Source organism: Pogonomyrmex barbatus, unplaced genomic scaffold, assembly GCF_055798465.1.
Source record: "Pogonomyrmex barbatus isolate J1 unplaced genomic scaffold, ASM5579846v1 scaffold1, whole genome shotgun sequence".
NCBI lineage: Eukaryota > Metazoa > Arthropoda > Insecta > Hymenoptera > Formicidae > Pogonomyrmex > Pogonomyrmex barbatus.
The window spans coordinates 9,035,600-9,179,778 of record NW_028297098.1 but is presented as its reverse complement, the minus strand read 5'-3'; the positions used below and the strand labels follow the sequence as shown (position 1 = coordinate 9,179,778).

At 38.1% G+C, this 144,179-nt stretch overlaps 6 protein-coding genes and 1 pseudogene across 9 annotated transcripts in view; 5 read left to right on the top strand and 2 right to left on the bottom strand.

Moving 5' to 3' along the window:
• LOC148938041 (uncharacterized) overlaps positions 1-66 on the bottom strand; it is a 1,758-nt gene extending 1,692 nt beyond the window's left edge. The window contains exon 1 of the mRNA XM_089078321.1: positions 1-66. This exon is cut by the window's left edge and continues 1,692 nt beyond it. Coding sequence (XP_088934447.1) covers positions 1-47 — 47 coding nt within the window. The 5' untranslated portion in view covers positions 48-66.
• Positions 67-26,966: 26,900 nt separating this feature from the next.
• LOC148938038 (uncharacterized) lies at positions 26,967-125,283 on the bottom strand. Of its 4 annotated transcripts, none has more exons than XR_016139690.1 (3): positions 30,872-34,260; positions 30,050-30,313; positions 26,967-28,614 (listed from the first exon to the last, which is right to left on the bottom strand). XR_016139690.1 is itself a non-coding variant. In XM_089078677.1 (3 exons), exons 2-3 carry the CDS (start codon positions 30,969-30,971, stop codon positions 30,186-30,188), a joined length of 228 nt encoding a protein of 75 aa, XP_088934803.1. In that variant the 5' UTR covers positions 30,972-31,006; positions 125,146-125,283; the 3' UTR covers positions 26,967-30,185. The 4 variants fall into 3 exon arrangements, 2 of the variants coding, with proteins under 2 accessions (XP_088934803.1, XP_088934801.1); XM_089078677.1 differs by adding an exon at positions 125,146-125,283 and having other exon boundaries at positions 26,967-30,313; positions 30,872-31,006; XR_016139689.1 differs by having other exon boundaries at positions 26,967-30,313.
• On the top strand, positions 32,118-32,768 carry LOC148938040 (uncharacterized). The gene is made up of 2 exons (XM_089083319.1): positions 32,118-32,244; positions 32,287-32,768. Exons 1-2 carry the CDS (start codon positions 32,118-32,120, stop codon positions 32,766-32,768), a joined length of 609 nt encoding a protein of 202 aa, XP_088939445.1.
• Positions 35,189-35,512, top strand: LOC105422747 (uncharacterized). The gene has a single exon (XM_011632243.2). The coding sequence runs from the start codon at positions 35,189-35,191 to the stop codon at positions 35,510-35,512; it is 324 nt and encodes a 107-aa protein (XP_011630545.2).
• On the top strand, positions 35,819-47,432 carry LOC148938039 (uncharacterized; annotated as a pseudogene).
• A 1,351-nt stretch (positions 125,284-126,634) lies between the features above and the next one.
• On the top strand, positions 126,635-134,244 carry LOC148938036 (uncharacterized). The gene is made up of 2 exons (XM_089073576.1): positions 126,635-127,300; positions 132,546-134,244. Exons 1-2 carry the CDS (start codon positions 127,281-127,283, stop codon positions 133,306-133,308), a joined length of 783 nt encoding a protein of 260 aa, XP_088929702.1. The 5' UTR covers positions 126,635-127,280; the 3' UTR covers positions 133,309-134,244.
• Positions 127,300-131,233, top strand: LOC148938037 (uncharacterized). The gene is made up of 3 exons (XM_089080572.1): positions 127,300-130,246; positions 130,748-131,028; positions 131,158-131,233. Exons 1-3 carry the CDS (start codon positions 127,358-127,360, stop codon positions 131,231-131,233), a joined length of 3,246 nt encoding a protein of 1,081 aa, XP_088936698.1. The 5' UTR covers positions 127,300-127,357.
• Positions 134,245-144,179: the final 9,935 nt, after the last annotated feature.

The window sequence follows — 144,179 nt, the reverse complement described above, 5'->3', positions numbered from 1 at the left end:
ACATATTGTTTTCGACCCTCGGTTACTATTGAGACATGTGAGTGCATTCCGCAGTAATATATTGTTCGGTCGATTAACCTTGCACTGGTATGCAGAGATTGTCTCGTATTCGGCCGTCTGGAGTAGTTGTATATGGACAGAAGTTTTGACTAGTTCAATATCTTCCACGTCGCAGTCTCCTACGTCAAGGAGGGAGAGAGTGGTAATGTTGAGTCCCGTTCCACCGCAGTCATATCCTGTGAGGCAGTAGACTGTTGCTGGTAAGAAGATGCAGGCGATGGTAACGATTATCGACATGTTGACTTGTCTGGGGTCCGTCGGTAACTGACTGCAGCAGCATACTCCTTACTCCTCGAAGTGCTATCTGGTGGGGAGTCAGTTGTGGTGGGGCTCCGATTCCCCGGTCGCTTTAACTTATCTACGTGTACAACGCGCGTTTTTCCTGATTTCAACGCAATTTTTACATTATTATTTTTGAAAATCTCTAAGATTTTATGCGGGCCAGAATACTGGTCGGACAGTTTATTCTTCCTAGGTTCGCTAAGTAAATATACTTGGTCGCCTATACAAAAGTTTCTCTGCACCGTTCGCTTGTCGTAATATTTCTTAGATTTTATTTTAGCGTTTATCAAATTACGTCTGGCCATTGCCTGAGCCTCGGAAATTCTATTATATAGCTCCGTTAGGTAACGCGTATAACTTTCGTTTTCGTCGTCGTCTGGCGCCGGTTCGCTAGTAGGGGTCCTTGCCAACCTACCATAAACTAACTCATGGGGAGTGAATAATATCCCTTCGTGTACGCTGGTGTTGTATGAGAAGCTTGCTAGCCTAAGATGATAGTCCCAGTCGCTGTGTTTATTCACAAATTGCTTTAAGTATTCCCATAGAACTTGATGGGAGCGCTCTATGGAACCGTTCGATTGCGGTCGATACGCTGTGGTTTTGTAATGTTTTATCCGGAATTTCCGTGCAATATTTCGCATTAGATTATTAAGGAAATGTGTCCCCTGGTCTGTCAATAGAGCTTTCGGAGCACCGTGAATACATATGAACTCATTCGTAAATGCTTCGGCTACGTCGATTGCCGCGGGATTTTTTAAAGGAACGGCTATTGAATATTTCGTCAACAAATCTTGAATAGTTAAAATATAAGAGTTTCCGGCGGAGGTTGTCGACAACGGTCCCATGATATCCATAGAAACCTTATCGAACGCCCTATCGGGTGTATCCGTTAAAATCATTGGTTACCTTGGTTTTATTCGGACTAGTTTTTTAATATGGCATTCCTGACAGTTATTTATTACGTTCTGTATATCTCGTTTCATGCCGGGCCACTGATATCTCGTTTTTAATCAATTGTACGTTTTAATTATGCCTTTGTGTCCGCCCATTGCAGAGGCGTGGCACTCTTTAATTATTTCGTCGCGGTTTTCGCTATTAGGTATACTGGTTAGGTTATTACAAATTGTGATTTTCGTTCCTTCGTCCCAGAAGGTATCCCTGAGCATTCTATATATTGTTCGCCATTCTATCGTTCCTACGCTACTTTTACAAATCGATAATGTCGCTAAGTCTAATTCTCGAGTTGCATCGACTAACGAGCCTATTGCAGTTCGAAGGCTTGCATTTCTGTTAGCGCGGAGATTCCCTTTCCTTGTTCAATTACCATGGCGATTATGTAACGTTTTTTGTCGCGTGTTACCTTTACTTTTCCTATCGATAATTCATTCATGGCAGGATATCTGTTACTTTCTTTTAGATCGAATGCTCCTTTGTCTAGGGGATCACCGGTTTGAGATACGAATATCGCTAAATTATCTTTTCTCCAAGACAAACGTTCGTTCGTTTCGTTTAAAAATCGTCTCTTAAGTTCAAAAGGGGTATTGACTCTGTCTACAAGCGGTTCATTTTCGGAGCCGTCGTCGGAGTCGGTCTCGTCATGGTCGTCATTGTCTGAATCTAGTTCCGTGCTCTCTTTATCACTCTGTGGAATGTCGGCATGTGATCCGTTCGACTCTTGAGCGTTATCTTTGTTTATGTTACTGAAGAGGGATTCGTCTGAATCGTCGCTGAGCGGTGCCGCATGTTTCTGCGGTCGGACTGGGAGAATCGGATTACGGGAGAGTGCGTCAGCGTTGGCATTTATCTTTCCTGCTTTATAGATTACTTCGTATTCGTATTCAGCTAATTTAAGACGCCATCGAATTAAACGTGAGGTCGGATCTTTCACCGAGTGAAGCCAGGTTAATGGTTTATGATCCGTAACTAATTTGAATTTTTGCCCATATAAGTAAGGGCGGAAATGATTTACGCAGTATACTATTGCCAATAGCTCCTTCTCGATAGTTGAATAATTTTGTTCGGCGGTGTTCAGTATACGCGATGCATAAGCTATGGGTAGATCTTTTCCTATTTCGCCTTGACTGAGTACGCCTCCTACAGCGCTTTTGGAAGCATCGGTCGTGACAATGAATGGACGCGTGAAATCGGGGTATTGTAGTAACGGTTCGGTACACAGGGCTGTTTTTAAATAATCAAAAGCGCGTTCCTGTGATTCCAGCCATTAGAAAGGTGTGTCTTTTTTCAATAATTGAGTGAGCGGTTTCGCGACCTTAGAAAAGTCAGGGATAAATCGCCTGTAATAGCCGGCGAGGCCTAAGAATTGTTTAATGTTTTTAACGTTGGCTGGTCGCGGAAATCTTTCTACTGCCTTTGTTTTCTCGGGGTCAGGACGTACCCCGTCTTTTGTGATTACGTGTCCGAGGTATGTTACCTCTTTCCGCAAAAATTCACACTTGTCTGGCTGCAATCGCAGTTTCGCGGCTCGCAGTCTATTCGCCAACTTATTAAATTTCGCTTCGTGTTCCTTCAGGGAACTAGCATATATTACGATATCATCGAGGTAAACAAATAATTCTATTCCTTGGAGTCCGGTCAGCACTTGATCCATAAGCCTTTGGAAAGTCGCGGGAGCGTTTTTTAATCCAAACGGCATTCGTTTGAAATGGTAGTGCCCATAGGGCGTAGAAAAGGCTGTTTTCGGTGCGTCGGCTTCGTGCATGGGAATCTGGTGGAAACCGGATGCCAAGTCGAATATACTAAAATATTTAGCACTGCCTAATTGGTCTAATATTTCCTCGATGTTAGGCAGGGGGTACGCATCCCCTATAGTTTTCTCATTTAACGCTCTAAAGTCAATAACCATCCTCCATTGTTTATTGCCCTTGGAGTCTGGTTTTTTGGGCACTATCCACAAGGGAGAATTGTAAGGAGATTTTGAAGGTGTAATCACGTCATTTGTCAAAAGTTTATCAACTTGTCGCGTAATTTCTTCCTTGTGGATAGGCGGATAGCGATACTGCTTAGTGTTTATTGGTTGCTCATCGCGGGTAACTATGCGGTGCGAACATACGTCTGTGTGATCTAAAGAGTCTCCCGGCAATTGGAAAAGATCTACATTGTTCTTTATTAAGCCTTTGACATGGCTTGCTTCAAATTCATTTAAATGTTCCAAGCGGAGCAGTTTCTCGATATTGGCAATTTTATCATTGAAATTCATGACTTCTACCGAATTAATTTGGGAGCGCCGCGCGGTGGGTCTAGCTTCCTCCGCGCGTTTATTAGATAATGCCTCGATGGCTTGTAACTCGATTGTAGGGACCGGCACTTCGCGGTCTGTATTTCCCGTATTAATCGCATGGAGGTAGGCTCTGCCACAGCGATTTGTAACGACTGCCTCGCCTATATATACTTCCGATTCTGTCGCGATGCGAGGGACATATCCTACTTGCACGTCATGATTTAAAACGTTTACATAGAAAGCGGCGCGGGATCGCGCTGGGATTACTATCGATTCGCGTTGCGAAAAGGGCAAGGGAATACCTTGCCATGTTACGACTTTCTTTGAGAAGTCTATCGTAGCGTTATCGCGTAGGAATTCGGATCCTAAAATCCCTTCCTGTTCTATTGGAAAGTCGTTCGGCACAAGGTGTAATTTAATTTTATTTCCGAGAAATGTTGTATTGATTGATCCCAGAGTGGGGATGGTACCTTCTGTTATGCCACTAAGGAACAGCAGGTCATGTTTGATTACTTCCGTCTCGTCTCGTACGTTACGTTTTTTTATTAAATTGGGGGCGGCCCCGGTGTCTACCATAAATTTTACGCGGGGTAACAACCCGTTTATAGATACGCTTACCGTTGGCGCATGACTGAATTCGTTAGGGTTTAAGGTAGCTATTCTGACTTTTGATCGTTCGCGCTTGTTATATTTTCCGTCGGATTTATTAAGTTTATTGGACGCGTTGTTCGCGGCTGATCCGCCCTCGCCGCGTCCTGTCTGCGAGGCGAATCGTTCGCGTTTCCCGACTGGCGCTCGTTATAATATTGCCTCTTTCTGCATTCGTCGATTTCGTGTCCCGAATTTTTGCAATATCTGCACCATTTAGTTTGTCGTTGATTTTCAATGGCGCGCGAGTTCTCGTTGCTTCGCTGGAATGAGCCAGTCCTTTCGACATACGTCGGACGGGCGGCGCGGTTAGTGTAGGAATTATTTGTATTAGATTGTGATATCACGGGCGGAGTATCCGCATACGCCCTCCTGGAATTGTTTTCTCCGCGACGCGGCGGGTCCTGATATCTCGCGCTATCTTGTTGTGTACGGGAAGTATAGTGCCCGGATGTTTGTCGCGGTATCGGAGATATGCGAGCGCTGTCTAATCTGTTGTCCGACCGGTTATCATATCGCTGTGTTTCTAGACGGGAAGTGTAGTGTCCGGATGTTTGTCGCGTTATCGGCGATAAGCGAGGGCTATCAAGCCTTCCGTCCGGACGATTACCATATCGTTGTTTTTCCAACTCTTCCCTCTTGGCGATTGCCTTAGCGGCGGCAAAAGCATCGGACGGACAATGGTAATGCTCGGGTTTAAGCTGTAATCTGTATACTGTTGGGAGTCCCTTACAAAAACTCTGAGCGGTGAGGTCATCGATCTCCCTTGTTATCTGATTATCGAGAAAGCCTCTGGCGCGACGTTCCCCGTCTCGGATAGCCGCGCGTAATTCTTTGACGCGATCTATATAATCAAGAATATGTTCACGAGCTCCCAGGTGGATCGCGGTTAATTCTCCCCTGTACTGCGCGACTGTTTTAAATGACCCAAACGCTCCTACCAAAAGATCGGATAATTGCGTTACCGAATCGCACGGCTCGTCTGCTACTGCCGAATGCGCTCGGCCGCGAAGTTTTGCTATCAAAAGACGCGTCAGCGATTTTTCGTAATTAGCAGGGAGTATATCACGGGCTTGACGGCATGCACTCAAGAATTTGGAGAGGGGAATGTTATATCCATCAAAATATGGCACGAATTCGGTCGCCTCTCGGTATGTAATTTTAGGAGCAGGCGGCAGCTCAGATATCGAATCATTCAGCTCGCTCGTTAATACGGGTGGTTCTGAAAAGCGTTGCCCCGACGGGCATTCTGCAGGTTCACGGCGTGTATCTACTTCTCGTCGTAATGAATTGAAATCGCCCCGTAAAATAGTAAGGGCTTCCATCATTTCGCGGAGCATTGTGTTACTGTTTTCGGCCTCGCATCTCTCTTTACGCAATGCTCGGAGTTCTGCTTGGCATTCCGCTCGTTCGCGAGCCAGAATCTCCGAATCGGTTTGTAATTTAGCGCTGGTTTCTTCCTGCGCAACGCGAACACGCTCCAGCTCCTCTTCCGAAAGAGGTTTCCTTGGGCCTTGTCGCGTATTCATATCGATATTTTTCGCGGCCTTGACAGGTGTCCGTTGCATTAATAATTAAGGTGAGAAATAACTGCTTCTCTTACACGCGCGAAATATTGGCAATGACGATTATTGTCCGAATTATTAATAATATTACGACTCATTCGGATATGAAATTTAATCAAACCGACGGGAGCGGTCTACCGGGTTCGATAAGCGGCGTGGTGGAATACCCAAAAATGTATCAATCCCACCGCTGTCACCAATTTGTTGTTACGTCGCAGGCGAGACGTGCTACGCGTGGAGCGAGTCTGCTCGCACTGGGCTGCGTGTTGGTTTTTTTGCAAAATAACGACCGGATTACTGATATAAATTGCGGTTGTATAATCCGTATAGAAAAGTCGATAGTCTCCTGGAAAAGACGATATCATGCGGTCCTATCTCTGCGTCTACGTCAATGACGGTAGGATTCGGTAAATCGTAAAAAGAAGTACTTTCTTCGCGTAAATATTCCAGAAATGCCACGAATGCCTCGGAGCAGGGATCGCAGTCGGTTACCTCGCGCCAAATAGCCAATCCAGTGCCGCAAGAATTGCAAAGCCTTTCTTCTCGAGTAGTCCCAACGTTAATATAATGTCTTAAGATAGCGGTGAATTGTTGATCGAAATTATACTGGGATTTACACTCTAGGCATATAAGACTGGCGGAATTTGTATCGGTAGCTATACCGACAAGACCATAACCGAATTCGACTACACACCGAGAGATACTTATTTGGTCGTTAAAGACGGCGGCTGGATGTGTTCTTTCCTGACGCGAGCTTTCCGATCGTCCTCTGCACATAACGCGTTTCACGAACAAGAAATGAAAATTCACTTACCTTTCGTTGGCCCGGTTCCTGGATTCGGGCTTCCGATTCTCGTTGTCGGCCTGGCGGGTCTCGGGATGCACACTAGGATGCGGCGTTGCTGGATTCGGAGGACTTGGAGCCCACAGGCTGTTCTCGAAATACGCTTCGTATTCCGGCTGGTAGGTTTCTTCACACCCGAGCAGTTCACTCAAATCACCGGCGAGCGCGGATTTAATTTCGTATAAGGCGCGGCGAATTGCACGCTGACGTCCGGCACGGTTTTTACGATTCTTAGGCATCGGGAGTGACCATGAAGGGAAAATACTACTTCCCTTACAAGTTACGAGTATTAAATTGAACTTTCTAACGCGATGACAATCTGTAACCCTCTGTGGAGAGTAGTGCGGGTGGACGCACAACTTGCTAGCCAAGAGGCGGGACAGGTTATCAGATATTTCGTAATTTGACGGTTTAAAAGTGCGTGAGAAGCGATACCTCTCTTGGGGGTAGTGCGGGTGCACGCACAACCTGCTAACCAAGAGACCAAGCACGGCCTCCCTGGACGCTTGCGTTTGATTGAATTTCGCGTGGTCACTCTACCTCGCGAACTCTGTCGATTGTACGTTTCGCTAGGAGGGGTGGAAGGGTTTGGATTTATTAATTATTTAACACTGATCACTTTTCACTTATATATATATATATTGTAGAATATTCAGATACAAGATTAATACAGAGATTGATTAAATTGTAAACGCTTTTACAGTTAAGTTTAAATTGAATGATGTTAATAAAATTGAATTGATTCGAATTTATTTCTTAACACTAGAATTGGAATTGATTTGAGTTAACACTTAGAATTGGAATTGATTCGAAATTATTCTCTTAGCACTAGAATTGGAATTAGTTTGAAGTTATTTCCTACTACTAGAATTGGAATTGATTTCTCTTAACACTAGAAATTGAATTGGAAGAGGGAGTTCACGGACTGGAGGTCCTCTCCAGTCGTATTCGCGGGATGAACTGAACGCAGTCGGCCGTGCACTGATGTGCTTCGATTCGGCGGCTCGAAACTGCGGCGACGCTATGGTGGGGTGCGCGCCCAATGTGGGAAGCGCTGGCGGTGGGAGTGCGGCGCTCGCGTGGGAGGCCAGAGAGTTGCCCTGGTGGGGCTCGCGGTGGCCTAGGGACGTATCACGTCTATTCCTTGTTCCGTGCTATACAAAAATTATCTCTATAAATTTGAAAGGAGTAACATTTTTACCATAGGGCATAAAATTATTAATTTATTCGTTTATTCTGACGCGACAGACGTGACAATGTCAAAATAAAGGCATTGATCGAGTCAAATTCACGAAACGAGAGATTGCAGAAACATTAAACATCCATCATTCAAGCGTTCACCTGAAGAAGCTGGGATACCTAAGCAAGCTCGATATTTGGGTTCCTCATGAATTCAAAGAAGTTCATTTGACGGCGCGTATAAACATTTGCGATATGCTCATTAAACGTGAGGAAAATGATCCTTTTTTGACTGATAACTGGTGATGAGAAGTGGATTGTTTACAACAATGTGGCACAAATGGTTTTGGTCCCGACATGATTCGCCTCAAACGACATCAAAAGCAAACATTCATCAGAGGAAGGTTATGCAGTGGTGGGATTTTAAAGTTATCGTGCTTTTCGAGCTCCTACCAAAGAATCAAATAATCAATTCGAATGTGTACTGTCGGCAATTGGACAGTTTGAATGAATCCATCATCCAGAAACATCCAGAGCTTAATCGTAAAGGAGTTGTGTTCCATCACAAAAAAACGAGATCACACCAAGTTTGACCACCCGTCAAAAATTATTGGAGCTTGTGGATTGGGATGTGTTATCACACTCATCATACTCGCTTGACCTTGCGCCGTCAGACTTCCACTTGTTTCACTCTCTTCAAAACTCCTTGCGTATAATGTTTAATTCAGATGAGGCTGTAAATCAGTATCTTGTTCAGTTTCTCGCCAATAAAGACAGGGCCTTCTATGAACGAAGAATTATGAAACTCACTGAAAGATGGTAAAAGGTTATCGAACAAAACAGGCAATATATCATTGATTGATTTTGTTCTTTATATAAATAAATGACCTTTGAAAAACATAAAAAAAATACGTCATGACTTTTCCGACAACCCAATAGTTGTATCTTATGATTACTTTCACTTTTAGCATGTTGTACTTTACGATTTTACGTGTACACTTTTAAACAAAGAATAAATAATAATAAAAATATTTAAATTTTAATAATATAATAATTTAAAAATATTTAAATATTTAAATTTAGACACCAACTACCGGTGAGTAAAGCTTGTCACGTTAGATCTTACTCTCTAAACAGGATCAGATTTCTGTCTCTGATTTGTCTCCATAGAACATTCTTCTTGCAGAATTTAACCTGGCAAAATCCTCGTCTTTCCTCCATTAAAAGAAAGGCAAGCGATCAAATTATATTTATCAAATTTACAAGCCTCTGGCCTAACCTATATAGCTCAGCAATTTTCACGCGGCCATGATACCCTGCTGCGGAGTCGCGCAGGCGTACTCAAGGAACATGCGGCCGCTGCTGGCATGAAAGACGAGCCAATAGCAAACGCGACTGTATATGGAACGTATCAACTATAAGTGAGAATAAACACTCAGGATTCCAAAAAAGTGAAACAGTCCTCACAAACTAGATCTTCCCAGTTACAATTGTTACAACAGCAACAACTCTCTTCTAGACAACAACATATTCAAGATAGAAAATCACAAATACACTCAAAATTAAAATTGGCAAAAAGTTGCAAATAAGAAAAGGATGAGAAGTAATCCGGAAACAATCTTAGCTAACAAAAGGCAAATCCGAATTAACGATTATTGGCTAAACATACCACTAAGTATCAGGAACAAATATGATAAGTTAGTTGTCGAGGATGACCAAGAATTAAATATCGAAAACAGTACTATCTTAACAAATAAAATAATAAACACCTCCGATCTTCATAAAGGGAGTCGAAAACATAACCCCACTAATAGATGTGCTCGATCAAACTGCTAAAGACAAACACACACTAAAAATATTTAAAAAATATGGTTAAAATACAACCTCTTTTAACAGAAAAGTATCTATTTATTATTATCTGGAAACTCTTAAACAAAAAGGAAGCTATGATTGTACTTATTAACATAAAATGGATAAAAGTTCTAAGATTGTTTTACAAAACATGCACCCTACAGCAGATATAAAAGAAATAAAAAACGAAATAGAAGCACTCAACCACAAAGTTATAAGAATAATTAATATTTCTGAAGTTAAAACAAAAATCTTTCCTCACTATTTTTTAGAGAGTAGAGTTACAATAGCAAAATAACAACAAGGACATTTACAGAATTAAACACTTATTGAATACAATCATTAAGTTTGAACACCCATATAAAAGAAGACATACCACAATATACGAGGTACCAAGCATACAAGAAACTATTGTTTTAGAAGCCCGAGATGCATAAAATGTGCAGAAACTCATTTGACCATTAACTACCCTAGAGGAAACAAAATCAAAGAAATTAAATGTCATAATTGTGGAAGTAATCATCCTGCAAGCTACAAAGGGATCAGCAAACAGCTGCAACAGAGGCTTTTCCCTAAACTAAGGGAAAAAAAGAAAGATGAGTACAGTACAGAAGTGGAACAAAATAAAATATTATATCATTGAATAAGGTCACAATAAGTTTCAGCTTAACATTAGTTATGCTCAAATGATAAATAAGGAAGAAATAAGTCACCGCAATTGCAGCATATAAAAGAAAACAGCGATATAAATAATAATAATAATACAGGACAAATTGTTGTGCGGGTCATTTCGGGGGTCGGTCAAGGAGTCGGCGGGAAGGAGACGCTCACCACTTTGTTTGATAATCAATAAATTTTATTAAAACTTGATACAGATTGTCCTTTTTAATTTGGACCGCGACAGACGTGACGGCAAGGCGGATCTCGACGAGTCCTCTCCTAGTATCGGTCTTCCATTTTTATCCTGTTCCAGGCGGCTGATCCTTGCCGTGTCATCAACATGTTCGTCAGCGTTCGCGGTATATTTCTGGGTCGCACGGCGATTTTCCGCGTAAGGGCCGCGCAACCCGGTTAGCAGTTGCTTCACGTGGAACGATTACACAATATTTGCGCGATTAATACGGTAGCGTTGGTAATCGCTATCGCTTGGTAAAATAATAATTCGTCGGATAAAGTATCGCTTGCCGCAATCCGCTTTGTCAGCGGTGAGCGTGATTGCGTTCTCGTCGCTCGCGACATCCTTCCCCCTTTGATGGAAGGGAACCATGGAGGGTTCGGCTTCCATGTGTCCCTTACTTGGCGCTCGCGGCATCCCTCCCCCCCCCTTCGATGGAAGGTGATCTTACTTGCTAGTTTACATATGTTGTCGCGTAACTGTAATATAATCGTGTGCTTATGACTAATATAACATAGCATCGTCGCGGCACCTCTGTGCGGTCTCGCTTTTCTTTTGCTTTTTATTTTTGTTTTTGTTTGTGCGCCATGTTATTAATCCAATTATAGTTATTATTACTACGCAGGTGCCTGTTCCCATAGAGTATACAGTGTATTTATTTTTGAGTAAGTTATAATCGCTATCTTCTAGAGTTTCTCTTATTTCTTCTAGGCTTATGCTTAACTTGGTTAAATCTACGGGGTTCTTAATTATTTGTCGTAACATGTCGGTTTTCGCTAGCTTATTCTTATCGTCTATATGTCTTTATTTTTTATATCTAATGTTATATTGTATTCGGGGAGGTAGTTTTGGATATATTTTATTCCCTCAATTTTTCGTGCTTTTAATATTACGTTTGGTGTGATTAGTTTGCAATTATCTTTTAGTTTTATTTTTCCGGTTTCTTCTAATATAATTTTCTCTTTTATTTGCTTTTCGCACTTAATGCTAATTTCTTGCTTGTGCCGTGAAGTAGAGCCACGCTTGCTCCTCCGTCAATGCTATCCACAACGGTGTGTTAGATATCATATGGTTCTTTTCGCAGTAATTGAACTGTCCCGGTGTATGGGTATATATTTGCACCTCGCATGTGCTGTTGTTTCCACATAATATGTCGCGAAGTTCTGTTCGCATGTGTATGTGTTTGTTTCTCGTATGCAGCGTTCTAACTCTACTTCCTCTAGTAATTTGTAGTGGTGATTCTCTTTATCTATAGCTAGCAAGAGATGGTTTATTTTTATATAGGCGAATACATTCGCATGATCGTGTACTGGTAACGGTATTGCTTTAACTAGTTTAAATGTAGAGTATGCTACTACCGGAAATCGCAAGATTGTATATATGTATGGACTATCTGAATACGCGCTAAAAATGATGTATGTATGTATGGTCTGCCAGTGCTCAATCTGGATTTTAAAAGGAAAGTGTAATCCCATGATTAATTGTGTAGCCGCTTCTTTGAGGGCTGTTATTATATGTTTGATGGGTAGTAGTCGTGTCGGTATCATTCCGTTTTTCCCGTATGTCAGATAGTCTATTACATTTTCTGTGTCCTTCGTTAAATAGTTCATTATCGTTGTCAGGATTAGTAAGTGTTCGTCTACGTCTGCCTGTAGTGTGGACTCGGTTAACCGTTGTTCTAGTCGTTTTGTCGCACTCATTATCAGATTTTCATTATAATTTAGAGTATTTTCTAATTCGTCCAAGTGCGCTATTGTGGCGTTGATTACTTTTATTTGATTTGCTACCGTGTGCTGCAGTACCTTGCCGTTTATTCGTAACGTTTGCAGTTGCTCGTCTATTAGTTTCTGATCGTCGGCGTCCATCGTTCCGAATAATATTTTGCTGACCAACCCGACCGCATCTAGCAACCCTCGTCGTTTGTCAGTCGTTTTGTATAGCGTTTCTACTTGTGTCAACAGCGTGATCAGTTTGGTATTTTTTCTTTCTATTATCCTCATAATGTTTCGGCAACCTAACTGAGCGATGCCTATTATTTTTCGACACTGTATTGCGGTTTCCTCCATATAGTCTTGCAATTGCTGGTGTCTGATCTCTAATTCTTTTGCGCTCAGTTTTATCACTAATCTCCATGCCGATTCAGCCTGTCTCAGCTGACCGATTTCCTCGTAGTAGATTCCTGGCTGGTGTGAGAACAATTCCCAGTCAAGAGTATGCTGAGAGTCAGGTATCGCTTGTCCTGCTCTTCTCCACATAAGGAGCATCCTGCAAGTTTAGGGTTCAGGTTACTTTTCCGTGAATCCTCGTCGTGCATTTTTTTGTGTGCTACGTTTAATATTATAAATTATTTTTTTATTTTTTATTTTCTGCCGTCGACCGTGGTCTGTCGCGCGTCGTGGACGGTTTTTAGTTTAGATTTTCCATTATGCAGTGTACTAGGTGTGGTCGGGAACATGTTCCCGTTATGTGTGGCGAGTGCGTGCAGCGATCATACCGCCTGGCGGCCCAACGGGTAGCCTTGAGGATGTCGTCCAGGTGGCCGTCCACGGTCGTCTGGACGGGGGAGTATCGTCCCCGTGTTCAAGCAATCTGCGTTGAGAGGTCTCCTGTGCCTCCTCCACCCGTCTGCGAGCTCTACCCCCGCGACTCGTTGCGGGTGCAAGTTTGCGTTGCCACCGGGCAGCGGTTCGTCGCTGTCCTGCGTGACTGATGAATCCTGTATTTTTTCTTTTTACTAACTCTAATTTATGCTGTCATTATTATTAATGTCTTTATTTTACTGTTTTTGCTTTTTGCTTTTTTGCGGGTAATTATTCGTATGCGTTGTTTGCTAATCTTCGATGAATATTTTGAGTCGGTTCGCGTGCACCGTCGTAATTTTTCGTTTCTGTTTAATTTTGTAATTAACATCAGAGGTTTTCTCGATTATTTGATATGGACCTATCCATGGTGCTTCCAATTTCTTCGATCGTCCTCTGCGCACTGCTTCGTCATGCAGGAGGACCTTATCTCCTACTTTGAAGGTTTTAGTATTCGTATTTTTATCTGTATAGTTTTTTGTTTTTTGTTTTGCTTCGCGAATATGTTCTTTTGCTACTTTCTGTGTGGCTCTGAGTCGTTTTCTTAGTTCTTGCGCGTAGTTATCGTATGTATAATATGGTTTCGGCGGCGCTGCCAGGGCCGTAGGTAATGTTGCTCGGTGCCCGTACATCAATTCGAACGGTGTATAGCCCGTTGCTGTATGCGGTGTCGTATTGTACGTGAACATCGCGTATGGGATCCATTCATCCCAGTTGGTTTGATCCTCGTTTATATAATGCCTTAAGTATTCGATCAGAGTCCTGTGCGATCTCTCCAGGGCTCCGTTGCTTTCAGGATGGTACGCGGTTGTTTGAATTTTCGTTGTTTGAATTTATTTTTAGGAGGGTGCATACATCCTTGAATTTCACTGACGAAGTTCGTTCCTTGATCTGTCAGTACTGTCTCCGATATTCCGAATTCGCATATTATTTTTGTGGTGAACTCTTTGGCAATCGTGTTTGCTTCCTGGTCTGATATCGGTATTGCTTTACTAAATTTTGTTAAGTCGTCTTGAAATGTTAGTAAGTATTTATTTCCTTTCATGGTGACCGTGAGTGGTCCTACGATGTCCAGGGCGCATTTTTGAAACGGTCTTTCTGCCGTGTCGGTCAGTACTAGAGGCATTTTGATTTTCTTGCTTAGTTTGTTTTTCTGGCAATATTCACATTTGACGATGTATTCTTCCACGTCTCGTATTAGTCCGTGCCAGTTGTGCATTAGTCGTATTCGATTTATGGTACGTGTTACACCTTGATGTCCTCCGAGGGGGGCGTTATGATATTCGTACATTATTTGCTCCTTGTCTTCTTTGTTATATTCGCGTTATTCCTTGTCGCGCTCGATGCTGTTTATCTGTGTGTCAGGCGCGGGTTTCTGCTGAGCGCGTCAGCATTTGTATTGCCTTTACCGGCCTTGTGTATCACCTCATAGTATTCTTCTAATTTGAGCCTTCATCTGATTAATCGTGAACCAGGGTCTGTTATACTAAATAGCCAGATCAATGGCTTGTGGTCTGTAATTATTTGAAATTTTGTTCCATAGAGGTACGGTCGAAAGTGTTTGACGGCCCATACTATGGCTAGCAATTCTTTCTCCGTTGTATTTTAGTTTGTTCCGCTTTATTCAGAATTCTGCTTGCGTATGCAATTGGTTGGTCTTGGCCTACTGGCCCTTGCGACAATATTGCTCCGATGGCGTATCCGGATGCGTCTGTCGTTACTATAAATTGTTTAGTGAAGTCCGGGTAAGCTAGAACTGGTGTGGTCGTTAACTTTTCTTTTAATGTTTTAATACGTTCTGTTGTTCTGCTATCCAAGCAAACTTCTCATCCTTTTTTGTTAGTTTCGTCAATGGTTTTGCTATCTTCGAAAAATTCTCGATGAATCTTCTATAATACCCGGCTAATCCTATGAAGGATTGCACATCTTTTACCCGTTTTGGTATTGGAAATGCTATTAATTTGCTACGGCCGTTATTTTCGCAGGATCCGGTATTATACCGTTTTCGGAGATAATGTGTCCTAAGTATGTCATTTCCTTTCTTAAGAATTCACATTTATTCGGTTGTAGTTTCAGATTGTCTCTTAGTCTCTTAATTTTTTGAAAACTTCAATTAGTCTTTTGTTATGCTCTTTCAAATTTGGTCCATATATTACGATGTCATCTAGATAGACTAGGCATTTGAGGCCTTGTAATCCGGTTAGTACGGAATTCATAAGTCTCTGGAATGTTGCAGGCGCATTTTTTAATCCAAAAGGCATTCTATTAAATTCGTAGTGCCCGTAAGGTGTGGAGAATGCTGTTTTTTGTTTGTGTTCCTCATGCATGGGAATTTGATTTGGTATCCCGATGCTAAATCCAATATTGTAAAGTATTTCGCGTTTCCTAGTTGGTCTAGTATGTCAGTGATATTCGGGAGCGGGAAAGAATCGCCAATTGTTAAGTCATTCAATTTCTGAAAATCCACAACTATTCGTAGTTTTCGCTCTCCAGATGCGTCTAATTTCTTTGGTACTACTAGTAAGGGTGCGTTCCACTGACTCGTGCTGGGACGGATTATCTCGTCGTCCAGCATTTTCGCTATCTGTTTATTTACTTCTGCCTTGTGCTTCTCTGGTAATCTATATGGTCGGACATTCATCGGCGCGCTATCTGCTCGCGTATTTATTTCATGTGCTACTGCGTTAGTGTACGATAGGCGGTCGTTTTCTAGGTGGAAGATATCACAGAAATCTTCGCAAATCTGGTGCAAGGTTTTCTTTTCCTCTTTATTTAAATGCTCGGTTCGCATTTGTCTGTGCAATTTTTTTTTACGAGCTTGAATGGGCTCGTCGCTTGTTTTGTTACTTGACACCTCCATGGTACATACATGTGTGCGGCGTCTTTTGTCTTTATCTCGTCCACCGTGACTAGCGGCGTTGTTATCTCCACGGATTCTCCCGTGGTATTTATCACACTTATTGGACATACATTTTCTTCTGGTATGACCAAACAATTTCCTATGAAAACTCCGGGTTTAGTTTCGACTGCATTTACTATTCCAATGCTATTCCGATCGGTTACTGCCTGAATTATAGTTTCACTGCGAGGCATTAGCATGGTTTTCTTGTACGGATAGAGTTTGAAAGTTGTGTTGCCAATACGGACTTGTTTTTTCCCATGATCGTATTTCGCTTGCTGTTTATTCAAAAAGTCTAGTCCCAGTATCCCTTCATAATTTATTGGGAAGTCATCTCTTACCACATACATAGTGTGCCGTATCTCTCGGTCTCCTAGCGTTATCGTTGCTCTTATCTTTCCGAGTGTGTGTATCTTGTGGCCCGTAACTCCGGTTAGGGCTAAACGCTCTTCGCGCATTAGTGTGTTTCCCTTTAGATTTCCTATTTTTATTAATGTCAAAGTGGCGCCTGTATCGAGGAGGAAACTTGTTTTTCCCTTTTTTGTCTCTCGCATCGGCAGAGTAATCAAGTCTAACGTGGCGTTTATGTGAGGCGTATTCACCTGTGTCACTTGATGCTCGCGTATGGTTCGCGTTATCTTTGTTCTAGGTTTCTCTTCTTCTTCGTCGTCGCCACTGTTTGTGAACGATAGGTTCATCGCTCCCCCTTTGCTGCTTATTCTTTCTCATTATTACAGCGGTATTTATTTGTCGCCCTTTTTCATTATCCTGTCTCGTGCGTCTCGGCTGCCTTTCTCGGGCGGCCGTTCAGTGACCAGCATTCGTCGCGCTTATGATCTGCCTTTTTGCAGTACGAGCAATATTTCTCGATATTATTTACGACGCCGGTCGTTCGGCTCGCGGTAGCGGATATTTGTTTGTGTATCGGCTTGAACGACAGTCGCTCGCCAAATGTCCTAGCCTACCACATTTGTGGCACTCCAGTTTTTGGTTGCGGTTTCTATACTGTTCTTGGTTGCTTCTAGCTTTCTCGTTATTGTACATTTTTATAGATTGGCTACCTTTTAATTTTTCTTCGGCTGTCGCGCATCGCGGCTGTTAAATTCGTATAGTTCCTGGATCGTACTATTGTTTGTATCTCGTCACGTAATCCTAGTTGGAAATTTTCTAGAGCTAATTCTTGTATCGTATCTAGGATTGCCTTTCGTTGCTCCGCAGTGTGCTCGCGTTCTTCTACCATAGATTGATAGAGTTCCATTGCTAGTTTGTCAACGCGGAGTCCGTATTCTCGCGCGCTTTCCCCGGGTTTTTGACGGGTTATATTAAACTCTCGCTGAATGTGCGTAGTGCTACGTTTTGCCAAATAGCACATCTCGATCTCGCGCTTCAGTTGCATGAACGTGCGTATATCCCTTGTTTGAAAATCGTGCATGGCTTTCCCTGTTAGTTTCGTGCACAAGATCGCTTTTAATAATGATTTTTCGTCGGCAGGATTTATTTCACTCATCATCGCATACGTGCTTGCGTTTAAAAATTTTTGAACTTGGTTCCGCGATGATCCGTCCATCTCCACAATCATATCGCGGGCTTCTTTTAGTTTCATAAACGTATGTGGGATCTCGTGAATGTCGGACATCGTCCCGTGTACGCCCGTATGTCATTTCTATCGGTTCGTCATTTTCTGCACTCCGATCGTAATTAACGACTTCTAGTTGGCTTATGCGGCCCTGTAGTGCTCGCATGCCTTCTATCAACTCGACCAACATTGCATCTCGCGCGTTGTGCGATGATTCCGCCGGGTCAGATTTCCAGTGTGCCTGGCTTAAAGTGGCTCTCATCCTTTTTACTTCGTCGTCTAATTCTTTGTTTGCTACTTGTTGTTCTTCCGCGATCGGTTTTAACGGTGTGCCCGAGGGTTGATTTGCCATTTCCGCTGGATTTATGTTTCGTGAGGCGGTGTAAAATTCGGTTGGATCGAACACGCTACTATCGTAAGATGTCAATGAGAATTCTCCGCGGCTAGGGTTACTTGCGTTCGTGCCGTCGCTATGGTCAGATCTTGCGTCTGTTGGTTTTAATAGAGCGTCGTCGCGTCTCTCACTACTCGGTAGTAGGCTATTATCTATGTTACTAAGCAAAAACACGCGTTCAATTACAATGTTCGGATGTAATTCCGGTTGACTCGTCAGACTATCGTCGGAATAATAATTACTTAAATCGCGGCGTACGTTATCGCGCGGATCGCGTGAATTTTCTGCTCGAGGCTCAGAGGGCTCGGGCTGAGCGCTGGCTGACGCACTATGTAGCCACGACGTGTTTCTTTGGGCAGGAGTTTGGTTAACTCCCTCGTTCGACATCTACCTACACGCTTCTCTCGCTATCTAATGCGCTTGCCTTAATTTTCTATGACTTACATTACGCTTGCAATTCGCATGTTTGTGACGTGGCTGTTGCGGTAGGTCGTGACTTCTCCGGTGTCACTGATATGCTCTGCGTTGTAACACTACCGGCTCTTTCTTGCCGCAGGGGTGTCGACTCCTTTTCTTTGAATTCCGATCGTTTGTTCCTTCCAGATGACTGGGTGTAGCTGCGAAATGATTCCACCGCTGCCACCAGAAATGTTGTGCGGGTCGGTCAAGGAGTCAGCGGGAAGGAGGCGCTCACCACTTTGTTTGATAATCAATAAATTTTATTAAAACTTGATACAGATTGTCCTTTTTAATTAGGACAGACGTGACGGCACGGCGGATCTCGACGAGTCCTCTCCTAGTATCGGTCTTCTGTTTTTATCCTGTTCCAGGCGGCCGGTCCTTGCCGTGTCATCAATATGTTCGTCAGCGTTCGCGGTATATTTCTGGGTCGCGCGGTTTTCCGCGTAAGAGCCGCGCAACCCGGTTAGCAGTTGCTTCACGTGGAACGATTACACAATATTTGCGCGATTAGCACGGTAGCGTTGGTAATCGCTATCGCTTGGTAAAATAATAATTCATCGGATAAAGTATCGCTTGCCGCAATCCGCTTTGTCAGCGGTGAGCGTGATTGCGCTCGTGACAAAACTAACAATATTTGCAACTAACAATATTTATAACTAACAATACAAATTGAAGGAAATGATCATCTAGCTAATGAGCAAAATGGACGTTATGTTCAATTTGCTTACTTGCCAAATTAAATTAAAATAATGACTTGCACGCTTAAAATCGGAGTTTGGAACGCTAATGGACTGGCGCAAAGAAGCAAAGAGCTAAAATGTTTTATATTCGAACATGACAGATATAATGTTCATATCAGAAACGCATTTTACGAAAAAAAGCTACCTAAACATTTTGAGTTACAACATCCGAGTTACAGCACGAGTACACAACAGATGGAATAGCCCACGGTGGCACAGCCATAATTATTAAAATTAAAAAATTAAACATCATGAAAACGAAAACTATATATAAAACTACTTACAAGCAACAAGCATAACAATAGAAGACTGGATAGAATCGATTATTTTAGCTGCTGTATATAGCTCGCCGAAATACTTAATCAAGCAAGAACAATACACTAATTTCTTTAAAATTTGATAGTAGGTTTGTCGCTGGAGGAGATTATAATGCGAATATTTGTGGTGGAGATTCAGATCTCATATTCCCACTCCAAAAGGTAGACAATTATACTAATCATTGCTAGAAAACAACTTACGACCAATTTCTACAGGAGAATCAATTCTGGCCTGCAGACTGCAGGAAAATACCCGATGTTTTAGATTTTTGTATGGTAAAAGACATATCCGAGCGTTATTTTAAAGCGAAATCATGTTTTGACTTATCATCTGATCACTCTCCAATATTAGTTACGTTAACCGCGGCAGTAGCAATGAAGGAGAAACCTTCAACCTTATAAAAAAAATCAATTAGAATCTCTTTAGAGAGGTTCCAATTGATTTCATTCTAAACAAACATACAAACTGCAATATTTCCATTAAAACCGATAAGGAATTGGAAGCAGCAATTGATAACTATAACACACTAATACAAAACACAGCATGGAAATCGACTCCAGAAAATCAAGACACTAAAATAGAAATGCATTGTACAACGTTGAACGTTAAAAATAAAATCGTCGAGAAAAGAAAACTCAGAAAAGTCCGGCAAACAACAAGATCATCCTACGACAAGACAAAGTTCAACAAAGCAGTTAAGCAATTAAAAAAATTAATAAGCAGTGAGCAAAACCTAGCAAGAATATCTCCCACTGAAGCCACACTACTCGCTCTGGAAAATCATGGGAAAAATCAAAAACTCGCAGTGACAAATACCATCTATACGTCAAAGTAACGGAAAATGGGCAAAAAAAAACTCTTTAAACTCTTTGCAGAACATTTAATCAAAGTCTTTGAGCCATTTCCTCAAGAATTACTTGAAGAACAAGAAACTGAAATCCACGAATTCCTTGAGACGCCACTGCAAATGGAGATGCCTATTCGGAAAATAATTATTAAAGAAGTTAAAAATGTAATTTACAACAACCTAAAAAAAGCCCCGAGGTTCAACTTAATCATTGGAACTCTTTTAAAAGAACTTCCACACAAATCCTTAAAATTTCTAATCATTATATATGACCATATATATACCATACTAAGATTAAGTTATTTCCCAGTCATATGAAAAGTGGCACAAATAGCAAATTCATAAAGTCATAAAAAATCAACAATGCTAGAAGAAAAAAGTACTGTTCTGCAGTTTTTTTTTTTTGGATATATCGCTTTCAGTAAGATATGGCACCCAGGACTATTATACAAAATAAAAAAATATCTCCCGCATAGTTGATATTCAATACTGAAGTCATACTTTAGTACTAATAGACATTTCCTAATAAGATATCAGGATGCATACTCAGAAATATAACCTATCAAGTTCGGTGTGCCATAAGGGAATGTACTAGACTCATTACTGTACCTCCTGTTCACCTCCAATCTACCAATATCTCATCAAACAACTATAAGCACTTTCGCTGATGATACAATTGTCTTAGCTTTGCACAAAGACCCAATAACAGCATCTAGGAACAAAAAAAACATCACGGAAATTTAAGGGTGGATGAAAATTTGACGCATTAAGGCCAATGAGAATAAATCTATTCATGTAACATTCACTTTGAACAAAGAAACGTGTCCTACAATTGAACTGAACAACACAGAAATTTCATAAGCTGAGTCAACAAAATATCTAGGCATGCATTTAGATCGTAGAATGACATGGAAGATCTATATATGAAAAAAAAGAACTGGATCATAAAATCAGAAAGATGTATTAGGACGCAAATCCAAGCTTTCTCTGAGTAACAAAATCTTGCTCTATAAATTAATTATAATGTCAGTGTGACATATGGCATCTAACTGTGGGGATCGACTTCGAACTCCAATATAGAAATTCTGGAAAGATTCCAGCCAAAAGTTTTTCGAACATTGATGAATGCACCAGGGTTTGTATCCAACGAAATTATACGTCGAGATTTAGCAATAGCAATAGTTAAGGACACAATCAAAAGTTTAGCTGTAAAGTATAATATATACTCAGACTAGATTCTCATCCTAACCAGCTTGCGTTCAAGCTTCTTTCAGAGAAAACTGATAAGAGGAGATTGAAACAATTTAAATCTTTGGACTCTATAAATAGATTTAAATCATCTTATAAATAAAGACAACATAATCTGATAGATAAAATCAATCCTAGGATTGTGTTAATAAAGGGCATATTTCATTGACTAGATCACTATCACTACAAATATGTTAACATGTTCTAGAGCTAAATTATATGATTTACTTATTGTCAAATTTAGACAGATTGTAAATATATTAAGAGATAATAATAAAAAAATATTTAAATTTTACTAAAAAGAAAAAAGAAAGTAGAACCCTAAAAAAAGTTATTAATTATTTTTATAATTGTTGATATTTTAATAAAATTCGTCCGCGCGCGGCTATCGACTTAATGTCATAATATTACACGCTACTATGACTCCGCGAATCATTGCACTGTATGTATGTACGTATATATTGTGACGTGGCGTTCTGGGATCGTCCGTCACAAGGAGCTCCGATTAAAAGAGTTATTGTTTCCTGCGTCCATCCGTTTGAGGAGAGAGAGTGCAGGAACTCGGGATAGCGCAAGCTATTTATATTTTCGCGTGGATTTCTTTGTTTTCGTTTTTACTATTATTGTTTTTCGCTTTTTTTTCCATTTACTATTATATTTTGGCGAGATTGACAACTACTGAGATGCCGATGTAAGACGGATGCCTCCCGACGACCAGCCTCAGTCAGAACCGAAGAGGATGCCGCTGCCGACGCGGAGACAGGGCAGGTTGTACCCCTCTGTTAAATCGTCGATGTTTATATGCAAAATTGCAATCGCTGTAGTAATGTATTTGCAGAAACCAGGCCGACTACTGTAATGCTGATTCCATGAAATAAATTATATTATTGTAACGGTACTTCCCTGCGCGTTCGGATCCCTGGACAAGGACGCGGGGACGTGCGCTCGGTTATCGCTCGTCGGATGCCGGGTTCGGGAGATGTGTTGCGGCCGCCGGGCTTTTAATTTAATTACAATAAATTTGTGGCGCCTCTCGCTTTGCGCAGTCGTTCTTTGCCGTTTTCTTTGCCGGTCGCTTTGCGATGTAACGCGATTCGATTACGGATATGCCGGACGCCGGGAATCGTATCGGTATACGCGTTGCCAGGCAACCGGGTCCGCGCGTGTGCGTTGCTAGGCAACCGTTGACGCTAGCCGTGACACGTGGGGCGGATGTCGCGGGAAAGTCTGAGAACGCTCCGATTTTTCCTCAGAAGGGAGATACAAGAATATCGAGAACGCTCGGTATTCGTTGCGAGAGCGAGAAAACTGAGAACACTTCGAATTCTTGAAAAAGGATAGAACAGGAATACGGAGAACGCTCGGTATTCGTTGAGAGAATCTTCTCTTGCTGTTCTGGTCGGAACGGTTGTCTGTGACGGACAGGTCGGAGGAGCGGATAGGACTGGTGTCTCTTCTTAAAATTTGTCGGGTATTTATACCCGTATCCGCGCCACGTGTCACCGTTTAGTTGGTTATCATTTGTTAAGAAACAATAGCTGTCACGTCGTTGATGCATGACAGCTCGCCGGCGCGCGTGTGTCGGTCGGTCGCGGTCGGGAGTGTTCGGGCGGCCTTGGATGGCGCGGGCCGCATTAGCGCGCGCTAGTAACGGAGCATCTTTCGGATGCTCTGTTACATCATTATTCTTTTAATTCCTTGTACACTACTTTATATATATATATATCAATGATGACGAGATGTTATTCGAGAATCAACTTTTCATTTCATTTTCTTAAAGTCTATGAAGGTTTACATTTAGGAATAATTTTATTTATTGTATCAGAAGTTTTATTTTTTTTTCTCCTTCTTTTGAGCATACTTCCACTCTTCATTTGGGAATGAAAGAACGACTGAAGGAGAGGCGCCACTCCACGCAAGACTGCGAGGAGACCTCGAATTTTGAAAGGCTGATTAGAAATCCGAAGGGGAAGTAATGTCGAACCGGAGGAGATAGCTACCTGTTGTCGAGAAATCGACTCATTGTAGAGGAACCCTCGCGGATCACAAGCCAAGCCATGAAGAAGAAATCGCTCTTTTAAATTACTCGCAGGGTCGAAGGCTATGCGGGTCCTAGATGCAAGCCATAAACGCGCGTAAACTAAAGGTTTGTCGGCTGATCGTGCTGCGGCGCTAATTTCGGAAAAAGAAGGGGGCGATGACTGTGCCGTGTCGCCGCAGGATCGCGAGGAAATCACTTTCCGCAGGACAGTGCAGGAAAGTGTGGACGCAAAAGCCATTCAGAAGTGTGAGAAAAGAGGATCAGAGAAAAGCGAGGCGTCGTCGTTTGATGAGGTGAACAATACATTTGTAAAGTCGTCAATTTCGCCTAATAACGCGGAGATCGCGCGGAAGCGGACCACCGAGATTTTGCGGATGTGTACAATAAATTTCTTACAGCTCGGCCATTCTGATGCTGCATTCGCCCCGAATGTATTGAGCCAATTTACAATTGCTGTAACAAACTGAAATTAAATTTATAGTTTAACAATATCTTAATCAAATTATTCTCTGGTACAAAGATTATCAAAATCAATACGATGTAAAACATTTTATCAACTATTATAATTCTTACAAACTATCGAACGCACATAAAGATTAACACAGTTAACTCAAGTAATAAATGATTTTTCCGAAATTCGTCAAAGTGATATATTTTTATTACGATTATTGGTTAAACTAGAAACTAAAAATTGCACTTAAAATTATAAAACGGTTTCGTTTTCCGGCGCGGATAGCGGTCAGTCGGTTACCAGGAGAGGGAAGCGAGGACATTGGAGACAGAAATTTGATTATCAATTTGATCGAGTTGTTAGGCGATAATTATATGGTAACAATGGTTTATTCAGTCAAAGAAAGATTAACAGTGGTTGATGCGATGGAATGCACAAATCTTCGCGAACAGAATTGGCCATGAATGGGCGAGACGGCGATCGGCACGTGTGTACTGTTTTGATACAAATGAGGTATCGCTCCGGCGATTGGCGCGATACTAGTCGCTGCGCGGAATTCGGGGGCGCGGGGCGCGCGCGGCGGTGGCGGTGTCGCATGTGCTCGTCGCGGGCCTTTAAATCTGCGGTGATTTAAAGCGCGTACGCGTGTTGCGGGCGTTGTCGCGAGGGTGAAATGTTCGCGGGGTATTTGAACCGTTCAGGTCGGAGAACGGATGGGCCCGTTCCCTGCCGAGAGAACTTGGCTAACAGGGGGGAGGGGGTGTATCCCTCGTCTGTCGTGAGAGTGCCGAGTGGGTTCGGTCAGCCGGGGAGGGCCCCAGCTGTGACAGGAGGTGTCGGTACTGAGTGAACTCGGCCGACCGGGATGTACCCCGGTGCTCGGAATTGATCGATGGTACGGGGAGAATCTCGATACCCGGCGATGGAATTCAGAGACGGCGGAGTTGGATCGAACGGACTCGATGCGCTGGGGACATCCGAGCAGCTCTCGACTTGCCGTGAAAAGCTCGGAGACGGCTTTCGGCCAGCTCAAGCGAACTTGGCGCGTTGGGGAGAGCCCCAACAGAACTCAAGCGTTTTACCAGACTCGATTCGGAAATTCGCTTTCTTTGAGACGTGCTCTCAGAAGGCCAGCGTGGAACAGGATAATTCCCTATGGAGAGCGATGCCTTTTTATACTCGAGATCGACCTCGGTATTTTTCAATCGGATCGGTCGGATTAGTTGATCTCGGGAGTTAACATCCCTTGTCTCAGGAGTGGAGAAAAGGATCGGATCTAATTGGTTTTTTGGGATGATAAGGAATCGGAGCGGGGAATATAAAAGAATAGGAAAAGAATTCGGTGGTCAGGTAACGGCGCAGCGCGGGGTTGGTTACGCGCTTATGGACGCGGTCGTGGCGCAATGCGGGACGGTGCGGGGCGCATGTGTAACGTCAGGAGAGCCAACGTAAAAATTTCTTTTCCTTCCCCTTTTCCCACCTGCGCAGAAGCGCCACTATTCAAGCCAAAGTTGGCAACAACCGGCTCTCCTGCCGTTGACATATCACGCGTTGCGCCTTACCGCCAGTGAATATACACTGTAATAAATATAAGTAATAAAATTAAATAATAATAATAAATAAATCATGCTAACAATGAACCTAAATAATTGTAAAATTATTAATACTACGATAAGGCTCGCGTTGCTGTTGCGCATCATCTCCAGTCAGCCGCGCGCTGATTGGCCGACCAACGACCATTATAGATATGTGCGTCTGGTCTAGCTTTATAGGCTATGACCGTCGCGAGCGCCACGTGCTTTGGCGTACCCACGCCATCCGCCATCTTGCGCCACGTGCTTTGGCGTACCCACGCCATCCGCCATCTTGCGCCACGTGCTTTGGCGTGCCCACGCCATCCGCCATCTTGCGCCACGTGCGTTGGCGTACCCACGCTACCGCCACGTTGCGCAACAGCGCCGCCGCAGGCACGCGTTACAACGCGCGGCCATGCTCGTTCACTCTTGTACGCGCCGTCGAGTAGTACACATCGTGCGAGTGTCAATCCAAATCTAATCCCAATTCCAATTCTAATTTTAAGTCAATTCTATTTCGTCTCAATCTAGTTAAGTTAATTAAGTGATCATTTGTATAATTCTAAATTTTGTATTGCTCTAAATTTAACCAAGTGTTACGCGAGTGTAATTCGATTCATGAATATTTGAATATAGTAAGTACAGTGTATTCGCCACGTGTCATTCATTGCATCATCCTTCCTATCGCCGCGAGAAATCGGAAGTGTTCGCGAGGCTAAAGAGGCAACGGGCATTAACAACTCAAACCTTATTTTACCGAATAATTAGCAGTTAAAGCGAGAATTCCAATCGTTTCCGGGGGCAAGATGTTGTGCGTTATCCGCACTTACCACGAAGGAAACATTGGACTTCGAGCACGCGGTAATTCTAATCTTTTAATTAAATACAATATACGCCTGGAGCCTCTGCCGAATGCCTAAAGCACGGAGGAATCGCGCGGGTCGTAACAACGCACTTCGGCGGCTTGAATACGACCTCCACGTGGCCGCGATTTACGATCATAACGCGATCATCGGCGAGGAAGTGAGTTACGACGGCGAGTACGAACTTCTCGTGCACGACCGCCTCTGGAGCGCCTTACCGGCCCCGTCCACCCCCGTAGCAGCTTACCAGGGAAGCAGTTTCGGACCACGCATCTCCCTCGAGGAGTATCTGCGCAGAGCGGACACCGAAAGGTAGGTGAAAATCATACATCAAGTTTTATTCCCGGTTGCTTTCGCGTTCCCATCTTGCATACGTTTCAATAAAATATAGAGTATAAAGGAATTAGACGTGAATGAATATAAGAGTACTCGCGTTCAAGATTCTTTCGGGTTGCGTCACTCGTTTTGTTCGCGTCGACCGACCGTCGCATAGTTGCATCGCCCGACCGGAAGGGTTTTACGACCGACCCTTTTTTGCCGCCCTTGCCACTTTCTCCTAAGGCATGTAGGGTTTTGAGCCGGTTTATCGCTACGCACGGAAATATTCCAGTTTCGTAATATCATTTTAATATTGAATATTCGCCGCGTAATATTAATTCCCGTTATTTGACGTAATGTGCCCGCCTTGCTTTCTCGAGCCACGAGATTCGCGCACTCACCCGGCCGCCGTATACAGATACCGTAGGAGCACGGTGCGTTGCCTTACCACGTTCGGATATCGACGCGTGGACGACGCTATCGCCGAGTTACTCCCTAATAGTGCCGAATATCTTTGCTTTCGATGTAAGGAAGAAATACCAGAGGGAACTCTTACGTATCGTCTTGAATTGGCCCACGCGTTCCAGTTCGGGTATACTTCCGCCCGGGATCATTGCGATTGCTGCCGCGCTAGTCTTGTAATAGTCCGCGACATTGAGCTCTGCCCTGACTGCACCGAAGTTTTTACTGTGTCTCTAGAAGTGCTCAGGGAATTAGGCAACGTTATAGAGAACATCTGCGGGCGATACTACCTCGACGAGACCAATCCCGCTCCCGACGGCATCCTATCGCGCCGGCTAACCAACTTCTCTGTTGCACTGATCCGCTTACAGTCTAATAATCGCCCAACGTCTGGTTAAACGCAACGTTAGCCGTGTAATTCACTGAAATTTCCTGAGAACTTAATAATTCGCGGCTGACATTATCGGAGGGGTTCCCGCGGATTTGAGCAGTATAATCAGGGTTTCGTACTCCTTAATTCCTTAATTCCTTAATTCTTCCGAACCGCTGTTGGCGATTTGCCGCTCGATCGCTGGCAGCGTCGCCGAGAGGCGAGCGTATTCCCGCCTTGGTCCAGTGCCACGTGGCGATTTGCTTTGGCAATCTCGCCACCGCCTGCGACGTAACAACCCTTACTTCCATGTTTTGGCAACATATAAAAACCTCAAGCGACGATACCTTTGCGCATTTCCCATTTCGCACTTACGATTCACATCCACGGACACTTACATATTTGCATTTTATTCGCATTTGCATTCGCACTTGTACACGCACGTACATTTTTGCACTTGTACTTCCACTCGCATTCGCTAAATATATAAATATATATATATATATATAAATATATATATATATATATAAATATATATATATATATGTATATATATATCATTTATAACAGTGAATAAATTCCAATTCAAATACCACAAGTGTGATATTATATTATTCCTTATTCCCAAAATCGAAAACTCTTTCCTGAAAATAAAAGTCATTTCGACATTCCTGTTACCTACTTCTTTCGCAGTATCTAATCCTGAGGTTTTACCCTCTTAACCGCATGGAAAAGAATCTCACAAATAACGTGTGAGTAGCTGTCGAGGATCTATTGATTTCAACTCCGTCCGATCTACCAGGATCTCTCAGGACGTCACACCAGTGAGAATTGTATATGGACCAATAATGAGTTATGCCTGCTGAGTTGTCCATTGTTATGAAATGAGGCTTCGTCTGAAGAAAACATACTGGAAAAAAGTTGAATCTTCTCTTATCATTCGTAATGCCCAACGACAAAATTGTCTTCTTAGCCTCATATCATTTTCACTTACATTTTGGATTAAAGTGATATGATAGGGATGGAATTTATGTCTTTGTAAAATCCTCCACATAAGGAATTTCTAAATTAGTTGCAGTTCTCTAGTCGAAATCTAGTCGAAGGATTCAAGTTTATCATTGCTAGCACTGCTAATACACGCGGATCATTAATGTCATCTTTAGCATTTATTTGCTTGCGGTTTCTCTTACGGATTCTTCTACGCTCTCGTAATAAAATTTTTCTTATCTGTATTACATTTGGATGTCTTCTAAACGGATATCTATTACGATACAATCTTTCTGCTCTATAATAATTTCATCCAGCTTCACCAAGCACAAGAATAATGTTAACGATTTCATTTGAACTGTAAGCGGCCATTTTGAAAAAAGCTTTGAAAAAGCCTACTAATGTAAAAAAATTGTAAGAAAAAGCTATACGAAAAAAAGAAGAAAGTTGAATCATTCAATTGGAAAGGATTGGATTCAATTTTGTACGCGTGAGCGTATGTCAAGCAGTGTGGATAGATCGCGTTTGCAGGGGCTGCGTCCCTCCCATGAGGGAGGGAGGCAGTACGGGCCTCGCGCATCCGCAATACCCGAGCTGGAGTGAATGGGAGCGAGTGAATGTGTTTGTTTGCATGAGACACGGTGGAAGATCCCTGGATATTCCCGGTAGACTAACCAAGGGGGGAGTAGTTGCCCCCCGACCGGGCTGGAGGATTGAGGCTGGTGTCGCGGCCTCTGGGGTAGTAATATGGGTAACCGTAAGTCCCGTAGTCTCCTCCGGGAGACTGCGGGCAAAGATCCTGTGAACCCCCATGTCGCGATTGCCGCTCTCCCTCCAGTGACTAGAGCCTATATCGGGGTTGAAGGGGATTCGAAGGCGTGTATGTGGGGAGTTATGTGGCCAGTATTCTCCCATACCCGGAGCTGCATAGGGCAAATTGCAGCACCGTCTAGCCTGAGGCACGGATGTCCGCCCTTCGGAGGGGTACGGATCCGTGTAATAGGGGTGACGTTAAACCTTTAACACTTATGGCGCGGGCCTATCCCGTATCCTTTTTCAGTAGAGTCATCTTTAGTGCAGATAGGGTGGGCCGCCTGACAAGCCGCTTCTCGGCTTCTGTACTCTTCGCTAGGGATTTTTTTTCAGCGGAGAAGCAGCCCTACCGCGGTAGGGCTCCCATGATGGGCGAACCGCTTTATAAACATTATATAGAAATGGATCCTCAATAAGCCAATTCACCGGATGGATCATTTAAGTCGACCGAGGCATTTAACATGGACAAAAGTATGGCTACTCCAGTTGGTTCTCGAGAATTCGAGTTGGAAATGAGGAGGTCAGAGTGAGCGTGGAGCGCCTACCTCTGGATTCCCCGAGGAGGCTCAGTATGGGGGACTTTGTTCCTCCTTTTCCTACGTTGGACGAACGCTCGTCGCGTTCCGTGTCACAGGGCGAGTTGGTCTTGGCCAAGCGGAGAGGTCGTCCTCCTGGCCCCAATTACTGGGGTCCGTACAAGCCGGTTCCTAGAGAGGCGGCGACGACATGGCCGACTGGAGAGCTGGGCTGAAATATGGCTTGACCGGAGGAGGACCAGATATCAACGGCCAGTAGCGTTGGATCTCGTTCTGCAAAAAAAAGGAATGCGGTAGTCATTGACAGTGATGACTCTGGCGATGGAGTAAAAGGGGAAGAGGAATCGATTCTCGACCCGGTTGACTTGCGAATGCCTACTATGCATCTGAGGGCGAGATTGATATATTTTGCAGACGAGGCCGAGTCCCTTCGTTCTAGATGTACGAAGATAAAGAGCGAATTTCATGGTAAATTCAGATCCTTTTTCGGAAAAATGAAGATAATATCGGAAGAACTTGTTAGAAAGGCTGAGGCGAAGGTGGAAGATGACAATCTTAGACGCACGGTGGTCTCCCTCTCGAGGGAGGTCAAGTCGCTGACGGAGGAGGTTAACACCTTGAAGAAAGAGAACAAACGTCTTTTGGAATCTAGAAGAACGAGAGAACGATCCGAGAGACCACTGGATGTCTCTGGAGTGCCGGGGGGGAGATCTCGCCCCCCCCCCTCGGCGTCCTGTTGGCTCCTCGCGGAAGTCCTCCGAAAATGTTGGAAGGAAGACGTATAGCGAGGTGCTACCTCATCCCTCGGTGAGAAAAGTGAGTATAGCTTACCTGTGATGGAAGAGAGGGTGGTCTCTGCCGTTTTTAGCCACATGGTGGAGCTGTTCACGGCGCAGGGCTTCTTTAGTGCTCCGAGGTCTTCTACGATCATCGGGCATGACCCTTCCGTTGTCCCGGTGAATGCACCTATAACATCAAGAAAGGTCGGAATTAAGGAAAGTACATCAGGAACCGATTACCGGTAAGCCCCGGTCATCTCTATCGAGAAGGGTGACTATAGACACGTCTGATCCATCGGCCACAGACATGTTTCCACCTTCCGCCACGGATACTGATGGTGAGTGGAGGGTGATTGGAAGGAAGCCGAAGAGGAAGAGAGCTTCTGGGAAGGTAGGGAGGGATTCACTTCCTCCTCCCACTCTAGTCTGGAGAGTGGGGGAAGGGAAACCCCTCATGGAAGGAAAGGGAAAGGAGGAGATGAGTCTGGCTCGGGAGAGCTGTTCCTGGGAACAGGCGTCGGCCTCCCCGATCCTCGGTAGTGATTAACTTTAAAGACAAGAGTGTGATCCCTGAGTCGTTTCGTAAGATCAGAGAAATGATCTCTCTCAAGCAACAGGGTATCCAGCGCTCTAGAACCAGATATACGGGATCTAGGGATATCCTCATTGAGGTACAGGGAAAGGATAATCCGGCCAAGGCGGATCTCTTGGCCGAGAAGGTGAAACAGGTAGTAAGTCCCAGTGTTAGAGTGTCTCGTCCAGAAAGGATGGCGGAGATTAGACTGGCTGGGCTGGACGACTCTATCGTAAAGGAGGAGATTTTCAGGGCTATAGCCGACTTTACTGGATGCAAGTTGGACGCAGTCATTCCTTGTGATCCCTTGAAACTGGCGAATAGGCTTAACATTGTGTGGGTGAAGTATCCCCTGGTTGCTGCACTGAGACTTGCTTGGGAGGGCAAGATCTTCATTGGATGGTCCATGATTGGAGTGACTCTGATGCCGCAGAAGCAGACTCAGTGCTACCGCTGCCTGGAGTTCGGTCATCTGAGTTTCCAGGGTAAGAGTGAGGCAGACCGTTCGGGGTCGTGTTATAAGTGTAGGGAAAAGGGTCATATTTTGAAGCAGTGTCGGGGCGTTTTGAGGTGCGTGCTGTGCTTTGAGACCGGCATACAGCATAATCACAGAATAGGTAGTCTTCGATGTGGGGTAGCAAAGTTTCCCGGGAAGTTCAAGCCAGTTCGGAGACTGACGCCGGTGGAGGGGATAGCTATGGATTTGAATAATGAATAATGAATAATGAATAAAGTTATTCAAATCAATGTTAATCACGATAGGAGGGCCCAGGATTTTTTGATTCGCAGGATAATTGAGCGTAGGACCTATATCGCGGTGATCTCGGAGCCATATAAGACTACTGGTGCAGGTATGTGGTACACATCGTTGAACTATAACTGTGCCATTCTAGTTTTGAACAACAGAGGTAACATCTCGACTAAATTGTTGTATCGCCGAAATGACTATGTTGCCGTGGAGGCTAACGACACGCGGATTTTTAGTTATTACTCCCCCCCTAGTAGATTCCTCGCGGAGTTTAATTCTCTCCTCGACGATTTCTCGTGTACGGTTGATCTCGGCGTGTTATCCAGAACCGTAGTGGCCGATGATTTTAATGCTCGATCCACCAGTTGGGGTGACCGTATCACCACTGTCTGGGGAGTGATTTTGGAGGAGTGGATCGACGTGGTTGGGTTGGTGGTGGCAAACTTCCTTGAGATTCCGACTTGCGAGAGACCGCAGGGTAAATCCGTTGTGGACCTGTGTTTGATTCCTGGCGGCGGTGCTCGAGACTTTTGTTGTAGGGTTGATGCCTCCCTATTGCTCGCTCTCGGACCACAATTCTTTGTATTAGTCCATTCTTCGTCCTTGCCGCAATGGACCTTACGTTAGATGCCTTGTTAAAGGTTGGAGTTCCTCAGAGGTAAATGTGGAGAAGTTTGAGGAGGCCTTTTCTATAACCTCCTCTCTTATAGACGGGGATATATCCGAGATGAGTGCGGTCCAAATAAGAAGGGAGGGTGTGCGTCACGGCGGGGCCCGACCACGAACCAGTCGTGAAAATTCGTAATTATTTTGCGAAAAAATACCACCTCAGCCAGGAATCGAACTTGGATCTCCTGCTTACCGGGCAGGCATCTTATCCTTTCGACTACCGAGGCATGTGATGATATTTATCGCAAATAACGTATTTAGAATAACACGTCAACAATACAATGATACATATATATATATATATATATATATTACAATATACATATATACATGTATTCTTTCGAATCCCCACGACCGGTACTCCAGAGAGATGATGGTCCTATTCTCTCGATGGATGCAGGTCGGACGCTGCCCAACTGTCTCAGGATATTTCTGATGCGTGTGACGCTTCTATATGAAAGGTGAGAACTCGTTTCCACAGAAGAGTTTACTGGTGATCTGGTGATATCGCCATGATACACAGAGATTGCATTAGAACGAAGAGGCGTCCCACCAGGGCATGTCGAAGAGGGAGTTCCCCAGAAAGCCTCGTCAGCGAGTTATGTCGTGCATACACAAGGTGCACGAAACAACTCAAGAAGGCGATCAGCAGGGCGCATGGAGTGAGCTGATTAACGAGATCGAAGGAGACCTCTGGGGTCGTCCGTATAGAATTGTTATGCGTCGTATCCGGGATCGCGAACCGCTATTTCCGATAGACTATCTCCCGTTGTCTAACGTCGAGGAGATTGTTCGTTTATTGTTTCCTACTAGGGACACGATTGTCTGGGTCAAACCCGCTGTAGATATTAGCCTTATCCCGGAGGTTTCCGAGGTAGAAATTGATCTGGCTTAAAAAATCATGTTCGCGTAGGGCTGCGCCTGGTCTCGATGGCATTACTGCCGGTATTGCCCAAATGACCCAGTCAGTCAACCCTAGTTATATGTCTGTATGTTTTACTAAATGTCTGAGGGAGGAGGTTTTCCCACCTATGTGGAAGCGAGCGCGACTCGTGCTTATACGCAAGCCCGGTAAGACGGATGATTTTCTATCCTCGTTCAGGCCTATTTGCCTGTTGAGTGATTTGAGCAAATTATTGGAGCACGTTATTGCTGGTAGGCTGATGGAATTTATGCGATCCCTTACTAACGATGATCAATCCGAATCAATTTGGGTTTAGATCTGGTAGATCGACTTGCAACGCGATTAACCACGTACAAACACGTGACATTGTAGACGGTTATACTGCTGAGGGCAAGTTTTGCTTGGCCATCAGTATAAATATTAAGAATGCATTTAACTTCTTGCCGTGGAACCGGATTGTTTCTGCGTTGGCGAACAAAGGGATACCAGCTTATCTGATAAATATCGTCAACGACTATTTGTCAAGTCGATCTGTCGTTGCGGTTAAAGGTAGCGGTGCAGCACTTAATTATGGCGTGACTTGCGGGATTCCACAGGGCTCGGTGTTGGGTCCCCTGTTGTGAATAATCATCTATGACGAGATTCTGAACTTGGGATTACCGATGGGTACTTGTATGGTCTGCTTCGCGGACGACACTTTATTACTTGTGATGAGCAAGTCGAGGCAATTTCTGCGTAATAAGGTCAATTTGGTGTGCGAAGTTGTCATGCAGCACATTCGAGGATTGGGCCTGGAGGTCTCTCCGATCAAGACCGAAGTTTTACTTTTTAGCCCTCGAAGGGCTGATCCCGGACCTCTCCAGTTCACTCTGGACTCGGGTGATCACGGGAGATACCATGAAATATCTTGTTATCATTGATACTCATTGGCGCTTTTCGGAACACCTTAACAATGTGGCGGTCAGGGCGGAGAGATTTCTTGATGCCCTTAATGCTTTGATACCTAATTTGCGTGGCCCCTCGAGTGCGAAGCGTATGCTGTATGCGAGCGTCATACATTCTGTTTTGCTCTATGCGGCCCCTGTGTGGGCGAAAAATCAAATTTTTACCAATCGTAACATGCGTTTGGTGCTTCGGGTGCAGCATCGGGTGGCAATCCGAGTTATCTCGGCGTATTGTCTCGTACATTGCGGCTACATTGCTCGCTAGGATCCCTCCGTTTCGATTCATTGCAGAGAACAGACTGTATGTTTTCAATACTATCTAGCAGATTGAGCGGAGAAACAATTGTAGAATCTCGAATAGAGCTCGCGCGGCCATAAAGGATAAGGGCAACGAGATAATGCTCAATATGTGGAAGGCACACATCGAGGGGTTGGGCCCTGATGATCTCGCTCAACGTGTTAGGGTCATGATACTTCCCCATTTTATCGATGGATGACGCGAGGCTTCGGGAACTGTACTCACGTACAGGATGACTCAGCTCCTTACTGGCCACGGATGCTTTAGCGTTTACCTCAAACGGATCGGGAAGTACTACTCCGATGGATGCGAACACTGCGAGCGTGGTAGAGATGATGCGTCCCATATCCTGTCGGATTGCGACGCCTGGTCTTTCTGGCGGGACGACCTGGCGCTGATAGTGGAGAACACTCTTAGGGATGATACGCTGGTCCCCATTTTGTTTTCTGGCGAGGAGAATTGGGGGGTAGTTTCCTCCTTCTCAGAAGAGATTATGTGTATTAAGGAGGATGCAGAGAGGAGGAGACAGTTGGCGGTGGAGGATCCGACTAAATAGCGTCGCGTCCTTTGACGTGTCGGTCTCCTGTTCGGGGGAGTAATGGGATTGGTCTCTCGCGGCTGATCGCATTCTCCTTTCATTGGGCACATCTCGCGTTGCGTCCTTGCTCGTCCTCGTTGTCCTGATTGGCGCGTGCCTCTGTGCGTGCTGATCCGGTACTAACCATCCTCGTCATCTGCTAACTCTAGAAGTCGTCAGTGTTAATTAATTATTTGTTTAATTCGTTAATTTAATATCTATGATGTTGGTGGTTGGTGTGTGTTGTGGTTCACTTCCTTATAAGCGTGGTGTGGATGCCGAGAGATGTGGGTGGGGAGCCCTCTTTTTCTTCTCCTGCCGGCGCTTCTCGTGACGTCCTATAATAGAGACCCATTCGGGTAAGCCTAATTGTGTTTTTGTCAGCCGTGCATGTAGTTACTGTTCTTCAGTTATGACTGGGGCAACCTTGAAGTTGTGTCCTCCGGCGTTCCGAGGTTGTTTCCCTTTAATGATGTCATGTGTATGTAAGGAGGGGTTTTAGTGGGTATTTCCGCATAACGGATGAGTCCCACACTATCTAGGGGGAACGGTTGCTCTCTAAGTGTGCGTAATGCATTTCTCCTGCCTTTGATCAAAAAAAAAAAAAAAAGATCGGGGAGACATGTGCGCGTAAGAATCCTGCTCACACGCGCATGCATACATGGATAACGCCGGCGGTACTGTAACCTTCAAGCTCCATAACTCGGAAAGTATTCAATGAAACGTAACTTTATTATAGTGTTTTGGAAAGCTCTCGAGATAAGCTACAAGAATATGTAATAAAAATAGAGATTTTAAAAAATAGAGGTTAATAAAAATAGAGGTTTTTTAAAAAAACATTAATGACGTGATTTTGACCTGATTTTGACAAGGTCACTCAAGGTCAAGTCCACATTTCCATCATGTGTTCCCCTTCAAGCCATGCAACTTTCGTTCAAAAATTTTTTCAATAAAATCATCGATTCGCGAGATAATCGATCATATTACTTAAAATGAAATACCCTGCGTATATAGATTAATTTTGTAACTAACAAATCAATATTAACTTTTTAGTGTATAGTTTTATAATATACATTATTTAATTAATATAATTTATAATGATATTCTTCATCATTATGCGTTGTGTATTTAACTATTTTTCAAAGTATTTCCGATAAGCTAAATCCATGTATTATGGACAAATTGTTATACAACCCTTCATATTATTTCCTTTAGTATTCCTCAATTTAATATTCAAATCTCATATAGTTTTTTTTTATAATTAAATAATGATTAAAGAATATTAAAGAGCTTGTGTGATAAAATAAATTTATTTTAAGACTGTCTTAACAAATTTTATAAATTCTCTGGAATTTTGATTAAAATTCTTGGAAATTCGCGAATTCTCAAGGAATTTATTTACAAAATTTGAGTTTACATCCTGTACAACAATTTATCTACAATACATAGCTTTAGCTTATCAGAGGTACAGATTTTGAAAAATGATTAAATAAATACACAATACGCATAATACACAATACGCACAATACGCATATTGATAAAGAATATTAATATAAATTATATTAAATAATATATATTATGGAATTATACTTAAATGTTAATATTGATTTATTACACTGAGAAAAAAATTTATTATTAGGTGTACAAAAAAGTTCTGAGCTTTAGATTTCATACAACCGAAATAACAATTTAAATTTTATATATCTTCCCTTTTGCGGTTTTAAAGCGTTGACATTTGGCCTTCTAAAATGCCATACGGTTTGGCGTTTGATGCATATAACCTCAAAAATCAGTAGTGTTCATGACGGCAATAACAAAAGAGCATATTCGATTTTCCATCCACTTCGCGTTTCATCTGAAGAAAAATGCTGCTGAAGCCATTGCAATGATTTGTGTTGCATATGGAGAGAACGCTGTGTCATACTATATGTAAAAAATGGTATCAAAAATTTCGCTAAGGAAATTTCAGCCTTGAAGATGAACCGCGTGCTGGACTCCTTCAAAAGATTGAAACAGACGAATTGCAAGCACTGCTGGATATAAACTCTGCGCAAACTGAAAAGGAGCTTGCAGAACAGCTTGGCGTTACGCAGCAAACCATTTCCGTACGTTTACATACGATGGGAAAGGTTCAGAAGGAAGGCAGATGGGTTCCGCATGAATTGTCCAAAGACAACAAAAATCGTCGGTGTGATACTGCACTCACTTTGCTTTCAAAGTTCCGGAAAAAAGATTTTCTGCACAAAATCATTACAGGCGATAAAAAGTGGATTCTTTATGGTAACCCTAAACGTAGAAAATCATGGGTTGACTCTGGTCAACCTTCGACATCGACGCCAAAGCCCAATATCCACGCCAAAAAGGTTTTGCTCTGTATCTGGTGGGATTGGAAAGGTGTGTTGTATTACGAGTTGTTACAACCAGATGAAACAATCACGGCAGACCGCTACCAACAACAATTGACCAATTTGAGCGATGCATTAGAAGAAAAGAGACGATTTACTGGCCGAGGACGTCGTAAAGATCTTGCTTCATAACAATGCTCGACTATATGTTGCGAAAGCGACTCAGGACCATATCTTTACGTTAGGCTAGGAATTTCTCCCGCACGCGGTGTATAGCTCAGACATGGCGCCTTCCGATTACTACCTATTCCGGTCGCTGCAGCATCATTTGGCTGATACACATTTCGTGAGATTTGAAGAGATACGAAAATGCATTGATGATTTTATCGCTTCGAAATCAATGAGCTTCTATCGTCAAGGAATTCGCAAGCTACCCGAAAGATGGCAAAAGGTCGTTGATGCAAACGGGAATATTTCGCTGATTAATATTTTTTTGTTTGTTTTTGAATAAAGATTGAATTTTACAAAAAAAGCTCAGAATTTTTTTGTACACTTAATATATTCAAAAAAATTACATTTGATTTAAATAGTTTATTTATTTGTATACTCCTAACTAAGTATTTATTCAAAATGATTTAATCCAGTTTTTTAATAAAATGTTTTTTTAACAAATAAATTATTTGACAAAACAAATTTAACAATGACAATAAAAAAGCAAATATTAAATACAGAGAAATATTTATTTCATATAATTTTTTTATTAAACTTTAAAAAATAATGTTTAGGATTAAATAAATTTATTATTTAAGTTAAAAGAATATTACCTAAATTATTTTGTTACTTATTATAAAAATTATTTAATTTGAATTAATATATTTTTACATTAAATTTCGAATTCTTTGACTTAAAAAAATGAATTCTTTATGTGTTAAAAGAAAATTGTACGAATGATAAATATTTTTTTTGTTTGAAAAATATTTCTTTAACATATAATTCTATTTATGAAAAATAAACAACGTAAGAAAATATTTTCTTTATTTCAAAACGTTTTCTTTTATGCTAAACAAATACAAAAAAATATATTTCTAGTAATTACATAGTTTTATATTTTCCAAAAAACATTTTTTAATATAAAGAGTTATACCGCCAGCACGTATCAGAATTCCAAGATTTCGACCAGTCTCATACCTTTCAGTGTAGATACGTTACACTCAGGTATTTATTTATTTATTTAAAAGTCGTACATTATCATCAATGCTTAGAATTTTTTAGAAAACGCTTTAATAAGTTTATAACTATTTAAAAAGTATATATAGTAAATCAGAACTCCGAAATTTCGACCAACGTCTCATACCTTTCCGTTTAAGAACGTGACGCTTGGCCGATATTTATTTATTTAAAAATCATATGTCATCGCCAATGGCTAGAACTTTTTAGAAATTGCTTTAACATATTTAGAACAATGTAAAAAAGTATATTTATTAAACCGGAACTCTGAGATTACGATCAACGTCTCATACCATTCCGTCTAAGAACGTGACACTCGGCTGATATTTATTTATTTAAAAATTGTACGTCATCGCCAATGCCTAGAACTTTTTGGAAAATGTTTTAATATGTTTAGGACTATACGAAAAATATATTTGTTGTGAATCAGAATTCTGAATTATTGATCTGCGTTTCAATTCAATTTGTTTATTTCACTGATAATTCAATTTATTCAAAATTTTTTTTTCATTTTTATATGACAGAACTCTTTATAGAACTCTTGTAAAACTATAAATCTTTCAAAATCTTTCGTTTGTGTTCAAAACTCGTCTAGGACAAAGTAAGACGCAGGATGAATCTGGCGTCTCACTTTGTTCGATTTTTTTCGCTTTAATGAGCAGAACTATTTGTTTAACCTAATCAAGAACTCTAGAACTATTAAAAAGGAAGCCTCTCAATAATTTGTGAGTTTGCATGAAATGAGACGTTACCTTCAAAGTACATCAAAGTATTTGGCGCAGGGACCGACAAAAAATTAAAGATTAAAGGAGTCTCGTTATCTTGAATCGGACGAGAAACATGCGGCGTAAAACGTTTTATCGCCTTGCAGCATTCTCTCACCGAATAATAAAGAAATTTACCGGATCCTAAAAAATCTCGATTTGAAATTTATTACAATAAAACGCTGTTCGAAAAATATATTGTCATTACAATGTATCAGAATTACACATTATTTTTCTCAATGCTTTGAAAGAAAATATTGAATTACGAAAAATATTACTAGAACTATCGTTGTTTTTAAAAGTGATAAAACATCGTGTGAATTTCACAGACACGTTGATTAAATCATATCTTTTACTTTTATATTTATTTTAAAAAGTTTACAACAATGTTTCCTGGATAAAAGATTAAATATATGATACTAGATATCTTAAACATTAATTTCTAAACTTATTAATATGAACTCATATCTACAGATAACTGTTATATAAAAAATATAACATAAAATACACATACGTGATATGATTTTGACAACTCTATTCGATTATATCATGAATAAAATAAAATCAAAATTAAATATTTATTATGATCATATATTTATAATAAAATAGACATGATTAAATAAACTTTAAAATATTATTGAATAAGGATAAAATTACTATTATATACTATTAATATATATATACTATATATTACATACTATTAAGGAATTAACCATCAGTAAATTAAGATAAAATATTTATTATTAAATAAGAATACAATACTTATTATATTATTTATTTCTAAGTAATGAGGTGTCATGACTGTGAGTATTTATTAATGATTTAAAGAAATTGAGAATTTATTATCTTATACATTTGGTTCTCTTATTCCATTTTCCTCTGAGAGTCTCGAGAAGATCGATGCGTATTTACCTGCAGAAAACATTCATTCCTAAATTCAACAGATTTTAATCTCTTCATCGGTTTGGTGTCAGGAACGTCGTTTCCTCTTGACATGTGGATCGCGCAGCTGTCTACGATTTTGCTCATATTTATACATGGTTCTCCAAGCGCGAGAAACAGCCGCTGCATGAAGAAATTACCTACCTACCTGTTACAGTTTTGAGATATACCCTTTTAAATGGTTGAAACTTTAAAAACTAACGTTACCAACAACTCATAAGGACTTTTTCCTCATAAGGGGGTGGATGTAACAGTTGACTAATTATAAAACATCACACACAGTTCACAAACAGTTCACACATACATCTTTTTTGCTTTCTTTTTTGTTCTTGACTATTTATTGTTTTTATTAAAGCATATTGTCTTTTTATAAAATATAAAATAAATAAAAAGTAATAAATAATAATAGTAAATGTATAAAAAAAACGCATGCTATGACAAAATCGTATTAAAATTAATTTCTAGTAATTGAACAATGGTTTTCTATGGTTTTCTTAATAGTTTTCTTTTAGTTTGTGTTTCTTTATTAGTTATCGTTATTATATATATATTTTTTACCGTATTCCTCACAAACGTCTTTTTTTATTGTGGATAATTTTTATGTGCTTTTCTACGCCACATTTTGTACTAAATATTTTATCTTTTTATCTTCTCCATTCTCCTTACATATTTGACAAATATTCTGAAATGAAAGATAAAATAGAATAGATAGATTATTATTAAAAACAATGCTTCTATTACGTATATTACCTTGCCGGATTTCTTTTCTTTTTTTGCTGTCGGAGGAATTTAATACTTTTTTTATATTTTTTTCTACTTCCTCCTCTGATTTCTGTAAAGAAATTGTAGATTACTAAAACATTTTTTTTAAAAAAGGCAAAAGAAAGCACTAAAATATGTTGACATCAATATATGGAAATATATTGATTAAATAAATTTTGAGTAAAAATTGATTGAAAAACATTTAAATAAAAAATTAATTAAATGAAAAATATATTATACAGAAAGAAACTTATTTTAAATTTACTTTTTTAAAAAGAGATAATATCCAAAATTGATAATATTCAAAAATTATGTCAAAAAGAAAGTAAAATATAAATATAAATTTGCACATTATGATTTGATGTTAAAAATGCAGAAATTATATAAAGTTGTACGTAGTGGTTTGATGTTAAAAGTAGAAAAATTATAATACAAATTAGTATTGATATGAAATTCAAAAGATTTTAAAATCTTAAACACAATATAATTTTACTTTATAAAAATGGATAGTAAACGAAAAATAAAGTATTTTAATAAAAAATATAATTGTACGAAAAATATAATTAATCTAAATGTAATTTACTCAAAAAAGTTGTGATATTAAAAAGTTGCACCATAATGAAAATACAAGTTAAAACGTCTCTATCTCCGCGTCGATCGGTTCTGCAGGATAGCGTCGATCGGTTTTTGGTCAGGATTCGGTACGAGAAATAAAATATCGTGTCTCTTGGTATGTCTAGGTTTATATTTACAATGCCGACTGGCTGTTTTTATATGTACAGTATTTACAGGTATTTCGCCGTTGGTACGGCGAAAAGACGCGCAGTTTTTACGTATTATATACACTCGTTTGCTCGCGGTCGGTTTTCCGAATTTCGTCGCGTTCCTCGATAGACGCGGCGCAGGCGCGACGGTGCGCGGGGATTTCGGCTGTCTTGTTTTGACGGATCAGCTGTGTATAGTGCTATGACGGATCAGCTGTGTGTAAGGCTATGACGGTTCGAATGCAGGAAGCTCCCTGCTTCTCGATCGTCAGAGGAATATGTGCACAAGGGCTTTCTTTGTGGAGCCCAGGTTGAGAAGCTCCTCAACCTGTGAATACTTGTGCGCTGGTGGATTTAGAGGAGCGATCGGTCAGAAGCTCCTGGCACGATAGGTAGCACCCTAGATCGCTTTTTCTGGAGAGGATTCGGAATATCGAGAGCAGTGTCGGACTGGTTACTGTCTCGCCGGAGATAGGTCTCGTTTATTTCCCGGACTCGCTTAATATACCCGAGCCGGCCATCGGTCGGGAGTCGTCGGGAACGGGTCGGCCGGACTCGGGTCGGGGTAGTTCCAGGGGATGTCTTTGTCGGAATCCCCGCGATAATTCGCCGAACGCGCTCGGGAATTCCGCGAGGATGTTCGGTGGCGCGGTCGGTAGCGGGGCCGGCGGTGGTGGCCTTACCGTGTGTCTATTGTTTCACGCGGCGCGCACGTGAAGCCGCGTGATCACCGGTTTGCCGCGTCCGCTGTTCGACGGGCTTTTCGCGACGGTGGGATCGCGGAAGGATCGCCGTGTCGGCGCCCCGACGGTTGATCGGTCGGGGACATTTAACATTGTTAATAATTGTTAATAATTGAGGGGGGTGAGTCGGGTGTCGTTATAAAGTAAATGTATAGAAAAACGGAGCCACTTCCAATGACCTTAACCTTGACATATGTTGTCACTACCCTGAGAAGATTTTAGGTGGTCACTGTTCGTTAAAAAGTTATTAACAAAAAAATAAAGAATAAAGTGAACAATTTATTCATCAATAAGTAACACACAGTTAATTATTTTCATAATATTATCATTGAATAAATGCATTATTAATCACGATATGATGAATGGAAATGAGTTATATTATTAAAAAATTTATCAATACGTTCTTCTAAAGAGTAATGCTGTTTAAATATAAATTTGTTCAAATAATGTTCGTAATGATCTTTAGAAGTTCCATATCGAGGTAACACATTTTTATACACATTTTTTATATCTCTCCAGAATCTTTCAATATTTTGAGTATGAACTTCTGTACGTGGATTTACAAAATTGCTTTTGTGATTAATTGTATAATAGGTATAACTGTTTTAACAAAAGAAAATTTATTACCAAGAGGCTGTTTTGATAAAAATCGAGCACATATATTCAGTTGATGTTTAATAGCAAGGATTAAGGGCAAATTTCTGTGCGAATTAGTAGCACGAGCTGCTTGTTTCAAAGGCCTATTTTGCTTCCCATCGAAGACAACATACGAACTATAGTGGACATTACACATGACTTGAGGATAACATATGTAACATAAAATGATGGTTAGCTTTTAGAATCTAAGAATGAGATATAATGGCAATAAGAGCCCAGCGCTAAGAGCCCAGTACTAAGAGCGCATATAAGTTTATTATATAATCAACATAAAGCATAGAACGAAATGTAACATAACGCGTAGAGCGGACGTTTCGGCTAATCTTTTAGCCTTCATTAACGCAAGAGTTAACATATACAGATAAATATAATTAAACAAAAGACGCATCGCAAAATCTTAATCATTGTGGCCACAAATGTCGAAGTTCATAAAACCGGAGATCTCTCATATTACGATGCATCTTCAAGGCATATGACAATAGTTGCTAGGATGGCCAACTCCTCGATTACAGGATCGAAAGTTGAAAAATCCCAACATTGTACGGGCATGAAGTTATGATGCATTTACAATAATGCCTGTAAATGACCAGAGCGGCTTTTATGCGAGACGATGTGAAAGAACGCGCAAATACTTATAAAAAGATTACTTACAAATAAATTCAGAGCTCATCTGCAATTACTGTAGATTGAACTCTCCAACACTTACTTACATATTGAAGCTACACACACTCAGATTTATAAACTGTCTCGGCTGTTATATCGCGACAGTTATATCCCTTTATCTATCTGCAATTCTTTTTTCACTAGGCAACAAGGACCGTTACATTTTTTATCAATCAACATGACAAACTTAACAAGAAATTTGATAACTTATTGACGAAACATAGAATTAAAATTAATGACATAAAACCGATCCATTATTTCTACAATTCCCCCACTCAATCACACACCTCGTCAGGGAACATTGTTTTTATTTCAAACCACCAATTATTTTAAACCATCAATTCAAAAAACGCACAGAATCGTGACTTGGAGATCGTGATTGACCCACACACGTCCAAAGGAAGGAACAGCATTCTTTTTTACACATTAATGAAAAATGGTTTGTTAACCTGTCCTCCACCCCTGTTCTTACGTACAGAGTCTTTTACAACTGGATGACAACTTTAATCTCCCTATCAATAACAATGAAAAACTGACCACAGAATTCATTAAGAACATTGAGAATAATCTTGAAACTCCCTACATTAACACAAATGATACAAATGATCAGAAACCGCTCAGTAAACATCATTAACAATCTCCCTAATTATTCGACCCTTAAATGTGAATTTAATACACGCTTAAATGAAGTTTCCACTATCAGAGAGTTTCTACACAATGATAATCTCATTGTCATCCGTGCGGATAAGGGAAACATTATTGTTGCGCTGGATAAAGATGTATACTTCAGAAAGATGAAAGAGCTATTAAATGATAATAACACTTATTCTGTCGTTAAAAAAGATCCAACAAAAAAGTTCATTTCTTATTTACGAGATTTATTAAAGAGGTGGAAAGATGCTGAGTTCATATCAATCTCTATTTACAGACATTTATTATGCAGTAACGGAGTTTTACCAAGAGCATATGGATTTCCAAAAATCCATAAACCTAATTGCCCTTTCCGACTCATTGTTTCTTCCCTCAACAGCCCTTTGTAATTTAGCTATCCTTTAGCTTTTATCCATCACATAATGCTCAAAAGTTTTCCTGTTGCACATAGCCACATCAATAATAGCTTTAAAGTATCTCTGCCAGCTGGAATTACATTTCTGATAATTGTTCCATATCTATTAGGTGTACAAAAAAGTTGTGAGCTTTTTTTTGTAAAATTCAATCTTTATTCAAAAACAAACAAAAAAATATTAATCAGCGAAATATTTCCCGTTTGCCATCAACGACCTTTTGCCATCTTTCGGGTAGCTTGCGAATTCCTTGACGATAGAAGCTCACCGGCTTCGAAGCGAAAAAGTCATCAATGCATTTTCGTATCTCTTCAAATCTCACGAAATGTGTATCAGCCAAATGATGCTGCAGCGACCGGAATAGCTAATCGGAAGGCGCCATGTCTAGGCTATGCGCCGCGTGCGGGAGGAGTTCCCAGCCTAACGCAAAGCTATGGTCCTGAGTCGCTTTCGCAACATGTAGTCGAGCATTGTTATGAAGCAAGATCACTTTACGACGTCCTTGGCCAGTAAATGATCTCTTTTCTTCTAATGCATCGCTCAAATTGGTCAATTGTTGTTGGTAGCGATCTGCCGTGATTGTTTCATCTGGTTGTAACAACTCGTAATACAACATACCTTTCCAATCCCACCAGATACAGAGCAAAATCTTCTTGGCGTAGATAATGGCCTTTGGCGTCGATGTCGACTAGGGTCAACCCATGATTTTCTACATTTAGGGTTATCATAAAGAATCCACTTTTTATCGCCTGTAATGATTTTGTGCAGAAAATCTTTTTTCCGGAACTTTGAAAGCAAAGTGAGTGTAGTGTCACGCCGACGATTTTTGTTGTCTTCGGACAATTCATGCGGAACCCATCTGCCTTCCTTCTGAACCTTTCCCATCGTATGTAAACGTACGGAAATGGTTTGCTGTGTAACGCCAAGCTGTTCTGCAAGCTCCTTTTCAGTTTGCGCAAAGTTTATATCCAGCAGTGCTTGCAATTCGTCCGTTTCAATCTTTTGAAGGCGTCCAGCACGCGGTTCATTGTCAAGACTGAAATCTCCTTGGCGAAATTTTTGATACCATCTTTTACATGTAGTATGACTTACAGCGTTCTCTCCATATGCAGCACAAATCATTGTAATGGCTTCAGCAGCATTTTTTTTCAGATGAAACGCGAAGTGGATGGAAAATCGAATATGCTCTTTTGTTATTGCCATCGTGAACATTACTGATTTTTGAGGTTATGTGCATCAAACGCCAAATCGTATGGCATTTTAAAAGGCCAAATGTCAACGCTTTAAGATCGCAAAAGGGCGGGAAGATATATAAAATTTAAATTGTTATTTCGGTTGTATGAAATCTAAAGCTCAGAACTTTTTTGTACACCTAATAAATTTGAATTTATTACTACGGTCAGATTTATATTAAATTCTATTTATTTCATCTTTAACGAAGTGTTTTATCAACAGACATTCGATACGCCCATGAGATCCCCTCTCTCACCATCATAGCAGACATAGTATTACAAGACTTGGAAACCAGAGCTCTTAATTCCTTGTCATTTACCCCTCCATTTTTTGTTAAATATGTTGACGACATTGCTTCGGCAGTCCTCTCCGATTTACTCAATCATACTCTGAACATTTTTAATACCTTCCACAATTTAACATCTTCCTTTTACAATTTACAATGGAGATCGGAGGTAGGACATAGACTCAACTTCTTAGACGTTATCATAATCTTAGTCGACAATCAATTGATCTTCGATTGGTATAATATACCATCATAAATCGACGTTTTCGAGGAGATATTTACATTTCCTCTCAAATCACCCTGTATGTCAAAAAAGAGGCACCGCCATAGGATTAGTTGACAGAGTCATTTTACTATCACACTCGACTTTCTATTGTAAAAACTTAAATCTTGCAGTTAAGATTTTATTGGATAATGGTTATCCACAAATTTTGTCTTTAAGATCTTGATTTTATTTTAAGATCTTTCACGAACGCTTTAAAATATTTTTTCTTAATTCTAATTCCGACAACACAGAGCAGATGGACGAACCTGAGAGAGTTTCTTTTTTCACCATACCATACGTTCCTGCAAAAATTTAAGAACATTACTAGAGACTTAAATGTCAAACTAGCATATTGCACTCTCAATAAATTGAACACTTTTATTAAAGTTTACAAAGACTTCTGTTCACCATCTACTCACAATAATGTCTATAAAATTAATTGCGATAATTGTGATGCATCGTATGTGGGACAGACCAAAAGACAATTAGATTCCAGAATCTCTGAACATAAGAATCATATCCGGTGAAATATGAATAACCACTCCGTTATAACTGACCACAGACTAGCATATAATCACAATTTTGATTGAGAATGTTGAAATTTTAGACAGAGAACCACATTTACACAAACGGTTAATTTCGGAAGTGTTGCATATTAAAAGACAAAAGAACATATTAATTTGCAGACTGATATGGAAATGATATGTGACTGTAATAGAAAAAATTCTCTCTAAAATTTGATTCAACGTTAATTTATTTTTATACTGTATTTCTTGTGTTTTATATATGTTTATATTCTTTATATATTTTCTATTTATTATTCCTTTTCTATCATTTGACACGTACATTTTATCTGCAGCGACATGTAACATAAATCTAATTTTGTTCAATAATATGTTTTTAGCCAATTTATACCTAATATATACTCTGAGCTTTAGATTTCATACAACAGAAATAACAATTTAAATTTTATATATCTTCCCGCCCTTTTGCGGTTTTAAAGCGTTGACATTTGGTCTTCTAAAATGCCATACGGTTTGGCGTTTGATGCACATAATCTCAAAAATCAGTCGTGTTCACGATGGCAATAACAAAAAAGCATATTCGATTTTACATCCACTTCGCGTTTCATCTGAAGAAAAATGCTGCTGAAGCCACTGCAATGATTTGTGCTGCATATGGAGAGAATACTGTAAGTCATACTACATGTAAAAGATGGTATCAAAAATTTCGCCAAGGAGATTTCAGTCTTGAAGATGAACTACGTGCTGGACGCCCTCAAAAGATTGAAACGGACGAATTGCAAGCACTGCTGAATATAAACTCTGCGCAAACTGAAAAGAAGCTTGCAGAACAGCTTGGCGTTACGCAGCAAACCATTTCCGTACGTTTACATACGATGAGAAAGGTTCAGAAGGAAGGCAGATGGGTTCCGCATGAATTGTCCGAAGACAACAAAAATCGTTGGCGTGACACTACACTCACTTTGCTTTCAAAGTTCCGGAAAAAAGATTTTCTGCACAAAATCATTACAGGCGATAAAAAGTGGATTCTTTATGATAACCCTAAATGTAGAAAATCATGGGTTGACCCTAGTCGACATCGACGCCAAAGGCCATTATCTACGCCAAGAAGATTTTGCTCTGTATCTGGTGGGATTGGAAAGGTATGTTGTATTACGAGTTGTTACAACCAGATGAAACAATCACGGCAGATCGCTACCAACAACAATTGACTAATTTGAGCGATGCATTAGAAGAAAAGAGACCATTTACTGGCCAAGGACGTCGTAAAGTGATCTTGCTTCATAACAATGCTCGATTACATGTTGCGAAAGCGACTCAGGACCATAGCTTTGCGTTAGGCTGGGAACTCCTCCCGCACGCGGCGCATAGCCTAGACATGGCGCCTTCCGATTAGCTATTCCGGTCGCTGCAGCATCATTTGGCTGATACACATTTCGTGAGATTTGAAGAGATACGAAAATGCATTGATGACTTTTTCGCTTCGAAGCCGGTGAGCTTCTATCGTCAAGGAATTTGCAAGCTACCCAAAAGATGGCAAAAGGTTGATGCAAACGGGGAATATTTTGTTGATTAATATTTTTTTGTTTGTTTTTGAATAAAGATTGAATTTTACAAAAAAAAGTTCAGAACTTTTTTGTATACCTTATATAATACACTTATATGCGCTCTTAATACTGCGCTGGGCTCTTATTGCCATTATACTTCATTTTCAGATTCTTTTATATTAGGAACCTTATTTATTCAAATTAGCCTTTAGAGTCATATGGGGAAAGATTTACATTTCATGATGTTCTGATATCAAAGTAGCAAAGTAATTTAACGATCTAATATTAACATAAGGAGCTGTAACAATATCCACGATTGAGTTGAGTTTTATGTAAAGAAGCCAACAATCATCTTCTTTGGGAATTAAATCAATAATTAACCCAAAATATCTGACGAAATATGACATTTCAGTGGCAGAGAATCTTAGTTTTCCACTAACAAGGGGAACACCAATTAACTGATCGGGGTATTTTGATGCACTTTATATAGACTGAGCGAAAAAAAAATGATACGTCCGGCCGTTCTTGCCAATGGTCCATAGTTTCGAAGAAAATGATTTTTAAAAAATTAGTCTAGACGGCCGATATACGGCCGATATGAAACGCTTTATATGTTTAATCATCACTCTTGAGCAAGAGCAGTGGTAGCACAGGCGGTAAGGCGTTGGCTTTGTACAACGTAGATCGCGTGTTCAAATCCTATCGTGTATATATTTTTTGTTTATTAAAAATTTGTATTCGTATTTGTAATTATTTTATTACTGTAGATGTTCAAAAAAATTATTTATTTAATTATATCTGTACATTTTTTGTAAATAAGGTTTTTAGGTAGTTATTATAATAATTTGAAAAATCTCTATAAAGAAATATTAATATCTTTAAAAATTTAATTTTAATTTAATGTCATTAATTTTAATTACTTTTTGATTGTAATAAAATTTCATAAATTTATAAAATAAATAATAAATAATTAAAGACAAATTAATAACATTAAACATAAAACATAAAATTAAAATTAAGCTTATAAAGATATTAATATTTCTTTATAGAGATTTTTCAAATTATTACATTAGCCCGCTGCTCTTGCTCAATAGCGATGATTAAACATATAAAGCGTCCCGCCCGTATATCGGTCAACTAAACTCATTTTTTAAAAATCAATTTCTTCGAAATTATGAGCAATTGGTAAGAACAGCCTGTATAAAGCGCATCAAAATACCCCGATCAGTCACCTAGTGTTCCCCTTGTAAGTTAATTATTACTTTTATTCTTGTTTTTTGTAAGTTTTTTGATCTCTTTTTTGTTATATTTTTATACTTTTTAAATATGTTGGTCTCAATGGATTTCCACAATCCTCTCATGCTTTCTATTAGTTTCATCTTTCCACATTTTTCGCAAATATTTATATCAGAATTAAGTTCTTCTTTATTTAACGTTAAGTTTTTCTTTATTTACTTCCTCAGGAAGAACCTTCTGATTACGTTCGTTCGTAATACTTTCTACATCCTCATCTAACGTATTTATCTTTAGATTTTCATTTTTTATATCCTTTTTAAATTCTTCCTACTTTTCTTCCCCTTCTTTAGTCATGTGAAGTTTGAAATTCTCAACATCAATAAACTTTTTTACATTAATATTGACTTTAACAGACTTAAAACATTGTTTTTGCAATATCAGGCCCATTAGTATTATTCACTCTCGCGCTCTGAAGAGGGCCCACATTTCTGTTTCATTTTCATTCAGTTTTTCTTTTTTTTCTAATAAATCCTTTTTAGAATCTTCAGATTTCCAACATTTGAGCTGATATACATCTGAGCTGATGCGTGAAAGAAATCTTGTTTTAAAAACTCGGAACATGTTTACCTGGAAGTAAAAAATTTATGTAATAAATTAATCATAAGTTAATCAATAAATTATTGTTGTACGTTACATTTGTGTGTACGCGCGCGCGCGCGCGCGCGCGCGCGCGCGCGTGTGTGTGTGTGTGTGTGTGTGTGTGTGTGTGTGTGTGGGTTGTATGTGTCTGTATATAGATCTAGTTTTTAGCAATTTAATTTGTATATTGAGATTTCATCCAAAAAAAATATGAGTTTTTTAATAAAAGAAAAGCTCTAGAAGCTAATACTTCAAAGAATTTACTTTTTGATATAGAGGTACAAGGAAAGAGGAATACAAGGAATATTTGTAGATTATAAACTTGATTTGTAAATTATAAACTTGAGTGACAGTCTACATGTTACTAAAAAATATATATAAATGTATATAAATGTAAATATATTTAAATGTATATAAATCTTGTTTCTTTTATTATAAAAGTATAAAACTATTTATACTTATTTAATTCAATATCTGCATGTGAAAATCATGTATAATTTTTTAAAAATTAAAAAATTTTTTTTAAATGTCTAATGTCGCTTTAAAAACTATGTAATTCTTAAAATATATTCTAATCAAGATTATGTGGTTTTCAAAGTAATTAAAAAAAATGGTTTTGGAAACATACAAATTTATATGTGACAGAGAGAGAGAGAGAGAGAGAGAGAGAGAGAGAGAGAGAGAGAAAGAGAAGTCTCAAGATTCTTATGAAAAAAATATTATACTCTACAAACAAAAATATTATTTAGATTATACAGAAAGGATTTTCTTATAATTACATATGATAATTACATAATTACATATGATAATCAGATATAAATTAATGTTTACTAAAATTGAAAGTAGAAAACATTTGTTTTAAAATATCATTATAAATGCTTTAAATAAAAATAATATTGGATTTAGAAGAGATTTTTTTAATATTAAGAGGATTGCAATCTTAAATCCAACATCTCAAAGTTATGATATTCCTCTATATTTTAGAATATCTTCTTGAGACCGTATATCAGAGGAAAATCATTTAGAATCAAGAGAAATAGAATATTTTTCTTGAATATGTGACAGAGATAGAAGAGAGAGAGAGAGAGAGAGAGAGAGAGAGAGAGAGAGAGAGAGAGAGAGAAGGGGAGAGAGAGAAAGAGAAGTTTCAAGATTTTTATGAAAAAAATATTATACTCTACAAACAAAAGTATTATTTAGATTATACAGAAAGGATTTCCTTATATAATAATTACATGATATAGAATATTTTTTTTAGTATTTTTGATTTAAAGATTTTTAAAAATATTTAAAATGTTTTATAACAATTACTTTGCACTTACCTATAAATTTGCACTTCACTATAAATAGTAACTGTAGAGAGCCTTCTTAAACCTTCGTGCTTTCGATGATCAACACCGTTATGACCATATGTCAAATGTGTCGATGATTATAAAGGACAAACGGATTATAATTATAAAGGACAAATTATTCTTAATCATCAATTTCATCAGAAATTATAACAGTCTTTATTACATTCTTATTTATGCGTCCATATGAATAACGATGATGATGACAATAATGTTAATAGTAATTATTTCATACAGGAGTATTTAATTATTTATTTGTAAATTTATGAAATTTTATTACAATTAGAAAGTAATTATAATTAATAACATTAAATTAAAATTAAACTTATAAAGATATTAATATTTCTTTATAGGGATTTTTCAAATTACAATAACTACCTAAAAACTTTATTTACAAAAAATATACAGATATAAAATATAATTAAATAAATAATTTTTTTGAACATCTACAGTAACAAAATAATTACAAATAATAAATAATTACAAATACGAACAAATTTTTAATAAAAAAAAAATATACGCGACAAGATTTGAATATGCGATCTATGTTGTACAAAGTCAATGCCTTACTGTCTGTGCTACCGCTGCTCTTGCTCAATATCGATAATTAAACATATAAAGCTTCCCGCCCGTATATCGGCCGACTAGACTCATTTTTTAAAAACCAATTTCTTCGAAACTATGATTTTCGAAACTATGATTTCGAACTACGATTGACAAGAACGACCGGACACGTGTCGTTTTTTTTTCGCTCAAGAATAGCCTATATAAAGCGCATCAAAATACTCCGATCAGTCATCTGGTGTTCCCCTTGTAAGCAAATGTTATTTATTTATACGTGACACAGCATTACCCGATTCTGTTGGATCATAATTAAAATAAAATATTCGGTTATTCAAAGTTTCAAGAGACAAGTACTTTTAATATAAACTAAATTATATATTATATGAGCTAAATCATACGAACATACTCCTTCCAACAAGTCATGCATAATGTCGAAACAAAATAAAAGAAAATAAAAGAAAAACTAGGAATTTTATCCCACACACATTGTTTTTTAATACCAATCATTGCCAAAGTCTGTATATTAATATCATCAAAGTAATTTTCTATTGTTCATAATTGTTTTCATTGTTTTTTTATAATCGAGAACAGTTGTGGTCATTTCACTTTTGTCTTAAACATTCGACACGGATAATTTGCATTAAATTCTTCGAATAAGCCACAAATGGAATGTACTACTGTGATCAAATATAAACGAGATTTTTGTTATAAAGTGAAAAATCTTTATTTATTCTTCAAAATCAAATTCGTCGCCTTCAAAATAATCTCCTCCCAATGCAATACACTTATGCCAACGCTTTTTCCAATCCTCGAAACACTCTGAAAACTTTTCTTCCGGAATGACCTTCAATACATTCTTCGTTTCGGCTTGTATCTCCTCAATCGATTCAAAACGGTGTCTCCGGAGCGGTCTTTTGAGTTTACTGAATAGCCAGAAGTCACACGGTGCTAAATCAGGCGAATACGGTGGTTGTGGAACGATATGGATCGAGTTTTTGACGAAATGGTCACGAAGAACCAGTGCAGTGTGAGATGGCGCATTATCGTGGTGCAAAAACCATGAGTTGTCTGCCCATAAATCTGGCCTCTTGAAGCGAATAGCTTCACGCAAACGCATAACACTCAAATAATATTCCTTGTTGACAGTTTGGCCCGGCGGAAGGAATTCATAATGCACCACACCATGATAATCGAAGAAAACTGTTAACAAAACCTTGATTTTTGAGCGACTTTGGCGCGATCTTTTTGATCTTGCCTCACCTTTTGCACGATATTCGCTCGATTGGTCGGTTGTTTCCGGGTCGTACGCATAGATCCAAGTTATCTCATCTCAGTTATCATGCGTTTCATCTTGGTAGTCAGAAATCATTGTTTCACATACTTCAACGCGACGCTATAATGCATCCACTTCATCCGTGTGATTACCTAAAAAGTTTTCAATCACCTTCTTAAAACTAACGCAGCCTTTTCTTTAACATTCATTGTAGCAATGAATGCTCCATCTCTTAATATTGTACGGATTGCACCATCGAAGATTCCTTCTTTCAATTTCGCATCAGTTATTGCTGGAAATTTTTTTGCCAAGTATGCATAACATGAACCATCCTTATTCAGTGCTTTGACAAATTGTTTCATCAAACCAAGTTTAATGTGGAGAGGAGAAAGAAAAATCTTGGATGCTCTACCAAAGGCTTGTTGATGACATTTTTTTGAACCGGATTCCATGGATTTTGTCGTAGGCCAATGTACTTTGACGTAATGATTTTCACGGTCTCTGTTATCCCATAAGCATAAAAAGCATGGAAACTTCGTGAAAGCTGACTGTTGACCCAAAATAGAAAGAATTTTGAGATCACTCCAAAATTGCCAGTTGTATCCGAGTATTTTATTTTATTTAAAACTCTCTATCTCTATATTCTTGTATTCTTCTTTAGCGTTACTGAATGTGCTATGGATAGTGGCGCATATTTATTAAAATTATGTAACAACACGGCTTTCAGGCTTCGCTTGGAGGAATCTATAAACAATCTCCACTCTTTAGCTTTGTATACATTTTTTTCAATTCATTTATCAGTCCTGTAACATCATTACAGTAGACCAGATCTTCGTCTTGAGTGAAGTATTTTCTGAATGATTCATCTCTCTTCCGATAAATTGAAACTGTCGTTCTTTTGGACAACAGATTCTTTCCTTTCAACCTTGATGTTAGTAATTTGGCTCCATATTTGGGCAACCTTAATTCTCTGATTAGATCACTCAATTGTTCTTGAGTAAACAGTTGATTAACGTTAGTGAGCATGTCGGATGAACCCGGTATTCTATCTTTATTTTTTGTATACAGAATGACATGAAGATGACTCAAACTAGAGTACGTATGTTATGCATTTTATGTTATGTATTTTAAATTGTAATAAAGAATATATTATAAATTGCGCACCGTAAACAGCACTGATTCTCATTACCTGTTTATTACATCGTACCGCGCTAACATGCTCTGCGCTCTCGACCGGGACCGTTAGTTTATAAGATTGGACGATCGCGAGCCGGATATGTTACCCGAGAGGCAAATTGGAGAGGTATCACGTTGGATTCCTTTCCAATTTTGGATATTTCAGAAAATATTGTTCCTTCGAAAGTGACTCCCGGGTAACGTACGTGCAAGCATACAATCTGACGGCGAAGAGCATCAAGCCCAGGGCGCAGATGTCCCTCTTGGCCATCGTCGTTTTCTGCCGGTTCTTCGAGGCTGATCGGGAGGTGAGGGCGCAGAGCGTAGCGGCGGCCGCCCTACAGCACATTCGCAATATCCTGACGTACACGAGCCGATACACGAGAGACATGCCGGCATTGAGGATCGAGGAAGTGGAGCACTATTGGCGGGCGATTTGGTGTACCGCCTCAGCAATTGGTCGCGACATTGCGATCAATCAATCGGGACAGATGTCGCATTTTTGCGCAACGTTATCAAAACGCACAACGTCCGTGCGTTGCAGACGCTGGACGATGTCCCGATCGCGATGAGACAGTGCATAATGGCGAAATTCCGCCTCTATTACTTCTGCCACGGCAGGAGTTTCGCCTACAATTACGCAACCGCCCGTCATATGTTCGGGGGAAGCGAAATGGCGCGTGCGCGAGGCGGCCTTGTCCGCGTCACAACGCGCTATTCGTCTTTTTCCTATATGCCCCCATGTACCCTTCCGCTTTATCGTCCTGCATACGGACGGTATAGCAGGTACGAAATGGGACGAGCGGGCATCGCGCCTCGCGACAATCCCGTTCTGTATATCGGTATATGCCTCGTCACGTGGGCATACGAACATCATGTGTGGGCGTTGCGGCCCACGACGGACTATCCGGTCGAAACATGCCGGCAAATGCTGGATGCATATCGGTTCGCTTCCTAGCGAACCAACTGAGGAATGATCGTGGGCTTAACCTTCCCACGATTTGGATAAGGCGGCGGCGGCGATTTAACGCTGACACTGTAGCCGCGAGAATTATCGCCCGGCCGAAATCAGCGATATGTAATCATCGCGGCGACCCTGCCGAGCGATGTACGCCGCTGTAGTTCTGCGGCGGAAATGGTGTAATTTCGTATGTGAAAACGTATCATTCCCGCTGCAGTGATCGAGGATAAAACCTCGGATTCTAGATATTGGGTAGCTATCACGCCATCGTACGGCGGCGTCGTCGATATCGACGCGACGGCTCGGGCGATAAAGCGAGCGACTAAGGTCCGCCCGCCGCATTTGTCGCCGCCACCACCACCATCGTCGTCGTTGTCGACGGCGATGGATAAACGACGAAGCGCAAACCCCGTGCGTTGTATTGCGGCGAATCGACGTGGATTCGTCGCAATTTCTATGTCCGCGCCGCCGCTGCCGCCGAAGCGTCAATCGGCCCGCCTAGTCGGAGCGAAGGCCCTCTTTTCGGAGGGTCTTTCTCCGGCTACGCGTAGACAGTGAAAAGCCTTGTCAACAACCTTGGGCTACGCGTCGGGGTTTTCTACGCTGCGATCCGCCGTCACCAAGTCGCTATCACCGCCGCCGTCAACGCCAATGCCGCCAACGCGACTGTCGCCAAGGCCGAAACATCCAATATTGCTCCTCAGTAAAATGGGCTCGTCGACGAGTCAAACCGGATCGAATCTCGGGGCGAGACCGTCGATAGCCGTGCCCGTGCCGGAATCGACGCGCGAGATAAGCGTCAGGCACGTGGCACGGTTCACCGAGGAGCATGATTACAGGCTCCTCCAAGAAGCGGACTAAAATACCGCGAAACTTGAAGGTTTACAACGGAGGTTTCCTCCGTTCGCAAAAATTATAGCTATTCTTTTTGACAGACACTGTAAACTATAAGAAATAGAATGGCGCAGCTAGCCGCGAGTCTCGTTAGAGTACAATTCCAACGAGACTACCGGTTGATGCTGCAGCGCCTGTGCCAGCTGCTGGCGTAATTATTATCTTGCCACCTTGTAATTTAATTTTTGTACATATATTATTTCTGTACATAATTTGTATTTTGTATATATTTTGTTATTTCGCTGTTATTTATTTATTTATTGTTAATATACACCTTTTTTACAATCGATTGATTTATACATATAACTGATTTATGCACATGTTATTTATCGTTATATTATTTATTTTTATTTATTTATATATTATTTATTTTTTCATATTTTGTTATAATTTATTTATTGTTGATTCTATTTACACTTATTTTTAAATCGATTTATATTCATCTTTATTTTATTTACTTTTACATCAAATATTTGTACACGTATATACTAAAAAGTATTTAGTTTCAGAAAAATAATTCGACTGGATTTGAATTGATTCGGAAGCCTTCGCTTCCTACCAAGACACTTGGTCTGCACGACCGCGACCCAAATAAAGAGAGAGAGTGTGCGTCACGGCGAGGCCCGAACCAGTTGTGTAATTATTTTGCGAAAAAATACCATCTCAGCCAGGAATCAAACCTGGATCTCCTGTTTACCGGATAGGCATCTTATCTTCTTTCGATTACATGTGATGATATTTATCGCAAATAACGTGTCTACGATACAATGATACACATATGTACATATATCACAATATACATATATACATGTATATTCTCTCGAATCCCCACGACCGATACTCCAGAGAGATAGTTCTAGTCTCTCGATGGATGCATGTCTCCTTTACGATTAGCTGTTCATAATTCCAATATCTGTCATGACCGCTTACGGTCGTCTATCTTTTACGATACAATATGCAGTTACACTACAGAGCCAAGACACCAACGTGAGGATTGGATGTACGGCTTGCGCTGATCTTTTCGAATGGTCGAAAATTTCATATGGTTTTGCTTTCGATATTAGTTTTATGAAAGCAGGAGAGGGGGGGCTTCGCCCCCCAACTTGCCTTTTATTGCTACTCACGGGACTTCGCTCCCGCCAAACCCTCGCACCTAATGTACATTTGCAACAATGTACATTTTTTTATATTATGTTCATAGTTTCCATTTTTTCTACACTCTCATTTTTTGCCACTTTTGAGTAGGTCAAAAACTTAGAAAAACTTTCCAAAAAAGCAATCGGTCCCCAATTTGCAGTTCCAAATTGCGTTTCAAAAGATTTCTTATCGATTAATACAATAGATCCAAGACCAATTTGTCCCAACTTTTTCCAAAGAAAAAACGGACTTGAAAAATCTATAAAAAAAAAATTGGTTCCAAATTTGTAGGTCCAAAATGCATTTCACAATATTCTCTATCGATTGGTATTGTTAATCCGAGAATCCTTTTTTCCAATTTTTCAAAGAAATTACGTCGGGACGGAAAAATTTAACAAAAAAATCGGTCCCAAATTTGTAGGTTCTAAATACGTTTTACAAGATTCTTTATCGATTGGTGCAGTAAACCAAGATCCATCTTTCCCAACTTTTCAAAGAAATTAGCTAAAAACTTGAAAAACCTAAAAAAAAATCAGTCACAAATTTGCAAGTGCAAAAGGCGTAGATCAGAAGATCCCCTATCAATTGATATAATCCATCCAAGATCCATTTTTCAAACTTTTCAAATAAATTACTTACACACACACACACACACACACACACACACACACACACACACACACACACACACACACACACACACACACACACACACACATACACCTGCGCGCGCATGCGCACGAAGGATTGTCGACCGAGTCCGGTAAACACATTTTGTCCGAGAACATTTTGAGCGAAAGCAAAGGTAATGCATATAATATATATTATGCGTATCAATGTATCAATGTGTTAGGTGCACTATAGTGGACATTTTTTTCACAGATTCAGATGAGTCTAGCTCGAAGGATCGCCAATCGAATCCGATAAGCACCGAGAACACCTTGACTGAAAGCAAAGGTATGTCACTATATTTTATGGTAATGCATATAATGTATGTAGCTATCCGATATAGCTATTTATGTCCTTTTTAACAAATTATTGAAATCAAGAAATATATAGTTATATATAGTTATATAATGGCGTTGGAGAGTGTCGCCGTTGCAGTCCGACCTGCATCCATCGAGAGAATAGGACCATCATCTTTCTGGAGTACCGGTCGTGGGGATTCGAGAAAATATACATATATATATATATATGTGTATATTGTAATATATGTATATGTGTGTATGTCATTGTATTGTTGACTTGTTGTTCTAAACACGTTATTGCGATAAATATCATCACATGCCTCGGTAGTCGAAAGGATAAGATGCCTGCCCGGTAAGCAGGAGATCCAGATTCTTGGTTGAGGTGGTTATTTTTTCGCAAAAATAATTACGAGTTTTCACGACTGGTTCGTGATCGGGCCCCGTCATGACACACCTTCCCTTCTTATTTGGTTAGTTTTGATATTTTGCTACTTAAGAGGCCTAAGTCTCATTCATTTATATTTTTCTTTCATTTCTTTTGAAATTAGAAATACATACATTTTTTTACTATTAGGCGTCACTTACACTTACACTTGGCGTCATTAATGTTTTCCCTTTTGAACTTTTTTCCTTCAGTCGATCGCCTTGTATCGATTGAAGTATTAATTAGAGGAAAAAATTAAAGTGGGAAGACATCAACGACGCTTAGTGTACATATACTATATCATATTTTTAAGAAGTATACTTTTTTTGTGTAAACATAGATGTGTACGATGTGTACGAATAAACTGTGACAAAATTTTGGCTTTTTCGATGGTTGGCGCAGACCGCAGTTCTGTTGAACACAGTTCTGACCGTTAGATCACTTGTGATGTGACAGCTTATTCTCTTCATAAAGAGAAGCTGTATGAAACGTCAAGCCATTTTTTTCTTAATTTTATTCAAAAATTATCACTAAATATATAAAAATTTTTAATAAAATGAAAAATTTATAAATTACAAAATATAATTTTTAAATAAAAATTATTTAAAAAAAACGGCTCAATATTTCATACAGCTTTTCTTTACGAAGAGAATAAGTTGTCATCAAAATTGATGATCTAGATTTATAGGATACGCTAACTGTCGAAGCTGAAACTTTGTCAGAGCTTGTACTTTGTGCGTGTAACACGCACGCACGCACGCACGCACGCACGCACGCACGCACGCGCGTGCGCACACACACGCACGCAGATGTAACACAGAGATGTAAATCCGACCGGCAATCTCCATGTGGTACACCTCGAATAACGCTAATGTTGACGGTCTAAAAGCTAAAAAAAATCTCCCAAATTTGCAGTTCCAAAACGCGTTTCAGAAGATTCCCTATCGATTGATATAGTCCATCCAAAACCCTTTTCTCAAACTTTTCAAAGAAAAATTTTCAAAAAAATCGAAACTTGGTTCTCCACGGTGGGCGATAGATCTCGACAGCTACCATTTTGGTCCTCTGACCCATTCCCCTATCTCCCCCCCTTCCCAGTTACCGTTCCTTAAAATAGGGTCCTCACTCTTCTGGCCGTAATTTTTGTGTTTATTAATTCTTAACGATGAGCCTGCGCTCATTCGACGAGGTCCTTCGATTGCTACGAGACCCTACAGGGGTTTTAATACCCGCTGGTTGGCGAGTTACGGTAAAAAAAATAAAAAAAAATTTCACGCCCCGAAACGAGGGGTAGTGCTTTCTTGTAGAACTCGACGAGACCTGCCACTTTGGTCCAGTGACCTGACCCACCCCTTTCGACTTACGACGGGTCAAAGCTTCCCGGAGTGGAGATCCGTATCTCAAAAACTATTGGTCAGATCGACAAAAGTTATAAGATTTATTTATAGCGCTCGAGGAGCCCTTTCGAACGAGCCGTCGTTAAGAATTCATAAACACCGGAGATATGATGTCTTGATGTTTCGACGAGAAACCCTCCACCCGATAGCGAACAAAGGAGGAGGGGTGGAAGGATGAAGGTGGAGCGTTTAAGGTTTCGCTGAGGGGAACCCAGCTGCATCCCCCATCCCCTCCCCCACCTCGTTTGGACGCTACGGGGGAGGACCGAAACTTTCCCCCTCCCACCAAACCAATATGGCGGTCGACACCTTCGGACCCCTCCCCACCACCATTCGGAAGATGAACGTTAACTTCGATAAAAAATTTTTCCGAAAAATAACGCAAAATCCTATAACTCTAACCTAATCTAATCTTATCTCCATGTTGTGAGAGTCGGTAACGCCGAGGTATTCCCTCGGCAGCTGACGGGGTTTCCGATAAATCGCGTGCATCGGCACGTGTGTCTAGGCTCTGGATAGGCGGTCGGTCTCACTACGGGCGTCGCAGTCACGGTATGAAATTTCGGGTGTAGGCCTGGAAAAGTAGGCCGGGGGCAGATGCTCTTAAGCCGGCGTGACTGGGCTTGATCGATGTCGGTTCAGAAGAGGCCAGCGCGAGGACACGAGCGTGTCCACCTGGGCGTGAAGGTTTATCTCTCCCCCGGACGGACCAGTGGACAGAGGAGGGAGTTGACGGTGGGATACACCTCACTCTCGAATCTGAAAACAGGGCCGGCTCCTGCGGGAGGAACATCGGAATGCGACTCCTTGCGAGCACGTACGAATCATTCCCGCCGCATTGGTCGAAGGCAAGATCGATATTGGGTGTCTGTTAGGACGTATGGCGGCGCCATAGACATCGATGCGACGGTTCGGGCGATACAGCGAGCGACAGGGGCCCTCGCCGATCATCGCCCACCTTCTCCCTCCTCGAGCCCGAATTTCTTGCCACCATCGTCGTCGTCGTTACCAGCGAGTCTCAAGGACAAACTAACGCGAACGCCACGCGTTGCGGCGAATATACGTGGCCGCCATATTTCTACGTCCGCGCACGCCGCCGCCGAAATGACAATCTGCCCGTCTAGCCGAAGCGAAGGCTCTCTTTTCAGAGGGTCTTTCCGGCTACGTACAGATCTCGTACCGCCAAAATCGATGCCGTCACGACATCGAGTTACGCGTCGTCGGAGATGCCATCGACTTCAAAGACGTCGCGATCGATGCCGTGCTCGACGCTGCGATCCGCTATCGTCACACCACGGGTCATCCGGGGAGCCACGCCGACGTCGCTGCTACCATTAATGCCGCCAATGCCATCGCCGCCAAGGCCGCAACCGCCGCCAAGGCCGCAACCGCCGCCAACAGACTCACCACGACCGCCGCCGAGACTGCGATGTTGCTTTTCGGTGAAGCGGGCCCGTCAACGAGCCGAGGGTCGAGTCTCGTCGATAGGGCGATAACGAGACCGCCGATAGCCGTGCCCGGAACCGACGCGCGAGATGAGCCTCAAGCATATAGCAGTAGTCATGCTCCTCCGTGAAGCGTGCTACATGCCTGATGCCATCTCCTTTATATAGTGACTTCCGTTTATATCAACTGGAGCTATTCTTCTGGTAGACGCTGCCACGATGCGGGACAGGGTGGCGCAAATAGCCGCGGCTTTCATTGGGCAAGATTTCCAATGAGACAATCGTCTGATGTTGCAGCGTATCTGCCCTGTCCTTGTAAATTATAAATATGTATTTATTTATACTTATATTTCGTTGTTGGTTTTTATTTATTTATCGTCGTTGATTTTATTTATTTACACTTTTTTTTAGCATCGTTGATTTTATCTGTGCTTGTCTATCTATTCTCGTTGATTTTATCCGTTTATATTTATATCCGTTATCGTTTATTTTATTTATTTTTAGATTTATTTATTTATTTTTATACATTTATTTTTCCGTCATGTCACTTATTAATATTTATATTTACATTCATTATATCGATGTTATCTTTACGCGACGTATCTAATAATAAAGTGTACGCGTAGTGTGTATGTAAAAGTTTATTATATTCGTTTATATTTACAAAATTACGCAATCTTATGTCTAATGTTTGAATATATAATATTCAATTCTAATATATATAATACTCAATTCTAATATTTGTATAAAAGATTTGATATCAAAGAAGTGGCATCAAGTTATAGTTTTACATTATCTCGTTCAATATACAATTGCTTTTAAAATATAAAATCCGTGATAAGTATCAATTGAAAGCTTTTCCTTTCAACCCAAGTAATAACAGATATTTTAAAAGTTATCACTTACTGACGCCACTTATATCTTCTTAAAAAAATAAAATTGGAGTATATATCTTTATAATTAAAAGTATTTCTATTTCAATCCAAATATTACAAAATTATGTTATCTTATGTTTGATGTTTAATGATAATATATATGATATATTACTCACTTCTAATAACATGTATCATTGTATAAAAGATTTGATATCAAAAAAGTGGCGCCAAGTTATAATTATCTATAGTTATAGTTATCTTTATCTGAAAAGTTCAATCTTTTTAAAAAAATAAGAATAAAACTTGACACATATCTTTTCAAGAATTTTTATGTTTAATCCAAAATTTTTCAGTTTAATTCAGAATTTTTCTGTTTATATTACAAAATTACGTAATCTTAAGTATAATGTAATCAAATAATATGTAATGTAATACTCAACTCTAATAATAAGTATCATTTGCATAAAAGATTTGATCAAAAAATGGCGCCAAGTTATAGTTACATCATCTTAAAGGTTTAATATACAAATACTGTTTTTAAAAAAAAAAACCCATGTGATACATATCTTTATGTTCCTATTAAAGCCTTCTTATTTCTAAAAATCAAATGACAGTAGTTCTAATTTCCTTTTTAAAATAATGATATCATAAAATTGCATTACGTGCCTGACTTAATTGAAATAATATGTACCTAATTTAAGTACATTAGGTGTACAAAAAAGTTCTAAGCTTTAGATTTCATATAACCGAAATAACAATTTAAATTTTATATCTTCCCGCCCTTTTGCGGTTTTAAAGCGTTGACATTTGGTCTTCTAAAATGCCATACGTTTGGCGTTTGATAGCACATAACTTCAAAAATCAGTAGTGTTCACGATGGCAATAACAAAAGAGCATACTCGATTTTCTATCCACTTCGCGTTTCATCTGAAGAAAAATGCTGCTGAAGCCACTGCAATGATTTGTGCTGCATATGGAGAGAACTTTAAGTCATACTACATGCAAAAGATAGTATCGCCAAAAATTTCGCCAAGGAGATTTCAGTCTTGAAGATGAACCGCGTGTTGGAAAACCGCGCGCCCTCAAAAGATTAAAACGGACGAATTGCAAGCACTGCTGCATATAAATTCTGCGCAAACTGAAAAGGAGCTTGCAGAACAGCTTGGCGTTACGCAGCATTTCCGTACGTTTACATACGATGGGAAAGGTTCAAAAGGAAGGCAGATGGGTTCTGCATGAATTGTCCGAAGACAACAAAAATCGTCGGCGTGACACTGCACTCACTTTGCTTTCAAAGTTCCGGAAAAAAGATTTTCTGCACAAAATCATTACAGGCGATAAAACGTGGATTCTTTATGATAACCCTAAACGTAGAAAATCATGGGTTGACCCTGGTCAACCTTCAACATCGACGCCAAAGCCCAATATCCACGCCAAGAAGGTTTTGCTCTATATCTGGTGGGATTGGAAAGGTGTGTTGTATTACGAGTTGTTACAACCGGGTGAAACAATCACGGTAGACCGCTACCAACAATTGACCAATTTGAGCGATGCATTAGAAGAAAAGAGGCCATTTATTAGCCAAGGACGTCGTAAAGTGATCTTGCTTCATGACAATGCTCGACCATATGTTGCGAAAGCGAGTCAGGATCATATCTTTGCGTTAGGCTGGGAACTTCTCCCGCACGCGACGTATAGCCCAGACAATCGGTGCCTTCCGATTACTACCTATTCCGATCGCTGCAGCATCATTTGGCTGATACACATTTCGTAAGATTTGAAGAGATACGAAAATGCATTGATGACTTTATCGCTTCGAAGCCGGTGAGCTTCTATCGTCAAGGAATTCGCAAGCTACCCGAAAGATGGCAAAAGATCGTTGATGCAAACGGGGAATATTTCGCTGATTAATATTTTTTTGTTTGTTTTTAAATAAAAATTGAATTTTACAAAATAAAAGCTCAAAACTTTTTTGTACACCTAATATTATATTACTTAAATAATTCCATGTATATCATTTGTATAACAGATTTGATATCAATCAATAATTAACGTCAAGTTATGTAAATTATTATACAATTCTTAAAAACTAAAATTCAAATAATAGAATTTCAAAGTTTCAAAAAATAAGACCTAATAATTATATTATAAAGGATTTGATGCTTCATATAATAATGTCTCATTAAACATATATTTTTCTAACTAATAAGTACTAAAATTCTAAAATAGTTTCAATATTGCACAATATATGCCATTCTGTCACACGTTCTGCTATATATTTTAAATAAAGTGATATTTTTAAATACAAAGCAACTTTAAAATCAAACATACTTTTATAAAAAGTAAGTTTGTTGCGATATCATTTATTTTGTTGCGTTTTAAGTATTTTATAAATAATATATATATTTCATTTTTTTGCTATATGATTATAACATGATGATAAATCTTGTACATACAACTGTAAAAATAAAAAATTCTCGGATGCAAAGATATGAATTTAATAAATATATTTAACAAATAATGAAAAATTGCGAAAGGCTTGCAGAAAAGGTGCAAAGATATACAGAAAGAGTTATGGAAGAGTTGTGGAATAGTTGCGGAATGGTTGCGGAATAATTGCGGAAAAGATGCAAGAAATGCAAAAAAATTTTGGAAGAGTTGCGGAATAATTGCGGAATGGTTGCAAAATTCTTACAGTTCTAATATTCTTATAATTCTAATATTCTTACGGTTCTAGTATTCTTATAATTGCAGAGTTCTTACGAAAGAAATTAGAATTGCGAAAGAAGTGCGATGATATGTGGAAAGATTGTAAAAGAGTTATGGAATGGTTGCAGAATGGTTGCGGAAAGATTGCGAGTTGCGGAATAGCTGTAAAAACATGTGGAAAGACTGCGGAAGCGTTGCGGAATAATTGCAGAAAAGTTGCGGAAAAGTTGCGGAATGGTTGCAGAAGAGTTGCAGAAGAGATACAAAGATATACGGGAAGAAGAGTTGCAGGAGAGATGCAAGATACGGAAAGATTGCGGAAAAATTTCGAAGTGGTTGTGGAATGGTTGCGGAAAGATTGCGGAAGAGTTGCGAAATGTTGCGAAAGAGGTGCAAAGATACGCGAAAAGATTGTGAAAAAGTTGCGGAATTGTTGCGGAAATATTATGGAAGAGTTGCGGAAAGATTGCGGAGAAGTTGCGAAAGAGGTGCAAAGATACGCGGAAAGGTTGCGGAAGAGTTACGGAAAGATTATGAGAGAGTTGTGAAATTGTAACAAAGATGTGCGGAAAAATTGCGAAAGAGTTTCGGATTGAGGAGTGATCGCAAAAATATGTGAAATGGTTATGGAAGAGTCACGGAAAAGGTGCGATAATATGCGGAAAGATTGTGGAAGAGTTGCGGAATAGTTGCGAAGTGGTTGCGGAAAAGGTGCTATAATATGCAAAAGGATTGTGGAAAAGTTGTGGAATAGTTGTGAAATAGCTGTAAAGATATGCGAAAAGATTGCGAAAAAATTAAGGATTCCGATTACTACTACTCAAGAGGCAAACCCCCCCCCCCTTCGGGCGCCCTTAGGGGGATCCTAAAGCGAAGGACGAACTCCGACGGCCGTACGTTAATGCCATCTAAACGGAATTAAAGAAATATCGGTAACGATCGACAATTTAAAAAGTCGATATTATCAACAATTTAAAAAGTCTACATTATCGACATGACTAATTCCGTTTACTCATTTTAATTTTTACCTTATCATTTTACTAAATAAATGAAAACACATGTATATATTATATACATGTCTATGCAATAGTCATTCTTCACGATGTTCGCTATGTCCAATATCCTTATAGACTAGGATACGAAGGATACTACATGTATTTTTCTCAAAGAGAACATGTATGTATTGCACATACGTAGTGAAGCAACTCTTTGCTATAGAAAGATATGGACCTATTTGTACTATTGCTATTGACTAGTTGTCTATGATATCTAGTACAAACATTTATTTAATTTTATTAGATTTTGCGATAATATTGCATATTCTTCCACTATTTCCTACAAGTGTGTGTAGATATCTCTCTAATTGTTTACAAATAATGCATTAGTAATAATTGGTATCGTCCATTTCGGGCATACATTTTTGCCAGTAACGTTAAACAGGCTTCTGATTATAATTTCTATCAGTACCGTTCAAATAGACGCTTCTGATTTTTATTATTCGAAATCATACTATTATGTGAAATATCGAATGGACTTCTTTATTCTTATGAGAATGTAATTGATAATTTTTTTTGTTTTTCTGATTGTTTACAAATAATTTTTTTATAATAATTTTTTATAATAACCAGTACTATCAGAACTGACGCTTCTGGCATTCATTTTGCAAGTACCGTCAAATAGACGCTTCTGACATTGACGACACATTTTTTACCATTGCACTAATTATAAAAATATAATTATAGATAAAATGGTTATGAAAAGAGCGCTTTCCTCAGAGCACATTATTTCGTGTCACACTCTGTCTCGATTCTGATCGTTTGGACCATACTGCGGCGGGTTCACGTGCGCGAGCCACGCACACAAAAGACGAACATGTGCACGTACATATGCACTCGCCACATTGGTTGACCGAAGAGAATAGAAATATAATCCTACTTTCTCGCATCGAAGCGCTATGAGTACAGAATAGGAATATTGTTGTACTCTCTCGCGCTCGCGACGCGTATGAGAAGAAAATAGAAATATTATCGTTATACTCTTTCACACAGTATGCGACGTGTGATGGTCCAGCGTCTTTTGATTATTGTTTATTATTGCTAACGTATAGCGAATAAATTGAAAAGAATAAGCAAACATTACCAATATATGCAGAGAAACGAAAATCAGGTATGAATAAAATTTTATTATAAAATTATATAACAGCTTATTATAAATATAACAATAAATATAACAATAATGCATATGATTATATCAATTTTCGAATTTCTTCATTGAATCTATACCAGGTGTATGCATAAGTTTTTTCCGGTTTTTTAATAAAAAAAGACACGTAATTTTCAAGGGAAATTAATTTTTTTTTATTCAAAATATTGGCCATCGGCTTCTACACATTTCGCCCATCTTTCAGGTAATTTATGAATACCATGCCAGAAAAACTGCTTGTCTTTTGCGGCAAACCATTCGTCGAGCCATTTTCCAACTTCCTCGAAATTGCTGAAGTGCTGCTCTGCGAGCGCGTGCCCCATTGATGCGAAGAGGTGATAGTCAGATGGCGCCAGGTCTGGGGAGTACGGCGGGTGCGGAAGGATGTCCCATCCAAGCGATTTCAAGGTGTCTTTCACTGGTTTTGATGTGTGAGACGGCGCATTGTCGTGTAACAAAATCACTTTGCCATGTCTTCTGGCCCATTCCGGTTGTCTTTCGATTAATGCGTGGTTTAAATTAATCATTTGTTGGCGATAGCGTTGTGTATTAACGGTTTCGCCGGGCTTCAAGAGTTCATAATACACAATACCGCTCTGGTCCCACCAGACACAGAGCATGGTCTTCTTGCCGAAGCGATTTGGCCTTGGTGTTGATGGACCGGCTTCGCCAGGTGAAAGCCATGATTTTTTCCGCTTCAGGTTTTCAAAATAAATCCATTTTCCGTTACAATTCGATACAAAAATGATTTCCTTTCGTGGTGTTGAAGCAGCATTTCACAAGTGACTTTGCGATTTTCCATTTGACGTTCATTCAAATCGTGTGGGACCCATTTACCGAGTTTATTGATCTTTCCCATTGCTCGTAAACGTCTGCTGATTGTTTCTTGTGATACATGTAATGCTTCTGCTAATTGCCGTTTGAGTTGGGTCATCATCCAATAACTCCTGCAATTGCTCGTCTTCGCATTTTTGTGGTCTACCAGAGCGCTCACTGTCTTTCACATTGAAATCACCACTTTTAAATTGTCGAAACCATGTCTCACATGTTCTAATCGATGGAGCGTGTTCACCATATATTTCTACCAGCAAACGATGACTTTCAACAACCTTTTTCTTTTGATTAAATAAAAAAAGCAATGCGTGCCGCAAATGTTCTTTTTCAGGCACAAAACTCGACATGATCACTGAACGATAAAACAAAGACGCTAGTTTTTGGCGGACTCAACTTGTGTGTGTTTGTAGTTTTAAATGTCAGACGAACAAAATGATGTATGTGTCAAATTAATACGCTGCGTACTTTTCGCTGGCGACATCTCTTAGTTAAACCGGAAAAAACTTATGCATACACCTGGTATATCGTTTTCATACTCTTTTTATATATATATCTCATATATAATATATAAATATATATTTATGCATATTTATATAACATATACAAACTTATATATATAAATTTTTTTATCAGAAATTAATAAAGTATTTTAAATATTTGTGTGACATTACATTGTTAATACAATGTACATACACACGCACCACGTATGCACGCACGCACGCACGCACACTCATACATAATATAATAATTTTATTTTTGCAGGAGATGAAACATGCATTGTGGCGCGCGCTACAAAAAGAAAGAAAAAAAAAAAATAAAAAACTTGGATATGACTCCGCGCCGTCTGCTCCAGGATTTAACCCTGCGCCGCCTGCTGCAGCATATAACCCCATCAGAATGAGATTGCAATGCCGTGATTTATGGTAGATGGCGTTGCAATCTGATTCTGAAAGACAAGGATGAGTACACAAAAAGAAAGACGGACGATGTCGTCGAAATGAGAAATAATTATACGCATATTGTTGATGCTTAGATCTTTTTTGTTAGGCTTTGGATTGTAATTTTACAAACTCAGTATTGTTCCTTAAAGTAATCCGAAGTGTGGAACTATATCATTTTGTGCAAAGCTGCAAAACTTTTATATTCGTCGAAATAAAACATCGTGTTTCTTCCTTGCATAACGTGTGTAGGTATGAAAGAATCAAACCAATCAGAGTCCTTCATTCTCATTTCGTCGAAGTGAGAAGTGATCATACGCATACTGTTGATGCTTAGATTTTTTTGTTAGGATTGTAATTTTTGGATTGTAATTTTACAAGCTCAATATTGTTCTTTAAAGTAAGTAATCCGAAGTGTTATGTCATTTTGTCCATACGGGACTGTAAAACTTTTATATTTATATATATATATATATATATATATATATAAATTCCTATTTTATATATATATATATATATATATATATATATACATATATATATCTAAAGTAAAAACACAAAGTTATATGTTGACTATTTTTATTGAAAATACTGACGGGATTATCGACACATTACAGCCGGCATCTTTGAATTGGTTTTATAGATTACAAAATCCCTTTGTGCAATTGAAACATAGCACAAAAAAGAAATGTGAGATGGTCGATTTCGATAAAAAATTAATTTCACTTTATTCTAACAAGCAAACTTATTGAACGTTTTATCGATCCCGTAGATCATTTGTCCTTATCTTTCCTCTGCAACGCCATCTATTGCAAAATCTGTCAACTACAATTACTCTACTTATCATTTTCTATTTGCGCCAAACATATATATATACGCATAAAATCATACACAATCTGTTCAAGTCTCAAATCTTTTTTCTAAGCTTTCAATCATAAATCCAAAAATATAGTATTGTTTATTCATTTAATCCGAAGTGCGGAACGTACTCATTTTGTATATATGAGTTGTAGAATTTTTGTATTAAGGAAGATCTGATGTAACAGCTGTACGAGTTAAAATTACGTGAATTTTTTTAATTTTTTTCTTATTTACTTGTTAAATCGATTGTCCAGCATATTCTTTTTGTGTGTATTTTAATTGCCTGAAAGGAATTTGCAATTTGTCAAGCCAATAAAAAGTTCTTTGGTGCACTGTAATGTGTCGATAATTCCTGTCACTTTAGGATCATCTTAACGGAGGCGTACATTCTCTGTGTAACATCCATACTTCCGATTTTTTTATCACCCTCGCTTTGGAGCACTTTTTGAGGGGTCGGGGATTTAGAAAAGTTTAACAAAAAAATTTTTTTCTCAAATTTGTGGGTTCAAAATGCGTTTCAGATGATTCTCTGTCGATCGATATAGTCGACCTGAGATCCATTTTTGCCAATTTTTCAAAAAAATTTCCTTGTGATTTAAGAAACAAAAAACAACGGTCTCAAATTTGTGGATCCAAAATGCGTTTCTGATGATTCTCTCTCGATTGACATGATAGACCCAAGACCCATTTTTCATTATTATTTTTATGGGCGGAAGTTTTTAATCCGAACCGATCACGTTTCGCTTAAATGGTTATTGTCCTTCAAGAATTTGGAGAGACAATTGACACGCACGCGCGTACGCACATACGCACGCACGCACGCGCGCAATCACAGTAATTTTATCGCTTATATAAAATGCGAATTAATAAATTATTAAAAAAATCTTAATGAACCTTTTATATTAAAGCAATTTAAGTTTTTTATGTGAGAATACTATAATTGCATTGTATAAGTCCGTATAGATTTTCAGTAGTAGTAATTAGTAACGGAACACAGTTATAATATTCTCATACAAGAAGCTGTTTAATGCCATTAAATGTATACAATCTGTGTACATTTTTTTATATTTTTCTCTTTTGAAGTTCTCTTATTTTTACTTTTAACGCAATCCTTTCAGATTAGATGTAGGTCATATCTTACGTACACTTTGTACATTTGCTGCACATATTGGCTACACATATCGCATATTTATCTGGCATTGTGAGTTCACTATTGTAAGTGATTGAAGTTAAATTACGTTGAGCAGTATTTAGAAGATGAAGTGAAATTGTTGTTCAATTTATTATTAATTATCATAGGTGCTGTCTTTTTATAATATTCAATGCAAACACTAAAAATTTATTTACACACACACACACACACACACACACACACACACACACACACACACACACACACACACACACACATGCAACTTTTGTTCGAAAAATTTTTCGAATAAAATCATCGATTCGCGAGATAATCGTACCACTTAAACCATATCACTTAAAATGAAACACTATGTGTGTGTGTGTGTGTGTGTGTGTGTGTGTGTGTGTGTGTGTGTGTGTGTGTATTGATTTGTGAAATCGTTGATATTATTCTTGTACTTGGTGAAACTGGACGAAATTATTGTAGAGCAGAAAAATTGTATCGTAATAGATATTCATTTAGACGACATCCAAATGCAATGCAGATATAAAGAATTTTATTACGAGAGCGTAGAAGAATCCGTAAGAGAAACTGCAAGCAAATAAATGCTGAAGATGACGTTAATAATCTGTGTATTAGCGTGTACTAGCATTGATAGCTATGCATGGCTAGCAATGATAAACTTGAATCCTCATATTTTGACTAGAGAATTGCAACGTAATTTAGGAATTCCTGTCATTGTGTGGAGGATTTTATAAAGACATAAATTCCATCCCTACCATATCACTTTAACCCAAGATGTAAGTGATCGGTCTTGCCTTAGTTGGCCGGATCAGTAATCAGTCTTGTCTTATAACTAACAAGTATTTAACGAAAAGTAACTTTATTATAGTGTTTCGGAAAACTCTCGAGATAAGCTACAAGAATATGTAATAAAAAATAGGGGTTTTCATTTAAAAAAACGACCGTCACCACCATCGACGAGCCCCCGGCAATCGCACCAAAGAGAAGGGGCAAACCGCGTGACGTCAACAAAAAACAACAACGAGTCCGCGGGAAAATTCGAGCCAAAGTATAAACATGTAACTGCCGATAATTAATAAAAGTAGGAAAACTCGCGACCGCGGGCGACAAAGAACGATCCCGCTCAATTCACTGCGAACCACCAATATGGAGAGTCGAGTGGATATAGTAAACGAGATCAACGCGTTCTTAGAGGAACGCCGCCACCATCCGACGCGACCGGGACTCGAGGAACTCTACTTCGACCTATTCGGATCAGACTCCGATACCGGGACCGAGCCACCGCCGAACCACCGACGCGCCGCGGTCCACAACATCACGACCAGGAAAACCGTGCCAAAGGTCGGCACGAGCATCCAGCGTTCGGATGCGGCCCAACGACGAAAAGCCGTCTGGCTCACGGAAGCGCCACTGCCGCCACCGAAACGAGGCCGCCAGTCTATCGAGGGATACATGGTTCGCCCTACCATCGACAAAACCGTCTCGGTAGCTACAAATACGCCACCGATCGCTAAGCCACGAATGGTGGATGTAGCCACTCAAACCAGCGCCGAGTAGACTACGCCGCCACTCCAACCCGCCGGCCCGATACGACCTCCGCTAATCCTGGTTGAAGTCTGGCCGGGAATGATCATACCGGTACCGCATTTCGCGGTACATAAAAACCGAAAATACTGAGAGATAGGGAAAGAAGTACATCCTGCGTTTTAACGCGAACAAGACGCTACGATCCAGTCGACCAACATAAACCACTTGTTTCTGGCTTGCGACGGAAGGGGGAAATGTAACGGAGCACATCTCTCCGCTCCATTCCTCCTCTGATTTTCCCCCAACCGACCATCCATCGGGGACCGCCGAACAACGCGCGGAGTGCGGCAGTAGCCGCAAGAGGCATTTATGCCTCCCTTTTTAAGCATTGTCAATTCGCGAACTCCGAAGCGTCGGAGCAAAGCGAGAATACCACGAAAATATGCCTGTTTTCGTGGTATTTTCTCGCACCGCGCCACGTGTCGCGCCACCAAGCGCTAGCGCACCCCGCGCCGCACCACGCATCGTACCACCGAGCGTGAATGCGTCCCGCGCCTCACCGACGCCGCGCCACGCAAGCGAGCGAGCATCCCGCACCGCGCTATGACCGCATCTACAAGCGCGTAACCAACCCCGCACCGCGCCGTTATCTTCCCATCGAATTCCTTCCCTACTCTTGAACATTCCCCGCTCCTATTCCTTATAATTCCCCAAAAAAATTATATCCGATCCTTTTTTCCGCTCCTGGGGAGAGGGATGCTAACCCCGAGATCGACCAATCCGACCGATCCGACCGAAAATACCGAGATCGATCTCGGGTATAAAAAAGCATCGCTCTCCACAGGAAAGCACTCCTCCTGTTCCTCGCTCGTTTTCCGAGAGCACGTCTTAAAGAAACGAGCATCCGAAGCCGGTAGAAAGCCTGAGTTTTTGTTGGAGCCCTCCCCAACGCGCCAAGTTTGCTTCGCCTGGCCGAAAGCCGAATCTCTGAACCTCTCACGGCAAATCGAGAGCTGCTGGGATCTCCCCAGTGCGTCGAGTCGATCCGACTCCGCCGTTCTCAAGATTTCTCCGCCGAGCATCGAGGTTCTCCCCGATATCACTGTTCCTTTCCGAGTACCGGGGTACGCCCTGGTCGGCCGAGTACACTCGGCACCGACGCCTCTTTCTCCGCACACAGCTGAAGCTCTCCCCGGCTGGCCGAGTTCACTCGGCACTCACTGAGACAGACGAGGGGTACACCCTCCGTCAACCGAGCCCTCTCGGCAGGGAACGGACTCACCCATTCTCCGATCTAAACAATCAAACGCCCTCGCGAATACATCACTCTCGCGACAGCGCTTTAACATCACCATCAATTTAAAGATCCACGGCGAGCACGTGCGACACCGCCGTCGCCGCGCGCGCCCCGCGCCACCGAACTTCGCGCAGCAAACAGTATCGCGCCGATCGCCGCCTCGCCCGTCCACGGCCACAACCATTCGCAAAGATCGGTGCATTCCAACGCACCGTTCACTATCGTTCTATTCTATCGTTTCTATCGTTGAATAAATCATTGTCGCAATACACGTCTAACAACAATAAGCAAATTTCTGTCTCCAATGTCCTCGCTTCCTCCTCCTGGTAATCGACTCTCCGCGCGGGAAAGCGAGACCGTTTTAAACTATTTGACAATTTTCTACATTTCCAAAGGAATAGAGAGATGAAAGAAGAAATGAAAAAATACACATTTCACAAAAAGCAATTTCGTGACAGTATTAAAAAAAAAGATGCAAATAAAAAATAAAATGCGATATATAAAATATTTAAGTTAATATGTATATGTGTGCGAAAAAGTTAGAATTGCCTACTATTATATAGTATTATATAGTATTATGGATTTTGCATGCAAAGTGTAAGTCAACTAATATATACACATAATATACACATAATATACACATAATATACACATAATAAAAACTATATTTAACCACAATATTTACAGTTGCAATAATGCATTTGCAAATTGTCTTTATGAAAAGTTTTTTAATGGAAAGTGAGATTATTCACGTAGATCTCTCTTTCTCTGCGAAAGTGACACGTACGTATGGGATGTATAAATAATAAGAAACTATATATATCTAATATATATCTAAAACTATATATAAAATAAGAACACAATTACAGACAAATTTCGATAAATACATATACAGGATATTTTAAAGAGTTTGTTCAGACAATGTTCTACATCATTCTCAGTTCAGCTCTCTAATGTAACTTCTGCAGTGCTAATGTTTATGTTTCGATAGAGAACATATCCTGCAATCGAAAGTTTCTCCAGAATATGTGCGGTTTCTCTTAAAACTGTGTAAATCCAACAATTAATATTTTTCATTTATGCAAAATTTATTCATTTTTCAACTCAAAGCCACGCTTCGCAATGCTGCAAAAAATATCCACTTTTTCAAAAAATCACCACTCTTTTGAATTTCATATTGATTACATTTGAGCTGCGTTCCAATAATCACTGCCAGTACTGAAAGTCTATAATATACGTGACATGAACTATATAACTTCAGTACTAGCAATAAATATCGGAACGTAGTCTTAGTTGGAATGAAATACTGATATACTCAATTCTGAAGTCATATAATAAATTTATCCGCTATTATTATCAAGTATACATAAAAGCCGCCGAAGTTTGTCAATCTGATTGATAATCGCGTCCCTGATAGGCCTACCTTAGATGTAGTTGGTGAAACATAACGTTTCTTATTACAATTGCTTATTACAATCGCTGTGAAATAAACACTGTTTAAGCTTCCCGGATACGGGAGTAATACGCTGAATGTAAAGAAAATTCCACAAAATCCCACAAAATTCCAAAGTTGTGTTTAGACGAGAAACGTCAACTCATCTTGTAAAAGCTGCATTAAAACATGTAACTTTTTTCAAGGGTGAGTAGCAAAGCTCACTGCTCGTCTCAATTAAATTTCCCAGACACGGGGAGCAGTACGCTAAATGTGGAAACAATTCCATAAAATTTCAAAGTTGTGTTTAGAGAGGCGTCAATTCATCTTGTAAAAGCTGCATTAGAATATATAATTTTTTTCAAAAGAGAGTAGCAAAGCCCACTTCTTGTCTCAGAGTTTGTTCACTGCGAGATTGCTTCTTTGTATATTTACAGTTTACCTCTATATCTGAAGGCCATTCGATAATCTGCAACTCCAGCTTTCGGCAATAGTATGTCTTACCTTACGGCGGACTCCATCCATAATAAACAAAGTTTATTAAGATAAGAATCCGATAAGAAAGTTTTTATGCAAGAACGTACATAAATATATATAAATATAAAAAATATACATATATATAAATATACATATATATTTATAATATATATTACGTATGATATATAATTTTTTGCAAACAGAATTTTTTATAAGAAAATAACAGTAATAATGAGTAATAATAAATAAAACAATAATAATAAATAAAAATAATTATTAAAAAATAATTACAATAATTTTGTTTCTTTTACAAAAGTTTAAAGTTTGAAGAAATAAAGTTTGGAGATAAAATTGTCCATACATAATCATATATATTTTTAATCATAAAAATATATGATTATATATATTTCAATTTTATCTCATACCTCAACTTAACTTTTTGTAAAAGAATCAATGTGAAACTTATTCTATTAATTATTTCTTGTGTTCTGTCATTATTACTCTTATTATTAGGTGTACAAAAAAGTTCTGAGCTTTAGATTTCATACAACCGAAATAACAATTTTAATTTAAATTAATTAAAATTTAATAAAAATTTAATTAAAATTTTATATATCTTCCCGCCCTTTTGCGATTTTAAAGCGTTGACATTTGGCCTTCTAAAATGCAATACGGTTTGGCGTTTGATGCACATAACCTCAAAAATCAGTAGTATTCACGATGGCAATAACAAAAGAGCATATTTGATTTTCCATCCACTTCGCGTTTCATCTGAAAAAAAATGCTACTAAAGCCATTGCAATGATTTGTGCTGCATATGAAGAGAACGCTGTAAGTCATACTACATGTAAAAGATGGTATCAAAAATTTCGCCAAGGAGATTTCAATCTTGAAGATGAACCGCGTGCTGGACGCCCTCAAAAGATTGAAACGGACGAATTGCAAGCACTGCTGGATATAAACTCTGCGCAAACTGAAAAGGAGCTTGCAGAACAGCTTGGCGTTACGCAGCAAACCATTTCCGTACATTTACATACAATGGGAAAGGTTCAGAAGGAAGGCAGATGGGTTCCACATAAATTGTCCGAAGACAACAAAAATCGTCGGCGTGACACTACACTCACTTTGCTTTCAAAGTTCCGAAAAAGGATTTTCTGCACAAAATCATTACAGGCGATGAAAAGTGGATTCTTTATGATAACCCTAAACGTAGAAAATCATGGGTTGACTCTGGTCAACCTTCGACATCGATGCCAAAGCCCAATATCCATGCCAAGAAGGTTTTGCTCTGTATCTGATGGGATTGGAAAGGTGTATTGTATTACAAGTTGTTACAATCGGGTGAAACAATCACGGCAGACCGCTACCAACAACAATTGACCAATTTGATACATTAGAAGAAAAGAGGCCATTTACTGGTCAAGGATGTCGTAAAGTGATCTTGTTTCATGACAATGCTCGACACATGTTGCGAAAGCGACTCAGGACCATATCTTTGCGTTAGGCTGGGAACTTCTCCCGCACGCGGCGTATAGCCCAGACATGGCGCCTTCCGATTACTACTTATTTCGGTCGTTGCAGCATCATTTGACTGATACACTTTTCGTGAGATTTGAAGAGATACGAAAATCCATTGATGACTCTATCGCTTCGAAGTCGGTGAGTTTCTATCGTCAAGGAATTCGCAAGCTACCCGAAAGATGGCAAAAGATCGTTGATGCAAACGGGGAATATTTCGCTGATTAATATTTTTTTGTTTGTTTTTGAATAAAGATTGAATTTTACAAAAAAGAAGCTCAGAATTTTTTTGTACACCTAATATTTTCGAAAAGAAAAAAATTAATATAAATTAATATATTTCGTGTATAATCATATGTTCTTGCATAAAAATTTTTTTACTAAGAAATAGCTTGATTTTAAACTTAAAATCTATACCAAGATCCTTTACTTTCGTAAAGAGTTTAAATAGACAATGAATATTTGCAATAGAAATGCATATTTGACAATAACAGCGGCGAAATAATTATAGACTTTCTAGAATTAAGCATGTCAACTCTGCATTTCAATTTAAACTAAACGTAATGAATATAAAATTCAAAGGAGTAGTGACATTTTTTTGCAACATTACGACATGGATGAGTTGAAAAATGAACAAATTTTGCATCAAAAATTTTGTATAAAAAATATTAATTGTTGGACTTACAATTTTAATGAGAAACTGCACAGATTCTGAAAAAAAGTTGTAGGATATATTCTCCATCGCATGAAGTTGGGTTAGAGAGCTGATCTGAGAATGAATGATGTAAAACAACATCATCTGGCCAAAACCTGAAAAATTCTTGAATATATATTCTCCATATTTGCTTGTAAAGAATTATCACGCTACGATTCTATAAAGTTTAAGGTTTAATTAATATTTATACATACTAAACATACGATTAATTTCAGCAGAGAAATTGGAGATGGACGTGGAATATCTTGCCAGTCTATTATATGAAAAATCATTTCATAAAAATTCGCTAACTAACCAAAAAAAATGAAAAACATAAGAAATACAAAGAAATATATACGAGTGTACTATTATATACGAGTATACAAAAGCAATATTAACGGCCACCAAGCAATCCAAGCTACAATCCAACTTCTCAATAATTAAACTTCCATATAACTTATTTAATTGTAGCAATCATAGGATTAATTGTAAACATATGCTGTAATATTAAAATTTAGAAAGTAACAACAAATGGAATTAGTTGGGTTTTTGAAAAACTCAATTACAAAACGGAGGACATAAAGGCACATTCATCGGCAGCAAACAAACACAAAAAACATGTATCTTCTGTTGCATTTCTTCCATATAAATTTGCGATTGTCATAAGAGCTAAATGTTGATCATCAATTTTCATAGTTTGAACCGTTTGTTCTCTCGCCCTTAAACATGATTTTAATACGCATGTAGATTGAACGTGAATCGGAGAAAGTTTATTTAAGTTCTTTGTTTTTATGTAAGCATGGAAAACATTCTTTCGACATCAGTATTTGAATTTGGAAGGGCTCGTATTTGTTTACTTTAGAACTTGGACAACTGTTTACTTGGACTACTATTTAAATTTCTTTACTATTTCTTGATCTTCTGTTGCTGCTATTGGTCGGACCTTTGTATTCGGATGCCGATTGCCGGCATCGTGCGGCGGTTGTTCCGTAGTGTTCGGCGGTTAGTGGCCACGGTTTGGCCAGTTTTGCGACGGTCGTAGTGGTGACGATTTGCTGTGGTGACTGGAATGGGTGGTCGTCGTAGGCGAACCCATTCTTCCCCGATCTCGAGATTTTCGAGATCGTATTCTGGGTTGGCATATTCTGCCAGACTCTCCTCGAGCTCTTTCAATTGCTTCTCCATTCTCGACGATGTCGTAAAGAAAAGTGGTTGGTTTCATTTCCAAATTGTTTTCTAGCAGTCGTTCTAGTCTCTTTGTTTGTTTTCTTCCCCCGCTAATTTCGGAGTCTTCGTCAGTGCGCGTGTACTCAGTTGGAGTGGGACGCAAATTACGCATATATATATATGCCGGTGCCAGCGTCTTCGTGCGTCTTTCAAATCCATAATTACGGGATATTATATTTCGCACCTCATAAGGTTCGCTCCTTTGTAGCGTGGCGCTAATTTAGCATTGAACGCATCGGTTTTCTTGGATAGGAAATGCGTTCTTTTTCACACTTTCTCGCCGATCTTTGGTTTCTAATCTCAATGTCTGAAATTGTAATGGTGGGTTTGCCACTGAAAGGCTCTGCCATTGAAAGGTTTATGTGCACCACCTTATATAGTGGTGGCGATTTGTTGTCTCAGGATGTGCAACAGCGGTCGTCCAGTCGGATCCCGTAGCGGTCGTATAGCTAATTTCTCGGCCGTGATTTAAATAGGCCGGCGTATATAACCCGTGGCGTCTACGGCGGTATTGTAAGCGAATTGTAGTTCGCTTATATGCTCGTCTCATCGACAATAATTTTTGTCGACATATTGTATAATCATTATTTTCACCGTGCGGTTAGTGCGTTCCACAGGGTTGTATTGTGATGTATATGCCGATGTGAATCTCTTGTGGATTCCTAAGCTTGCCAACATTCGCTGCAGCTTTTCGGAACGTAATTGCATCCCGTTGTCTGCTAACATTTCTTCTGGACAGCCTGTGGCGGTAAATGATGGCTTCTGCGAAGCTCTTTGTGACGACATCGGCGATGGTTTTGCATAACGGTTGCATTTCCACTCACTTCGTAAAACGATCCTGCATGTTAAATAGCCATGTGTATATAACCATTACTTCATCGAGGTAGCGGACCTACCAGATCATCACTTGTTGCCAGAGTAATTTTACGTCGGTGGCGTGGAGCAATCTGGGCGGTCGCTGCCGTTTGGTTTTGTGCGCGATACAATTTTTATACGCGCGCACATAGCGTGCGATTTCCCGGAACATTCCCGGCCAATAGTATTCGCGCTATCGTTTTCGCGATGCCCAGATAACTAGCGGTCGGAGCGTCGTGGTATTGTTGCATAATCTCGGCGCATTGGTCGGACGGTACGCAAATTCTTTATTATTCGGTGGCGGGTGTTTTGCGGAAGTTTAAACTGTGTAATATGTGACGATACAATTTGCTTTCGCGTATAATAAATGCTTTGTCCGTTTCTGCATTCCAGGTCCAGCGTGCATTTTTCCGCGTTAGAGCAGTCAACGGGACGGTTACGATCGCAAAATCTTTTATAAATACGGCGATATCACGATGCCATTCCCAAGAATTGCTAGACGTGCTTAACCGTAATCGGAGTCGGCCAATTCTGGATTACGCTCGTCTTTTCGGGATTAGTACACAGCCCGTCGCGGTCAACGATATGGCCGAGGTATTTAATTTGATCGGTGCAAAATCAGCATTTCTCGGGATTAATTCGTAGCCTGCATCGTGTAGTCGACGGAATACATTGGACAGCATTTCGATATGTTCATCGAACGTTCGCGTTGCAACGATGTCGTCCAAGTAAATAAAAGTGTGCGGCTCTAGCTCTAACCCGATGATTAAATCTAGCAATCGTTGGAATGTTGCGCGGAATGTAATCCAAACAGCATTACGCGAAATTGCATAAGGTCTCGGCCTGGTACGTTAAACGAGGTAATCTCTCGGCTTTCGGACGTGAGCGGTACTTGCCAATAGCTGTTCTTCAAGCTGAGGGTGGAAAAATATCGAGCGAAGTTTGCTGAACATTGTGGATACCTGGGGTAACGGATATGCGTCGCGGTTACGTCATTTACTCGGCAGAAGTCGATGCAAAATCGCGGCTTTCCATCCTTTTTCCGAACAATAACGACAGGAGAACTCTAAGCGATGTGTGATGGCTCGATGATTTTGTTTGCAATCATTTCCACCCCTTTATTAATGATTTCTTGCAATCAATCGAATTGCAGGACTGATATCTTTGTTTAATCGGGACGATATACTCGGTAATACTCGGATTTTATGTTTTATTTGATCAATCCTTTGATATTTTCGAACGTCGTGAGTTCTCTTCGAAGAAATTTGCGTAAATGTTCATCCGGTGTGACTGTGCGATTGTCGAAGCAATTTCGGCGACGGTTTTATGCATCGGCGATAATAATGTCAATGGTGGTCCAAAGGTCGACTCCGATCAGCATGTCGCTGTGGAGTGATGGCAAGATGTAGAACCGGTGCCACTATCGGTGCAACCGGTGTTTGTGCTCCGATTTTCACGGGAATCAGTATCGTTCCTTATGTTTTCATGGATTGCCCATCCGCCAACCGTACCTGAGTTTGGCAGATGTTTGGCGTGAATTTTAGTTTTCGGACAATCCACGTTGTCGCGATGTTAACGAACGATATTTCGGAACCGGTATCTAGTAAGGCTTGTATCGTATTGATATAAATTAGATGCGGTCGCGGTAAATAATTCAGGTGGAGGACCGGAGTGCGGCCGCGAATTCTCCGGTCCGGCGGCGTTTCCCGGTGGCGGATGACAATCTTGTATATAGACTCCATTCTTGCCGCACTGTGAGCAGAATCGGCGTAGAGTACGGCACTCAAAACGAGTGTGCCCGCGTTGCTTGCAATGCCAGCAACACGCTTTTGAATCGTACGTGGTAGCTGTTACGAACGGCGCGGTTTTCTTGGTTTTTACATGTGTTTTTTGTCGCTATTTTTGGATCTCCTCATATTCTACGGAGTGTTGTTGCAAGTCGTAGAGAGTGCAAACGTCATCGTGACGGATATATAATTTATAATCCAGGTGGAGATTTTCATACAGTTAGTCGATTTGTACGGAGCTGGAGTATCCCCCGGCCCGTCTCATGAGGGTCTGCACGTATTCAATATTCTTTATGTAAACTTTTATTGCGATGCAAAAATTAGTGGTTCTGTAAAGAAAAACTTTATTTAATTTGTACTACTCTTTTCGTTTGTACTCTTAATAAAAACTTTAACTAAAAAATTATACAGAACAACCAATTTTCGCATCGCGATGAAACTTTACATAAATCTTTTGATTTCTCAAAGTAACAAACTTATATACTTATATAAAAAGTACTTATAATATTTATATATAAAGCACTGATATAAAAAGAGTTTATAATTTTTATCATTATTTCTTAATTACATTTCTATTGAAACATTGTTATTTTATATTTAAGGGATTATATGCAGATGTACAAGTAAAAAAAATTGATTTTTAAAAATATTTATTTTCATAAACTATACAATCTAAAGAATATTTTCTGAAAGTTTGAAGTGATTTGAATTAAAATTATCGAAGATATAGTACGAGAAGAGTACGCTGCAAAGTATTTAGTGCAGATAGCGCGCCGTAACTGCCGAGGCAAAACGGTCCTTTCTGTGTAAAATTGAAATGTAAATTGATATTTTGGAGACAGTTCCTGCAGCAGAAGGTTTACTTTATGAGCTTGGAATAGATGATTCTATGTAAGTTGAAAAATAGTAATTTTATTTAGTAAGAACTTAATCTGAAGTTTTAATTGCGTTTTTCTCGAAATTAAATTTTTTCAAACATACGAATTGATGCACTGTCAGAATTTAAAATTATATTTTTCAATTTTTTTAATTTGATGGCATTTTTATGGATTTTTAAGACTTGATTCTCTCACGGCGCGATATGGGTTATGTGATGTCAGAGGCAAGAAATGACATGTAAAAAGTTTCTTGCGTCGTATAGCTTTCTCTTGTACTTGTCCCTTAAAAACATGATATTTTCGTATTCTTAAGACTTGTAAAAAATACTAGAAAGATATCTGTCCAATAAATCATATAAAAGTGTAAAATAATTTTTAAAATAATGGTCACTGCTTAGCTATCAGAAACAACTAGATCTAGTGATCTGATAATTTCTAATAACTAACAGTGTACTATTATTTCAAGATTTATTTTACACTTTTACGTAATTTATTAGACAGATATCTTACTTTCTGGTATTTTTTACAAGTTTTAAAAATACGAAAATATCATGTTTTTAAGGGAAAAGTATAAGACAAAGCTATACGACGCAAGAAACTTTTTACATGTCATTTTTTGCCTCTGATGTCATAATTCAATATGGCTGCAGAGAGACAAGAGCCTGAATTTCTTTTTTTGTATCTTACCGCCATAGTCATCTTATTCAAAATATAGTGCAATCACAGAACATTAGTATATGGTTTAAACTTTTGCCAATTATTTCTGCACACATAATGGAAGTGAAAATAACTAATAAATAAGAATAGAAGAAACATGTATGTAACTTACTGAATTTTGTCGCTCATCAGATGACAAATATTAAATTGATAATCGCCATGGTAAATAAATTACTGGTAAATAAAGATGGATCCGATGAGAGATTATTATATAGAATACATATAGAATTCTTCATGCGTCATACTTGATAATGTCAAATCTATTATACATATGTAGAAAAAAATTCATGAAGATTATATAATATATATTGCAAAAAAATTATTGTTTTTCTACTTCTGATATCAATCCAAGATAGCGTTAGTAGATGTTTTAGATTTATAAATATATATTTTTACCTCCTTGTTCGATGGTAATTGATCTTCGCTTTTCAATCATGAACTAAATATCTATTTACTACATACAATTGCATTACAGTTGCTGCTCATTCGCTATCGAGTCGCTATATACATACATACATATATATATATATATATATATATTCTATGTTTCCAACTTGACAATGATGCACTACCTACTACATACATTGATAATTAAAACCAAAAACTTTACTTTTTCATAAAAAAAAAAAACTTATTGCCCTGATACATCGCTTAATTGTACTTCAATATGATTTGTATTCATCAGATCACTGAGATTGTGAGGATGACGTAAATAAAAGATCCAAATGTTTGATCAAAAACTTTTTTGAATAAAGATCTCAGCATTAAGACCCGGCTTACGGCTTTTTTGCTCTTGTTTTAATGAATTTAAAGAAGCCTGGACACTGCCTTAACGAATTTATATTTAATATTAAATTTATTATAAAATGTTTAATTTATAAATAATATTATTATTTAAATATGAAATAATAGAAAGGCAAATGAGAATCAGCGCAGTGCGTAATTTACATTCCTTTTTACAAATTGAAAAATATGACGTACGTTTCGACTCTAGTTTGAGTCATCCTCAATGTATACAAAAATGAATATAAAAATAAAAATAATTATAAAAATAAAGATAAGATGCCGTGCTTATTCGTCGTGCTCACTAATGTTGATTTCGTTGACTCGAATTATGATCGTTATATCATCCTTAAAGAGATAGACAAGTCTTTAAGGATTGTCAATTATCGGATGGACACGGCTCACACATATCGAACAAAGCACGCGCAGGAGTGCAGCACGGTTCGTATCGAGCAGTACACCGACAGCGCGTCCGTGTGCCTCGAGTTCAAGACAGTGACTGAACGCGGTGATTCTATGAGTCAACAGCTTGTCAAAACAAAGCCGAGGTTACAGCCTGCTCAAGATCGAAATGTATGCGTGGTGTAAGAATTCAATATCAGACTGAATTCAAACAATTATTCTGTTTATGTATTTCTTAATATAAAGCATCTCTGAGATTAGTCGTTTCTGCAAGTTACATTCACAGTCTAATACTTTCATATCGTCCCAGTCAAATTCATGATTGTAATCTAGTCTATGTTCGGTAATAACTGAATGTGTGTTCCTACGTATATGACTCTGGTGTTCATGCAGTCTCGTTTTTAATTGTCTCATTGTTTGTCCGACATAGCACGCATCACAGTTGCCGCAGCAGATCTTGTACACTATATTCCTTTTGGAATGTGCTAGTAGAGACAAGAAAATAAAACAAGAATGTCGAATGCAACAACGCAATCACAAGGAACAAAATGGTTCACTTTACCCTTTGTTCCGGAGATTGCGACTAAACTCAAAAAAATTATTGATAATTTTAACGCAAAATCCGCGTACTTCAGTATGAACAAGTTGAGAGGCATGATCAGGGTTCATAAGGACGCTCTATCGACGAGTCCAGCAATAGTGCCTCTTTTTGGGCGAGAAGGTGCTGGAAGTGAAAATTGAGATACCTTTCCGAGAATGTGAGTTTATGAAATCAATCAATCTCGATGTTCTTATTAACAATTTTTAAAGTCAAGTCAAGAAAATTTAACTTCCCCCCACTTCAGCAGTGAATCTGGGATGGTACGAGTTGAACCCTCCAAGCATCTTGTCAATCAATCGGGAAGGAATGGCCACTGCAATATTATCAACATATCTATAGAAAAAAGGCAAATAACCCTAACATCTCCAAGCATGCTTTCCTCCAAATCTCTTGATACTAAATCGGATATGATCAGAGACAATGGGGAACCCATGGATGTTCCAAAGGTTTTATAGATTATATTATCAAATGTAAAAAAGGTAGAATTTAGGACAAACGAGACTGCACTTAAAATTTCGTCTTTAGAGATGTTACAATTATTCGAGATGTCTCCCCAATGCTTTGCAATATTGTGGATTGATAGATCGATAGGAACATTAATGAACAAAGAGACCGCATCGAAAGACACAAGTGTATGATCATCATTCAATTGTATGTTAGACAGCTCATTGGCAAGTTTAAAACTATTTTCTACATGTGTCGAAAGCTTTGGGATACTTCTTGACAGTAGTTTATTCAAGAAAGATGCCAAATTGTACAGAGGATTGTCAATCGATGAGATAATAATTCGGAGGGGGCATCCCTGTTTATGTATTTTTGGGAGCCCTGGGGAGAATCCCGTCAGTACAGTAGAAGTGCTTACAAAGTGTCGGATATGTAATTAGAATTTTTTTTTAGGTTTTGAGAATATCTGCAACTTGCCAGTAATAACCCTCGTAGAGTCTTTCGTGATCACGCTATAAGCCTCAGTATCGTGTAACATATCTTTCATTTTCGTAAAATAGCTATTCTTATCTAACGCGATGGTGACATTTCCTTTATCTGCTCGGGTGAATATGATATCAGGATGATTGCATGTGAATTGTTGTGTGGATTTTAGTAATAAAAATAATGTGATGTTAATGTTGGTTTTTTGGAGGAAGAGTGTGAAGAGATTGTTGATGATAGGCAATAGCTTATTCCTCAAGTTCAAGCGCGCTTCGGAAGGAAACTTTTGGATATTATTTTCGATATTTTTGATGAACAAAGATAGTTTTTTCCAAGCTGTACGAGAGTAATGCGAATTTTTCGCTAAGTTGAAGCAAACGCTGGACTTCTTAAGGGATATAAACGTTGGACAAATTGAGAAACCACTTTTCTCTCAAAGTGTGAAGAGAAGGTGAGGGAGTATCTTTAAGATAGGAGAAAGGGTTAAGGGAGACGACATAATTTGAGGTGTCAGAGGGTGGGTGTAGTATCGGTGAGAGTGAGAAGGAGGCAGGAGATTATGAGGAAGTTGCAGAAGAAGTGGGGGAAAATGAGCAGAAGAATATTTAACCGATCTGATGTTTCTAACTTCCCGTTCTTCTTGTTTTTTAATTAAACCAATTATTAAATTAACCATTCAGTTTTTTGTAGTTATTATAGTTTATCGTTTAATTGTGTATGAAATTGATAGAGAGACTTATTCTGCGTGATGAAAAAATTATGGCATATGTTTCTAGGAATGTGTTGCGAGAATATCTTCCTCTCTAACCGGAAAACTTCAGTTTGGGACCGTGTTACGGTTAAGTAAGCATGTTTTAATTCGGCCCTGAGCACTCTATTAATGAGTTTATCTTTCATTTGTTTAAACCGAGCTTTGCTCGTATGATGGTTCAAAGTTAAGTTAAGGTTCCGAAAAGGAACTAAATGTGGTGGTGTAATATGAAATTCTAAACAACTCTTAATAAATAACACAAAACGCAATGATTTAAAGCAAGACTCGCATACTTCAGTGCATGAACAAGTTGAGAGACATGATCAGGATTCATAAGGACGCTCTACCAGCACATTCCAAAAGAAATATAGTGTACAAGATCTGCTGCGGCAACTGTGATGCGTACTATGTCAGACAAACAATGAGACAATTAAAAACAAGACTGCATGAACACCAGAGTCATATACGTAGGAACACACATTCAATCATTACTGAACATAGATTAGATTAATCATGAATTTAACTGAGACGGTGTGAAAGTGTAGAAACAACTAATCTCAGAGATGCTTTATATTAAGAAACAGAATAATTGCTTGAATTCACAGTCTGATACTGAATTCTTACACCACGCATACATTTCGGTCTTGAGCAGGCTGTAACCTCGGCTTTGTTTTGACAACAAGCTCGTAGAATCACCGCATTCAGTCACTGCCTTGAACTCGAGGCACACGGACGCGCTGTCGGTGTGCTGCTCGGTACGGACCGTGCTGCACTCCTGCGCGTGCTTTGTTCGATATGTACGAGCCGTGTCCATCCGATAATTGATAACCCTTAAAGACTGCTCTATCTCTTTAAGGATGACGATCATAATTCGAGTCAATGAAATCAGCATTAGTGAGCACGTCGAATAAGCACGGTATCTTATCTTTATTTTTATAATTATTTTTATTTTTATATTCATTTTTGTATACACTGAGGATGACTCAAACTAGAGTCGAAACGTATGTCACATTTTTTAATTTGTAAAAAAGAATGTAAATTGCGCACTGCGAACAGCGCTGATTCTCATTTGCCTTTCTATTATTTCATATTTAATACCGAGAATCATCTTATTTATATCATTTAAATGTACAAATTAAATATTAAATGTATAAAGTAACAGAAATTAAAAATTATTATAAAATTATTATTTAATCTAGAAAGAGAAAGAAAGAATATTGTAGGATTTACAATAAGTTTAAATCCTCAATTCAATCAAATCTATTTTTAAACAAATTATTGCTGGTATTCCTAATCAATTCTTATATTTAAGATTTCAACCAATGAGATGGTTATATAAGTTTATTTAAGACGATTTTAGATAAGAACAAACATGAATGAGTTTTTTAATTCATCGATTTATTAATCGCATTATGCATAACTTTGTTTGCTCTATAAATATTGTATTCGTACATAATGCAAATGATCGATGAATAAAAAAACCTATACACACACACACGCACACACGCACGCACGCACGCACGCACGCACGCACACACACACACACACACACACACACACCGTTTATATATATATATATATGTATATGTACATGTACATATACATATACATATTTATATATAATTATCTAGCAATTATAAAATAAATCATAAATACATATGTAGATATAATCAGATTATAAACGATACAACTGTTGTAATATTATGACAAATATTATAATTTTTTTTTATATAATACGATGTATAAACGATAAGATTGTTGTAATATATTATGGTGTAACGGAGCGTATGTAAAAGCTCCGTTACTAGCGCGCATTATACGGCCATCTCATCCGGAACCGCCCGAACACCCTCAATTGCGACCGAGCGATTCACGTGTGTCGCAGATCAGTCACGCGCTGACGGCATGACAGATCAGCTGATCCTAAACAATTTTAACAAATCGCGTGGTGACGCGTCTTAAACAATTTCAACAAGTCGCGTATTATTGCGTCAACACAAAAATTTGGTATATAAACCCGGCAAATTTTTGCAAATGACACCAAATCTGTCCAATCATCCGATCCGTCCGCTTCCGAAATCACCAATCTGATCCGAACAACGTGAGAATCTTCTCACACCGAATATCGAGCGTTCTCAATATACACGTTCTATCATTTCACGAAAAATCGGAGTGTTCTCGAGTTTTTCTTCCGCGGGGTATCGAACGTTCTCAGTATTCTCATTTCTTTCTCGTCCGGAAAGTCAAAGCGTTCTCGGACTTTTTTTCTACGGAATATTACTTGTGATATTCTCATATTCCTGCCCGTTCAAAAGTCGGAGTGTTCTCGGATTTTTCCTTCGACATACGCGAAAATACGTGTCGCGAAAGCGTCTATGATTGCTTAGCAACCCGTGCGTCCACACGCTTGGCAACACGCGGGCCTAATTGCCTAGCAACGCGCTGCGTATCCGACTCACGCGCTATCCTCATTGCGAGTATATCTCATTGCATTTGCTTGACCGCGTCGCGGTAATCTCAAATATTATCCAAGCCTACTCGAACAACGTTGCGCTGGGAGAATCAAATACATCATCTTGTTTTCACTAAACTGCCAATCTTGTTATAATAAATCTAATCATTTTATTGTAAATTAAACCCAGACATCTATAAATTCTTTTCTGAACCCGAGCATTTCCGAGCTTCCGAGCTATGTCCTCGCATCCGTACCCTATATTATCCGACCATGCAGGGACATATCGTTATAATGGTTATTTTTTTATATCATGTATCAATATATAATTTCTATGCCTTGCAGTTTAGGGTGGCAGATACATTCTTCTTTTCATATATCTATTACTATATCTATTACTTTTATATTACATAACGCATATATCATAATATATAAAGTATCCTCATGGTCATTTTTTATATTTTTATTTCTTATATAGGGTTGTCGGAAAAGTCGTGACGTATTTTTTCTATCTTTTTCAAAAGTCATTTATTTATATAAAGAGCAAAGATCAATCAATGATATATTGCCCGTTTTGTTCGACAATCTTTTACCATCTCACTGAAAGATATTATATAAATAAATTATATAAATTATTATTATATATAATTTATTTTATTTATTATTATATATAATTTATTTTATTTATTATATAAATAAATGACTCGTAATTCCTCGTTCATAGAAGAATCTGTCTTTATCGGCGAAAAACTGAACAAGATGCTGATTTACAGCCTGAATTAAACCATGTTATACCAAGCAAGAAGTTTTGAAGAGAGTGAAACAAGTGAAAGTTTGACGGCGCAAGGTCAGGCGAATAAGTGTGACGACACATTCCATCCAAGTTCCAATATTTTTTGACGGGTGGTCAAACTTGTGGTCTCGCATTGTGATACAATTCCTTTATGATTAACAAGTTCTGGATGTTTCTGAATGAATTCGTTCAAAATGTCCAATTGCCGAGAGTACACATTCGAATTGATTGTTTGGTTCCTCGGTAGAAAAACACAACACCTTTAAAATCCCACCACACTAAGAGCATAATCTTCTTCTGATAAATGTTTGCTTTTAATGTCGTTTGAGGCGAATCATCACGTCAGGATCAAGATGCGTTTGCGCACATTGTTGTAAACAATTCACTTCTCATCAAATTATCAGTTGCTTCAAAAAAGGATCATTTTTCTTACGTTTAATAAGCATATCGCAGATGTTTATACGTGCCATCAAATGAACTTCTTTGAGTTCATGAGGAATTCAAATATCGAGCTTATTTAGATATCCCAGCTTTTTCAAGTGAACGCTTGAATGATGTTCAATGTTTCTGCAATCTCTCATGTCGTGTAATGTAAGTTTGACTTGATGCTTTATGTTATCATTAATCTCGATGGGATTAATCTCCCTGACCGAGGAACGTCGTTGAGGTCACCAGCATGGAATTTCGTAAACCATCGTTGGCACTGATGTTCTTGTAGAATATTGTCACCGTAAACTTTACGCAACTTTTCACAAGCTTGACGCACGTTCTTCCCTTTACGGAAGTAAAACAGTAATATATGGCGAAAATGCACAGTGTGGTCTTCCATCTTCAATTTATTATAAAATCTCCAAACTGCTAAAACTTAACCAAATTGCTCAATTTTTTTTTTAAATGAAGCTAGAACTGTCAGCTGTCAAATGACATAGTAATAAGATGCGAATGACTCTAGTACTTCCAAAAATAAACTAGCGTCATCTGTTACAAAAATGCGTCATGACTTTTCCAACAACCCAATAATTTGAACTAAATTTCTGTTTCAATAAATTATAAGTTTTGTAATACAATTAATTCAATTTTATAATTAATTTAATAATTCTAAATTATAGTTTAAGACTGACAAATACAGCAATCATACAAATACGGATTACTACTTTGTATAATTTTGAGTCTCTAAATATATATATATATCTGTTATCTAAGTTAGTTAACAGAGAATTCAAATGTTGTTTTAAGAGAAAATTTAGTTCCTAAAAGATCTTCAGTCATTAATTAATAATTTCTTAAATTATTTTATCTATTTTTATTAAGCTGTAATGATGCACCCCACCGCATTGTTCCATCCGAACCATCACCCTACCGGATAAAAGCCGACCGATCACCCATCGGCTTAAAAGACGCAAAGCGCCGATAAACGCTTTAAATTACTGAAATAATTAGTACGGGCCGTACGGAGAATCTGCGCTACTTAGCGCCACATGGCGCAAATACCCGAACGTGCCCGGAGAAACCCGAACGCGCCGTTTCAAAGATCAGAAGCAACGAACAAAGTTATTTTGTTATTACAAATTAGTTCGGCAAAATAATACTCGCGGATCGACCCGAAGAGACGCCGAATTTCACCGAATTATCGATCCGCGGAGTATAAAAAGCCCGATCCGATCAGAAATGAGAGAGATCCTTGGAATCACTCGCCGGGCTCGCTTAGCGAAACCGACTCCGATCCCGAGAATCCACCAAGCAGAGGTTGCGAGTACGCCGCCCCAGCCAGGAGTTACTGGTCAGAGCCGATTCTCCGATCCTATCCAATTCATCGAATCCGCTTGCTAGGAACGCTTAAGATAGCGTGTTCGCTGCCCCAGCCAAAGGTTACTGGCGCTGGTTAAGCATCTCCTCCGTTTCCGCATAAACGCAATGTATCGGCAAGCTCGCCACGCCAGGTGTTTCTGGCCATTGCGCCCTGCGGCCGAACATGCCCCGCCACTGTGGACCGCCGTCGCCATCCTTGCCTCCGAGCATCTATCCGCGATCCGCGTCCGCTGTAAATATCCGCGATCCGCGCCGCCGTAACAGACCAGCGATCTGCGTCCGCTGTCAATATCCGCGACCCTCGCCGCCGTAACAAGATCCGCGTCCGCTGTATATATCCGCGTCCATTTGGACGACAACTGCGCCGCTGACTAATTAATTGTAAAACGCGCTGCTATCGTCACCATTACGATTAATTGTAGCAATCTTGTCATCCAGCATATATTAAATACAGATATGAAAAATACAGATATTAATATCAGAGAACTTATTCGTCTTGCCGCTTTTTCATACCGAACCTGGACTGACCGAAGAGCGTATCCGCGTATGTAGCATCCTTGCGGAACACGAACCGACGAAAAGGCAGGTCGTTTTAAAGCTTTGTGATTACAATATTAAATATTTCTCCGAGATTTCGAATGATGAAAAAAATTGATAAATCAATTTTATTCGTTAATTGACTGAATTGGATTATTGAGGATCAAATATAAAGTACCATTAATTTACGTAAATTTTTATTTTTAAAACGTGCTTATAATGATAATAGCGTTGTTTGTCATTTTATTTTTATTTTATATATAATGAATAATGTTAAAATGAGATGAAACAACACGCTAACATCGTTATATATGCAGAAATATACACTGTTAATTTAGAAGAAAGAAAAGATAAGATTAAATTATTTTTCATTATTTTTTTAAATTAATTTATTTTTCAAAATAAATTAATTTATACACGTAATAATTATAAGGTATTGCCAAAAGAGATTAAATTTTGATACCTAATATTAGATACTTGAGCATTGTGATAGATAAGTTTTCTAAAAGGAAATCAATAACGAACTTTGTTTTCTTAAAAAATTCAGAGGCAAAATTTTATTATAATAGGATAATCCTTGAATAAAAAATGTTCAAAATGGCACATTTAATAAACAAAACAAATCAGTGAGTGTTGAGTAATTTTTCTTAGGACTGATATCTATACTTAGATTCATAGAAAAACTGAAGGCAAAAACCAATCATAAAAATCACCGATCTGCTTTGTTTGAATGTACGAGGGTACGTAGTGAATGTACGTAGTGTGAAAAGTTTTGAGCCTAACATAGAAACAAGTATTTTTTCGGTCAAATATAGTTTTATTTTTCAACATAATCTCCTTTTAAGTCGATACACTTTTCCCATCGATACTCTAACCTCTTTAACCCCTCCAAATAGTAGTTGGCGTCTTGCTCTGCAAAATAGGCGTTTACATATGCGATGACCTCCTCGTTCGATGAAAATCTTTGTCCTCCAAGCGAAACTTTAAGCTTAGGAAACAGGAAAGTCGCTGAGGGCCAGATCTGGTGAATACGGTGGGTGGTCAACCAATTCGTAAAGTGCAGTTCGTGAATTTTGGCCATGGCGACCGTCGAAGTGTGAGCAGGTGCGTTGTTTTGATGGAACAGCACTTTCTTCTTCTTCAAATGCAGTCGTTTTTTTTGCAATTTCTGCCTTCAGCTTATCAAGTAATGATGCGTAATACGCTCCCGTTATTGTTTTACCTTTTTCAAGATAGTCGATATACACAATTCCGTGACTATCCCAAAAAACAGTCGCCATTATCTTCCCAGTTGATGGAACCGTCTTCATCTTTTTCGGAGCAGGTTCACCCTTTGCAGTCCACTGTTTTGACTGTTTTTTTGTCTCTGGAGTGTAGTGGTGGATCCAAGTTTCATGTACAGTTATGAATCGATGCAAAATATCTGACTCGTTTCGCTTGAACCACTCCAACAGGCCTTGGAAATGTTCATTCGAATTCATTTTTGGTCCAAAGTGAGCAAGCGCGGCACCCAACGCGTGGATAGCTTGCGCATATCCAATTCTTCAGTCAATATATGACAAACGCGTTCTTTCGATATGGTCATAGCCTCTGCTATCTCTTTAACCTTGATTCGACGGTCGTCCAGTACCATTTGGTGAACATTTTCGATGTTATCAGCGGTGATCGCATTTTTGGCCGTCCCGAACGCTCATCATCAGCTAAGCTGGTACGACCACGTTTAAATTCAGCTGCCCATCTTTTTACGGTGGCAAATAATGGGGCAGAGTCCCCGTAAACAGCGTCCAATTCGATTTTAATTTGCGCAGGCGCAGGTATTGCCTTTCAAATGTAAGAATTTAATCACGGTACGATATTCAATTTTTTCCATTTTTACAAAAACACTGACATCGACTGACACAAATGACTGTCAAATAACAACTGAGCGTCCAAAATGACTGAAATTTTCACAAAAGGTTTCAAAGCATATACTATTGTGTAACGGCAGGGCCGTTACGTGTACAAAATATATACACATATATATTTATATATATATATATATATAAAAATAGAGATAGATATATATATATAAGAGAGAGATATATATATATAATATATAAATATATATTATATATATATATATATATATATAAATAGATATACGCTTGGCTTATTATCCTGCGCTACCTATCCTGCTTGCACACACACCGCTCGCGCTATCGCACTCGCTTGCCTGTAGGCCGTACGCGCCGTCTCGCTCACGGTACCCCGCGATACCGACTCTCCACTGGACCGACGGCGCGCAGTGGGGAACGCCGGCCGGATATATAAGCTCGGCCGGTCGAGACATCGGGACGAGGTCCCATCCTGCGATCCGACTCCTGACACCGACCTGACCAGTACCTACTACCTCTCAGGGCCAAGGTTTCGCTTGGCTCTGTCGGGTTTCACCGGCTTTCTCTACCTTCGGGCTGAGGTTTCACTCAGCTCTGTCGGGTTTCGCCGACTCCTGTCACCACTCCTCGGGCTAAGGTTTCGCTTAGCTCTGTCGGGTTTCGCCGACTCCTGTCACCACTCCGCGGACTGAGGTTTCGCTCAGCTCCACCGGGTTTCGCCGGTTTCCGTTGCGAAGGCAGGGCTCGACGTGGCACTCAGCCCTGCCCGCAATACCTAGCCGTCCCGCCTGACATTAGCTTGTAAGTGCATGCGATAGAGATTAAGTCCGCTAGTTATAAGCTGGTAATTCTAAGATCTTTAGCTGTAACCGCGCCGTAGTAACTAAGCCGTCATCGATCGCACGCCACACCTGTCTAGCGCTTTGCGTCAACCGCTTTGCGTCTCCGCTTTGCATCTCACCTCCTGCTGCGGCCAACTATACTGCGACATCTCCTGGCCCTGCACTCTGTATCTATCTTTCTCTAAATAAACTATCTTTTTCGCTTCAATCTGTTCTCGTAAGCTTGAGTCTCCCCTCCTCTCGAACCCGGACACCGACGAGCCGATCCGAGCGTCGAACGAGGTGACCACGTCACAATTGTAGTACTAGAATAGTTTTGACGAGTAATGTCATCTTCATGTTAAGGTCAAAACTTTTCAGACTACCCTCGTATGTACCCGTGATGTATTGAGTATTCAGACATTGTGTCTGTAATTTACGTTTGTATTTGTTTTCTTTAAGTATCTGAGACTTAAAAATAAAGAAATAAAGTATAAAAATTAACATTATACAAAATATTAAATGTAAAAAGTAAAAAGAATTAAAAATTATTATAAAATATATTACTTAATCTATGAATTTGAATATTAAACTTTTTTTATTGCTATACTTTTATTATTTTGAAAGTGATATTAATATTTCGTGATCTGTATATCTAATATTTACAAAATTACGCAATCTTATGTCTAATGTTCGAATAGTATATATAATATTTAATTTTAATATTTGTATAAAAGAGTTGATATCAAAGAAGTGGCGCCAAATTATACTTACATTATCTCGGAAGTTCAATATACAATTGCTTTTAAAATATAAAACCCGTGATAAGTATCAATTAAAAGCTTTTTATCAATTTTTGGCGCCATTTATATCTTTAAAAAAAAAACTTAATAAAAATATAACTCAAGTATTATACATATCTTTACATTCAAGAATATTTCAATCCAAATATTATAAAATTACGTCATATTATTGATGTTTAATAATAATATATATAATATATATTACTCGCTTCTAATAACATGTATCATTTGTATAAAAGATTTGATATAAAAAAAGTGGCTCCAAGTTATAGTTACATTAACTGGAAAATTCGATCTTTTTAAAAAAATAAGAATAAAATTCGACATATCTTTGCATCCAAGAATTTTTCTATTTTAATTCAAGTATTATGTAATTATTTCTATAAAAAAAATGGCCTAAACTTTTAATCCTATAAAGTAGAAAAGAAATTTTGTACAGGAAAAAAGACGTTATTAATCCAAAATTAATATCAATTTGTAGTTGCCAAAAGATTTTATTGAATTATTGTACTTGTATAAATATATAATTTATATAAAAATAAAATATAAAAGAAATCTGATATGTAAAAAAAAAACGTCATACAAATTCATCAAATCTTCCTTCTATCTTCACACACACACACACACACACACACACACACGCGCGCGCGCGCGCGCATACGCACACGCACACGTACCCACGAATTATGTTAAGAAAATAATTATATTCTTAAAATGTTAATTATAAATTATTATCATTATTATTATTATTATTATTATTATTATTATTATTATTATTATTATTATCTTTTTGAAGAATGTATCTTTTAACAAACTTTTGCTCGGATGAAATATTATGTACCCAATCTATTATTATTATTATTATTATCATTTTATTTGAATGTAACTTTCAATAAATTTTTACTTTGATTATTTGTAAAATTAAATTATGTTATATTCTATTTGTTTAGTCTGTTTAATTAAAACTCAATGTTAAAATTAAAATTCGTATTTCTTATTTAAAATAAAACCTCGACCATTCCCACTCTAAGGATTGCATGAGGTCCTATCCCAGATTAAAGAGATCTGACCAAAAAACGGACCATCGACTACGTTAGCACAGGCGCGAGTTATAGCGTCATCGATCCGTACTCAAAGGGTGCGTTCGATTCGCAGATCATTGTCTCAGCGACGATCTGAGAGAATAAAAGCAGTTCCGTGCGTCCACCCTCTCTCTTAAACAAATCGATCTTTCCTTTCCTCCGAAGCTCGGACGTAACACTCACTTCGCATTGAAGTGCTTGGAGACAATATGTTCCACCTCCCCCTCTCCCCTCCTACGGGGAGGAAATGTTAAAATTTTTTTCCACATTTATATTTAATGTCATTCAATGTTACAAAATAAATACTTATTATTATATTTTCACAAATATAATCCCACAGATCATTAATTATTTATTCTTTGTAACATCATTATTTCATTACAAATAAATACTAAATAAATAATTAATTTATAAAAAAAACTAATATAACTATAATAAAAACACCTTTCCTCATTTAATATAATAATTACAATAAATTTTACTACTTTTACCAAATATATATAAAATAAATTATAAATAATATATACAAAAATCTACCCCAATTATAATATTTAACTAATTTATAATAAATCAATTTATAAATAATAAATTATTAAAAATAATTTTTAATAACTCACTCCTCTAAATCCTCAAAAAAATTATAAAAAAAATTTAATTCCTAATACTCAAATTAGTACACATATAATTAATGGTAATTATTACACATATAACTAATGGGAGTTCCACTACCAAAAGATCTAATCTAACCCAACCCGTATTACAGTGGTGATTAAATATCATTATGTATCATATCATCATTATGAAAAACTATAAACCCATATAGAATCTCGCTTTATATTGAAGTATATGCTTGAAGACAGTTTGTTCCGTCTCCCCCCCCCCTAGAGGGGAGGCTACACTACTGAAAGATCTAGCCTAACTCAGCCCGTATCACAGATCAATTAAATAATTTAGCAATTTATCTTTATCTTTATCATCGATAACGCTGAGAAGATTCGTGAAAACGCATGTTGACGCAACGACTAATACCTAATAAATAAACTGGAAGATCATCAAAAATATTACCTTATATAAATACTACTTTGAAATAACATATATGTGTATATATGTACTATCCATCATATACAAGGTGTCATATAAACAAAATAATATTTCAAAATTAAGCTTTATGTAAGTATATCTCGAAAAAAAGACGACCGATTAATTTAGAAGGAAAAGTTGATCAGTACTCTTATCTCTATAACATATATCAAGCTCAAGATGAAGAAATACTATTTCCATTTTTTGCCACATTATAACATGATGATATATCTTGTACATATAACTAAAAATAAAAAGTTCTTGGATGCAAAGATATGAATCTTGAGTTTTATTTATTTTTATTTTTATTTTTTTGAAGAAGATATAATTTGCGTTAGTAGTTGAAAACTTTTTTTCCATTAAAAAATAATACTTTTATATAATAATTTTTCACATACACACTATGCGTACACTTGGCGATTTTTTATTTTTTTATAAAAAGTAAGTTTGTTGTGATATTATTATCTTTACTATTTACAGTTTCTTATCCACTTCAATCAGTTACACATATACTTTACATATTTAAAATATTATAGATAAAATATTATATAGACTTTTAAAATTTAAGAAAGATCAAATGATAATAAATTTTTTTATAGTAATTTTAATTGTTTTAAGAATTAGAGTGACTGCTTTTAAATTGAATACTTTTTCTTAATATTAATATAATATTCTTATAATATTGTTATGACCAAGCGGTGTTCCGCTCGACGCTACTCTTATACATTTCCAGCCTGAAGAAGTAATTGCTTATTTTAGTAGGGTTTTAAGTAAAAGAAATTATTGTGTAACTCGAAGAGAGTTGTTAGCAATAGTTGATTCTTGGAAAAGTTTTCATCACTATTTATATGGACGAGAATTCTTAATAAGGACTGATCATGTTTCTCTCCGTTGATTGATGTCTTTTAGGAAACCGAAAGGTCATTAGCCCGCTGGTTGAAACGTCTTCAGTAATATAATTTTGAAATTTCTCGTCGAGCAGGAAAATCGCATGGGAACGCTGATGGATTATCAAAATGCCCTTGTGCGGAAGGTGACTACAATTATTGCGCCAGAGTGGAAAGAAAAGAGGAGGAAAACAAAGTGGAATATTTAAGAAGGATAGTTTTAGAGGGTATCGAAAACTTGGCGATCAGCGCAGTTAGATCTTTCGATTGTTGAAATTCTTCGGAGTAAGGAAATAAGTAGACGCTCTCTTCAACGAGATTATTTCCGGGAATGCTTCTTCGAAAATTTATTAGTCTCAATGGGATTCTTTGGTAATTAAGGATGGAATTCTTTGTAGAGAGTCTCCTGATTTAAAAACTATTATTCTTCAAAATGTTCCTCATAAAATGATGCAACAGGAGGAAGCTTATGATTTTCCTACAGGGGGACATTTTGGAGTAATAAAATAAAACTCTTGAAAAGATTCGGAAAGTTTCTTTTGGGCGACATGCAAACAAAATGTAGAACATTGGATCAGGATCTGTAAAGTTTGTGTAGCTAAAAAGATCCTGCTGGAAAGGGAAAATCTGCTTTTCAGATTTATGATGTAGGTGCTCCCTTTGAGAGGGTGCAAATGAATGTGTTAGGCCCCTTACCGGTTTCTTCTTCCGAGAATAAATATTTATTAGTAGTCACTAATTGTTTCTCAAAATGGATGGAAGCTTTTCTACTGAGAAATATCAAAGCTTGTACGGAAGTCTTTATAAGTCAGATAGTATCTAGGCAGGAGTGCCATTGGAAATACATACGGATCAAGGTAAGAATTACGAATGTTTCAGAAGTTATGTCGAATTTTAGGAATAAAGAAAACTCGCACTACTCCTCTTCATCCACAATCTAACGGTCAGGTGGAACGACAACATCAGACTTTGTTAAATTATTTGTCTAAATTTGTTTCAGAAAATCAGAGAGATTGGGATCGTTGGGATTATCCCTTTAGGATTATTAGCTTACAGATCTTCTAAGCATGAGGTCACAGATTTTATTCCTGCAGAGTTGAATTTGGGTAGAGAATTAAGATTGCCGTTAGATCTTCTTCGTGCTTGTCCTCCTGAAACCAATAATGTTTCCCAAAAAGAAAGATATTCATTTAAATTGAGGGAGAGAATGATTCATATACATAATGTTGCGAGTATTATGAATTTAACGTATGAATTTAGGGTCGCAAAGGATAAAAATAAATTACGATCGGAAGGATAGGACTAAATGTTATGCCTGGCCAGAAAGTTTGATTTTATAATTCTCAAAGAATGCGAAGAAAGGCTCCCAAGTTGCAAAGCAGTTGGGAAGGACCTTGACGACCGCGTCGGCAAGAAACGATTTTCAGGCTGGAAATGTATGAGAGTAGCGTCGAACGGAACACCGCTCGGTCGTAACATTATCCCCCTTCTCTTTGAAATTGTCGTCCCGACAAGGATTCCAGGGAACTCCCTCGCAAAAAAGTCGGCTTCTTGTTCCAAGGTAAAGCTTTCAGGGAATCTGTTGGTTTCCTGCTCTCCGAGCTGCTGCTGCAGGTTAGGATGAGGTGGTTAGGAAAATGAATGATGTAGTTTATTGCATTCGAAAAACGAAAAGGCATAAAAATAAAGTAGTACATTTAGATAAATTAGCTCCATTTAAGGAAAAGAAAAGAATCGAAACTGAGCCTGTAAGTGTGTAAAAGAGACATGTACATTTTTCATTTTTTATTTTTGGGAGATAATTAATTTTTAAAAAAAAGTTCTTTAGTAATAGATATTGTAGATACTGTTTATGTTTCTTGTTTGAAGTTTGTTGGCATCGAAGGAAGATCTACTATCTGCCCGAACATTCGGCTAAGAAAATCCTTTTTTTTTTAAGAAGTCCACCTCGCCCTCAGTTTTTTTGAACCGTGGTTTTTTCGAGGGACTTAGGGCAAATGCCGAGGCGGGAATTAGGGGTGTCCAAGAACGAAAGGGTCCACGGAAGTTCTCCTCCCTCCTTGTCCAAAGATTCAAGAGAGAAGTGCGCAAGACACAAGCACAAGATAAAGAAGCATCTCGGAAGAAGAAAGAAGAGGGAAGATGACCTCGCAGCGGCACGGAATTTCCGGGAAGGGTGAAGTTTGGGACTGGTTCGGTGCTTGATAACTTGCAGCAGCAGCTCGGGATAGAGCAGGAAGCCGACAGATTCTCTGAGAGCTTCACCTTGGAAGAAGAAGCCGACTTTCTGCGATTTCTGCAATTCTCTGGAATTGTCGGGACGACAATTTCAAAGAGAAGGGGGGTAGTGTTATGACCGAGCAGTGTTCCGCTCAACGCTAATCTCATACATTTCCAGCCTGAAGATCGTTTCTTGCCGACGCGGTCGTCAAGCGTTATTTTGATGAGAGAGTCGTCGGCGCGGCATGCGAGTTTGAGCTGTGTCGCGGCAAATTATTATTAAACTGTGAAAAGCTCTTGTTATCGCTCCTGTGCTTAGTGCTTAATAAAGTGTGTTTCTTTTCTAACCGTCTCTTCCTTTTCTTCCGTGAGAGTGACACGAATAAACCCGCCGCGAGTGCGACAATATATAATTCTTAACTTTTGAAGTTAAAATAATAACAATTTTAATAAATTTTAAAAGAATTTAAAAGAAGTTTTTATTAATTATAAAATTCTTTTAATGTCTACAAATTATTTAGTTCACTTATGAATCTATGAACCAATTAATCAAATGGAGTTAAATATTTATAATTCTGTAAAACGTGGTTAAAATTTTTAATTAAAATGACATAGAGAGAACTATAGAAATTTTATACTTTAAAATTTACGTTTTTAGTTTATAATTTTATAATTATTTTAAAGTTACTATATCAAACTTACAGATACAGATTTAAAGCATAATATTGAAGATTAAAAAATTATATAATTTTTAAATAAGATATGAACAAATACATAAATGTACTAATAATATTATTAATTTAATAATATTATTAATTTTATATATTTCTTATATCTCTTAAATTTTTTATATCTCAGTTTTATATCTCAGAATTATTAACAATAATTTATCTCTAATTTGATTTTAGTTAAACTTTTTAGTTAAATTAATCTAATTTCTAAATATTTATAAGTTAAGAATTTAAGTCAAAATTAAATAGTAATTTTTTACTTTAAATGTATGTAATTAATAATAAGTATTAAATAATTAATAATGATAAACGTAATTAATAATAAGTATTAAATAATTTAATTGCTCTATAAATGTACGTACTGAGTTTCAGTAAAATCGAATTACAGCTCATATAGCTCCGAATTTTATATTATTTATTTGGTTTCGGACAAAATCTTATTCATATTTGTAAAATATTTTAACTTCTACGTGATGTTAAATAATTTTCTATTCGATTAATGAAATATTTTTTATATCTTTATATTTATAAACTTTAATGTCACTTTTGTATAGATCATGAATAAAAATAAAAATTTTTCAAATAACGGACAAAAAATTTAAAATTATATACAAAATTGCGTTATTTATAATTCCTTACGTTTATGGACTGTTACGTCCAGACCCCGGAATTATTACTTAAAGATTGAAGGGATGACACAAGAAAAGACGTAATATCCTCTATCGAATATCCTCTCGCAGACGACTGCTCTAGAGCATGCCTGCAAGTCGAACGCACCGTACAGATCAGCCGATATGGGTCAACGTCTTAAAAAAGACGCTATGACTCCGACTGCGTGACGTACGTCCGTCGGTTCGTTAATTTAGGCAAGAGAATTTAATCTCTTTTACTTGGAATAGGACCATATGCGATCCCGAGAGCGGGCGGGAACGAACGTAACGAGAGGATTAAATTATGAATAAATAAATTAATTTATTGTTAAAGTAAACATTTAATTAATTAATGTGAAACAAACAAAATACAAAATTAAAACACAAAATACTTAACATAAAGAAGAAATGGTACGCATAGTGATTACTCGGTAGATAATGGTAACGATTAATATCCTTTCGAATAGAGGCATGAGAATGGAAAATAATAAAATTACATATAAGTACATGTAAGTGTAGCACACGGGTGTTACAAAAGTGCGGAGGTCGTCGGACATAGCGATTCGGGATAAGACTCTACATTAAAATGTTTAGAGCTATGCCCGGTTTTTACAATATAAATAAATTAAAAATAATAGAATAATTTAAATAAACATTTATGTAAGTATAAAAGTGTTAAACCTTCAGTACGATAGGCTCAGAAAGGTAAGCAAGCGGGAGGGAAGCAAGGGGAAACAATCGGTATTTAAGTGGTGATGGGTAAATTACAAATCATGTTAATCCATGCGACTTATTACTGCGATGATTACAAAAAAAATGTCGTTGCAGTTGGATCAGCTAAAAACAACGGGAGTTGGGCCAGCTGCCAGCGGTTGATTCTCTGCAGAGTACTCCTGGGGTTCCGCAGGGAAGTAGAAGAAGCAAGGGCGCACAAAAAAGGAAACACTTCCGTTTTGAATACAAATAAATGATAATAAAGAGAAGTTAAATTTACTTTAATTCACCCGTCCCAATATTAAAACATTAATAATTAAATCTGCAGTTACTTCGGCGAGAAACTACAAAGATTAAATCGCGAGTTAAGGAGCGAATGCGAACGCGAACGAACGTGAATGCACACGTATATCCGTAAAAAGGTTTAAGATTGCTCGTGAAAAAAACTGATGGATCAGAACGCGAAGACTGTCAAAAGATAGTAACTAAGTGCGTTTCCTTCGGGAAGGATCTTAATAAAAAGCTATCGCGGGAGTGGGACTTCGGTTCGAAAGAAGAGTATCTCGCGGGTCTTTAACGAATAAGAATTAGCGAGGGATCATTGAGGGATCATGTGGGGAAGTTAGCCTATCGTAGTTCTGAATTTTGAAAAAAAAGTGATTGATACGGGCAGAATTTTTAGAGAGGATATTTAGGTAGTGGGTCTGAGCCTCTATTAACATATGGCATTATCTAAATATTTGTGGCTGAATGGATGGTCGGTATTAAATAACTGACGCTATGAAGGCGGTTATTCGAGCACGCAGCTTGCTATGAGGGAAAACAGATACCTGCTTTGATAATTTATAATTTTCCATCGTCGCCAGTGCACTAAGGGTTTCTTTGCGTTCATGTGGCGGTCAAGTGTTATTTTAGTTTAGTTGCAATTCAATCGGATTTTATAGTTTATTTGTTAGTTCGAAAAGCGAGTCCTCAACAGTCTGAGGTCCATTATTATCGTTATTTTTTCGTTATATTTTGATTATTCAGACCTCGACGATCAGCGCTCGACGCAGGTTTACAAATTCATTTCCTGCCTTATGTTTAACGATCATTGAAAACTGCGCCGTCGGCGAGGGGATGGATAATTTGAATCCACCCTTTCCGCTAAGATTCGATATAAAATCTTCGTGTCCTGCGACCACAGGTCACAAGGAATGAGGGGAATCAGATGAGCTAGCCCGCAGGTAAGAGCTTACCACAGTAGCTCGCGAAATACATTCTCCAGGAAATATATGTCTGAGTAATACCTCGTGTAAACAACTCGCCCCCAGTCACGAAGAGCGATCCTGGCTGTTTATGTGTTGAGAAGAATTGCGGTTACGAGGTCTCTCCATACGTTTCCCTCTTTAACGGCTACTATATCATCTTGTTTTACATCATTCAGGTAGCGCAGCTGGTTCCTGTTTTGTAATCATCTTTTGATGTAACTCCTGGTGAAACTTTTCCAATGCAGCTTCGCCGTTTTTTAGCTGGACCCAAAGCAGTGGCGGCGATTTTACTCGCAGAATCTTCACTTCCAAACATCCGCATGTTAAGAAATTAGTGTCATGTGATTCGATTTCCATTTTTATTGTTCTAGAAGAAAGATTTGGTTATAGCAAACAATTATATATATATATATATATATATATATATATATATATATAAAGAAGGAAATATTGTTAGATAGGAAAAAGGTGGTTTTTTTTTTTAATATCGATATTATTTCTAGTCTGCAATTTGTGTAAGTGGAAATGCAAGTGTGAAGGTTTCTTTAGTAGGGAGGGGAGAGTATACAGGTTGCAGATCTTGTTAATTTGATTATTCGATTGTATCTGATTTTTTGCTTATCTCGGCTGGGGCCGTGGGTTCGGGATTTTCAAGCTTGTTTCTCTTCTTTCCTATGTGTAATAGAAGTTGGGTTAATGAGTTCCATATGACTCCTATTAAGTATATTGACCATCCATACACGAGAGTATCTAATATTAATTTTATTATTCTCCCTACTAGATATATTCCAATAACTCCGGCGCTGATGTTTCCAAAAATTAAAAATTTACTCCAAAATTTCTACCATTCAAATTCAGCTATTTTTGTTATAGATGCTTTATCCATTAAATTTGAGAACGACCCTCCAGTTCAAAGACGCCGGTCGTCCCATCATTCCTCTGGCCATAGTATTGAGACTGCCTCTTGGCAGGGGACATTATATGATTGCGAAGATCTTCAAGATTACTATCGGTGTATATTCCGGTGTATATTCGTTACGAGCGCTCCAAAATTAATATTTCCATCGGTTTAGTCATAGGTTTCATGATGGTCGATGGTTATGCATCCACCGATCTTGGCATTAATTTATACCATGCATCTCCTAAGAGATACACAGCAGGTACAAACAAAATTACATGTTACTTGAGTCCCTTGACGCAAAAGAATATGAGTCTGCGGGGTTAAAAAATAAGTATTTTTTCCTCGAATTATAGATAGCTGGTTGTAGCAATCATTGATTCGTGCAATTTTCACTTCGACGGATACACACTTTACGATGTGAATTACCCACCAATAAAGCCATATCCCGGTCCTTTCATTAAATGGTAGGCAAAAATATCTGGTGATTGCAATGGCTAAAGCATTTTGTAACATCTTGTGTTCCAGTGTACATTGTTGTAGTAAAATATTTTGGTATAATTGATTTATTTGTGTGCGGATGTTGTTTGTGTGCGGATATGTTCTTCGACGAATTTCGAGTTCATATAAGTAAAGATGTCAAGGTTAAAGACTCGAGATTGTTTTTTAAAGATTGCTACGTCAGGTGAGGTTTCAAAAATAATTAACTTGGGGTGTTCCGTGCGTGTGCGTATATTTGCATGTTGCATACTTTCCTTTAATTGCTAAAACAAAAACAGTCTTGAGCGGTTAAAGAGTAAACCGTTACAGGTTGTTCATATTTTCGCTCATATTATCTAATATTTTGTTTGCATATCCGCTACATAATACTCCATAATTATTAAATTTACAAGAATCTGCAGGCACTGGATCCCAAAAGCTATCGCCTCCTTCTACGTATATCCGCGCAACAAATAGCGCTAAGTTCACAAGCTACTCCCGATCTGAGTAGGACTCGATTGGTTTATTCGTACATCGATTATGTAATCTTGTAACGTAATCCTTATACTTGCGAGTACGACAATGTCTGTCCACGTGCCGTACAGATCTGAATATGTGCTCCCTTTGTATGCTTTGTCGCATCTATGTTGCCTGCTAATGTTACCGGTCGTGTTGAGGTGTGATTCGATTTTAATCTGGTAATATACGTATTGTGTAATTGATAAGTTCTATAGGCATGCATATGTTGACATACTTCGCGCGATGTTTCTTCTATGTAGGAATATTTGCCATTAAAAACGTCCATGGAGTGAGAGAACATGCCACATCTTTTAATCATTCTGTCGATTTCAACTTTGCATTGAATTACTCTTACTGCCTCGAATTCATTTATCTGTAATAATTGTACGTAGACTGCTAGATTCTACGTTTTGTGATGAAATGTCACATTCCTCGATATTTAACAAAGATAAAGTAGTGTAATTTGCAAATGGCGATCCGCAATCGTAACCTATGATTCCATAATTTTCATCGATCCGCGTTATTAAGATTATCAGGATTATGGTAGTTATTCTCGTGATTCGATGATTCATCTGAAATTTCGATTATTTCATTATTATTTATTTGAATGTTAGTTCCTTACTGATGGATATGATAATGGTTGATTTGTAATTCTGCTGATTCTTTGTTTATTTATGGGTTTCAAATTTTTCACAGGTCGCGTTCGTTAATTTTCGTAATGTCATTCTTAGGTATTCTTATCGTTTAACATATTCTGGAAACCAGAGTTGGTGATAAAAAAAAATTGATCTGTGAGGGTAAAATTTGGACTTTAGCAGGCAGGCAGGTTTGTTGACTTCTGCCATGATTATCGAAGTATTGTCTCGTATTTTCTCAGATTCTCTTCCTTTGGTCTCGTTTTTGTTGGATTTTACGACTTATTTCTGAAACATGTGTATACCGAGTGTTCGTAGTAATGCGATGAAGCTAGTTTTCCATAAACGTCTTCCACCGGTGAGTTTTAGACAGATTTCCTTTTTATATTTATAAAAGATTTTGTGAGCCCACAGTTATTCTGAATCTCTATACGGTAAGGATGGCCGCGCGATTTTTCGATGATTATGGGCGTGATTAGTGGCCTGGACTAGCGAGGCCGGTTCGATGGGAGATAGTGTGGAGGAGGAGATGCGGGGGTTATTTATCTTGTGTCCTCGCGATTCTCCGTGATCCCGTTTAGATTGTCTTTTGATTTAGCAGCGCTTCTCCTAGAGGTTTTCGAGGAATTCGTCGCGAGAGCCGGTGCTGGTGTGGGTTCGGATCGTCATCCTCCGAACCCGCCCCTACGGAATCCAGGTGGAAACGTTGCAGCTTCGCCGTCGCCGCAACCGGTTCGTGATGCCGATCATTCCTTTCTTCCGTCTCCGGATAGGATCGTGTCGGAGCTGCCCGAAGTTGATGTGGCACGATTATCGCCACTATCGCGTCTCAAGTAGTTGCGATATAATCGGGTGGACGACGGGCGTCCGCTTTGTCCATCCCGTTCGTGGATATGGGAAAATCATCCCATAACCGAAGTGGATAGTGACGGTGAAATAGTATGGTGGCTTCGTGGGCCGGAAATGCCCAAGAAGGTGTAATGCCAGTTGATGGTATGGATTTGCCAGAGTCAGGTGAGTTTCCTGGCTCGGTATCGGAAAGGCGCGACGAGTTTTCCTCGTCGTGATCTGGACGACGATCTGGAGGAGCTGGTGGACGGCGCCTCCTGTCACGTTATCGACGGGGTCGGGGTGGAGCAGTCAGACCTGAGAATGTCCCTATACAACGCCCGATACCATCCGGACTAGACTGTCAACGAGGTGATGGCCGAGGCCGAGGTGTGGACAGAGCTTCTCGACATTCACCGTCGTCATGAATGTAACTTCCACCGGTGAGTTTTAAACAGATTTCCTTTTTATATTTCCTTTTTGTTTCTTTTTTGTGTGTGTTCTTACTGGTAGGTTATCGAATAGTTAGGTAATTAAGTTATCGTTTATGCATATCATTCCTTCTCTTTTTCGGTTATTATTTTCGGGTGGGATTAATTATTGATTAATTAATGATCGACTGCTTTAATATGTGATATTCATAATCGGTTAGTACACCACTCGACTGTTTTTCTTTATACAAATTCTTACATTATTTCTGTTCAATATTTCTAACACCTCGTGAGATCTAGTATATTTTATTAATAATAAATAATGAAATATTGAATACATAAAAATAAAATGACGTATATAAAAAATATTAATCTGTAATTTGGATATTTTCTTCCAATTCTCAGATAAAAGTGAAAAAAAAAGAAATAAAAAATGTACCAATTGAAAAATAGAAAAAAAGGAGATCAACAGAAATCACTTATAAAAAAAAGGTAAAAGATTTCTTAATCATTACAAATATCTGAGAAAAAAATGATTTTGTTGAAAGTGTGTGTAAAAAGTAAATTTTCTTCTTTTTGTTACAGAAGTACAAGCAGTGTAATAAATATGTACTAAATTTTAAACGACACATAATGACGCATATTGCAAATAAAATTTCTTGTAACATATGCAGATTTAAACCATTAAGTTAAACCGTTCGGATTTAAAAAGACACCAAAGCGTTCAACACAAAAAATAAAAATTATTCATATTATATTCATATTAATATCGCTTCTTGTATGTAATGTAAATGCCGTGTATTTATTTTATCTTCGTTTTGGCCTCTCCTTTTTTATCTAAGTGGGCAGGAGCGACCGGCAGTAAAAGTTGCGATCAATAGATCCCAGCAAGCGGCATGGAACGATCTCATTGGCGAAATAGACAGAGATCCGTGGAGTCACCCTTATATCGTAGTTATGAAGCGTGTTAGACTTCAGGAGTCCGGTGGACTATCTTCCGATGCCTCGCATCGGAGACATCGTTCGCCTGCTCTTCCCTGACAGGAGTAGGATCGCGTGGCGAAAGTCCAGGGTCGTCGGTTGCATCCCGGATGTTATCGGTGTCGAGGTAGACTTGGCGCTTAAAAAGTCCTGCTCCCGCAGAGCGGCTCCGGGCTTAGACGGCTGCTATCGCCTCTCTGGCCCACCTTGTCGATCATCGTTGCTTGGTTGCTTGCTTCTCCAGGTGCCTTAGCGAAGGCGTATTCCCTGCATTGTGGAAGCGTGCGATGCTGGTCCTTATTCGCAAACTCGATAAGGAAGACGATTCGCTCTCCTCGTTCTGGCCTATCTGCTTGCTCAGCGATCTGGGCAAGATTCTGGAGCGCATTATCGTGAATAGGATTTTGGTCCACTTGCGATCCCTCCCAAATAGCGGTTTGAACCCTAATCAATAGGGGTTTAGGGTCGGGAAATCGACGTGCGATGCGATCATTAGAATGCGCGATATTGTCGACGGATACACTGTCGAGGGTAAGCTGTGTCTGGTTATCAGTATCATTAAGAACGCATTTAATTCATTGCCTTGGAACTGTATTGTCAAAGCTTTGAATAACAAGAAGATTCCTTCTTATCTTGTAAATATTATTATGGATTACTTGTCTAATCGATCGATCGTTGCGGTCAAGAGCAGTGGAGTGTCGCGCACTTACGCGATGTCGTGTGGTGTTCCCCAGGGTTCCGTCTTGGGTCCTCTCCTGTGGATTATCGTGTACGACTCTATATTGAGTGTGGATCTTCCCAGGAGTGTTCACGCCATTTGCTTCGCCGACGACACTCTGTTGCTCGTGGCTGTTGAAAATAGAGACGTGTTGTATAATAAAGCGAACGTCGTTTGCGAGGTAATCCTGCAACATATCAAGACGCTGGGTTTGGAGGTCTCCCCGCATAAGACTGAGGCTATGCTCTTTCTATCGAAGTACGTCAAATCGGAACCTTTCCGATTCATATTTGACTCCGTTACAGTCATAACTAAAGAATCGATGAAATATCTGGGAGTGGTCATCGATGATCGGTGGCGATTCTCCGAGCACCTGAGTAGCGTAGCGTTGAAGGCGAGAAAGTTTCTGAACGCTCTTAGCTCGTTAATGCCCAATCTCCGTAGGCCATCGACCAACAAGCATATGTTGTACGCGAGTGTCGTGCATTCCGTTATGCTGTATGCGGCTCCAGTGTGGGCTTCGGATCGCGTTTTCAGCAATAGGAACCTGCGGCTGATTCATAGGGTGCAGCGTCGGCTAGCTATTAGGGTGACGTCATCTTACCGTACGTTTCCTTTGTCGCAGCCATCCTGCTGACTAGGATCCCTCCTTTTCGGTTGATGGCTGAAAATCGAAAATACGTGTACAATATGATTTCGCAAATTGTGAACGTCGCAATGATTGTGCTATCTCGAACAGAGTTCGATTGGCTATTAAGACGAAGGGAAACGAACTGATGTACAACATGTGGCGAGCGCACATCGAGGGGATGGGCCCCGAGAATCCTGCTCCTCGCACTAAGGGGATTATCTTGCCTCACTTTGTTGAGTGGATGTCGCGAAATTTTGGCGGGTTGACGTTTAGACTGACGCAACTCCTTACGGGCCATGGCTGTTTTAGTGTATATCTTAAGAGAATAGGTAGATACTACTCGGATGGTTGCGAACATTGTGAGTTTGGAATCGACGACGCGTCCCACACGTTGGCCGATTGCGAGGCGTGGTCCTTCTTATGGGATATTCTTGCGACTAGCGTAGGCCGAGCTTTGAACGACAAAACAATCGCTTCGATACTGCTTTCCAGCGAGGACAATTGGAAGCTCGTTGTTTCTTTCGCGGAAGATGTTATGTTTGTTAAGGAGTGTGCGGAGAGAGCGAGACAACGGGATCCTCCTTCGGACGGATAGCGCCGCGAGACTCATCGTCTTTGAGCCGCGGTGTTCCCTGTTCCGATGGGTGATGGGATTGGCCTTCCCGCATAGTCAATCGCATTGCCCGTATTATGCGTATTCCGTATTGCGCTTTGTGTCCCTCGTTGCTGTTTCTCGTGACGTCTGGTGATCTTCTAGTCACCATTTGTCTATCGTCTCTCCCTAAATGTTATATACTGTAGTTTATGTTATTATCTAGTGGTCGTGTTGGTACTTGTTACCCCCCCTCCCTTTAGTGTAGGGTTTTGTCATATTTATTTATTTATTTACTGTGATGGATGCTTGTTGAGATGCCTCATGTTTCAGCCATGTGACGTCCTCCACTGAAGACCTCTGTAGTAGGTTTTATCTTTCTGTAGTTTGTTGTCAACCGTACTGGATGTGACTTATTGTGACCTAGGTTGGTCTTGAAGTTATGCCTAGCATTCCAGGACTGTCCCATTGTGGGTCGAGGGTGTTCTCATGTCCTGAGGAGGGGTTTTAGTGGGTATTTCCGCATATCGGATGAGTCCCACACTACCTGGAGGGAACGGTCGCTCTCCAGGTGTGCGTAAATGCATTTCCCCTACCTCCGTTATTTAAAAAAAAAAAAAAAAGGAGCGGCCGATGCTCTGCTTTTTAATATGTTAAGTTTTTCTCTTTAATTTATTTATTTTTAATTATGTATATTTAGTAATTAATTTTTAGTTTTTAAGCTATGCAGACAGGACTCTTGCCCGCCTTTTTTTAGCTTCCGGACATCTTATACTTTTTATTTATTTTATATATTCTTTTGACCGGACAGTTGTTTTATACCGATTTTTGTAATTTTTTTTTACTTATATTGTTTTGTTATTTTTATTTTTATTTATTTACATTATTCTATTTTGTTTTTCTTTCCATTTGTGGGACCATGCATATTCAAGTGTGAGTGCCGTGTTACTTTATATTTTAAACAAGTGTAAGTATGTTCTAATGAAAATGTGTTAGAAACACATTTTATAGAGTAATTAATTTTTGTCTTTAAAACTTTACATAAATTGTTTTTAATGTTTAAAATAAATAAACTGTAAAAAATATATTTTATATTTTTTAAATATATTTTTAAGTAATTTAATATTAAACATCTCGCCGATCAGCTTGCCTTGATATATGTTGTCAAGGTTATGTTTCTGAGTAATATTTTAAAGGTTTTAGCAATTGTTCATTTATAAGTTAGTATTTATTTACAAGTTATTAATTTTAATTTATGAAACAATTTTCATAAATAAAAGAATTTTTAGATATAATGTATATGAGTAGGAGTTTGTAGATTTCCTTTTAATGCATTGCTACGCACGCTACGCACGAGTCGCGTGGTATCGCCGCTTGGAGAAAACAATTTTTTGCATGCCGAATAACGATAATCACCAGGCGGGAATATCTCACCGCACGCTTGCATTTGCCGAACTAAGACGATGATTTTTTAGAATTAATAACTCGATAATTGCGAAAATTGCGATTATTGCGAAAATTGCGAAACAGTAGAAGACTTTTCTATTCAATTTTATCAGCTCTACCTGCCCATGAGAGGCGATACAACCAATATCAGACATCCTGTATATGTATGTATGTATGTATGTATGTATGTATGTATGTATGTACGTATGTATTTGTTAATTTCTTTGTTACTTGGACTATATTAATGAAGAATATTGTGACACGTTACTTATTTATGGTGCAAGTAATAAAAACGCACATGCAGCAAGACAAATATACATGGAATGTTCCTTTAATCATAGAATACGCCAGACCCAAATATATTTCTTCGCCTAATAAATCGAGTTAAGATAACAAGCTCAATCCAAACAATAACAAAAAATGTTGGCGCAGGTCCTGATTTTATCGCTAGAACACTTGAAAAATGAAGAAGTATTACGCATTAGAAAGTAGAAGAAGATCTTACAACGAGTATTCGTGCAGTAAGTCATGAAATGGATATTTCAAAATCGACAGGAAGTCGTCAGGAGACACGGTAGTCAAGTCAACCGAACGCTACCGTGTGACTTTATGCGAGTCGACGAGATGCGAGCATCTAAAACTATCAGATCTTAGTAATCGATAAACTGATCAATTTCTAAGTAGGCTCAATCGGTAGCTTCAGTTCGACTTGTATAATAACTTGTATAATAAAAATATTTTTGTTTTTCTACTAAGCACCCTACGAGTGAAGATATTTCTACGCAAAGTCCGATTTGAAAATTTTTACTTTAAAAAACGTCGTCGTCGTCGTCGTCTCCCATGTACAGTTGCAATTTCTATCGCGAGAGCCGCTGATTCGCTGATTCGCTTAGTCTTACAGTGACCCTGATTATCGGCCTGATTTATCCGCAGGATCAACTTTTGCACTGACAGTTTACACTGTTCACGTATATTTTCTTTATATCTTTGTACATACTGAATTAATCTATTAACATATTTAGTCGATAATATATTCCATTTATTGATTGAACTTTACATTGTTCACGTATATCTTTATACTGAATTAATCTATTTACGCATTCAGTCAATAACATATTCAATTGATAATATCATGAAATAAGCTGCAACATGGCTACGGAAGAAAACATGTAAGTATATTCATCCTAACATTTTATATAATTATAATAAATAAATTTATATAATTATAACAATATAAAATAAAAATATTAATTTTTAATCATTTCTAATTTCAGAGATACAAAGAGTGACGAAGTCAGTCAGATCGTTGTTAACGACATAACTGAAATCTTGAATCTGAAGGCAGAAATTAAAAAATTAAAAGAAGAGCTGAATAAAAAAATAAATCACTCCTCAGAATCTGCAAAGGGTTCGTCTCAGCCGGGACCATCACTGCATCTGGACCATCACCATAGCCGCCGATGCCACAGCCAGATACAAAAATACGTAAGTAAAACATTAATATAACACTCATGACACTACAATCTTTTTTTTCATGATTAATAGTATTTAATATTATATTAATATTAAATAATAATTTAATATTATTTAATATTTAATATTATATTAATATTAAATAATAATATAATTATTTTTAATTTAATTAATATTTTTAATATTATTTAATAAATATTACAGCACGACGCTGGCAGAAAAGTCGGCACGCACGCGGCGGACGAGAACATGGCCTGCTTTTCTGCTAGCGTCGTGTTGTAATATTTATATTATTAAATAATATTTTTAATATTTTTAAATAATAATTATATTATTATTTAATATTAATATAATATTATGTAACTGTTATGTACATATTATGTAACTATTATGTTTCTAGTAAGCAATGAAGATATTAAAAAAGCTTTGGATTGATTAAAAGTTAACCAAGCATCTTGAGAAATAGTTTTAGAGAAATGGAGCTTAACTTCTAAGTACTCGATTACAAATATTGATGAAAATTCATTTGATAAAATATTAAGTAACATATTCGAGGAATGGCTTTTTGAAACATTCATATGGATATAAACTTTTGAAACTTGATTTTCATCAAATGCAATTAACAAATTTTTGTTTAACTTTAGAAAAATGGAATGAATTTTTTAATACAGTCAAACAAAATATACAAGTAACGAGTAAAAATTATGATTTCTCAGATTTAATGGAAACATTAAATTATTTAGACATATCCGAAGGTAAAATTATTCATATTATACTATATTGCATTATATACAATATAAATGCTTTGTTATAATTTAACAATTTTTTGTTTGTTAAGGACTCTAAGTTAACGATTGCAATACAACTTCTTTCATTTGAGTATTTGATATCCCCAAAACAAAAAGTTAAACAAAAAGGTCAAACTGGGACAAAGAAATACTATAATAAGCATCCATTGCTTTGTCAAGAGACAGCATGATAAAATATGTAACTGTTAGTATATTGATGTCTGAATTTTTATTTACATATGGTTTTCATTAACTTAAAATTTGATTATATTATTATAGACTTGTGCTGATATTACAAAAATTTATCAAGAAGTCAGTGATATAGCAAAAGAAATGCAAACATCTGTACAACCTTATATAATAGTTGTGGGCTCAATTAAAAACGTAACCAACTTATATGTCAATTGATGAAGTCTTATATTCAATGGAATCTATTAGGTGTACAAGAAAGTTCTGAGCTTTAGATTTTATACAACCGAAATAACAATTTAAATTTTATATATCTTCCTGCCTTTTTGCGGTTTTAAAGTATTGACATTTGGCCTTCTAAAATGCCATACGGTTTGACGTTTGATGCACATAACTTCAAAAATCAGTAGTGTTCACGATAGCAATAACAAAAGAGCATTCGATTTTCCATCCACTTCGCGTTTCATCTGAAGAAAAATGCTGCTGAAGCCACTGCAATGATTTGTGCTGCATATGGAGAGAACGCTGTAAGTCATACTATATGTAAAAAATGGTATCAAAAATTTCGCTAAGGAAATTTCAGTCTTGAAGATGAACCGCGTGCTGGACTCCTTCAAAAGATTGAAACAGACGAATTGCAAGCACTGCTGGATATAAACTCTGCGCAAACTGAAAAGGAGCTTGCAGAACAGCTTGGCGTTACGCAGCAAACCATTTCCGTACGTTTACATACGATGGGAAAGGTTCAGAAGGAAGGCAGATGGGTTCCGCATGAATTGTCCGAAGACAACAAAAATCTTCGGCGTGACACTGCACTCACTTTGCTTTCAAAGTTTCGGAAAAAAGATTTTCTGCACAAAATCATTACAGGCGATGAAAAGTGGATTCTTTATGATACCGTAAACGTAGAAAATCATGGGTTGATTCTGGTCAACCTACGACATCGACGCCAAAGCCCAATATCCACGCCAAGAAGGTTTTGCTCTGTACCTGGTGGGATTGGAAAGGTGTGTTGTATTACGAGTTGTTACAACCGGGTAAAACAATCACGGACCGCTACCAACAACAATTGACCAATTTGAGCGATGCATTAGAAGAAAAGAGGCCATTTATTGACCAAGGACGTCGTAAAGTGATCTTGCTTCATGACAATGCTCGACAACAATGTTGCGAAAGCGATTCAGGACCATATCTTTGCGTTAGGCTGGGAACTTTTTTCGCACGCGGCGTATAGCCCAGACATGGCGCCTTCCGATTACTACCTATTCCGGTCGCTGCAGCATTATTTGGCTGATACACATTTCGTGAGATTTGAAGAGATACGAAAATGCATTGATGACTATCGCTTCGAAGCCGGTGAGCTTCTATCGTCAAGGAATTCGCAAGCTACCCGAAAGATGGCAAAAGGTCGTTGATACAAACGGAGAATATTTCGTTGATTAATATTTTTTTGTTTGTTTTTGAATTTTACAAAAAAAAAGCTCAGAACTTTTTTGTACATCTAATACTTAACTCAATTCTAGTTATGATCAAACTAAAAAATAAAATCTAAGTGCTAGTATCTTTGTGATGATCTTTATATTTTCATTGAACAGTCTTCGTATTCTAACCCAAGTGATAGTAGCTTTAATTCTTAAAAAAAAAAAATTGATTTCCACATTGCTAACTTAACTCAAATGATATCATTTGTATAAAAGATTTGATATCAATAATTGGATATAGTAGGATTATATCAAGTTATAATCCTACTATAAAAATTACATCATTCTACTAAACCCAAGTGATATGTATCAAATAAAGGAACATACGTGTCCTACGAGCGGAGATATTGCTACACAAAGTTCGATTCGTAAATTTTTACTTTAAGAAACGTCATTATTATTTGTATAAAAGATTTGATATCAATAACTCCGCGCCAAGTTATAGTTCCATAAACATTAAGCTACAAGTTTACCTTAGCCAAATTATATATTTCATTTGTATAAAAGATTTGATATATCACTATTTTTAAAAAATAAAATCCAAGCGGTAGTATCTTTAATTTAAAAATAATAAAAACCAAATGATATGTATATCTTTTTACCCATTCAAGACTCTCTTTTCTAACCCAAATGATAGTAATTATTTAGCTTTAAAATATTATTATATCACAAAATTGCTTTACTCAACCTATGTTTTTATCACAAAGAATTAAAGAGTAACAATACAAAATGATAAAATTTTATTTGAATAAAAAAAATTTTTATGTAAAAACACTTGGCGCTACTCGACCAAATAAAGAAAATAATGAAAATGTAAAACTTATGATGATATTATCTGTTATAAATGTTATAAATAAAGACAAGATTTGTTGTTTAATATGTTAATTACAATTCACAATGAACACAAGAAATTAAAATTAAAATCCTATACTTAATTCTAATTCGCATATTCGTATAACTTGATCGCATTTACAATTTGCAATGAACGCAAGAAATTAAAACTGAAATTCTATATTTTAGTCGCACAAACGCATAACTTGCTCACATATAGAAGATGACAAATTTTTATTCTTGTGACATCTTATTTTTTTTTATTCAATCGAAATTATATATATACTTATTATTCATGTTCTTTTTATATTTAGAGATCTAGGCAGCGCCAAGTATTTTTACATAAAAATTTTTTTTATTCAAATAAAATGTTACCATTTATTTTGTACTGTTATTCTTAATTCTTTGTGATAAAAATTTAGGTTGAATAAAGCAATTTTGTGATATAATAACATTTTAAAGCTTAATAATTACTGGAGTGAGGAAAGAGAGTCTTGAATGGGAAAAAGATATACATATCATATGATTTTTATTATTTTTAAATTAAAGATACTACCACTTGATTTTATTTTTTAAAAATAGTGGTATATCAAATCTTTTATGAATGAAATATCTTTTACAAATGAAATATATAATTTGACTAAGGTGAACTTGTAGTTTAATGTTATGGGACTATAACTTGGCGCCAGTTATTGATATCAAGTTTTTTATACAAATAATAATGATGACGTTTCTTAAAGTAAAAATTTACGAATCGAACTTTGCTGCTTGCGAACTGTAGCAATATCTCCGCTCATAGGGCATGTATGTCCTTTTACTTGATACTTCCTCACTTAGATTTAGTAGAATGACGCAATTTTTATAGTAGGATTATAACTTGGCACCAATTATTAATATCAAATCTTTTATACAAATGATATCATTTGTTGAGTTAAGTTAGCAATGTGAAAATCAATTTTTTTTTAAAGAATTAAAGTTATTATCACTTGAAATAGGAAGACTCTTCAATAAAAATACAAAGATTATCACAAAGATACTAGCACTTAGATTTTATTTTTTAATTTGATCACAACTAGAATTGAGTTAAGTATGATAATAAAAGACTCTCCAATGAACAAACAGATACGTATCACTTGGGTTCTATTTTTTTAAAATAAAAGATATTGTCAGTTACATTCTATTTTTAACTTAGTATAACAGTTTTTTTTTCAATAAAATTTTATAAGAAAATAGAATGAAGAATAATAAAAGAGTTCATTTATTTATCTTATTTTTCAGTAAATGGATTAAGCTTTTGTGTATTTTTTGTGAAGTAACTGCACGAAAAAATACCTATACATTACATCCTGATAATCGTTGATACATCTTGATCTCTATAAATAAAAATGTTAGGGATATTAAATAGCACATTAAATAGCACATACTTTGTTAGTCCCTACGCACTCTCTATTTAAATGCATAAAATTATGATCCAAATTAAGCACTTGCCTAACAAGATAAAGATTTAAATAAATTACTGAAATACAGCAAAAAATTACACAAAATAGGCACAATAATGACTAAGTAATAACATAAAATCAAATTAAAAGGCAAATATATAGACAGCAAGTAAAAGGTATGTAAATGTATATATAGGGAATAGCATTATAATAGAATAGCTATCCAGCGACTGATGTGAACTTAGCGCTCAATTTTAAAAAATTGTTTATACCATAGGTTTGTACTTCGTTTGTACCACTTTTTATTTTATTTACCCGGCGCCAATGAAAATAGTTTCAAAAGAAATTATTTGATAGATAAGTAAAGTAAAATGAAATTAATGGATAGAATGTAATTATATAAATAAAAATTACATCAAATGAGCTAAATCTGATTAAAATAAATTAAATCAAAATAAAGTTAAATTAAAATTGATATAATTACATATATTCAGTTTCTCCGTATTTAAAAAATTAATAAACAAGGGACGAGAGAAAACGCGCGGCAAACAGTGCGCAATAAACTTTATAATTCTTCTTGATTAAGAAATCTTATTTATTAAAAATCAAACGTTTCGGCTCTCGTATTGAGCCATCTTCAGTGATAAATAGTATTAGTCAGTAGATGCCGAACTCTAATGTGGTTTAATCAAAAGTGTGTCGCTCACGACGATTGCCAAGTCGTGTGAGGGAGCAAATCTTTCCGTCTTGTCCCTGACAAAACGGCACACGAATATAGTTGGAATCAAATTCTGATAATATAAGTAGTATAAAATTTCTTTACTCACCACATTAAAGCCAAGCTATACATGATGGATCGTATAAGCACAAAAAAGTTAGAAACGTTACAAAGATGTTAAAACCAACGGTTCAATTATTAAAAATTCCACTCAAGACTACAATTCACATGCGAAGTGGACGGGAGTTGAATTTCCTGAAAGTTACCATGAAAATTATTAACAACATTATTCATTTTGACTGGTACCATAAGCCAATCTTCTCTGGTAGGCTTTTAAATTATCACTCTCAATATCCTCTGTCCCAGAAGAAAGGCAGTTTTCGGCTTAATAGATAGAGCCTTCTCCTTATCACACCCTCAATATCACCAAAAAAACCTAGAATTAATGGTGTCCATTTTGCTAAATAACGATTATCCCCTTACATTTATCTTTAACTGTATATCTCAAAGGCTTAAAAAGTTGTTTTCTAAAAATAATGACACAGAATATTGACAGAATATTGGAAATTATTGACAACGATAAAAAAAACTAGAAAGAACTAGGTTCATATTATCATTATTTTTATTATTTTTCCAACGTGGACAAATTCAAAAAAATTATGACGTTAATTTAGACGCTAAACCAGCCTTTTTCAGTATGAGTAAATTGAGTGGAATGATCCGTGCACATAAGGACAGAAATCCGGTTGGATCACGAAAAAAATGTAGTGTACAAAAGCGAATGTGAGAATTGTGAGAAGTGTTACGTGGGACAAACTAAGAAATAGCTAAAAACGAGATTGTATGAGCATCGCAGTTATATTCGGAGAAATACGAACTCTAAATCGGTTATTACAGATCGGTTATTACAAAATGGAAAGTGGATATGAGTTTGCTTGGGATAATGTTAAAATTTTAGACTCTGAACGTGATTGTGGTAAACGTTTAATCTCAGAGATGTTGTTTATCAAACTACAAAACAATAATACGCTGAATCTACAAACAGATACGGAATGCCTTCATCATGCTTATGTCTCTGTTCTTGACAAATTTTAATTTTATATATAATTCTTGACCTCTGGCTTGTTTTTTATTTTCAATTCAATTCCTTTCATATCACGGTTTTTTCGATTTCACTCAGTACATGATTGTCTTTTGACTGATACGTTTTTTTAATAATTATACCGTTGATTTTAACATCTTTGTAACGTTTCTAACTTTTTTTGTGCTTATACAATCCACCATGTATAACTTGGTTTTAATGTGATGAGTAAAGAAATTTTACACTACTTATATTATCAGAATCTGATTCCAACTATATTCGTGTGCCGCTTTGTCAGGGACAAGACGGAAAGATTTGCTCTCTCACACGACTTGGCAATCGTCGTGAGTGACACACTTTTGATTAAATCACATTAGAGTTCGACGTTCTACTGACCAATACTATTTATCACTGAAGATGATTCAATACGAGAGCCAAAATATTTGATTTTTAATAAAGAAGATTTCTTAATCAAGAAGAATTATAAAGTTTATTGCACACTGTTTTCTCATTGTCTCTTGTTTGTTAATTTTTTAAAATTAATATATGAGAAAATTTAGAATTATTCATTTAATAATCAAAGATAATTAAAATTAAATAAGATAAATAATTAGAATGATAATTAATGATTAGGATAAGAAGATTTAGGTAGTAAATAGTGTAAGAATATAAGAAATATGAATAGAACTCAATTGAATTAATTAGATTAAATTAAAGTTAAGCTAAATCAGAGATTGAAATAGAAATGAGAATATTAATGAGTATATATATATATATATAATACTATACAGAGATAAATAAAAATTATATACCAGGTGTATGCATAAGTTTTTTCCAGTTTTTTAGTAAAAAAAGATACGTAATTTTCAAGGGAAATTAATTTTTTTTATTCAAAATATTGGCCATCGGCTTCTACACATTTCGCCCATCTTTCAGGTAATTTATGAATACCATGCCAGAAAAGCTGCTTGTCTTTTGCGGCAAACCATTCGTCAAGCCATTTTCCAACTTCCTCGAAATTGCTGAAGTGCTGCTCTGCGAGCGCGTGCCCCATTGATGCGAAGAGGTGATAGTCAGATGGCGCCAGGTCTGGGGAGTACGGCGGGTGCGGAAGGATGTCCCATCCAAGCGATTTCAAGGTGTCTTTCACTGGTTTTGCTGTGTGAGACGGCGCATTGTCGTGTAACCAAATCACTTTGCCATGTCTTCTGGCCCATTCCAGTCGTCTTTCGATTAATGCGTGGTTTAAATTAATCATTTGTTGGCGATAGCATTGTGTATTAACGGTTTCGCCGGACTTCAAGAGTTCATAATACACAATATCGCTCTGGTCCCACCAGACACAAAGCATGGTCTTCTTGCCGAAGCGATTTGGCCTTGGTGTTGATGGACCGGCTTCGCCAGGTGAAAGCCATGATTTATTCCGCTTCGGGTTTTCAAAATAAATCCATTTTCCGTCACAATTCGATACAAAAATGATTTCCTTTCGTGGCGTTGAAGCAGCATTCACAAATGACTTTGCGATTTTCCATTTGACGTTCATTCAAATCGTGTGGGACCCATTTACCGAGTTTATTGATCTTTCCCGTTGCTCGTAAACGTCTGCTGATTGTTTCTTGTGATACATGTAATGCTTCTGCTAATTGCCGTTGAGTTTGAGTTGGGTCATCATCAAATAACTCCTGCAATTGCTCGTCTTCGCATTTTTGTGGTCTACCAGAGCGCTCACTGTCTTTCACATTGAAATCACCACTTTTAAATTGTCGAAACCATGTCTCACATGTTCTAATCGATGGAGCGTGTTCACCATATGTTTCTATCCAGCAAACGATGACTTTCAACAGCCTTTTTCTTTTGATTAAATAAAAAAAGCAATGCGTGCCGCAAATGTTCTTTTTCAGGCACACTCGACATGATCACTGAACGATAAAACAAAGACGCTAGTTTTTGGCGGACTCAACTTGTGTGTGTTTGTAGTTTTAAATGTCAGACGAACAAAATGATGTATGTGTCAAATTAATACGCTGCGTACTTTCGCTGGCGACATCTCTTAGTTAAACCGGAAAAAACTTATGCATACACCTGGTAAATAGAAACAATAAAATAATAAACAAACTAAATTAATATACAATTTACTAAGTAAAAGCAATTAAAATGATGCATACTAAAAATATAAACAAGCATAAATCAGATTAAATAAATATACATTCCAGAGCAGTGCAGATAGTATAATACCGTCAAAAAGTAAATGAATAAATAAATGAATAAATAAGGCCTAATAAAGCAAATGATATAAGCCAAGCAATTTGTAAAGTAAAGCAATATGTATTATCTGACAATTATGATCAATATAAAGATAATTAAATATAATAGTGCAGTATAGTAAGAAATTAAATAAACAAGAATGAAAAAGTATATTATTGATAAAATCAAAGAGTTTAAAAAATAGCACATACAAAAAATTTATTATCAGCAAATAGTTGAATGAATAAAATCAGAATAATATAAGCAACAAAAGACTAATAAGCAAGTCACTAAGATTAATAAGCTAGAACAAAGAATAAGATATAATAATTACAGTAATAAATAAGCTATTATCACTCACTGTAAAAGGCATAGCATCACAATTCAAATAAAGTGGAATAAATAAAAAAGAATATATCTGATTTCGATTGAAACAAAGCTGTAGATACATGATATGATAAATATCAGGACTCCAATATTTCAAAGCAATTTCAGAATCCAACATGTAGATATATGTCGATATATGTCCGCAGAGGGAACGTAAAAGATATCCAAAAGCACGAACTTCAAACCGCTTCATCGCCAGATCGGCAAAATGATATTGACGGAATAATTCGCTGAATTCGTAGATTACATACTACATAATATCGCGGAGGACGCGATCTAACTCGCAAATATTATACGAATATTGCGTATTATTTATTGTCACGTGTCGATGTTCCGGTCACTTATATTATACGACTTGTGTTATTTATATTACATAATCTATGATAAAATATTAACAGTAATCAAGCCGCGCACAGTCATACCGACTTCTCGGACAGCACACACGGTCCCACTCAAGAGAGTTAAAAGCTATGTATCATATATATTTCTAGCAAAGTTCACTGAAATCTAGAATGTTTCACTTCGGACATTCCGATCAATCGTTATTCACGGCCATATTAATTTCGCTTTCGTTTCCGGTTAGGTATTTCAACTCATGCGCATGCGCCATGTCACATTCACAATACGCACGCGCAAGCTAGATTGACTATTGAGTACGCAGTGGAACGTCCGTAAAAAATTAAACTTGCGGACGCTCATTCAAAATGACGTAGTAAATCGAACGGCACTCTAAATGACGCATGCGCGATTTTAAATATTAAAATATATATAATTTTAAATATTAAGATTTTAAATATTAAGATATTAAGATAATCAATGGTAAAATAAGAATTCATTTTCTCTCGTCTCGCGATAAAACATAATTTTACTTTATTACTATCGATTTCTTTTGGAAATATAATCTGGAAATATAATTCTATAACTTAATTTTCTTTTTCTCGAATCGTCTCTTCTTCGGTTCTCGAGGTTACAGTTGTAGAAGAGACGAGAGAGCGTTCGATGACCTTTAGTTTACACAAAAGGGGAGGCTTATCGCACTCAAATATTTCTAACGTAAACTTTCAAACGAAGGGCCAACTCGGAGAGCCTTTCGTTGCGCAGCAAAATTTAACCGATGACGAAAATGAATTAAATGAATTCTTATTTTGAATAAGATTTATCTCTAGGCATTAATGATATCTTCGAAAATATTAGGTTTAGTTTTATTTTTCTCCTCTCTCTTTCTTTTATTTTTCCTATTTTCTCATAAATAATTGTAGTACAAAATAAATGCTCAGTCGAGGAGTGCTTTGTTTGCCTCTCCCCTTTGCGCCTGGCCCTACTCTAGAGGTACGGCTTGGGCGCGGATGGGGCAATGGTGAACGAACCTCCGAAGAAGACAATCGTTACCAAATCGTCAGGGAGTTCAGTCACTATCTCAAACCGCTGAATCTTATAATCACAAAGGAAAAGTAAAGGAAAGGAAAACGAAATCACTAGAATTCTAGTACATTTAATAACTTACCTCTAACAATTTAAGGTAATCATTGTTTCTAATACTATTTGGAATATTATTTGATTTGCCTATATTATATTACTGATTTTCTTATATTATACTATTCGATTTTCTTATATTATACTATTCGATTTTCTTATATTATACTATTCGATTTACTTATATTATATTACTGATTTTCTTATATTATACTATTCGATTTACTTATATTATATTACTGATTTTCTTATATTATACTATTCGATTTACTTGTATTATGTTACTGATTTTCTTATATTATATTATTTGATTTGCTTATATTATATTATTGATTTTCGTTTCGTTTTAATATCATTATCTATATAAATTTCAAAGATAACTTAGAATTTAATTATCATATTCACATCTTATCTCATTATTATTACATATTGTCGCGAGCGCCGAGAATGCAATCGCGCCCACCGCTGACAAAGCGGATTGCGGCAAGCGATACTTTATCCGATGAATTATTATTTTACCAAGCGACAGCGAATTGTGCTAATCGCGCAAATATGGTGTAATCGTTCGACATGAAGCAACTGTTAACCGAGTTGCGCGGCCCTTACGCGGAAAACCGCCGCGCGACCCAGAAATATACCGCGAACGCTGACGAGCATGTTGATGATACGGCAAGGACCGGCCGCCCGGAACAGGATAAAAACGGGAGACCGATATGAGGAGAGGACTCGTCGAGATCCGTGTGCCGTCACGTCTGTCGCGGTCCGAACTAGTAAAGACAAACTGTATTAAGTTTTAATAAAATTTATTCAAATAAAGAAGAAGTAGTGAATGTGTCTTCTCCGCCGACTCCTGGACCGATCCTTCGAAACGACCCGCACAACATATCTGGTGGCAGCGGTGGGATCGTTTCGCAGCTGTACCCAGTCATCTGGAAGGAACAAACGATCGGAAATCAAGGAAAAGGCCGGAAAAGAAGTCGACATCCCTGCAGCGAGAAAGAGCCGGTAGAGCCACAACGCAGAGCATATCAGTGACACCGGAGAAGCCACGACCTACCGCAACAGCCAGCGCCGCGTCACAAACATGCGAATTGCGAGCGTAATGTAAGTTATAGAAAATTAAGCCAAGCGCATTAGATAGCGAAAAAAGCGTGTAGGTAGATGTCGAACGAGGGAGTTAACCAAACTCCTGCCCAAAGAAACACGTCGTGGCTACATAGTGCGTCAGCCAGCCGAGCGCTCAGCCCGAGCCCTCCGAGCCTCGAGCAGACGGAAAATTCACGCGATCCGCGCGATAACGTACGCCGCGATTTAAGTAATTATTATTCGGACGATAGTCTGACGAGTCAACCGGAATTACATCCGAACATTGTAATTGAACGCGTGTTTTCGCTTAGTGACATAGATAATAGCCTACTACCGAGTAGTGAGAGACGCGACGACGCTCTATTACAACCAACAGACGCAAGATCTGACCATAGCGACGGCACAAACGCAAGTAATCCTAGCCGCGGAGAATTCTCATTGACATCTTACGATAGTAGCGTGTTCGATCCAACCGAATTTTACACCTCTTCACGAAACATAAATCCAGCGGAAATGGCAAATCAACCCTCGGGCACACCGTTAAAATCGATCGCGGAAGAACAACAAGTAGTAAACAAAGAATTGGACGACGAAGTAAAGCGAATGAGAGCCACTTTAAGCCAAGCGCACTGGAAACCTGACCCGGCGGAATCTTCGCACGACGCGCGAGATGCAATGTTGGTCGAATTGATAGAAGGCATGCGAGCACTACAGGGCCGCATGAGCCAACTAGAAGTCGTTAATTACGATCGGAGTGCAGAAAATGACGAACCGATAGAAATGACATACGGGCGTACACGAGACGATGTCCGAAATTCGCGAGATCCCGCACATACGTTTATGAAATTGAAAGAAGCCCGCGATATGATTCCGGAAATGGACGGATCATCGCGGAACCAAGTTCAAAAATTTTTAAATGCAAGCACGTACGCGATGAGCGAAATAAATCCTGCCGACGAAAAATCATTACTAAAAGCGATCCTGTGCACGAAACTAACAGGGAAAGCCATGCACGATTTCCAAACAAGAGATATACGCACGTTCATGCAACTGAAGCGCGAGATCGAGATGTGCTATTTGGCAAAACGTAGCACTACGCACATTCAGCGAGAGTTTAATATAACCCGTCAAAAACCCGGGGAAAGCGCGCGAGAATACGGACTCCGCGTTGACAAACTAGCCATGGAACTCTATCAATCTATGGTAGAAGGACGCGAGCACACCGCGGAACAACGAAAAGCAATCCTAGATACGATACAAGAATTAGCCCTAGAAAATTTCCAACTAGGATTACGCGACGAGATACAAACAATAGTACGATCCAGGAACTATACGAATTTAACAGCCGCGATGCTAGGCGCGACAGCCGAAGAAAAATTAAAAGGTAGCCAACCTATAAAAATGTATAATAACGAGAAAGCTAGAAGCAACCAAGAACAGTATAGAAATCGAAATCAAAAACTGGAGTGCCACAAATGCGATAGGCTAGGACATTTGGCGCGCGACTGTCGTTCAAGCCGATACATAAATAAATATCCGCTACCGCGAGCCGAACGACCGACGAACGTAAATAATATTGAGAAATACTGCTCGTACTGCAAAAAGGCAGGTCATAAGCGCGACGAATGCTGGTCACTGAACGGCCGCCCGAGAAAGGGGCAACCGAGACGCACGAGACAAGATAATGAAAAAGAGCGACAAATAAATACCGCTGTAATAAAGAAAAAGAATAAGCAGCAAAGGGAGAGCGATGACTTATCGTTCACAAGCAGTGGCGACGACGAAGAAGAAGAGAAACCGAGAACAAAGATAACGCGAACCGTACGCGAGCATCAAGTGACACAGGTGAATACGCCTCACACAAACGCCACGTTAGACTTGATTACCCTGCCGATGCGAGAGACAAGAAAGGGAAAAACAAGTTTCCTCCTCGATACAGGCGCCACTTTGACATTGATAAAAGTGGGAAATTTAAAGGGAAACACACTAATGCGCGAAGAACGTTTAGCCCTAACCGGAGTTACGGGCCACAAGATACACACACTCGGAAAGATAAGAGCAACGATAACGCTAGGAGACCGAGAGATACGGCACACTATGTACGTAGTAAGAGATGACTTCCCAATAAATTACGAAGGGATACTGGGACTAGACTTTTTGAATAAACAACAAGCGAAATGCGATCATGGGAAAAAACAAGTCCGTATTGGCAACACAACGTTCAAACTCTATCCGTACAAGAAAACCATGCTAACGCCTCGCAGTGAAACCATAATTCAGGCAGTAACCGATCGGAATAGCATTGGAATAGTAAATGCAGTCGAAACTAAACCCGGAATCTTCATAGGAAATTGTTTGGTCATACCGGAAGAAAACGTATGTCCAATAAGTGTGATAAATACCACAGGAGAATCCGTGGAGATAACAACGCCGCTAGTCACGGTGGACGAGATAAGGACAAAAGACGCCGCACACATGTATACCATGGAGGTGTCAAGTAACGAAACAAGCGACGAGCCCATTCAAGCTCGTAAAGAAAAACTGCACAGACAAATGCGAACCGAGCATTTAAATAAAGAAGAAAAGAAAACCTTGCACCAGATTTGCGAAGATTTCTGTGATATCTTCCACCTAGAAAACGATCGCCTATCGTACACTAATGCAGTAGCACATGAAATAAATACGCGAGCAGATAGCGCGCCGGTGAATGTCCGACCATATAGATTACCAGAGAAGCACAAGGCAGAAGTAAATAAACAGATAGCGAAAATGCTGGACGACGAGATAATCCGTCCCAGCACGAGTCAGTGGAACGCACCCTTACTAGTAGTACCAAAGAAAATAGACGCATCTGGAGAGCGAAAATTACGAATAGTTGTGGACTTTCGGAAATTAAATGACTTAACAATCGGCGATTCCTTCCCGCTCCCGAATATCACTGACATACTAGATCAACTAGGAAACGCGAAATATTTTACAACATTGGATTTAGCATCGGGATACCATCAAATCCCCATGCATGAGGAACACAAACAAAAAACAGCATTCTCCACACCTTACGGGCACTACGAATTTAATAGAATGCCTTTTGGACTAAAAAATGCGCCTGCAACATTCCAGAGACTTATGAATTCCGTATTAACCGGATTACAAGGCCTCAAATGCCTAGTCTATCTAGATGATATCGTAATATATGGACCAAATTTGAAAGAGCATAACAAAAGATTAATTGAAGTGTTCAAAAAACTGAGAAACTACAATCTGAAACTACAACCGAATAAATGTGAATTCTTAAGAAAGGAAGTGACATACTTAGGACACATTATCTCCGAAAACGGTATAATACCAGATCCTGCGAAAATAACGGCCGTAGCAAACTTTCCAATACCAAAACGGGTAAAAGATGTGCAATCCTTCATAGGATTAGCCGGATATTATAGAAGATTCATTGAGAATTTTTCAAAGATAGCAAAACCCCTGACAAAACTAACAAAAAAGAATGAGAAGTTCGTTTGGACAGCGGAACAACAGAACGCATTCGAAACATTAAAAGAAAAATTAACGACCACACCAGTTCTAGCTTATCCGGACTTCACTAAACAATTTATAGTAACGACAGACGCATCCGGATATGCCATCGGAGCAGTATTGTCGCAAGGGCCAGTAGGCCAAGATCGACCAATTGCATACGCAAGCAGAATTCTGAATAAAGCGGAACAAAACTATAATACAACGGAGAAAGAATTGTTAGCCATAGTATGGGCCGTCAAACATTTTCGACCATACCTCTATGGAACAAAATTTCAAATAATTACAGATCACAAGCCATTGATCTGGCTATTTAGTATAACAGATCCTGGTTCACGATTAATCAGATGGAGGCTCAAATTAGAAGAGTACGACTATGAGGTGATACACAAGGCAGTGATACAAAGGCAATACAAATGCTGACGCGCTCAGCAGAAACCCGATCGCGCCTGACACACAGATAAACAGCATCGAGCACGACAAGGAAGAACGCGAATATAATAAAGAAGACAAGGAGCAAATAATGTACGAATATCATAATGCCCCCCTCGGCGGACATCAAGGCGTAACACGTACCGTAAATCGAATACGACTAATGCACAATTGGCACGGACTAATACGAGATGTGGAAGAATATATCGCCAAATGTGAATACTGCCAGAAAAACAAGCTAAGCAAGAAAACCAAAATGCCTCTAGTACTGACCGACACGGCAGAAAGACCGTTTCAAAAATGCGCCCTGGACATCGTAGGACCACTCACGGTCACCATGAAAGGAAATAAATACCTACTAACATTTCAAGACGACTTAACAAAATTTAGTAAGGCAATACCGATATCAGATCAGGAAGCAAACACGATTGCCAAAGAGTTCACCACAAAAATAATATGCGAATTCGGAATACCGGAGACAGTACTGACAGATCAAGGAACGAATTTCGTCAGTGAAATGTTCAAGGATGTATGCACCCTCTTAAAAATAACGAAAATTCAAACAACCGCGTATCATCCTGAAAGCAACGGAGCCCTGGAGAGATCGCACAGGACTCTGATGGAATACTTAAGGCATTATATAAATGAGGATCAAACCAACTGGGATGAATGGATCCCATACGCGATGTTCACGTACAACACAACACCGCATACAGCAACGGGCTATACACCTTTCGAATTGATGTACGGGCACCAAGCAACATTACCTACGGCCCTGGCAGCGCCGCCGAAACCATATTACACATACGATAACTACGCGCAAGAATTAAGAGAACGACTCAGAGCCACACAAAGAGTAGCAAAGGAACATATCCGCGAAGCAAAACAAAAGGCAAAAAACTATACAGACAAAAATACGAATACTAAAATTTTCAAAGTAGGAGATAAGGTCCTCCTGCATGACGAAGCAGTGCGCAGAGGACGTTCGAAGAAATTGGAAGCACCATGGATAGGTCCATATCAGATAATTGAGAAAACCTCTGACGTCAATTACAGAATTAAACAAAAACGAAAAATTACGACGGTGCACGCGAACCGACTCAAATTATTCATCGAAGATTAGCAAACAACGCATACGAATAATTACCCGCAACAAGCAAAAAGCAAAAGCAGTAAAATAAAGATAGTAATCACAAAGATAGCATAGATTAGAAAAAAAAAAAAAAAAAAAAAAAAAAAAATTCACGGAAGGAAAAATTTCACGGAGGATTCACGGAAAAGTAACCTGAACCTAAACTTGCAGGATGCTCCTTATGTGGAGAAGAGCAGGACAAGCGACACCTGACTCTCAGCATAATCTTGACTGGGAATTGTTCTCGCACCAGCCAGGAATCTACTACGAAGAAATCGGTCAGCTGAGACAGGCCGAATCGGCATGGAAATTAGTGATAAAACTGAGCGCAAAAGAATTAGAGATCAGACATCAGCAATTGCAGGACTATATGGAGGAAACCGAAATACAGTGCCGAAAAGTAATAGGCAACGCACAGTTAGGTTGCCGAAACATTATGAGAATAATAGAAAGAAAAAACACCAAACTGATCACGCTGTTGACACAAGTAGAAACGCTATACAAAACGACTGACAAACGACGAGGACTGCTAGATGCGATCGGGTCGGTCAGCAAAATATTATTCGGAACGATGGACGCCGACGATCAAAAACTAATAGACGAACAACTGCAAACGTTACGAACAAACGGCAAGGTACTGCAGCACGCAGTAGCAAACCAAATAAAAGTAATCAACGCCACAATAGCGCACTTGGACGAATTAGAAAATACTCTAAATTATAATGAAAATCTGATAATGAGTGCGACGAAACGACTAGAACAACGATTGACCGAGTCAACAGGCAGACGTAGACGAACACTTATTAATCCTGACAACGATAATGAACGATTTAACGAAGGACACGGAAAATGTAATAGACTACCTGACATACGGGAAAAACGGAATGATACCGACACGACTACTACCTATCAAACATATAATAACAGCCCTTAAAGAAGCGGCTACACAATTACAAATGGGATTACACTTTCCTTTTAAAATTCAGATTGAACACTGGCAGACCATACACACATACATCACTTTTAGCGCATATTCAGATGGTCCATACATATACACAATCTTGCGATTTCCGGTAGTAGCATACCCTACATTTAAATTAGTTAAAGCAATACCACTACCAGTACACGATCATGCGAATGTATTCGCCTACATAAAAATAAACCACCCTTTGTTAGCTATAGATAAAGAGAATCACCACTACAAATTACTAGAGGAAGCAGAGTTAGAACGCTGCATACGAGAAACAAACACATACACATGCGAACAGAACTTCGCGACATATTATGCGGAAACAACAGCACCATGCGAGGTGCAAATATATACACATACACCGGGACAGCTCAATTACTGCGAAAAGAATCATATGATATCTAACACACCGTTGTGGATAGCATTGACGGAGGAGCAAGCGTGGCTCTACTCCACGGCACACAAGCAAGAAATTAGCATTAAGTGCGAAAAGCAAATAGAAGAGAAAATTATATTAGAAGAAACCGGAAAAATAAAATTAAAAGATAATTGCAAGCTAATCACACCAAATGTAATATTAAAAACACGAAAAATTGAGGGAATAAAATATATTCAAAACTACCTCCCCGAATACAATATAACATTAGAAATAAAAAATAAGGACACCGATAAGAACAAGCTAGCGAAAACCGACACGTTACGACAAATAATTAAGAACCCCGTAGATTTAACCAAGTTAAGCATAAGTCTAGAAGAAATAAGAGAAACTCTAGAAGATAGCGATTATAATTTACTCAAAAATAAATACACTGTATACTCTATGGGAACAGGCACCTGCGTAGTAATAATAACTATAATAGGATTAATAACATGGCGCATAAACAAAAACAAAAATAAAAAGCAGAAGAAAAGCGAGACCGCACAGAGACGCCGCGACGATGCTATGTTATATTAGTCATAAGCACACGATTATATTACAGTCACGCGACAACATATGTAAACTAACAAGTAAGATCACCTTCCATCGAAGGGGGGGAGGGATGCCGCGAGCGCCAAGTAAGGGACACATGAAAGCCGAACCCCCATGGTTCCCTTCCATCACAGAGGGAGGGATGTCGCGAGCGCCGAGAATGCAATCGCGCCCACCGCTGACAAAGCGGATTGCGGCAAGCGATATTTTATCCGATGAATTATTATTTTACCAAGCGACAGCGAATTGTGCTAATCGCGCAAATATGGTGTAATCGTTCGACATGAAGCAACTGTTAACCGGGTTGCGCGGCCCTTACGCGGAAAACCGCCGCGCGACCCAGAAATATACCGCGAACGCTGACGAGCATGTTGATGATACGGCAAGGACCGGCCGCCCGGAACAGGATAAAAACAGGAGACCGATATGAGGAGAGGACTCGTCGAGATCCGTGTGCCGTCACGTCTGTCGCGGTCCGAACTAGTAAAGACAAACTGTATTAAGTTTTAATAAAATTTATTCAAATAAAGAAGAAGTAGTGAATGTGTCTTCTCCGCCGACTCCTGGACCGATCCTTCGAAACGACCCGCACAACAATATTTCATATTTTTATATTGATTAAGTTGTATTTCATTCATATTATTACTACATCTACTACGTCAGTCTATGTTCAACGTCACATCTCTGTTTTATATATATATATATATAATATACATTTTACATATATATATATATATATATATATATATAAGAAAATAATGTGTAAATTTAAAAATATACGATTAAGGAATATTAATATACATATATGTATATATATATATATATATATATATATATATATATATATATATACATATATATATTATATATAAAACGTATATATATATATATATATATATATATATATATATGTAAAATGTATATATATATATATATATATATATATATATACGTTTTATATATAATATATATATATATATATATATATACATATATGTATATTAATATTCCTTAATCGTATATTTTTAAATTTACACATTATTTTCTTATCATTCCTATTTAACATTTTCTGATTTCCATTCCCATCTCATATGTAATTAAGCTTATACCACCCTCACCTTTTGCATAAATCAAATATATATATATATATATAAACTTGTATTTCACGATATAATTTTCATTAATATTTTCATTACTATCATTATATTATTATTATTATTATTTTCTTTATTATTATTATTTTAATGTAACTGTTTATTCGTGTTATATTTTACAATAACCCAAGAAATCATTTCTTTCTGTCATATTAAATAACTTTGAATCATAACCAATTACACCAACAATCGTAACTTTACAATACAATGTCATATCCCGATTATTATATTAATAAAATATATTTCCCCGCGATTTCCGCTCGGTCGCGAGTTCAATCCGAAATATAATTCGTAATCGTATCCAGTATCGCCATTGAACACAAATACATTAATAGATATCCCTTTCCAAATTCCGTTAACCATTCTACCCCATCTCGGGACGTAACAGCAGATAAATGTTGTGACCTTTTGACAGAGGCATTTTTAAAAGCAATTACAATCCAATACGTAAAATCTCTCGATTAAATGCATTTCAGAGACAACGAATGACAACTCATTCCATTTCAGTAAATCGTACAACTATAGGTCTGTTCTTTTTAATTGAACTGGCTGCACTCGTTCAAAGTTTATTTTTCTTGTTTTAATGTAAGAAAGAAAGATAAACTGTGAACTAGTACAATTAGTTCAGCCAAAAAGAACAGACCTTATCTTATACGTATGCGCGATACGTCAACGTTCGCGTATGTGTACCGGTCGTGGGAATCGAGAGAATATATGTATATATGTATATTGTAATATACATATATATGTATCATTGTATTGTGATGTGTTATTCTAACACGTTATTTGCGATAAATATCATTACATGCCTCGGTAGTCGAAGGGATAAGATGCTTGCCCGGTAAGCAGGAGATCCAGATTCGATTTCTGACTGAGGTGGTATTTTTTCGCAAAATAATTACGAGTTTTCACGACTGATTCGTGGTCGAACCCTGGCGTGACGCACATCCTCCCTTCTTATTTAGATGTGGGACAACATCCGTACACTAACGTATTGAAGAATCATAAAAATTATAAAAACTATAGAACTTAAATGCTGTTCACAAAGCATTATTTATAAAGAATAGGAAGAGCTGAACAATTAGACACCTCCAACACGAACTCATTGCCTCCGAACAAAATGTTATCAGCCAACGCACACCACACATGTGCAGTACGCTACACTCACATCAGTGTTTATTTCTTTACTACTTTTTTATTCGAGGACGTATTGTCCTTTTTATTTAAAATTTTAATCAAGTATTCATATTCTCATTCATTTTTTCACAATTATTCTCCAAACTTGTAAAATTCTTGTATAGATTAAATGTTATTCTTAGAAACTATACAAATAGTGAATAGCACTCAATCTGTATAAGAATGGAATTTTTACAAGTTTTACAAGTTTGAAAAGTAAATGTAATAATGAATGAGAACATAGAGAATACTTTGAATAAAATCTTAAATGAAAAAGACTATAATGTTATGGTCGGCATTTTCCGACGTGTTCATTTTTAAACTTAAGTAAACTTAAGTAAAAATAATAACTTTGCATTTGCTTGCAAATTCTGCATGAGTAAAAAAATTATTCACCAGCAAGACTTTATTAACAAATTAAAAGAAGCATATAAGTTTTTAATTACATCCTAATATTTATATCATATTTTATATATCAGGAGACACGGTAGTGTCTCGGTGTTAACCGAGAACTACCGTGTGACTACGCGAATCGGCTAAATGCGAGTATCCGAAATTATCGAATCTCAATAACGACTAAACTGATTAAGTTCTAAGTAGACTTGATCGATAGTAGGCTTGTGTCCGACTTGCATAATAATAATATAATAATAGTAGTAATAAAAGTATTTTTATTTTTCTGCTACGTGCTCTATAAGCAGAGATATTGCTACGCAAAGTCCGATTTAGAAATTTTTACTTTAAGAAAGTCATTATTATCGTCGCCTTTGTACGGCTGCAACATCTGTCACGAGATGTCATTATTAATCTTATCGACCAAGCGAATTATCAGACTGATAAGTCACTGTGGGTATCTAGCGAATCAATATTCGCTGGATCCTGCAGTGACAGTTTGATATATCTGCTGGGTCGGTAAGATTGATTGATTGATGTAAACGGTAGTTTTTAGTTGTAAATCTCTCGGGTATTAATATAATAATAAATACTCATGTGTAATAAATAAACGCGTGCGATTTATTAGGTCGAAAAGGAAACAGCAGTATATTTAATAAATTGCTTACTACTATTGTATAATATGCTTACTCTTTTTCTGCACGTCCGAGTAGTGGCCAACGATGTTGACGTTCGCAGCGAGTTTGACAGTTCGTGATAATTTGTTTCGGAGTGTAACTCATGTTTGTGTCTACTATATTTTGCAGGTAAATTGTATTTTTCATTTTATTATCCTTTATGTACGCATTTGTGCTTTTCTGCAGAAATGAAAGCTACAAATGTTTAAATACTACGGTCTGTACAGATTGTTGTGCAACTCTTGATGATATTGATTCCCAGCAAGCAAAATGCTAGCAATTTGCTAGCAAATTGGCAACAAATTTGATCAAACATTGACTGCAAATCCATAATCATCTATGTTCGCGTTAGGCTCGGGATTTCGACAAAGCTTGCTGACATGCTATGCTAGAAGATTGGCGGCAAAAATCAAGCAGAGCCTGTTGACATACTATGTGAACAGATTGGGGACAGAAACCGAGCAGAGCCTGCTGATGTGCTATTATTTACGTATTTTTATATATATGTTTGATGCAAGACGTAATCGTCCAACAAGAAAGTTAGCAAATTCTGTTCGATTTTTGCCGCCAATCTATTCGCATAACATGTCAGCAGACTCTGCTCGGTTTTTGCTGCCAATCTGCTGCTATAGCATGTCAGCAAGCTTTGTCATATTTTTGAAGAGAATTTGCTCACATCGTCAGATATTACAGACTCTGTGTGCAATTTGTTGCCCTTTTGCTATCAAACGGTGGTAACAGGCTCTGCTCGGTTTTTGCTAGCAATCTATTGGCATATCATATCAGCAGGCTTTGTTCTATTTTTGAGGGCCGTTTGCTCCCAATGTCAGATATTGACAGACTCTGTGCAATTTGTTACTTTTTTGCCATCAAATATTGGTAGCAGGCTCAAAATCTGTTTCTACAGGTTTTGCTATCGGGGTTATGATATATTTGTTTAAACAATATATCAAAAAGATATATTTAACAATCATTAATAAAACTGAGTTATTTCCTCAATGAAACTGTATTAATAAAAGTATAAAAAAACAAATTGTACTTGTATAAAATTACATGTATCATACATTTCACAAAAAGAAACTGTAAAACTGTTGTGTTGAGGATAAGAGGCATAGAAACGTTCGAGGCATGTTTATCTCGAAGCGGCTTTATTCCGACTGACGACTCTCGTCGCCTTACAAGTTAATACACACACAGATACACACGCACATTCATACGCGCCGGCACACCTTGGCCACATACACTCCTCTCCGTTAAGTTTGTTTACATGATTTTTTTCTTTTACAATCTTGTTACAATGTTTTTCGTATGCAATCTCGGCGATCTGCGCAACGGTATTTTCGGAGCGATCTCTGTTTTCGATTTCGTTTCTCCTGTATCTCTTGCCTTTGCCGCGCTAGCGCGTACTAGCTGATCGACGTATACTGATCGATCTACTCTTTTTGACTACTTCGCCCGAGCCTAGTTTCGCCGTATATATTACGAGTCCCAACTTGTCGATCATCAGCTTCCACTGCGGTGCGTTGCGACTAAAGTTTTTTGCCCATACTTCTTCTCTTCTCGCAAAACTTGCCTCCCCCCTTTTGCATTTCGTATTTGTCTCATCACTGCTTGTTCTTGTCATTTGTGTATATCGGGTCGCATTAGGTCAAATTTTATTCGAAGTTGTCTGCCTAGCATTAATTTTGCAGGTTTCTCCCGTCGTGCAATGTTGGGTCGACCTATATTCCATTAGAAATAAATCTACCGCTTCTTGTGCCGTTTTCCCATTTTTTAGCATAATTTTGAGTTTTCTTTTAAATGATTTTACTAGATTTTCTGCTGCTCCATTTGATGCTGGATGTTTTACGGCCGATGTGTTTAATCCCTGATTTACTTAAAAACTTTTGAAAGTCGTCGCTCGTAAATTGCGGTCCGTTGTCGCTGACTATTTGAATCGGAAGTCCGTGTCTCGCAAATGTCTGCCGGAACGCATTTATGGTTTTTTTTGCGGTTGTTGACTTCATCATAAAAATCTCGGGCCATTTTGTCCTCGCATCTACTAACAGTAGAAAATTATGACTTTTGTACAGTCCTAAGAAGTCGATGTGCATTCTTTCCCATGGTTTCTCTGGCCAGTTCCATGGATGTAGCTGCGCTGCTGGCGGTTGTCACGGAATTCCGCGCAGTCGTGACAACTTCTCGCTAGTTCCTTTATTTGCTTATCTAGTTGTAATCATCAAAAAAACAATCTCGCTACCGATTTCATCTTTACCATTTCTGCGTAATTTTGTGTAGTTCGTTTAGCACGGCTTCCTGTAATTTACTCGGTATTATGATTTGATAACACCACATCACGCAATTCTGTTCTATCGCTAACTCATCTTTTTTTGTTTCGAACGGCAACAAACTGCTTGATAACGTTTTTCTGTTTGGTCATCCAAATTCTAGATATCTTCTAACTTCTGCTAATATTTTATCCGTTCTACTTTCGCGTGCTACCAATCTGTCATCAAACAAACTTGTGGCTCTTGTGCAATATAATTCAAATATGTATATTGTGGTTTCGTGTGTTCACTTTCTTTTGATATCGATAACTGCGATAACGCGTCTGCGCTGTTTCTCGCAGATTTGACGTACATGATTTGATATTGAAAAGTTTGCATAACGCTGCAAGCACCTCGTAACCATTATCAGAATTCCTTTTTTCGGTCCGAAAATTCGAACCAACGGCTGATGATCAGTTTTCAGAATGAAGTTCCTTCCATACAAATAATACTTGGTGACTCCGAATATTATCGCTCGCGCTTTCTTATCTATCGCGACGTATTTACGTTCGCTTGCTGCCAATGTTTTTGATGCATACGCGATGGGTCGTTCTCCTTCCGTCATTATTTGTGAAAGAATTGCTGAGATCCCGTAATCCGATGCATCACACGTTAATATTAACTGTCTGTCTGGATAATTTATGAGCACTTCCGCTGATTTCAGGTTTTTTTTTTTATATTTCGAATGCTTCTTGGCACTCTCTTGATTATTCGAATTTTTCTTTCTTTAACAACTGTACAATGGATGCAACTTTTTCGCTCGATTCTCTATGAATTTAATTTAATAGTTTATGGTTCCCAGGAATGTCTGCAATTCTTTCACATTTTTCGGAGTCGGAATTTTATCGATCGCATCTACTCGCTCTCAATGTGTGAATTTTTGCTGCTAATAAGATTAATTATTCGGGGCTATTTCTAGCTATTTTTTAGTCGCTAATAACACCCATTTTGATTTTTTTATTTTTAATCCGCATTTTTTTAGTTTATCTAGCACTTCCGTCGTGTTTTGTAGATTCTCGTGAATCATTTTGCCCTTTATTATTATGTCGTCTAAAAACACGTTCACATTTGGCATATCCGCGAGAATTTGCTCCATTTGTCTTTGAAAAAAACTAAATGCCGATGCGACATCGTATGGTAGTTTGTTCGGCTGATATAACCATTTATGCGTGCTCAGTGTTAGATACCGCTTCGAATCTCACTGGCACTTGTGCGTATGCCTCTTTCAAGTCGATTTTCAAAAAATAGACGGCATCGTGTAAATTCTATTAAATGCTCGATTCTCGGGATCGGATGTCTATCAATAATGATTGTTCTATTAACGGTGAGTTTGTAATCTCCGCACAGTCTTAGTGATCCGTCGGGTTTAAGTATTGGTATAATCGGTGTATCCCATTCCCCCTCTATCGGTGACCACGCTCCTTCCTTTATTAGTCTATCTATTTCCGCGCCTACTTTATCTTTCATTGCGAACGGTAGCGTTCGCGGCTTACAATATATCGGAACTGTGTTCATTTGCATGTGTATAGTGAAATCAGCTTTATTGTACGTTTCTAGTCCCTCTAAGAACAGGTACTCGTACTTCGCTAAAAAATTTTTCCGTATACTATCGAGATTTTCGTTTTCTTTTTCTGTTGTCTTTGTCGTCGCTGATTGCGTTGCTCTACGCCTGTTCGTGTTTGTCGCTTGGTTTATACCCAGTGGCCAAAGCTGTAGCTTATGTAGCTATTCTCTGCCGATTAGTGGCTTTCCGTGTTTACCTACTACTACGTATAGTTCGCCTATTGTCGTTACACGACCGTATTTGTCCATTACGTTTCGGATCATCCCCACTGCGTTTCGTCTTTCGCCGCCGAAATAAATCAATTTAATGTTTGCCGATTCAATTTTTTTATTTGGAAATAATACTACAGTCTCGTTCATTGATCAATGATACCTCGGAACCTCCATCTATTTCCATTTTTACCGGCCTGCCTTCGACTTCAACTCCTAAAAATTGCGGTTCTATTTTTAAAAGATTACACGATTTTATTTTGCTACCTACTGTAAACGTAACCTTATCGTACCATTCGCTTTCGGATTCGGAGTCCGTGGCGCTCATCTCCTTGTCGTTGAATGTTTTTCACCGTCTTCGCTATCTATTTCGCTCTGCATATCACCCGCAGATACCCTTGATGACCATAGCCATCGTAGTGTTTCGTACGATGCCAATAGCGATTCTTCTGATGATTTTCTTTTCCACAACAGGTGCACGTGTTACCCGCGTCTCCGGTTGACGCTGTCGCTGTGCTCCCTTGGCCACTGTCTCATACCGTTGTCTGCTCCTTTTATTTTGATGCTAAGTTCGAACTCGATAAATCTCGGTGTCGGCTTCGGCAACATTCTTCTCATTTGTGTCCCTGTTTTGAATTCCTTGAAGCCTTGTTTGCCTTCTCAATCGCCACGGCTATTTTCATCGCGACATCCGAGAGTTAGATTGTTAACTTTGAATAGCGCAATTTGGATCGTTTTGCTCCGAATTCCGCTCAACAATTGATCTCTTATGGCTTCTTCTTCGTCCGCGAAACCGCACTCCACCAAACTGCGTAACGCGGCTACATATTGCGTGACCATTTCTTTCTCTTTTTACTTCCTCTCCCGGAATTGCACTCTCAGCACTGTCTTGTTGATTTTCGGTTTAATGTAATTGGTCACTTTTTCGATAATGTCCTTGAGAGAAACACGTTTCGGTTTGGCCGGAATACATACTTTTCGCACCACTTTGTACACTTCTGCATCTATTTTCGTCAGCAGGATTGCTCGTTTTTTCTTTTCCGCTATGGCGTTTGCCTCGAAATATAAGTCAATCCGCTCCACGAATTCCTGCCAGTCATCCATTCTGATTTTGAAGTCCAGTTGACTCGTATCCATCTTGATCCCTTGATTCTATATGTTCAATTGTTCGTCGATTTTCGCTCCGATGTCCGCCGATTCTTCCACACTCACTGCCGACTGCTTGTTACGCACTGCCTGTCTCAATATTGGTCGCAATTCATCCATTTTGTTTTCCGCCGTAGCTTTTATGCCTCGTTGCTTCAGTTCCTCGATGAGTTGCTTCTTACTCAGATTCTGTATCCAGACTCTATCTTTTTTTTTCCTTTTTTGCCATCCGCTTTTCCTTTCGCGTAATCTTGCTACACGCGTTACTGTTCGCTTACCTTGTCGCCAATTGTTGTGTTGAGGATAAGGGGCACAGAAACGTTCGAGGCATGTTTATCTCGAAGTGGCTTTATTCCGACTGACGACTCTCGTCGCCTTACAAGTTAACACATACACACACACACACACACACACACACACACACACACACACACACACACACACACACACACACACACACACACACACACACACACACACACACACACACACACACACACACACACAGATACACACGCACATTCATACGCGCCGGCACACCTTGGCCGTCGCGATCACATACACTACAAAAGCATTTTGAATTTTAACAGCATCCTAAATACATAATATATGTGGCAGTAAATATCTAATAATTTTATATTACTTTTGATCTATATCTTATATCGAGATACATATTAATGTATATATTACTGTCGATATAAGATATTTGTTTGTAAAATTTAATTTAATTTAAATAATTTAACAAAAAGATATCATCATCAAATCATAACAAAAAGATATATTTAATTATTACTAACAAAACAAAATGATCTTAATGAAATGTATTAATAACAGTATAAGAAAAAAAATATAAGAAATACATATTTTAAATAGTATCATTAATAAAAATGAATTATCTTTTCAATGAAACTGTATTAATAAAAGTATAAAAAAACATATTGTACTTGTACCAAAATTACATGTATTATTTTTTTCAGGATTATCAGTTTAAATATTTTAACATCTTTTTCTCTTACAGGTTTATGTAAGATTTATCAGATACTTAGGAGAAATATTGTTGTAGCCAGATCTACAACTAATAATAAAAGTAGTCCGCATGGCAACAAAATTAATCCGCATGAAATCGGAAAAAGTCTTTCGAAAGACGACATAAATGCGTGATCGCCAAAATTACGATGAGTCTTTCGAAAGACCGCAGAAATGCATCGCGCGAGAACATTGCGAACAATTGCGAAAAGTC

What these genes read in the sequence shown, in the direction of transcription:
- LOC148938038 (XM_089078677.1), bottom strand. Translation starts at nt 30,971, where the DNA reads ATGATCGTAGAAGACCTCGGAGCACTAAAGAAGCCCTGCGCCGTGAAC. An exon ending in CACCCTCTCTTCCATCACAG is followed by an intron (nt 30,314 to 30,871) that starts GTAAGCTATACT and finishes TTTTTTTTGCAG; the next exon opens with AACGAGATCCAACGCTACTG.
- LOC148938040 (XM_089083319.1), top strand. Translation starts at nt 32,118, where the DNA reads ATGAATAAAGTTATTCAAATCAATGTTAATCACGATAGGAGGGCCCAG. An exon ending in ATATAAGACTACTGGTGCAG is followed by an intron (nt 32,245 to 32,286) that starts GTATGTGGTACA and finishes GTGCCATTCTAG; the next exon opens with TTTTGAACAACAGAGGTAAC.
- LOC105422747 (XM_011632243.2), top strand. Translation starts at nt 35,189, where the DNA reads ATGACTCAGCTCCTTACTGGCCACGGATGCTTTAGCGTTTACCTCAAA.
- LOC148938036 (XM_089073576.1), top strand. Translation starts at nt 127,281, where the DNA reads ATGCGAATTGCGAGCGTAAT. An exon ending in ATGCGAATTGCGAGCGTAAT is followed by an intron (nt 127,301 to 132,545) that starts GTAAGTTATAGA and finishes CTAAACTTGCAG; the next exon opens with GATGCTCCTTATGTGGAGAA.
- LOC148938037 (XM_089080572.1), top strand. Translation starts at nt 127,358, where the DNA reads ATGTCGAACGAGGGAGTTAACCAAACTCCTGCCCAAAGAAACACGTCG. An exon ending in TACTAGATCAACTAGGAAAC is followed by an intron (nt 130,247 to 130,747) that starts GCGAAATATTTT and finishes AATTTTTCAAAG; the next exon opens with ATAGCAAAACCCCTGACAAA. An exon ending in AATACAACGGAGAAAGAATT is followed by an intron (nt 131,029 to 131,157) that starts GTTAGCCATAGT and finishes ACGATTAATCAG; the next exon opens with ATGGAGGCTCAAATTAGAAG.